Source organism: Streptopelia decaocto, assembly GCF_964273445.1.
Source record: "Streptopelia decaocto genome assembly, chromosome: 2".
Lineage (NCBI taxonomy): Eukaryota > Metazoa > Chordata > Aves > Columbiformes > Columbidae > Streptopelia > Streptopelia decaocto.
In genome coordinates, this window is record NC_138655.1 from 47,864,711 (window position 1) to 48,008,889 (window position 144,179).

Sequence of the window (144,179 nt, forward strand, 5' to 3'; positions counted from 1 at the left end):
TTGCAGTCACTTGGAAAGAAAAGATGATCTGAAGAAAAACTGTTCCGTGTCTAATTTGCTAAATATAATTTAATCCCTTTATTAAACCATCTCTCCTCTCCCCCTGACATATAAATTGGCAGTTGGTGATAGTAGGACTGGTGATTGAGTGGGAGCCTGAATTTTTCCATCTTGTTAGTCCTTGCTGGTGGTTTTGGGGCAACCCTCTGTAAAATCTGTTGTTTCACAGCTGGCAGCTGGCTAGTTACTCCACCTGGAAGAAAGGATGTGGCAGTAATTTTCTGCAGGTCCTGGGGTGCGAGAAGAGGAATCACAGGTAAAGACTCTGGAGTGGCCCAGGCTGCAGACTGGAGAGGAGTTTCATGTTGTGGAGCTCTGGACTTCTAGGTTAATAAATCCAAACTGCAGTGAGAGACTGTATTTGGTTCTGTGTGGTATATGGACCTCTAGCAGCAGGGTGTCAATAGGATTTTTTAATAAAGGTTTCCCTGTGAGCTACCTAACATATAGGACTTTTTTTTACAGCAGATGATCCTGAAAATCCTGATCATTTCAATTATTTGCTTTTGAACACATAGCTTGGCAGTCAGTGTTATTACACCGACACAAGCAGCAACTGTGTACCTAACACCAATTTGATATCTATGAAAGAGATTAAGGAAAATAAACAAAAATTCCTGCTTCTTTAATTCACTGTTAGAATTTTCAATTGGTTTTGGAAGCTCAGTTCTTTCTAGATGACCTGCAAATTTGAAACAAAGGAACATACAGATATATTTATAAATTAGAAGAGTATACATCATGTATGTGTGCAGTCTTAAACGTGTTTACCTTAATATATATGAACAATAAATAAAAACAGCTGTAGTTGGAAAATGTGGTCGATGACAACCCACAAATATTACATTAAGGATGCTAAGTGTGTATAGGATCCACATTTCTTGCAGTTTGTGCATCTGTCTAACATTCAAATAAAAAAACTTAAATCTCTACTGACCAAGAATTCTGCAGTTTATAAACAACACAATAAATCGTTTTATCTGTGTCTTAGTTCTACAAGTACTGTCAAATATTTGCCATGATGACTGTAAAGCTTTCCTAAACAATATATTTTGTACCTAAACATTTAGATTTAAAGGGGTAATTATGAAGTGGAACATTTATTTGTAAAGCAAACAAAAGCATAACAGGCTGCTTTGTTTATTCTTTAGCTGTTTTCCCATAGTAATTAAGATAATCCCCAAAATTACAAACCAACAAAAACATTCAAGCTTTTCCATTTCCAAAAGTTGATCAAATTCCCAAGCACACTTTAAAAAACAAACAAACAAACAACAACACACTTATAAATAAGTATAAACAATCATTCAATTTTTGAAGCCCAGATTGGTTGTGTACTAGGAAAGGTGCTTGAGACTATGCCACAGTTCCACTGGTTGTTAGCAAGTGCTTAACTGCACACATAAATATTTTCCTACATAAAGATGAACCCTACAATTATTTTATATTTTCCCATGGATGGGGTAATAGATCATATTCCACTCTCCAGATGTGGAAAAAACAGTGTCTAGCATTGAAAGTACTGCACAAATGCATTTGCAGAAGTTCATGATCTGTCCCATGTTACTTATCACGTATTCTTAAATTTCATTCCCTAGACTGAGAGACAGAAAACTATGATACCATCTGGAAAAGGTGAATTCAGCAGTCACAAATCTAAAGGAAGTCTTGGCCAGGAGAATGAGTCATTTAATGCATCCTTGAGAAAATCACCTTTGTTGAGTAGGTTACAATGAGACAGAAAGGTGGCTTACACTGGATTCATGAGTGAGATAAATTCATTGCAGAATTCAAACATAGGGTGAAGGATGATTGCTTCTTATTAAGGAAACAATCTGCTCTGGAGAGTGGTTTCCTTAGCAGGAAGCAATGATTTACCATGCAACAGGTTACCACAAAGAAGGTAGTGAGCTAGTCTATGTCCCTTGGGAAAAGAACAAGAAGAAAAGGGCACAAAACGAAAGAAGAAAAATTAGATTGGTTATGAGGAAAAGATTCCTAAAATTAAAGAAAAACCTTCCTGGGAAACCTAATTACTAGAGAGAAAGTAAGCCAAATCCTGGAGAGCATTGTTTACATACAGCTGAGTTAAGCTGAACCAAGGGAAATTAACAGGAAACCTGGTAGATCTGTTAAGATTTTATGATCCTGGGGCTCCGTCATGGCATTCACTTGCACTTTCTTCTACAGCATTTTTCAGCAGCAGAGCCTTCAGGCAGGACAAATGGACGTGGGTATGTGATAGGAGGGAAACCACCTCACCTAGAGAACTTTCTGCCATCATCCTGGTTTCAAGAACAGCTCCACACCCAGTTCCCAGCCTGAGCTGAAACAGTTCTTCCAGATCTCCTCCTCTTTGAACAGTCCAGTGTTAGAGACATATTTAGTTTTCTCAGGCTATTCTTCCTTTATATGTAAAGCTATGCACTTTACTGTTTGGAAAGCTTGATTACACTATTACAAAGACAGAGAGTTTAATTGCCCGTGTATGCTACTGACTCCCAAATCCATCTCATCTCCCCATCTTAACTAAGAGCTTTTACGATGTGAGGGTGTTCCCAGAGCCAGAAGCACACATAATTCCAAATAATGATCCAGGTAGGAGGAGCGATAAGAGAAAGAGGAGTGCAGCTTTATCCGCCTGCTAGATCTCAAGTAAAAGAGCACCACATGATGGTCAACCTCATCAAATACTGTCAACAGATCTAGCTATGTTATTGTAGTAATTAGATCAAAAGAAGATGCCCATCAAGCAATCACCATTGTCTCAATATAATATTTTTGTTTAAAAACCCAGTCATGAGAAAATTTTTTTATAAAAACAGGCAATAATGGGCCCCTATTGGTTATGTCCCCTCAAAACCTATTTTTTGTTTTATATGTATCCCAACTTCTAGCTAAGTGGACATGTGTGATGAGCAGTGAAATTGCTTCCAAATTTAGGCCAGCCAGCATGCATCCTACAACCAATATAGAGTATTTGACCATGTTTTCGACTGCCCCTGTAATAATACTCAGCAGAGGTGCAAAGTATTAGGATGATACTAACATTTGGCCAGATGTGAATTATTACACAATGACCAAACACTTGTCACTAATGCCCATATTCTCTTTCCGTCTCTTTCCTACTATATAGTGCCTTGTTGTTAGTCTGCCTAGTTTCTAGTTCCTATTCTGCCTTCCATGCTTGTTTGCCACACAATTCCTCTTTTTTTTTTTTTTTTTTTTACTGGCACATATGAATACCATAATGTCATAATTTGCTCAGTGTTTGAATCCAGTCTGTCAGAATTGGTTCAAAATATGTCCATTGGTCCTAATAAGCAAAGCAAAAATTCAATATGTAATACAATGCTCACACTGGATAAGAGAAGTCTATACGGTTTTATTTCATTCAATCCTCTTTTATGTGTGCTTCAGGGCAGCTGCCAGACTGTCATGTCACTGTACTTCTGCTTTTTATTCCAGGTATTTTAGGATGGAAGAGGAACCACAACACTGGAATTACACATCTAATGGTATGGTGTCTTGTTTCAACAGATTGTGAGTCACTTTGGAAACACACTCAGTTTCATGTATCAGTTCATTTCTCTGTCGATTTATATAGACAGCTTGTCAACAGATGTTGAATCAGTGCAGAACTTTCTACTATCAAGAGTGCTGTTGGGAGTAAGAGAATTTTGTTTGTCTCACACTCAGGGAATAGAAACCATAGCACAATATTCAGATTTTACTTCTCTGACATTTAGTGGTCATGTAAGAGATAGCAAAACTTCTCTAAAAGGTGTTTTGATGGGGTTTTTTTCCACCTGTGTAATGCCTAACAGCAGTCAGTCGCAGCTGAGAAACACAGATTCCACAGTAAGGATGATCTGCTAATGTCCCTTCAGTCAAAACTGAAAGACAAGCATGAAGAACATATCCTTCAAGATCTTTATGAATGTCTTTAAAGCATTTAAATCAAACAGTTAAGAAATTCACAATTAATTTTGTGTGAACACTGTGACACCCATAACTGAAACACCAAAGAAACTGTCTCCCAGCTAGGCACTCTGATATCAAGCGTTATTTGGCATAACCAAGAACCCCTTCTCTAGAACTAGGTGAACTGGAAATTACAATATTACAAAGCTTTTACAAACACTGTTCAAAAGACCTGGAAAAACAGACCTATTTTGGAATTCACTAGTGAAAGGGATGAAGTCTCTCACAGGAACTTCCTCCTTGCTTTACACACAGCATTGCAACAGAAAGCTTTCTGATGCTAGTCAAGGACCTTGTTCATCTGTTTGTGGTCTGTGATTCTGTGATAGGGTAGCAGTCTTCAAATCTCATTTTAGGAGTGAGATGAGCCATTTTTGTGAAAGTGTGACCTTCTAATGTTTCAATGGGCTATCCAGGAAGGCAGCATAGGATATCTCACATAGATTAGGACCATAGGAAGCCTGTAGTCCAACCGCCAGCATGCATCTGGGTCAGCCATGGAGTCAGGCCAGGTTGCTCAGGGCTTTATCCAGTCTTATCTTGAAAACCTCCAAGCACGGAGCCTGAAAAACTGGGTATACATCAAACTAAGATGTAAATGCATCATATAATAGTATAAGAACATACATAAAATCATAGTTTGGGTTGAAAGTGACCTTCAAAGGCTATCTAGTCTAACCTGCTGCAATGAGCAGGGACATCTTCAACTAGATCAGGTTGCTCAGAGCCCTGTCCAACCTGGTCTTGAATGTCTCCAGGGATGGGGCGTCTACCACCTCATACACTCTGCCCACTCCATGCTAGGGCAGAGGGAATAAGAGAAAGGGAGTTAATCTTAACCTTCCCGTTTATATCTGTGACTGGAAGCCCGTAGCAAACTTTTAAATACAGAATGAATTGACTACTTCAGAAAATCAATTTTCAGGATATCCTGAGGCATTTTCCAGCCCTACAGCACTTGACAGACTAGTAGCTGCCATTTGAAGAACATTTTAGAATTGGAGTAAGATAATGCACTAACCTTCAGAAAAAAAAAAAAAGATTGCAGCTGTTTTCTTTTGGCCATCTTTTGAGACAGGAGCCAGTTAGAATAAAATAACTTCACCATTAACTCACTGAAGTGCTTAAGTCAAGTTGGGTTTGTTTTTTAGAGACTTCTTAAAAATGAAACTTTGTAATAGCTGAAGAACAACAGACATTTTGAATTGCCTAATATTTTTTGAGTGAACACACAACTTGCCTAGAAAGGCTTTGATGATTACCCCAGCATGCCTGTTACTGAGCAAATGAATTTTATAACAAGTTGCTAGCAATATTTTAAAGAAACAATCAAATGCCCCATAGCAATTTTTAGTAGAGGCAAATTTTAGCCTCGTAACTGAGAAAAGGAGCATGTAGTAGGTAGTATATTTCTAGCTAATTAACCGAAAATTAAAAAAGCTTGAGGAAATAAAATGAAACTTCTTGCTGAATGATTTATGCCCTGGAGCAAAAGACACCTTCATAATGATAAAATCCTCTTAATCACCAAAGGTTTGTCTAAGCGTATCTATATTGATATACAACACACAGCACTGAAACTATGCCAGTGTGGCCTGTCCCAAAATTCACTGCAGTAAATGATAACGGCAATCGGAATGAATTTACCTAATCTTAAAAAATCCTCTGAAGGTCTAATCCTCCCCGCTTGGAAAAGGATCAGGCCAAACAAGCACAGTTTTTTCACAGCTGCTTCTTGAGTCATGGTTGTCATATTAAATTTTTCTTTAAATATAAGAATCCCAACTTCTGACTCCTTGCAATGTGTACATGTGTAGATGGCTGAGCTAGCTTTGGTGCAAACTTTTTAAAAGTGTCAAATGGAAAGCTGGGCAGCGTGGAAAGTTCAGCAAGAGCGAGGGGTTTCCTAACAGTTTACAGCAATGGTACATGTGGTTTCTGTCCCACCTCTCATGGGGCGATGGTCCCAGGCCCCCAAGGGGGATTCAGGGGACTTACACAGTGTGCACTACCAGTCCACAGAGAAGCAGTTGTGAGTGTGGGTAACTGTGACCTACCCTCCACACCAAACTTTCCCCCATGGCTGTCGCTGCGAAGCTGAGCCTAAAAACTACAGAGAAAATGTGCTTAAAGAGCCTAAATTGGTCTTTCTGCAGAGTAAATGTGTTTTTATTTCAGCAAATTGACCTGTGATTCTTGGCATGTTTCAGTTTCAATTCATAACCTGTTATCTTTCTTCTCTCACTGTCCTGACTACTGCTGTTACTATGAAGAGGCATTGCCACCAGCCGCTGCCTCACCACTTGCAGAAGATGACTCTGCTACTTTAACCACTGAGCTGCTTGTCTACCAGAAGACATAGGAAACATGCAGAAACCTGCCAAGAATAGGGTTTCTGATGCAGGTACTGGGTCTGTACCAACCCTGCTGGCACAGACAGGCTGCTGCCACCCTTTCGTAGTTCTGTTTTCTTACACGTCAGGCTTCAGAAGGAGCTGATTATATTTACGTAGTTGATGAGCTTCCTAATCCAGTGTCTAATTTCACCTGCATGTTGAATTTTTAATCTTGTAATGATTCTTAAATCCATAGTTGGTTTGGAAGAACCTGCAGTGGAACAGGTACTATATAAGCTAAATGCACAGGGCTTTTTTATTAAGTTGTAAAATGAGACTTGGCTTTCTCCCAAAGTCATTAATTTATTCCTTTAACTGAAAAAAAAAGAAAAAAAAAATCAAGACATCTGATCTTTTCAGTGTTATATATAACTTTAATCAGTTGATGGGTACAGCCTGGGTAGATCAATCTGAAGAAATATGTTTGCGACATGTAGTTATTGAGTGAAGTTAAATCTATAACACTCGGTTAATCTGTATAGCCTTATTAGAAGTTTCAGTGACCTCCATTACAATCTCCTGAGTGTATTACCTCAGGAAACCAAAATTCAGTAGACATGTTGTTTTCCCCTAAAATCTCACTGGCCATCAGGGACTAATAGATCTGTAATTTAAATCTGAGGCTGCATTTTTTGTCAGGGCAAATGGTTATCATAGTACTGCATGCCTGCCAGGTTCTCTAAAGAGGGAAATGTTCTCGGCTCTTGTGAAATAGCAAACAACTGGTATGTTCAGCTGTTAAACCTATTTCCCTCCCTCCTTCCTCCTCAGTTTTTCCTTTTTTTTTTTTTTTCCCTACTATGGAGCCAGACAAGCAATGGGTGGGAAGGACAATCTTTCAGTCTTTACTCACCAGAACTTTAAAAGTAGATCCATGATTGTCCTTAAAAAATCTTTGCTCCCCTGTGTCTGCTCTGAGCTGCCAGCCTCTGTAATGAACTGTGACCGGGGAGATCCTTAAATGATATAAAATAGACCAAATTTATAGCACCACAGTGAGGCTATATGTACTCACACTACCCAAACTAAGCAGGAGCAGGATGGCTTAGCTCTTGGATTGCAAATCCATAGGGAACACCCCTGTGCACAGGTCTAGGCTGCCCGTGGCTTCTTCAGATCCCGGAGCACTTTTCAATGAACGTGTATTGTTCCCAGCGTCTAAGCTCTGGTCAAGATAATTACACTCTGTTAAATTAACCCCCCTGGAAATCAGAGCAGTACAGAGCTCTTTTACTGCCCGCTCTGAACCATCATCTTGAGCTGGATGGTCATGTTCAACTTCTCACCAAAGGTGGTGGTGTGCTTTGCTGGTTGGAGAAGTGATCCCTGTGCACTGGCTGTAACAGTGCATGAGATGATTTAAGACTTGGAAGGGCAAAAAGATGCTGTAAAAGCATGAAGTGTTACATTACTACTTTTTGCAAGAAAGGGCTTATGCCTTAAGTGAGTGATGGGGCAGTGACTCAGGGAGTGTTTCAAAACTAAGTGCTGGGGTAATGCCAAGGACACAGAACTGCAGCAAAATGCCCACAGGGCAGAGAGCTGGATAGAAGTGGTTTGAGCAGAGCTCTGGAAAGTTAAAACTCCTCTGTTCTTACTCCATCTTAGCAAGAGCTATTTTTACAAGGACTTCCTTGAAGAAATGTAAGCAAAACAATGTGCCTGTTGAAGGGAGACAATATGCTTTATCTACATGGCTGGTCTACTGTCACAAGAATTTGATAACGTTTGCAAGGCATATATGAATTGTTAACAAGCACTAATTAAATGTTTTTCTCTATCATCTCGTTTCCAATAGACGAACACAGAGTTTTTACACTACCTATTTTAGTAGCTAATTCCAGCTATGATTTGCCTCTACCTGGCAGCTTAGATACACTTATTTGCTAGCACAGATAGAGCCTACCTCTAGATATGTAGCAGCAAACAAAACCTGTTAGCAGAGCGCTTAATCTCAAGGGCGCTCGGAGGCAAGGACGGAGCGTAGTTCTCCGCGTAATATACGGGCTCTGCAGATAAAGTGGCGGCGGAGCAGGCGAGCAAACATCGGATTTACCTGCCCCCGCATGGACCCACCTGCCCGGTGCCGGAGGGGGCGTGGCGGGGGGGGAAGTCCCGTTCAGGCGAGGCTCCCCTTCCACAACGCGTCCGGTCCCAAAGTTTTGCGGGGAAAGTTTGTGTCTCGGCGCCGCTACAGAAGCGGCTCCCGGGAGCGGCGGGCAGGTGAGGAGCTGCCGCGGGGGAGGGCGCGGCGGGGCGGGTGCGGCGAGGGCCCCCACCCGGGGCGTGTGGGTGGGTTTGCGGCGGGATTTCTTCCCCGGCTTCGCAAGCAGCGGCTCCTCCGGCGCGGCTCCCTACCGGTACCGCCCAGCCCCGGGGCGCCGGGAGTTGTACCGGCGGGAGCGGGAGGAGACAGCGCGGCTGTCCCGATAGGTTTTCGCGGACCGCCCCTGGGGAACCGGGGTGGCCCGGGGCGAGCGCCTGCCTCGTCCACTCCTGGCTTTCTGGCGCGTCCGTGGCAGGGGGCTCCTACTCCCGAGACTGGCCACCAAGGGTCGCCTCCTCTCTGAGAGGGGGATTACGGCTCGTTTTGAGGACCCAGGGCTCTGGAGCGTCCCCCAGAAGTTGAGGGGAATGGTGAGACCCCACCCCCCTGCGGCACCATGCGAGGCTGCACTCCGCAGAAGGACCAACTTTCCTGCTGACTCCTCACCTCTTCCTCCCCCGCCGCCCCCCGTCTCTCTCGCATCGTCCCACAACGGGAATCAGGCATTCAGAGTATGTCTCCAAAATAATAATAATAATAATAATAAATGGCTAGTATTGTATGTGCGTTTTCAAGCAGTAGAGTGAACGACTGGAGCAGACTGCAAGTCTGCTCGGCATGCTGATAATGCTTTGGTTCACTGCAGTCGATAAACAAGATCATGTAATTTCACCAGTTGCAAAAAGGGAAGATCTTGCTTTGACACAGACATTTTCCTAATCTCCCCCGTCCTAAGAGGGGAAAGTCTACCTCCAATCCTGTTAGAAGACTGAGAGCCGTCAAGTTGCTGTCTCACGAGCCCTGTTTCTGTTTAACTTCGCCAAATCCAGGTGACTTCCACGGGACCATTTGCTGACTTCACGCAGTGCTCCAGGCAGGTAAGAGCTAAGCATGCCAAACCTGTCTTTGTCTGCTGAGGTGCAGTAGGGTCCCCCAGTCCTGTCTGGGAAGTCTTATGAATAATAATAATGCTTTTTCCTTTTTGAAGCAACATGTCTTGCAGCTGTAAAATGAAATTCTTAGTTTTGAATTTTCTGGTAAACTGATGAAGTTCCAAACCCATTACTTTCAGTGCTGGAGTGTCTTTTCTGTTCTCTTTAAACAAGCAAAACTTTTAATGAGGCTAATGTGTTAACCTGCATACTCATGGGTAGGACAATTCTGCATTTATCTGTTGTTAACACAAGTATAGTTTTTGTTTGTTTCTTTATAAATAATTATTAAAACTGCAGCTTTAAACTCAGGTACAAGAGTGGCTGAGAGCTGCTGTGTGGATTAAACTGCTGTGATCTGAAGTTCAGTAGGATTTATGATTAAGAAGCAGGACCAGGCAAGTGGTTGTATTTGTACGTGTTCTTAGAAGCAAGGCAGGTGCTATGGGCTGCTTTCAGGCACCTGGTACAATTCCTATGGAAAGATTTAATGGCATCAGAAACAAACAGTTGTTTCTTTTCTAAAATGAGTCTTGTTTACATCCATTGCTTCATTTAGAGGGTTCTTTTTTTCCTAAATGTATTAAAAGGATAATAAGGAACTAGTAAGTTTAATAGATCAAAATGGCCAAATCAAATGCAAACCATGTTTTGTTTGCCACGTGATTAATTTTGTGTAACATGTGGTATGCTATGAAGTGCATTAATAACAACACAATTGCTATGAAAACATTGAGGCCTGCTATGTAACGAGGGAAAGTGAAGTAGAAAAATGTTAAATATGTGCAACTTGGCTGATTGGGAAAATACTTTGGTGATGTTGATGGTTGGAATTTCCTTGTTGCTCTTGAAATTTTAAATTTTTTAGCTCTGTTTTTTTTTTTTTTTTAATAAAAAGGGCTTTATTGTTTCAGTGTTTTCAGTGGGTGAGTGAAGGATGCTCACCTTGTTTAAACAGCTCTCTCCTTTAAAAAGAAATCCCAAAGTATTTAATGCAAAATATTTAATTATTTTTTGTCTTACAGGACTCAAACCACATTCTCTTAACTTGATTTGCAAGGTTGTTAGGTAGTAATCTTCTGTTATTGCCAGTGATAAAAGTCGTGCAGACCAGATGCTGTCATCAGTTGCACTTCAAAGCAACCTTCTTATAAGCAGCTCTTTAGGTGAAGGAGTTGCTGAAGTGTCAGAAGGACTGATGTACCAGTGGCCCTGCATGCTAGATATTTCGCTCTTTGGCACCGGGTACTAAAATACTGTCATGGAGTGAGAAACTCGTCACCGCCTTGTACTCAGCCCCTGTAGTGAGGCCTGCCTGATCATTAACCATTTCCCCCATCCCCCAAGTAGATTTCTAGGGATCAGAGAGACTACATTACTGAAATTTCTCCCCCACATGCTTTTTTTTTTCTCCCCTTCTACACATTTACTCAGCAGCACTGAGGTTGGTTATTTTGATCTGGTTACACACCTAATCTAAATTTCTGTAAGGACTTTGACTTCACCCAACCATAATACCCACTGTAATTTGCTGGAGAGAGAAAATGGCAAATAGAATAAACCAGAACGAAGAGTAACACTGCCTGATACGAGGAACTGTGCAAATATTGTTAAGAGCTGGAACTACCACTTGTGAAACCAGAAAGTTGAGATGTGGATGGTGGAAAGGTGACCCTGGAGGATCACGTACACGTGATGCAGGACAGATGAGAAGTGAGGGAGGAGGGGGAGCGCTGAAGTGAGAAGATATCTTTGCCTCCTTCCGCTGACTGAGCTGAAGGTAACTTGGGCCAGTGTCCAGCAGGACATTCCTTGGTGCAAAATTTTCTTGCCATGGTACTCTGGTGGAGGCATCAGAAAAAGTCTTTCTTCTCGGGGTAAGGAAGGAAGGAGGGAAGAAAAAAAAATATGTGTGGGGTTGCAGTAGCTTCCTGTGGTTTTTTTCTCATTTTGCTTTCATTAATTCAGTTATGTCTAAGGATATGTTGAGTTGGTGAGAATTTGTGGTAACCCACAGTAATATGAATACTCTGACATCTGTTTTTCTCTCAGTATTCTGCTGGATAACCACTCGTCTTGATCATCTTTTTCATCTTTTTTTTTTTTTTCAGGTGAAGTAAATAAAGGTGCAGGGGAATTAAAATGAAATTTTTCTAAATAGTTTGAGACAATGTAGTATTTTGCTTTTAAAATTTTTTTTTAATTATTATTTTATTTTGGAACTAGGTGCAGGTGAGTGTAATAGTGGCAAGGAAATCTTAAGTTAGCCAAACAATACTGTGACCAAATGCCATTGGTTTTGTGTGGTCTGGAATAGGAAGAAGCCAGAAGCTGGGTGCTTGAGGTGCCTCTCCTCAGCTGCAGGTGAATTTGCTTGCCAGGAATAGAAATGATGTAGTGAAACAAGGAATCATGCCAGAAGCAGGAGATGCAGTCTTCTCCATTTTGGGGTGGCTGCGCGATTTCAATTGCTTGTGTTGGCCCTGTACAGGAATGTGCCTCTTTGAACTGGGCCCAAAACGCAACAAGAAAAATGCAAGGATTTTACATTAGTGGAATGTTGTTTCCTGAAACTCTTAAATTTGACAATGGAATTAAACAATTTGGCCTTGGAAATGAATGATTATAAACTTGTCAAGTTTCTAATTTTTTTCTGCAAAACAGTCTATATTTTCATCTAAGGCATGTAGTGTTTTTGTCTGCCAGATGAACTATTTCTCCATGATGGATAAGAAGAATATGTATACATGTCTCTTCACTACTCAAAAGGACTTGAAATTTTGGGGTGCTTGCATCACTGTGACATTTTCTGTGAAGGCTTGAGTTGAAACGGATAGCCATGTTGGGGTCCACGTTTCCAAAAGAGGTGGGGGGAAGGTCAGGCTAAAGAAAGTTCAGCATTGGTGAGAAAGACACAGCAGTTTCTTAGGCTGTGTTAGTTTCCCCATAGCAAGGATCCCATCCAGCATTATGGTTACACTATCCCCCAGTAGAGAAGCCATGTTACCCAGGATTTGGGGCAAAGAAACATTTAAAGCTTAACTAGGAATGCTGAACCTCTGTCTGGATACAGCTGATCTCTTTTGGAAATACTTAGGTTGAAAGTAATTGCTTGTTGGCTCTTCCTTCACAGCCACAAGAGAGCATTCATCTTGATTAAAGAATATTTGCAGGTATTTCCTCTTTGCCAGGACACTAGAGAGTGTTATCCATGACTGTTGCTTTTTAATACTAAAGGAGCAAATTTGTAAGTGTTGTGTGACCATTTTTCAAGTTCTACTGAAGACTCATAGACACAGACGTTTTTAATGCCACTATAATTTTTTCATATGTGGCTTACAGATCACTATGTTAAATAAATTAAACTACTTATTCAAGCTGAAAACCTTTAAAAAAAATCTCATAAGGTAGCAGAATAGATTCAGATTTTGGATGAGTTTGATGTATTTAGAGTTTAACCTGTGCTAAAATAGGTAGCCTTAAATAAAACTAACGTAACTCTTGTTTAAAACTAATCTTAAAACTTAGCCAACACATAAACAAAGAATATTGTTTTATATAAATTAAATTTAAATAAATGAAACTAGTTGTAAGCAGCATGAAAACTCTTGATACCAATGTAATTCTAGTGACTGTAACAGTGGATTAAATTTGCCTTAGGATGTGTTTGACAGTTTAATAAAAATGCACCTTGAACTGCTGTTTCTTTTTAGGAACTACTATCCACTCAGATCTGAAACTACTCTAGTAGAAAAACATGTTTTCTTACTCACAGGTTAAATTGCTTGGAAGTGCTCGGGATTTTACTGTGCATCTGAAAGGTGATGATGCAGGGCTTGTAGATGGTTCTGCCTGCAACCACGATGGTGCTTGGGCAAGGTCAGCTGTATCTCTTTTGCCATCATGCATCAGGGATGCGTGTGGTGGTCAGCATTGCTGAAGGAAAAACCGTCAGCACTATTCCTTGGGTAAATCCTTTGGGGGCTATAGTATGAATAAAGCAGTGTTTCCTGACTTCCTTTTGCATTAAGGTCCTCATTCTTTATTTCTGGAGCAGTTTTCAGCTGGATGAGCTTTTTGAGTGTTACTGTGCAGGTATGTAAGCCCTCATGATGGTAGCAAGAGCTGGGCAGGCAGGGATGATGAGAACAAGTGGCTGCAGAGAACAGCAGTGTTAGCCTACACATGTCAGAAATCTTCATGATACTTTGAGATACTTTGCTTTCAACATCATCCACATGGCCTAAGAAAGCTTTTCTTGCCCACTCAAGGACACTGGTTTTCAAAAAGGAGGGCTGAGGGTGCGAGTTTTGTGTAGTCAGATGGAAACAAGTGACAAAACCACACAAGTGGGCTTAATTGGCAGTGTGTCACCATTCATTTTGTGTGTCTGCATTGCTCACTTTTTATTATAAGGGAGAAAGTTACAAATCCCAAACAACTTTTCCAAAATAAACTGATTCCTGCTTTCTGGTACCTGCAGTTTAATTAATTTCTTTCAAAGATACTCATTCAGGCTGTCATGTCTTATTTATTTGGCTTTTTTTTTTTTTTCCCCGAATCCAGATGCTGTTGATGTCCTGTTACATGAACAACGCAGCTTTTGTCTGGGGGAAAACAGAAGAGGTTTGTATTTGTTGCTCCTTTGATTAATGGTTCTTGAGGAATTGCTTACACTGGGAAGCTTCTGTCTCATCAGCAGAGTGATTTCTGAAGACATGCAACCAGTGTATTTGCTGCAGGATTGAAGTTAGGTGCAAAGAGTGGGAGCAAAGACCTAAGTAAACATTTCAGGGTAGATTAGGAAGACCGCAAGTCTGCAAATGCTGAGGGCGCTGTAGGGAAAAGTACGAGTGATAACAGCTACCGAAGAGCTGGCTGGAAGGAGGCTCCACTACCCACACCCTTGGAAAAGGCATTTCACAGAGAACTCCCCAAGTGTTTTCATTGCTTTTGCCCAGTCTTCACTGCTTCCTTCTGAACCTGTGCATCATCACAATAGCTTCAAACAGGTGCATGTATACATGTAAGAAATTCCATTTTTGCAGAATCAAGGCAGAAAGAACTAGATGGAATTAAGCACCTACTTGCCTTTCTTCCATGTTCCAGATTCAGAGCAAATACTTATGACTCATGCAACAAAGACTTCAGACAGAACTTTTACATTCTGTTAATGTCTAGCTATCTGTCTTCTGCAGGACAATTACATATAAAATGATTAATATTTAAACTCTGGTTTACATTTTCTGCAGGAAAGTTTGTGCTTCACAGACAGCTGTATAATTTTAATGTCACAGAATTGGAAAAAAAAAATCCTTAAAGTTCCTGAACACAGTTTTGTTGTTCGTGAAGTTTTTTGTCTCTTAGAAAATGTAGTTACTTTTTTTATTCAACAGCTATTTTAAATGGGAGTTCCTGCTAAGCCTTATGTGTGTGTGTATTTTTAGAAACTCAGCAGTTATAGATGTAACAGTGCTGAGTTATTTAAAAATACAAATGTGGAACAGGCAGTACATGTACATTTCAGAATAGCTGTTAAATACCTGAATTTTATTTTTCTGTTTATATGGATGCACATGTAACTTTAGCTATGTTATTTTAATTGATTTCTCTTTCAATATTTTTTCAGTAAGCTGTATTCCTTTAAAACCTTGAGTTTTCTTTGCATTCTTTGCGGTAGTTTACCAGACGCTTCTATCAGATGCTCACTTACAAGGGTGTCCATTGTGTTGAATTTCAACCCTTCTTCTTTTGCTTTGTGGGCCAGTTTCAACAGCTGCTCTTCAGCTGCTAGTAATGCTCTTTCAAAGAGAACATGTTCTGATTCAGGTTAAGGAGTTGGCTTTTTCTATGATCCACAGTGCCTTCTATGTTCTGTTGTTATAAACTGAATTTTATGGCCCCTTTGTGGCAGGTGCAGAGTATCGGGTAAATCACTTCCTTTTTCTGAGCCCTCTGCTGTGCAAGAAAGTAATATTTTTGGTAAGGCTTTACATTTGATCTCATTTCCATTGGAATTAGTAGCAAGAACTGAGCTCTTAACAAGTCTTTTCCGTGTTGCAAAATAGCTGGGTGAAAATGATCCCTTAAGTCCCTTTCTGCTGCATTACTGATATCCTCTTATGTTGGCGTTCCCTAACCCTGCAAAACTTGGATTCGTGTTTGAGGGTAAACATCAGAATATGACTCCCCAAAGTGTAGGCTGAACCAATGCAGAGGCACTGACAGCAGAATCATGTTGTGGGGGTGACTGAGGGCATCCTTCCTTGGGCACAAAGGGCTGTGCGATACAGAAGCAGAGATACTGGTTTGCCCATCACAGGGGGCTGGTACCACTGAGGTGCAACCTGGCCACCTGAGGGGGTCTCCAGCTGTTGCTGTAGCTTCTCGGCTGTGAGGATTGGTGGGCAGTGATGTACTGTTGTGACGCTTAGGTGTCTCATCTGGTGTATCACCTCCCTCTGTTACGGTACTGGGCGATGTTTGGTGGTGTGGAGGTGAAATGGTTTCTGCAGCCACTTTAGAAACCTTTCAGCCTGGAACTCATCCAGGGATAGAAAGATCATTGAGATCGTGAACAGAAACCTAAGTGCTGAAAGTAATAACTTGTAAGAGTGCCAGCTTGTATATGGTATGCTGTTTACACAGTCTCTTGTGAAGAATAAAAACGTAACATGAGAACTGGCTCCACCTCTTGTTCTTCCAGGTTGGTGTCTCAGGGGAAGATACAGAAGATGCAGGCATGCTGAAAACTTCGGAAAAGTGAGCCATGCATGTCTCTGAAAGCTGAAAAGTAGCCCTCTGACAGGGTCATGAACCTAAGACAAGTCTTTGTGTCTGTACTGGTGTTTGGAGTAGCTGGTCTACTCCTCTTCATGTATCTGCAAGCTTGGATTGAAGAACAACATACAGGTACAGTAGATTTTCTCCCTTTTTTAATGTAATTTCATCTATTACTTAAAAAATAATTGTAAAATCAGTTGAATACACATTGACACTTAGGGGGAGTCCCCCAGTTTGGTGGTAGAATGGCACTGAAAATGGCCTCATTTTAGTTGCTACACTTCATAAGCATTAAGAAATTTCTTGAGTCGCATGAAAGGATGCTCCCAGCTACTTAATTGTATCGTGTGAGCTTCATTTCCAAAAGCAAGTGTTGCAAAGCATTTTGTGCATGCCTGAAGCCAAGCAAGTCCAGTTTAAGAGCAGTTCTGTATGCTGATTTTCTGTGGGTTTTGTACATTTTATTTTGTCCAGCAAAGCAATTTTTGGAGAATTATTGCTATGTCTTATTTGTTATTTGTTTGAGACGTAGTTATATAGTGGACTTACAAGACTTTTCTTAATATATAACATCAGAGTCATATTGCAACTTTGTTTAAATCCATGTTAGCATTGGCTCAGGTTGTATTTCTGTTGTTCTCCATTTACCGTATTTTGATTTGCACGACAGGTTGATCTAGATTCCTTTATAGATGAAACTAAACCAGGCTATTTACCTCAACCTGTAGTGGGTGCTCAGTTCACAGAACCAGTCTAGGGTTGGTCTGAAGTGAACCCCCTTCCCACCCCTCCAAAATGTGTGTAGGGTGGATGTCAGTAGGGCTCTTAACACCCACTATTTTGCTCTGCAGAGTCCAAGTGTTACTTGGTGACATAGCCTTGATTTTTAGTTGTATACTTGATATGTTTGGGGGGCAGGGGCGATGTGTTTGTTAGGTTTTTCTCCCCATTAACAACAGCGAATGTTCCCAACTTAAGAAAACCTGACTTCTATGTCCTCGCCTCTATTGCTCACCTTCCATTTCCTCTGTAAAACTCTTGTGTTATAATATGCTGATGCCATTCTGAAGAAATACGTGTGTAAAACCACATTAGTCTTCTGGCTTCAGTGATCTGTGCTTTGTTTCCATATGAGCTGCTTAACTGTTCCGTTTTGGAGAGCAGTGATGAGGTGGGACCTCGTGCATTATTCCTGAAGTAGTTTGACAATGACCTTGAGGGTTTGTTTTTTTCTTTTTTTTTTTTTTTTTTTTTTCAACTAAGTGCAATGGTCACAACATTAATTTCAGCTTGTTAATGTTTCTAGGCTGCTCCACAGTATTTACAAACTTGCATTAGCAAAACTGTTGAAAGAAGTAGCACAGGCTCCCTTTGGAAATGTTGCCCTGTGATCAGCTGTTGACATGAGGGTGCTGGTGGAAACAGAGAGCTGGGGGGGCAGCAAATTTCCTTGAAAATCTTTGCTGTTTTCAGGAAAGTTAAGGGCAGATATCCTTGCTTTCAAGGTAGTTCAGGAATGTAGATGATGACTGTAGATTATTGATTTATTTACTTGCAGACATTCTTCACATGCCTTACATCTTTTCTTGTGTTGTAATTAACCTTTCTTTCCTTGCACTGCTCCTTGTTGTTATTTCTTGCTGTCCTTTTTCCACTCCTTTCTGTTGTCTGTATGTATCTACCATTAAAAAGAAACAGGAAAAATAAAATAAAGGGGGAATTGGAACATTTTGTGTTCTTTAGGGCAACCAGATGCTTTCTTTGGGGTTTTCTCTTTTATGTATTGCCATAATCTTCTTCAGGAGAAAGACTTCTCCTTGTACGTGTAAGTCATTTCCATGTGAGAACATTTCTATAATAAAATGGAAACTACCAGAGAATAACAGAATGGTTAGTGAGCTTAAAGTGTGACTGAAGTTTTGAGTGTCCCTTTATCTCACTGGACTACTGTTGTGACAGCACTTGAGCAAGATCCAAAAAAATGATTTTTGGCATTCTCTACAGCTGTGAGGTCATGCATGTCAGAAAGAGCATTCTTTGGTTTCTGTTCCTACCTCTTCTTCCAATTTAACATGTAGAGAGTAATTTTTTTTTTTTTTTATTCCAAACACCTATATCTCCTCTAAACCTTCTGCAGTTCGATTCTCTAATGTTCCCCCCATACACTGCTTAAGACTTGATACAAAATAAAACTTATTTGCATATATTTTTCATTACAAAATAAAACATATTTGCATATTCATAATATACATTAGTTTAGTTATGGGCATTTTGTACTCTTTGTCTGTTTATTTATTTCCCTTTTCTGCGGTGGCTTTCATATTGCCCTGTGCTGTGCACTGTGGCTTTTTGGGGATGAGCTGTGTCTGGAGAATCCCAAACTGATAAGTATCTTTACAAGGATTTTGTGTGCTCCTTTAATCATATCACTAGTCACACAGCTGTAAGACAGCTAGTTTCAGTCTGCAAGTGGCTGAGCATGTGATTTTATGTTCTATTAGGAAATGGAAAGTGTGCCTTGTGCTTTTCAACTGCTGTGCTATGAGCCTATAGAGACAAGTGTTTGTTCTAGGCAGAACTATTTTTATCTGACACGGTACCCTGCTCGAGACCTACAACATTCTTGTTTCCATTTGGTTGGTGAAGGATGGAAAGTTGGCTGTGTTTGAGTTTAGGAAAGTATCTGTTCCTCACCAGTGAGGTACTGCTGCCTACCACCCCGTTCCTCTAAATATCTGACTTAAAGCCTTTATAAATCACAGTAATTGGAAGAGATATTATGTTTTACTTGTTTCTGGTGTTCATACTTATTTCTCAGGCTCTCCTAGCTGTGTTGGGAATGATTCCCAGTCAGATGTAGATTTTGTGGTGAATTGGAAAATTGTATGGTGATACACAATTTCCTTACTAGTGTTTGTTGTATTATATTAAATTCAGACTGTTTGCTTTCACACTTGCCCTTCTTTAGCCACCTTTTCTCTTTCTAGATGTTCATAATTTTTCACACTAGACCTAATGTCACTTTTCTTTCATAGTTTGACTCCTTTCTCTCTTTTTGGCTCTCTTCTTTCTACTTGAGGTCTCAAGTGTGATTTGATTGTCCTGTTTCTTATTTTCCTCTAGACCTGATCTTATCTAAGCATGTTTTCTTTTGATTTACTTTTGCAAACTTCCCTCATCATTCAAATTTATCCAGCCCAGAAACACCTTCCCTGATCTTTCATCCTGTCAATCTACTTCAGATGCACCTGCAGGCTTGGCAGCTGGATGCATCTCTCAGCACAGCCATGTCTTCTGCTTCCGCCCACTGTGCTTGGACTCTTCAGAGTATTTCTCATCACATTCATCATCCCTATACCTTAAACTGAAAATTTTTCATTTAGAGATGTCTAAGAAACAGCTGCTAGCTACATGGTGGTCCTCTCTGGTGGCTTTTCAGAGACATTAGCAGAGTAACAGAACAGGCTTGTTTCTTGGTTTAATTCTATGCATGCAGCGTATCAAGACAAGATGATATATCCTTCCTTAGATGTAGCAGAGCTCTTCTGTCAGGTGTCTTCAGTTCACCTCAGTGCAGTAGTGGGGAACAGACTTGTCAAGAATAGTCTGACGTGTCAACACTTACAGACCATCTGGCTGAAAACTTTGTTGACATCAACACTGATATTGTAATATATATGGAGTACTTCAAGTTCTCCATATATAAATAAATTCATATACATAAATGAAGCTGGATATGAATTCAACTAAATCCTGTATTTTTTCTTGACAGTTCTTTGTACCATCTTGCATTCTTCATTGAAATCATCAAATATTGTGGCACTGATTACATGCTTAGTAATTTCTAGCACTGTTAATCTTATACAGGAGAAGTAAACTTCTTAGATTTGAGCTGATGTTGAGTTTTATAACATGAATCACCTGAATTAGGGGGATGTGGGGTGCAAAGCACACTTGCATTTTAATCCTGCTGTGTTATAGATGTAAATTGTAATTTTAAGTCAGTGATTCTAATTTTGTACTTTAAAATTCTTCTTTGGAGGGGGGTGGCACTGATATGATTTAGTGTGGCTGATTACTACAAAATAATATGAGAATATCTTTGCCAATAGATCTGTATGCAGGGCTTATGTAGGGTTTTGGGGTGTTGTTGGTTTTTGTTGCTGTTGTGTTATTTGTTTGTTTTTCTGCTCCTAAAATATTTTTTGTGTGTGAAATATGCCTAGTAAATTCATTATTATGAAGGGACTGATTCAGTGTTTAATGGGATGCAATATGACTGCTAATTAATATGAAGAAGGCTGCACTGCCTCTGTCCTCCAATAGATCTCTGGTTCCTGAGAGTGGGAAAGTCTGCCTCTTCTCTTTCGCAGCAACTTTGTATCTCACTGTATGGAAATTCCTGCCATGCTGCTTTCTTGAGGGTATTGTGGAGGAGTCTTTCTCAGATGATGATATGTTTGAATCCTTTGATATTTAGCTGCCATGTACCAGCAGCATGAAAGAAACTAAATAATGTGTTTTTTGAGGCTTCTCTCAACTATAAAATCAGTAATTTGTTTGAGCAGAAGCTGATGACATCTCCTTATTGTGTATAAGCTTTTGACAACACACCCAACCTTGTTCTTGCATAGATGACAGAGGTCTACTTAGTAGAAAGTAGAGTAGAAAGGTGTACCATGTATCTTAACTGTACTGAAGACACCTTAACATACTCTTTCTTGCCTATTTTCGAACAGGACTTTCAAAAGAGGCTACTGTAACTTTCTTATGTCTGTAGGTATATAAATAAACTCACTCCAGAATTTGTATTGTAACTACTGCTGGAAGGTTTTTTGGCCTGGTGTTGGAACAATTGTGAAGTGGGGTGTCCTCTTTCTTGGAAGGATGAATGTCAGTCATGGTGTCTTCAAAATGCTCTTTTGAATTTGATATGAAACATGTATAGGTAGTCTTCACACTGTTTTCCAGTTATTCATATCCTTGGAACAAAGCATCTAAATGATGTTTGTAAATGTGATTTTTACACATAGCCATTAACAATCATGCTTTCTGTTAAGTAGCTATGCTGTTTTTATACAATATGAGCTATTCAGCTTTTGTATAATGTAATTTTCTAACGGATGTGCTATCATTGAGTGGTCAGTTTACAGTTATTGTCTACCGTTGTTGTTACTTTTAATAACTCAGTTCATAGCATCTCTTCAGTTCTGGAAAGCACTTTGCTTAAAAGTTCATCATTCAGGCAATGAAGCTCTGTAGTTTTGTCTCTACAGTGCACAATTATATCATGCAGTACCATTTAAGCCATATATATGGCCTTATAAAACAAGAAGGCTGGAGAGGTAATTTTTACTGGCAGGTCCTCACTTAGAAGTAATAGTAGAAAAACACTGAGATAAAAGTTTCTTTGTTCCTGACTTCTTCTGGCTTCCTTAAGAGTGCTGCACATTTTCAGAGTAGCAAGTGGCTATTCTCTCTGGCAACCAATGACAGAACCCAGGGGAATGGCAGGAAGGTGTGTTCAGGGAGGTTTAGGTTGGACATTAGGAAAAGGTTCTTCACTTGGAGGGGGGTGGAGCACTGGAACAGGCTCCCCAGGGGCGTGTCATGGCCCCAAGCCTGACAGTGTTCAAGAAGCGATTGGACAACACCCTCAGACACATGGTGTGAATTCTGCAGTTGTCCTGTGCAGGAACAGGAGTTGAACTCAATGATCTTGTGGGTCCTTTCCAACTCGGGACATTCTATGATTCTGTGGTTGTTGCTGGAGTACATTTAAGGCTGCTTACCTCTGTGTCTGGTGTTGAACTGCTTTGATATGTTGCTTGATTACAAACAGTCCTGTTAGAACATGTGATGTGGTCTCTGCAAAATTCTAAGGGAAACCTTTGGTTTCTTATTAGAATTAAATTAAAAATTCTGGTGGTTTTAGTGTATATGCATATACGTAGATGTATACATGTATATATACTTTTAGTATCCTCTTTATTTCCCCTCTTTGTGTGGGAGTAGGGGCTGCTGGTAGGAGAAATGTTTTAGACAGAAACCTATCTTCTCATTTCAGTCAGATGTTTGGATACATGGGGATCAGTTTATATAGAAGAGCTGTCATGGTGTTCAGTCACAAGATTCTCTGTTTCTGTCTTTTTGCTTCCATTTTACTCATTTGACGTTACTGCAAACAGGTGATTGCTATGAATTAAGGATAATTCTTGATAATGCAATGTCTGTGGAAAAAAAAAAAGATCAAGAGACTGACAGGTTACAAATAATGGAAGCCATTTCATTGTATGAGGAATAAATGTCCTATGGATGACGTGCATGTTTTACCTGGGAAAAACGTGATGTATATCTGGGAGCAAAAAGTTCAAGAAAGAAGAAAACTTCCATATTTATTATTTAAAAAAAAAAACATGGAAAGACTGGATTTATTTTTGGTTCCTTTATATTTTTTAAAGGAAATCATTGTTGTGTGGCAGCATGGAGATTGGCTGGGCTTTCAAGTTTGGGTCCCTGCTGCCACAGACAACTGCCCTGTTTCTCCAAAATAAGATGATGTACCTCAAAAATAAACCCTAGTTGTGGTTCATTAAAAAAAAAAAAAAAAAAAAAAAAAAAAAAAAAAAAAAAAAGAAGGTCAATTTAAATATTGTCCAGGCAGCTATACATGTAAACAACTAATAGGTTTCAGAACAAAAATTAATATAAGACCCTGTCTTATTTTCAGAGAAACAGGGTGTCTGACTTTCTGTCTTTTTGTTGTTGTTGTTGTATTGATGTTAATGGTGTACTCAAAGAAAAAAAATGTTCCTACATTTTTACAGTATCTCTCTGTGGAAGGCATTTCTTAACTGTCAGTACGAAACTGGGAAGATTCATGTCACGTCATCACGTAGTGTTTTCCTTCCCAGCTCCTCCAACCTTGATCCCTGTGGCTGTAGCTGTGGGTGTGGACATTGTCTTCAGCCACAAAGGAAAGTTGATTGGGTGCTATCAAATGTTATGTTGAAACAGATAAAACCAGCCAAACAACAACAGCAACAAACAAAACCCAAACCAACCAAACAAAAAAACACACCAAAAAGCCTCCAAAGTTTGTTCATTTCTATCCAAAGTCAGGATCAATGACCGAATCAGCTTAAAGGTTCTTCATGTAAAATTGTAAATACTACTGAAGAAAACTGAAAAACATGCTGTATTTTAAGCATTACCTTGCATATAGCTGAAACTGTTCCAAGGAGCGTATGAACCTCACTTGATGGAAAGTGATGGGGAATAAAATACCACGTGCATATATTTGCTTTGGATTTTGATTGGTTTGATCTTGATTTAATTGACAGCAAGTGGCAGCAGTATTTTGCAACTTGGGAAGTATTATCCCCTACAGTAGTTCTTTAGGAACTCCTACTCTTTGCAGTCCTGCTCATACCCACCAAAACCGATTGTTTCCTTACCACACTAAGAACCTCCCCATGGTAACAATATCATTGACCTCTATTAAACCTATGTGATACTTTCTAGCAAATACAATTTGTCCTTCACAGCTTTGTTGTTTCGAATGATTTTGTTTGTTGACCACACAGCTTTCTATCGCACAATCCTGGCAGAAATACACAGTGCATAGCTTTAGAAATATCAGGCTGAGTAGGTAGAGTTTTTTCTCTTAAACCTCTGGCTTCCTATGAGCTACATTTAGCACCATCTGCAAGGTACAATGGCACAAGTTATTGGTATAATTGGAATATCTGAGGAATTATAGAAATCTTCTTTTTTTTTTTTTTTTTGGATGTGACAAAGGATGAAAGCAAAAAAGATTCAAGACTTCATATCGCCTATTTAGTAATCATTTTCCTGTTTACAGTTGTGTAACATTCTAAGAAAAAAAAAAACAAAAAAGGACACGATCAAAGCAAGCCCTTTCCAAATAATAGATGAAAAGGGTGTAGAGTTTATTTTTATTTATTTATTTTTTTCCCCTCATGGATGCTGCAGCACAAAGCTCCTGGAAAGGCAGGGTTGAGGTACAGGTTAACAGGGGTTGTGCGCAGTTTCGTCCACAAGCACAAAACCAGCCAAGCAGACAATGGGGAGGGAGAGAAATTCAAAGTTGTGGGCTTTGGAAAATTGAGTTTCTTGAGAAACAGAGGTAGCAAGGCAATACTTGTCTCCTGGCAAAGAATTTCATTGGCCTAGAACATAATGGATGATGGCCTAAAAGCCACAAAATTTGACAGACACCTCAGGGGACAGATTCTACATGTCATGGACACTGGTTAACATCCAGAAAAGTAACTGAAGATCAGCAGCCTACAGTTAAGAATAATCAGAATCAATATTAAATTTCACTGTGAGCAAACACCAGGTGAAAGAATAGGAGATGTTAATTGATTTTAATGTGATTGGAATTGAGCAGGTCATTTCAGTACCGATTATAGTCTAGCACAACTTGCCCAGCTGTACGTATGTGTGTAAGAGCATAGATGGAGGAAGAAGCTGTTAAATGTTTGTAACACTTTCTGCTACAGATATATTCTAGGCTTACTAAAAGCATGGACTGAGAAACAGCTCAAGTGAATTTGAGGTTCTTTGGAGTCATGCAGTTGTGCCCTAGGCATGTGCATATTGCCTGTCAGTAAATTATTTGCAAGAGAAAAGAGGGTCTGGAGAATTTTGGGTTTGATTATGATCAACTAGGGAGATGCGGTGCATGAGTTTTGTTAGCTGCAGCTGGAACCACTCAGTTGTATTAAATAGAAATAGGAAAATATCAGTCTGATGCTTCACCATTCATCCACAAAATAGCTCTGTTAAGGAAAAAAAATCTAAAAGGAAATAATAAATATAGTAAGCATTGTGTACAAAGACAGTTTTCTCTCTGACTTTTGATCATACTGGATATTCTTGCTTAAACTTTTAAAAAGAGCAGAGAGACCCCAAGGAAGAGAAAGAAACACAATTGCTCCTGAATTCTTTTATTTGTTACCAAAACCTCATAGCTTTTTCCTGTTGTTCAGAGCTGTGTGCTATGAGAGGTTGCTTTGACTCTGATAATCATACCGTGTTTTCAGAGAATTATATAGACGGGAGATAACGTTCTCTTTAGAAGAAAAGTGTGTTCCTGCTCTCATGCAGCAGCTGCTGACTCCCAAACAAGTGTCTGAGCAAGCCTTAATGGGGACGAGGGTCTGGCTTTCTTGGGTTAGGATGAGGCCATGGATCTCCAGTGAGGAAACCCATTTGCTGTGAAGTGCAAACAGTGTTTTCTCTGCAGAGCTGTGGGTAGCAGTGTGATTCCCACCATTTTCATTTGATGGGGAAGCTGTTCTGGCTGCTCGTTACAGCGTTTCAGTAGGAATGAAAATAGGGTAGTGTGTGCGCTGTACAAACTTTGTGGGAGGGTCAGCTACTCCACTGGAGGGGGCACAACATCAAGTACATGCTCTTGAGTGATGCGAACAGTCAGTAGAGTGCCAAAAACCTGTTATTGATGGAGACTGGCAGGGGAAAGGCCACCAGCTTTATCCTTTGTAGAGGGCTTGGAGATAACAGTGGAGTAAGAAAAGCTGTAGCTCTTTTGTTAAAGGATGGCTCTTAGTCATGGAAGCTTTTGGTTTCTTCCACCAAATACCCTTCAGCCCTGTTACTATTCAAATTTATTCTTCCTGACTTTGGCCTTACAAAAGTGGCAGTTGAAGCAGAGGCTTTAGTTAGCAAAAGCTTAATAAAGCTGGTTCAATAGAATTTCACTTTTTGCTCCACTAATCTGTGTTAAATTATTTTTTTATTCCTCAAAAATCATTTAGTGGCCAGATAATGTGGTGGTATCTGTGTTGCAATACTGTTATTGTACTAAAAAAATCCCCATACTACGGTACGTTAGAGTATTACAGAACACTTTTCAACTGAAGCATAACAAGATAAATGAAGAAAACACATGTAGATGCATTAATTCAATTTTTGTACAATGATCTGTGATAAAAGGGAAAGAAACAGGGCAGGCAGGTTGGTAGATGGACTGGAATTTACTTGGATGTGTTTTTCTCCTTTTTATTGTTTTGCTGCGGGAGTTGGTGAATTATTAACGCAATAATAAAGTCCATTTGATATGAATAAACTCCTAATAGCTAAAGAAATTACATCTAGGAGTGAGTGAAATCATTAGAGTGAGAGTTGGCTGACTGGCTCCTGATTAAATGATATCCAATAAAGGAAAAAAAAAAAGTAAAACAAATGTATTTTTACAATAAATATTTTATGACTTGTCTTCCTCTGATCTTTTGTCAGTTTTGTTGTCACAGTCTCAGGACTGTTGGTAGAAAGTTGATGATAAACGTGTCTCAGAAAAAATGGTTTTGATTATGACTTCCAAATTAGCTTCATTGGATTAGGGGGGGAGCAACACGAAGTAAATATTAAAAATAAGAAATAATATGGACATGATTATTGTACTTTTTGTATATTTTTAAAAATTTGTTTTATCCTCTTACAGATGGCAAAATTAATTTCACCCTACTTCTGTTTCAATTTTTCACTTCAGAGTACCTATTTTGATGATGAACAGGTAGATGAAACTGAGCTTATGTAGGCTGAGGTGGTTGTAGCTGATGTATAAATACTTCATGACTTATTTAACCTTCAAGCAGAAATTCCTTTGTAGTAGAATTAATCTGCAAATATCTGAGATGTGCTACCTCTTAAGTTATGATTGATCATGCAATATAATGAAGCTCTATTGGCATCAGTTTTAGGACTCATATACATGTTTATATAACTACCAGATGCTGTGACTGGCAGGTGGGTTCAAGTAAAAATATCTTCCTCATGTTAAGATCACCATGTGCCAAAAAGGTTTGCACTTCAGAGAATGATGATTCTTCTACGGATCATATGAGTTATTAGTAGAACTAACGAGGAGTTTTTTTGTGCTAGGAACACCGAAGTTTGACCAATTGAAAATACTTAAGTATCTGTTACTGCAAAGTCATTAGCCTTCTTTCTAGATGTCCTTTATCTTTGACTTTTGTTGTTTTCTTCTGTTATGATAATAACCTTGTGCAACAAGTATTTGTGGCATAGCAATAATGTTTCAGGTAGTTATATTGATACAGTCACATTTTGTTCTTAAATAAATAGCAATAAAGCTGAGCAAATAAATATGTTTGCATTTCATGTATTGTCAAGTACCCTACCATCAAAAATGTTTGCTTGAAACTATACCTATCAAGGAATGCTTTCCAGCTACTAATAAAACAAAATATTTGTTGTGGGGGAAGGAGGCCTAATCTGATGTCTAAACATCTAATGGAAAGTAACAATAAGCATTTGTATGTGGAAGCACTGCCTTGTAATGGTGATGTGAGCTGGGAAGAGGAAAGGTGAGAGGGAGGGCAGAGCCTGAAAGGGAGTTAATATAAGTTTGATAGCATGACATTCAGCCCACGAAGGAAAAATATCCCTGGGTCTGAGAAACAAGGTGGGCCCAGGAAAAGCAAAAAGCCCAAATCAGACTCCTATGCGTTTTCTTTTTTTCCGCAGTTTAATCAAGTGGATCATAAAAAGCCTTTAAATGAGGAATGTTTATAGGACATAATGACTTAGCCTTAAAATATTGGACTGCCATGAATGCCAGTGAGGGGAGGCATTCAGACTCCTACAAACCTGAAAGCATGAGTTTCAAAGAGAAAGGTTACTTGAGCCAAGTAGAGGGAAGTACAGTAGAGGGGTGATCACCCTCTGCCATGTAAGACATATCAGATCAACTCTAACTTCAAGTATCTCAAGCAGAGACTTATTAAGCCAATTTTCTTTGACAGAGAAGAAGAAAAATTAAACCAGGTCAGGTCCAAAAGTCTCTCAAGCTTAGCATATTGTCTCTGCAACAGTACCTAGAGTAGGCTGTAAAAATAAGGCAAATTTCTAACAATAATGATGATCCAGAAGGTTTTCTTTATCCTTTGTGATTTATAATTTAGAGGTTTCTTTGAATTTCCTTCTTTCATGCATTTTGTACAATGTCATCTTGAATTATGCCTTTCCTCTGGGTTTCCTCTGTTGAGGAGTGCCCAGTTGGAGCATACTGAATAGTTCTAGTAACATATTTCTATGGAAATATTCAGCAGAGCATGATAAAGTTGGATCACTGAAACAGATTTTTCTGTCCCAGTAAGAATGCTATTTTCTCATCATAAAATAAAAAAGTGGCTAATGGGTGATTAACTCAGCAGAACATCCTGGCTACTTTTTTACATTATTGATAGTTTTGTGTGCGTTTTGTCTAGCAAAAACTAAGTAAGGAGTGACTAATTGTATCATTTCAGCTTTGTACCTATCAAAGAATTGATAGTATCCTGGAGAATGTTGTTTTCCAATTATTTTTTAAAAGAGGGGAAAGGTCTATTTAACTATACTCAGGACTGTTCTGGGATTTGCTTCCCACACGTGTAAATAAACTGTCTTTCAAGGAGAAGGATTTTGATGGGAGCAGGTCAGAGATCTGGTAGATGTTTGAGGGGAGAGGAGGTTTGGTATGGAGCACTTTCTTCATAAGAGGAAGATCAGCATTTTTGAAAATGAGTGACAGGTAGAACTCTTCTCTGACAATGAGGTCAGTAACATGACTGAAATAATGATTAGGTTTTTATTAGATAGATATTTTTTACATGCTTTTGACAAAACATGCACCTCGTGCCTAAGGTTGAGAGGGAGAGAAATAAGTGAGGATTTCTGTGGGATTTTTTATACAAAACTTCAATTGTTCTGAATGCCACATTTGCTTAATGTTGCTTGTACAGTGATTAGAAATAGAGCTGACAGTCTGAGTTGGGCAAAACATTTGCTGGGTATAGATAGCAAACAGAATAGTAGCATAGCTTGTTTTTTTTGTCCCCATCTAGAAATAAATTTTAGTGTATCAGTCAGCTGCAACACCTTTGGGAACAGAATAATGATTAAACATTGTTTGTGAGGCTATTGCCATCACCCTTTCAGCTACTTAGAGGAAATGACCTGCTGCCATTTCATCTCAGAAGAGCTGTCAGTCATTAGTGGGTGTAGGTACGTCAATTCACTTCTCCAGCTTAGGGAAACTGAGCATCTGACAGCAACTGAGGGGTGTTCTAGCTATGAAACTGCTGCCTAAACTTTAGCAGGCAACAATTAAATTTTCTTGTCTTAGCTGATAATTCATGAAGGTGATGACGATAGTGTCAAATGGTCGCTGTTGAATGAAATTTTCAGGTGTGAGGGATGTATGAAAGGAAAGCAGTAACTTGACTAATTTGAGGCAATTTAGCTAAACACCAATAAACCCAAAATTTTTGAGGGGAAAAAGCCAATAAGCCTAGGTGGGTCAAAGAAAGGCTCTTAAGAGGAATTATGTTTACCACTAAATAGATGTAAGTAACTACATTAGCTTTCATTAAAAAATTAACTTTTTTTCCTGAGAAGAGCTTAAACTACCAAGAGGGGGAAAAAAAAATAGTATAATGAAAATGTAAAGACTTTTTTAGAATTTTGTAAGGATGTGTTGTTCTTTGCATTCCAGAAGAATGATTAAGTAAATTAAGGTTAAGGTTATCTGAAAATCTTTCAGAATGACTTTTACTGGAAAATACTATACAATATACTAGAAAATACTATGCAAAAAAACAGAGCCTCTTTCTTGTTTATTTAAAAGAAAGATGTGACAAAAATAAAAATTATGTTATTTAATCTCTGGGTTTACTTTTTAAGGAACTGTTTGATTCAAAGAAATATGATGTGTAGCTTAAATCCACTGTCCTGATAAAAATGGAAAAGAATTAGAATGTCAGACTTCCCTTCAGAAGAGTAATTGAGGTTTTTACTAACTGTAGCAAAGGCCCCTTAAACTCACGCTGATATATTGCAGATGCATAATAGATTACTGGATTTGAATTTAAGAGTGAGAACACAAATGATAATGTATCACTTAATTTATTTGACAAATGTACTTTGTGTAATTAGCTACAGTACTTCATAGACTATTAGCAAATGTTTTGCGGTCTGTCCTCTAAAGAATGATTTCTCATGAAGAGACCTTGCAACAGCAATCGATTAAGTTTTGATTTGAGATGAAGAGACCTCATAATTTTGTCAGCAAAGTCTGCCTGTTCGGTTTATTGAAGCATGAGTTGGAGAGTGTGATAGAGAAATCAGTTTTGTCTGTATTCATTGAACTTGTGCGTTTTTTTTTTTTATTCTACTATTACATTTTCTGATAGGAACTGTGCTGCCTTTTGTTAGAACTGTTAGATAAAGGTTGCATTTGTTTTCAATTCAGTTCCTGAAAGTAAGAAAAAAGGTAACATTCAGTCACAAATGAAATAATCTCCAATGCAAAGCTTATCAAACATTTTAAAGCTTTCAGAAAGTAATCTAAGTACTCTCACACAATTTTTCCTTTCTTTTATGCATTTGTTGTTTAGAGAAGCCTTGTGTTTGTGACAAAATATATCCTCCTGAAAGAGTAAATTTTATTGGGGAAGAAATCCTCAATAAGTCTATTTTTAGTAACTGTCCAGTTAAAGAGATGCAAGAATATATATTTCAGATCGATGAATCTCTGCTGAAGTAATTCAAACAATTTATTCAGTTAAAAAGAAGTTTAGCTGCTGCCTAAGCACATGGCAACACTTTTGAGGACGATTTCTAACCTGATAGTTTCTGTTAAACATTCGTCCCAGTGAGTACTGTACTGCAACAGTAAAGGCTCACTGTTGAATATAAAACAGCATTGGAGAAGATACAGAGCATTGTGCCTTTTTCTATGTGTAATGCAAATGGAGAGGAGAAAGTGACATATGCATTTGCTTTTCATTGATACAGTGACAAGCAGTAGATGGGAGTGCAGGTTTATTCATGCTTCATATGTTTTGCCTGACAGTAGAAATGCCAGTATAAATTTGAGTCCTCTCTTGCTTAAATTGCAAAATGTCAGTCAGTAGTTGCAGTGATTTATGGAAATGGGGGTAATGTCAGTTTACTTCAGTGTTATGCTTTTCATGCTTTAAGCAAATAAGACCACGTTCATAGCTCACTTTTAGTCTGAAAAGTTTAAGGTATTTTGGATTTGAGTAATAATGTGTTGTAACTTGTTTCCCACATGCTGTTGAACATGACGTGGCTGTTGCCACCGAGGCACCTGAATGCTTTCAACCCCTGAATGTAGAATCCCAAAATAAGTGTCTCTGGATGCCCTTGTGTATAAATAGTACTGTAGTGGATGGCACTGCTCTCCTGTCCCTACTCAGGTATGTGCTGTTCCTCTTGCAGGCCTTAAGTTAAAAAAAAAAAAAAAAAAAAAAAAAAACAACCAAAACCAAAAAACACAAAAATGGAGATTTTCTGTAGTATTTCAGTCTGGGACATTAGTAGATTATGGTTGCAGAATCATTTGACCCCCAATTTAGTTGCAGATCAAGGTAAGATTTTCCATGCTCTGTTAAACCATGGTGGTGACACATGAATATGGGAGAAGCCTGGTATTGGTTTAAGGAGGCTTAAGGAAGGATTTGTAAACTGTGTATGGAGATTCATCAAGGAAGATGTAAAGGTATTTCAAATTATTGTTTGCATATTAAGCCTAGGCACGTGTGTCATGAAATACAGAAGAAAGGAGGAGACAAGATGTGTAGCAGGGAGTTTGGAAAAGAAACATTAAGGTGAGTAGGCCAATCTTTCTGACCACTGCAGTTAGTGGAGATGGGGACACTGCCTTTTGCCCTCCAAGGTAAATTCAGGTCTCAGTCTCTGCTACAGTGAAGTGTCAGTGAGGTTGGTGTCACACAGTGATTTGGAGTAAGATTGGGCCAGAGAGCTGGTCGTATTTGTTGTTTGGAGTGTGGGCAGACTGGGGCAATAGAAACATTTGTCTGGGTGAAGCTGAAAGTGGGTTGAGAGCTAGCAGTACAGATGCAGGTGAGTTACTGGTTTAAAGTTTCAAAATAACTGGGATTTCTTTTTTTTTTTTTTTTTTGGCTAGTTGCACTTATAAATCCAGTTTAATTATCCTTTTCTGAACATCTCTTATGGAGCTGCTGTCTTTCCAGGGGTTTAAGAGAGAGTCTAGAAAGAGGCTGATTTACTCTGCCTAAAATTAGCATTGTGAATACCCCCTGGAGGTACTACAGTTTGTTTGCTCTATATAAACATTTTAAAGAGGGTGTGCAAAGGAAATCTAGCCAGGAATAGAAAGGGGTTTCATGTTGCTATGTTATATAAAACTGCAGAGGTTTGCCAGGTTCTTCCATGGTTACTCAGCTTAGTTAACCCTTTATATGTTGTATAGTTCAAGTGAACATTTTTAAGATCCTTTCGAAATACTGGTTCAGGTGCTAATCCATGTGAAAACAGAAGGGGAAAAATAATGCCAAATAGACCTGCAACATGAAATGCTGTGAGGATAAGGGTTACATAGTTTGCTGTATCCTCTTTCAGCCATTATCCATTCAGGAAGCTTCTTTCTGTTTTATGAAGGTAGGTGGATTTCACTTGACCTGTGATGTGCTCCTTTGGTAAACAGCAAATTCAGAGATTTATGGCATCAAACTCTTTTGTCTCCCCTTCCTGTGGAAGAGTGATTTCTTAAGCAAGGTCCTACATAAGATAGAACACAGTGCATCCTGTCTGATTTTGCTATAGATTTCTTAAGAAACCTTCAACAACGCAGAAAACTTATGCCCACATTCCTCATCTACAAAGCAGGGCTAATGCCAGCTCCTACTTTGCAAGTTTCCTCTGCTATTCAGATCCCTTACTAACAGGGACATTCCATCATAGGTTCAATTGAGGGTTGTTTTGTTTTGTGGGGTTTTTTTCATGTTTAGTGTACTTTGACCCCCTTCCTTACAAAGCCAAGAGAATATTCCTCACAGAAAGATGAAATTCCATTTATTCCATTTCTTTCTTAGTTACTCTGAAAACCTGGGTCATTATGAATTCAATCCTGAGATAGGATTTTGCTGTTCCTCAAGATTTATGCCACGGTTTCATTTCTTGCAAAGTGCTTATAACCAATTCATTTATCTTAACCAAATGTATTATCTGGTCAGATAAAATTATTTCTTGTAAATGGTAATGGCCACTGTATACAGGTTCAGTATGTGGGGTTGCAAAGTGGACAGGTGGTGCATAAAATGTGAATTGTGTAACTAGTTCCTTATTTATCCTAATTTAAGAACTGTCAGTATGGTAACTGGTATGTCAGTATGAATATTTAGTTTACTGCATTTAGGAGCCTTCTGTTTAAAGAAAAACAAAACCCCAAACCTCAACAAACTAATTGTGCATTGCTTCATTCAAGATGCTAAATAACATTAAATATTTAATTAAAACAGTAAATAATAAAACTTGCTAAATTTAAACAAAATCTAATAATTTTCTAGTTAGACTTTCAGTAAATATTATGTCAGCATCTGTAGGACAGTGGTGTATAACTTGAGTATTCACACATTCAAGAACCAAACAAAATGGAAAAATACAAGTTATAGTTCACTAACCATTTAAACTAGAAATGTGTACAAAGCTTACTGCCTTGAATTTCAGCACCCACTCCCTCCAAAGGAGTGGCAGTGGAAGGTGTTTCAGTGCTGTTTCTATTGAAGATATTAATGTTGATCACAGTGGTCTTACCAAGAGTTCTTTCAGGAGCCTGATACATTCTTCTTTACATGTCATAGATCTGTATTGCATGTTTATATTTTTATGGGGTAATGTCAATATTTAAACATTTTGAATCAGGTAGATTAAGTCCTAACAGAGTCAAAATGTTACTCAATATTAAAAATTTTTACCATGTTCTATTCCCCTTTTTGTTGCCTCTCATTATCAAAAGCAAAATAGATGTATTTTTGATGCTTGTGTCTAATATATAAAATATATATGGATTTGTTCATGTTTTCCACACACTTGAGCTGTAAACTTTGAATGAAGGATTGTTCTAAAAGGGCAAAGAGTGGAACAAAGATGGTGGACAATGCACCTTGCAGTGGTAGAGAAAATTTGTGGTGTTTAACACACCTCAACTGGAGCTGGCTACAAGGCTCAAAGATACACCTTCTCAAGACAAAGTTGTTAAATTTTTTGTGCAATATCCAAACCATTACCCATAGTTCTGTGAGTATTCTTTTACCTGAACTTGGCAGATGCACTGTTTCTTTTTGTTCTCCCCTTTCTTTTTAATTTCTTCAGGCAGAATGCTCTTTTCTCATAATTTTATTTCTAGCAGCTATATATGAGGTATGATAAAGTAGGAGAAGAAAAATATTCAGAACCAATAGGTGCCAATAAATAAAGAAGAGTAAGTTAGCTTAAGAGCCTTAACTTCCTTTGCTTTTCTTATCTGCACCCAAGAGCCTCAAACTACCTCCTCCTTTTACATAAGTGTTATAGTGTTTTATTGCTAGGATGTTCTTTTGTACCATTTCTTCAAAAGAAAATGTTTACAATATACACTGAAGTGAAAAAGGAGTTCAGTTATACCAATAAATCAGAGTGGGGAAAACTGTTCTTACTTGTGGTCAAAATTACAAAGCATGGCTATTGTGCTGTGTAAAGAACTGTTGTCATAAAGACCTTATTTGTTGCAACAAAAAAATGTTTTGAACAGGACAACTGATTCTGTCCTTAAATTAAAAATATATGATATTTGAACTCTGAAGCAGTTTTCCTATTATTTATTGCCTTGGATGCTATTTCTATATCTGGTTAAATTGGTGATGTAAGGTAGAAAGTCTCCAATGTTTTTGGGTTCTTGCTAGCTGAAACAGTGGATTTTAATGCTTCAGTGCTCATGGGAGAACTGAAGTTCCAAAGAAATTTGTACCTAGAAATCATTTCAATGGCATCCTGGGGTGTATTAGAAAGGGTGTGGTTAGTAGGGAAGACCACATCTGGAATATTGTGTCCAGTTCTGGTCCCCTCAGTTCAAGAAGGACAGGGAACTGCTGGAGAGAGTCCAGTGCAGGGCAACAAAGATGATTAAGGGAGTGGAGCACCTCCCTTATGAGGAAAGGCTGAGGGAGCTGGGGCTCTTTAGCTTGGAGGAGACTGAGGGGCGACCTCATTAATGTTTATAGATATATAAAGGGTGAGTGTCACAAGAATGGAGCCAGGCTGTTCTCGGTGACAACCAATGATAGGGCAAGGGGCAATGGATAAAAACTGGAACCCAGAAGGTTCCACTTAAATATGAGAAGAAACTTCTTCTCAGTGAGGGTGACAGAGCACTGGAACAGGCTGCCCAGGGAGATTGTGGAGTCTCCTTCTCTGGAGACATTCAAAACCTGCCTGGACGCCTTCCTGTGTAACCTCATCTAGGTGATCCCAATCTGGCGGGGGGGATTGGACTAGATGATCTTTCAAGGTCCCTTCCAATCCCTAACATTCCATGATTCTGTGATTACCAGGATAAATTTACATGTTAAGTTACAGAGCATTAGATGATACTGAGGAGTTACATGCACAGACCTTCATTAGAAGTAGAGTGGGGTTTTGCTTTGAGTATTGTTCTACCTTTTTCTAATACTAGCCATTTGATGCCTGGCTTGAGGTATCTGAGAGATGTACAGCTATTTTATAGTTTTGAAAGTCTCTATTGTCCTCACAAATAAGCAAGAGTACAGAAGGGCACTAGGAGCCCAGCAAATGGCTCCATCTCATACAGATAAAGCAGAGATGTCAATCCTACAAAACCAGCTCTTTTTGCTTGTTCAGGGAGACCTCAATAGCTTAGCATTCTCATTTTGTAAAGAAACGTGGTGAGAGTTGGACAGCGTCACTGAATAGAACAACGTGTCCAAAGTCTTGCAGATGTTGAGTCCACAGTGGGAAATAAAAGGAAAACTAACCGTCCTAATTCAGAAAATGGACAAACAGCAGGTGCATTTAATTCTAGGTAAAAGAAGAATTACATTAGCTGTTTGAAACATAAGAAAGTAAAAATATCTGGGCTGTTTTCTTTCTCTTGCATTTGGTACCAGGATTTTTTAATGTACATACACTGTTATTTTAAACAATATTTCTTGTCCTTTTAACCTGTATATACAGTAGGAACTTGTGGTGCTGTGAAGAGAGTATCTTTTTCTAAGTAGATGAGATATGGTTAACTTTTCTCATTTTCCAGCTTTTTTTTTTGGACTTTTCTTTCCAGATGGACATGGGTTTAACATAAAAAGTTTATGGTTTATTTTCTCTGTTCTCGTGCATCCATAACTGAAAGACGTTCAATGATTTATTTTATTTTTAGGTACAACTGAGTATAGTTCATTATCTTATCATCCTTACTGAAGGAAAGTGTTTATTCCTTATAAAGAGTTAGATAGCTTCAGCCATGCTTTTAACTTTTCACAAAAAATAAAACTTAAGTAGTATTGCAAGTGATGAAAGAGAGGTTGGCAGACAGAAGTATGCTTTGTTCCTTTTGCCTAGTAATTGCAGAGTCTGTTCTCCCACACCCTTGCTTTCTACATGGAGCAGGAGGAACTGAATGTAAGAAGACACTTTGAATATTCAAAGATTAAAGTTCTGGTAGTTTAGTGGTTGGTTGGCTGACATAAAATACGGGTACACTTTGCTCATAGATGCTATGAAAATAATGAAGTGTAAAGTATTTTTGTGACTCCTTATAAAACCAAAGAGCAAAAAATGGAGATGAAGTTATCCACAGATACTTTGTTATATTATGCTGCATTCTTCATGGATTACTGAGCTTCTCTGCAACTTCATAGGAACATGAGTGTGAGGGTATATAGAAACAAAGCAATTAAACTGCTGTTCTTACTCTTTTTGTGTCTTCAAATGTAAATAGTTTATGCATTCACTATTTTGGCATCTTAAAAATATAAAATCTGGGTAAAAAAATCTTAGTAGTGATTCAAGCTTTCCTTGACATTTGAAATCTAAATAATCTTAAAAATCTTCCCCATGTTTAAAAGAAACCTGAAAGACAAAAACCAACAAAGCTGATATTTTCCTATACATAGAATATAAAGTTGTTAGATTTATTAAATTCCTCACTCAATGTTGAAACCTCAGAAAACAGATGGGGTTTTAATTCTCCCCATTTCTTTCCTTTGTAAGATTGTGGCACACCTCTTTCCCTTTCTGGGGAATAGCTAAGCCATAATACAAAAGGTGACTTTCTTGATGTTCAGTTAGTTTTTTTTCTTGTTTTGTTGTTTCCCCATCCCCATCTTGCTTATTGGCGCAACACTGATAGTCTTATAGGGGAACACCTCTATTGGGAAGCTTGCTTCTTATTTATGTGTACTATTTTTTTTTTTTTAGTTGTCTTTTTGCAGTACTTTTGTGGGTTTTTTCCCAGAGATTTTTTTTTTTCCTTCTAGATCTTTGGAGTTTTTTTCTATAGCATCAGTAAAAACTCTTCGCTTGAAAGAATCTGCAGGATACTGTAGGAGTTTGATAATATCTACCTACAACTGGTATATTTAATTTTCAACAGTTTCAAACACTATCTTAAGGCAGGTGTTACCAACACAATGATTCTTGAAATTTGCTTAAAAAGGTAAGCAGAGCCCTATTTTTATATTTCTCACTTAATAGGTGCATTGATGGTTGGTTGTTATTATAGCCCAGTACTTCCTAGAAAAATGGAAACCCTTTGCTCTTTCTGCATTGTCATTTCTCCTAACAAACTATAGAATTGCTATGGAGGAATGCTGAAAAAAAATTGTCCTGTGCAGCTGAAAAGCTATGGAGAGAAGTAAAGTACCAGAAGAAAACCAGCACTGCAGATATGACTAAGTTAGTGATCAGTGCTGCATTAATAAACATTTTGAAGATATATAGTCCAAACTATGACCTTCATGTTTAGCAATTAACAACAATTGAATCTAAAATGTGTTTCAAAGCATGTCCCAAAACTTGTATGCTTGTAGATTACTCTAGAGATAAATTTTTTTAGCATTTATTTTACTATGTGGAAGAGAACTGCTACAGTCCTCTGCCTCTGAGTAGCAAGTATTTGTGGCTTAAATTATAATCATCCATTCAGACTGCAGTTATTCTGGTATGAACAGTAGTACATGGCCATCAAAGCTCAAATGCAGTGTCTTGAGGCCAGATCTCTAGAGCTAGTGGAACAGGGATTGTTTGGATGGAAAGTACAGAGGGATGCCCTCAGGTGGAACCATGATGGAATTCAAGTGGGATGAGTTTTCCAGATGAGGAGACATATTTCATGAGAAATGAAGATAAAGTTTAAGAAGGACAAACTGTATTCGAGAGAATTAATTTTCAGTTAAGGCAGAAGAACCACTTCACAAACTTAGAGCATGCTAAGACATCTGGATGTTACTGTAAGATGGACATCAACTGTAGCTCTGGAAAATATACTTGAGGTATTAGCTTAAATCTTACTCCTCTGCAGGAACATGGAACCTTTTGAGATGTTGAGCTCCATGCACAGAGCTAGCAAGACAGGAGACAATGAGGCTTTTCTGTGCAACTGAGGAAAAAGTGAAGGGAATAGACATGAAGTGTACTATAGGAGAAATGAGACTCTTTTAGACACAACCTACACACAAAGAAAGGCCTTCACTGAATGCATTGTTATAAGAAGCAGATTTTGTTTGATTGGTTAAATAAGAAGTATGAAGAAAGACAAAGTCAGAAAGATGTCTTGCTGATGTCTGTGAAACAAAAGCTGTTCTTGGCCCTTAGAAAACGTCAAGTCAGCACTTTTAGCTGAACAGCAAGAAGTTGAATATAAGTTTTAAGATGAGATGTGTGTCATGAAAATAAGGCATCGTTACTTTTGTGAATAACCTCAATGCATTAGGTGTTACCACAAAATTGAGTACTTGCAGGAAGGACATTCAGTTGTAGAAGTGAGCAATAAACATGGATGCTCAGCATGGTAGTATAAGGAGGTTCATACTGCACAGCTGAGTCTGTAGAAATTCAAGTCTGGCCATTCAAAATAACAGCAGTAGGGGGATTACTCACTAAGCTTTTCATTAGGTGAAGTAGTAGGTGTGATGTGTTTAGATTCTTGAAGAAATAGCTGCTCATTAGGAGAGAAAGTAATTTCAATTAGCTTTAAATCATTCTCATAGGCATTTGATTGTGTGATACTTTTTCGAGGAACCCCTGGCCATAAATTGAGCAGATTTGAAGGGCTTATAAGTTACTGTAATGTTCATGGGCTACAGAAGACTTCATGTGACACAGCCTACAGTAGCACTTCACTGGTGTGGTCCCCATGTCAGGGACTGAGGGACGGGAGGGTGTTGTCTTCTGGCTGAGGAGGAAACTCTCCCCTGCTTTCTCTCTATTGTATTTGGGTTGCTGAGGCTGCAAAATTTGCCCTGCATGCTTTAGTTAGGGTTCCTTACAACAGGATGCTATCTATTTAAAATACTGCTACTGTTCCAAATACTGCCATACAAATAATAGAAGAAATAGATACCAATTTCTTTTTTTATTATTTTTCTTCAAGCACTTAAAGCAGAGCAGCTACTGAACAGAACAGGATCCAGGTCTCTTGTCTACTCCAATGCCTCACCTGTTTGACAGTGCTGTCTCTTGACAAACTGGTGCTTCTTGGGTAAACAACTTGGGTATCACTGCAGCTACCGTTTGAAGTGCTCATGTCTCTGCCATCCTGATGTCTTATTGCTGACCATTACCAACACCTATAGGAGGAGAGTATGGTAGCAGGAAGCCTAAATTTAGTGAACGAGATAAAAATCTGCATGCAAAGTCTTAGGGTTCCTTTATCCAAACCAGTAAATCCTTTCCAAAAAAGCCATGTTTATCTGTTACCACCCATTAAGAACAGTGTTACTGAAGTGTGGAGAGCAGCCACTAACTTCTATTGTAAAACTTTACAAAGTTTTAGCTTGGATCCAGGCTCGTTGTCCTCTGGCAAGAAGACAGGATTGTTCTTTGGCTTTTTAAACTAAACTGACATATCCAGCACAGTCTGGTGGGGAAAAATGGATGAAACAATTCAGGATAGCAAGGACAGGCCAAAAAAGAGGTTTTCTCTGAAGACAAAGTTGGAGTGGAAACACAGGAATGGAGTGTGAAATTAAACAGTGTACTTGTTATCTGTACTATAAGGGTTTCCCTGTGCTGTACAGAAGCATGCAATACTTGTTCCTGTTACATGTTACCAGACTAGATGTGAGATAGTATCTCAGTTCTCATATTTCTAAGTGGTAGTCTCATGAAAGTGTCTTTTTTCTTTTTTCAGCATAATGTCAGACTATATTAGTACATTACTCCATCATTATGTTGATTCCCTGGAACTTTAACGCAGCTTTTGCCATGCTGTAGCATAATCTTTATTTATGCTCTTGACTGAGGCATCAGAACATGTGAAGACGTATGTTTCATATGATGAGTCTGGCAGCTCTGGTTATCAGACCACCAGGCACAGCAAGATTTTTTTGTTTCATTTTTTATTTTTTATTTTTCCTTCTGGTGAGATCTAATTACAATAATGTATTTGTTGCCAGCTTCAAAGCAAAAACTAGATTGTATATACACAACTATTCTTTTTAAGTCTGGTAAGTGGGATGTTTTGGTATACTTTTTGTGTGTTAAAACTGACTGTGATAGGTTTAAAAGGAAGGTTTTATCTAAATGTATATCATATAAAGAAAAGATGCTCTGTTGTGTGTAGATTTGTTGGTTTGGGGTTGGTTGTTGTTTGGTTGTTTGGGTTGTTTTATTGTTTGGTTGTTTGGTTGGTTTGGTTTTGTTGGGTTTACTTGTTTGGTTTTGTTTGTGTTTTTCCACCCTCCCCGCCCCCTGAAATCTGAAGTACAAGGGAAAAATAACCTGGGTAGCGATGTGGAGTTAGTACTGCTACAAGGCATTATTAAAGCAGAACTACCAAACCAAAAGTATAGTCCCGTGAACTTAAAGTAGTGCCACATTTGTTCTACTGTTTTTCTCTCTAAAGAAATGCTTGATCTTCTAAATGAAACCGAACCTCTTCTCCCTTGAATGGATTTCAGAAAAATACTGTAGTGTCAGAAAAAATTATTTGCAAGATTTTAAACTGAATAGGTCTTCATCGATGAAACAGCTATCTGGTACACTTACCATAGAAACAATGCTAGTGGTACAGGTCTTCATCAGTATGACTTCTAGTGTATTGTCAACAATGATATATGTGAAAGTGTAAATAAATAAATAAGTAAATAAAGTAAATAAATAAAACATTTTGAGGTTGGCATGTTCCACTTTTAAAAATATAACTAGTGATGCCTTTATATAATTGTATGTAAAATAGTTTTTATATGGGACAAGTCATTTATATTATTTGTATACATTTGTGTTATTCAGGCTGTAAAACTTATTAAAATACATAGAGTGCAAAGCAACAACCAGGTTGTTTGGAACTAGATACTTGGCAACTACACTGTACTCTAAACTGCATCTACAAATAGCAACTTCACTGTACTGGTGATACTTTGGTCTAGTTTCAAACTAGGTAATTTATGTCTAAGTAGCAGTCTTGCTGCAACATGAAATAATTCAGGGCTCATTACTTTACCCTATTTCCCTAACTATGTGGTAGGCATGATTCAACTTGAGTGCAAACTTTCACTCTTTTGAAATTGCTGTTCTCTGTGTATGCCAAGCAGAAAGAGTTTTGAGCTGCCAGAACCTTTTCCCATGTTCAAGACAACAAACATGTCATAAGTTACTGAGCCTGTATTGCATCCTCTTCGTCTTTTCCTGGAAAACTTAACAGGACATCATTTGGTCTCCTTCCCTAAACTGACATGGCTTTTGTCCTTCTGGCCACTTCTGTGGTGTGGAAGAGAAGCAGTTCCTCACTATTTGTGTCAGGTAGCCAGTCTTAGCTTTGTGCAAATGTTTAATTCAGCATTTTTGAATGTTGATATCCAAAGTAAAAAGTATTACCGCTTTCTATGTTTTTCATGCTACATGCATCTGAGAATTTGATCATGGAATGATGTGAATACCTCTCCAACATTATGCACTAAACATAGCCTAAGACAATAGATGAGGTTCTGTGAACAAGACACCAGCCTCATGCTTTTGATGCTCAATTTGGGTATCTATAAACTGGCCAAAGTTTCTAAAGCTGTCTTCCCCTTAGACTAGAGAACTTACGATGCCGTGTCATAACATTCTCTTCCTAGCTTTGTTCACTATGGTTCTGCTTTTTCTTCAAGAGCAGCTGCAGTCATGTTTTGGATCTCTCCAAACACAAGTGGGAGAACACTTCTGCTATGACAAGTTCTCAGTTGAGTTTTGTACTCATATTTTCTACTATTAATTTGTCCTTGATCAAACAATCAATTCTTATTATGACATCACCAGCACTAGCTTAGTCTTCAGCATTGCCTATTTGGCTTCATCTCAGCCTTCTTAAAGGCAAACATGACTTCAATTGGGAATCTTAGACCAAAATGGGTGCTGGAAACCTGCCTTTAGGCTTTTAGATTTATTTTAGACAACAAAATGTCTTGTTTGTTTCTTGTCTTTTTCAGTGCAGAATAAATAGAATTGAATATTGATTGAAACAAACTCACAGTACAAACTAACCAGTAGATGCTTAGTACTTCTGAAAATGCTGAATGCAAACTTCTTTACACCTATAAAATTATGGCAGAAATGAAAGGAACTTTGTAGTAATATCTTTAAAAAGGAAATTCTGAAAAATCACTCTTCCAAACTACAGACATTTTTGTACTGCTTTTTGGCAAGACATGAATGGACTGCAATAATGTCTTCCAGGAGTATTTTCTTATAATAGAATCATAGAATCATTTTGGTTGGAAAAGACCTGTAACATCAAGCCTGACCATTAACCTAACACTGTCCCTAAACCATGTCTGTAAGAACCATTTGCATCCATTTTTCACATACAGAATCAGGAAGAGAACTATTTGTAGCTGTTATTTGAAAGACACCAAAACATTATGTGGCAGGAGTTAAAAAGGGGGTCCAATGTCACTGGTGGTTTCAGAAGGTCATTTTTGGGTTCTTGATTGTGAAAAGGGTAAAGACTACTTTCATTATGGTGTTGATAGTACTGTCTGTACCTATGTGTTTTTGCTGTGCCAGCCAGTATCCAAGCCAGGAATCTGCATGAGAAACTCTGGTTACTGTCACTCTGTCAAAGTTCTGTGTTCACTTTTGGGGCAAAACTTCGCAGTAAAATAGCTTACTTTCCCCAGAAACAGAAAATATTTGCCAGTCTACAGTGACATTCAGAATTTTCACGTTTCAACAGAACAGGTGAATTATGATGTTATGAGTACCCACAGCACTGAGTGTGTGCAACTGCTTTTATGTTTTTGAGGGCTACAACCCAAATTTGCAGATGACCATATATACCAAGTATTGACACTCTCAAAGCCAATCCTTTCTGTCTTCAGTGATGGAAAGGGCTCCTGCATAGACGGGATTTATTCTCATCCACTTGAGTTACAATGGGTGTCAGTGCTCCAAAATTCTTGGAAAGTCATTCAAGTCTGTACCCTCCCTCCCCCCCCCCCCCTTTTTTTTTTTTTAAAACCAGTGTCCTGAGTAGGAGTGGCACATTTCATCTATGTACACCAGCTTCACAGTGTAAATTAACTTGCTTTTAATTCTGTGTAGACAAACTGGGGCAGAGTGAAAGGGAAATAAAGTGGCGTCTTGCTTCAGTTCACTAATGTGGTTTAAGCTGTAACATAAAGGCCTTTCGCAGATTTTTTTAAATGGGGGAGCAGGTTGTATTAAAGACATTGAGAGAGTCAGAAAACTTCATCCTTCTGTCTTAGAGTAAAATTATGCATGACCTTGTCTGTATTGAGATTTTGCTTCATGTTTTCCAATTCAGCTGAATGGCTGCTACTCACTAGGTAAAAATAGCCATTTAAGTCACATCCCACTCTTGTGCTCCTTCAGCTCTCTTGTTACACAGAACTTTGTGATATGTAACTTAAATACATTTCAAGTTACTGGTAACTCTTCCTAGAGGTGACAGATCTGTGAGTAGGACGACTGCAGGAACAAGTGGCTACATTTACATGGTACCCCTCAGTGGATCAATATGGACTGGTGGGTATGGCTGGTGGCATTTCATCAAGTTTCTTTACTGATGAAATGCGTTTGTAAAATTAGTATCTTGTGTTATGATGTAATAAAAGTATAGAATGGATACAAACTTATACAGAGAGGTGCAAGTCATCACGTTAGGTTATACCAATAAAATTATAAACAGTATGCTAATTTACTTAGGCATATATGGTATTTCTCTTTGAATTATATGTAGTAAATATGTTTCTGTTCATTTCACTGAATATTAGATAATGTTCTCACTGCTGAACTATTTCTAATAAAGATATTGTAGTCTTTTTAAAGCTCTTCCAGCAGCTATGAGGCTGAACATTGAACCATGATTTTAATTCTTAGTATGCATCTCGGTTATCCAAAAGGTCCACGTTCTAAGTGAAGCTGTACTATGCAAACTGCAGACTATGCTAGGTTTTTTAAATTATTTTTCTTGTTAATGCATATTCTATTGTGACACTCTTGATTTTATTTCTTTTTGGGTTTTTTAAGGCAGCTTCTGCAAGGTAGTTTTCTTGTCTCAAATCTATGTGTTCCTCATGGCACTTTTTAACAAAGAGAAACATTAAGCTTAAATGGATATCTCCAGGTAACCTAGCAACAGGATATGATTAATAATACCTTTCACCTAACTGTATGCAGATAAATGTCTGAAGTGAAAGCAAATTCAGAGTTGGTTGGACAGAGCCTGCAGTGCAGTGAGTGAGAAAAGGTAATATGATAATATCTTGTGATCTTTGTTAAAAAAAAAGGAGAGAAAATAAAAGATATACTTAATGGGCTGGATCTGCCTTACAGAGTAATATACAGAGCATAATGGAATTTTTAATAACAATTAAATGGTGTACTAAGATAAAGTATAAATGCCCTTGCTTCTCATCATTGGTTATCATCACTAATTTACCAGCTATACTTTTTCATATGTGAGAGATCAGAAACACTCAGTAGTAATTACTGGGCCATCACAGCTAAAATGAAATGTAGTATCAATGAAATGCAGTACAATCTAATATACAGTTAATGGCCTTATGGTACCATACCAGTGTTTTTAGGCCTGAAATTAACTTTTGTACTGAGGGCTCTGCTTAAAAAATACAGAAAACATTGAGTATGGCACTAAGTTTATACTTAGAGTTTTCTAGCAGAGAAAAAAGGGGAAGTTTCTATAGACATTTGATGTTAAATGACACTGCATTATTTAGCTTTTCCTTAAAATCTGTACATGTATAGAGAAATACATATAAATAAAAGGAATCTGGATTTTATCTATTTATAAAAGACTGGAGATATTTATTTTTCAGGCACTCGAAAGGTGTTGGAATATGAGTTGGCCACACAAGCTTAATTCTTTCCCATTTTGTATTCATTCTGTATAAAGAAGAGGCACTGTGGGAGTAGGGTGAATATGGGATTCATTGTATGCTCATTTTGTAATAGTGGGAAATTGCTGTTTGTATAAGAATAAAATGGAGTAATGTATTTGTGTGCTGAATGGAGAAGACCTAGTTATCTTGGGACAATCCCATGGACTGGCATAAAATCATAAACATTTGCCTTTAGAGAAGAAATAACCTATTATAATGCAGAAGCACAGATTTCTGTTCTGCACTTCCAAACCTGCAGAACCTGCTTTTTTCTATTTTCAAATTACTTAATTATACTGATCATGCTGTTTTTACCAGTTTATCAAATGTTATATATTTGTATTTGCTCCTTAATGGCAAAGTGAACCTTCCAGTGTATTACAAAAGTTGTAGGGGAAATACTGTCGAAGTTTAACTGTTTCAGTGCTCCTTGTAACTTCCTCAATGCATTTTCATGAGCTAACATCCACCAGCATTTATTTCAGTCTTCACTTATTTTTTTCTTGATGCAGTTTAATTCTTTAGTGCCTGGTTGTATTGCAGGTTTTGTTGCTGAAGCAAAGATTTCCTGCTTTTAGTAAGAAACTTCCCTTTTTTGTTCGTATTTGGTAGCCTACTGTCAAAGCATGAATGTTCTTCTGAATTAACAACTAGGTCTATGTAAGTCCTGACTTCTTTCAAAGTACAGTTAGTGCTTGTTTCTGTAACAGCTGCTACCCCCCCAGTAATTATGCAAGGCTGTTGGTGTAGGTGTGTTATGGTGTTTAAGGGGTGTAGTGGGGGATCTCTGCCCCATACTTCAGAGAGTTGCCCCTCATTAGCTGAAACAACCTCCTGCAATGTCATACTTCAGTATTTGGCTGCTGCTAGAGCTGATAGTCTTCTCTGCTGGAAAACTCCCCTGTAAGGTTTCTCAGGCCAAAACTGGCCATGGCCTTATCTTGAACTTCTTCCTTGATTAACTGATGTTCCCTCTTTCACCTTTAAGTCTTCACCTGAATCCATTTGGGACCTGGCTGAGACCAACAGTAGCACTCCTCCTTGTGCCACCTGCTACATCTCCTATTACCCCCTCTTGAACAGGTCACTCAGTGGCTCTGCAGCTCCTCAGCCATGACACCTGGAGTGGGCAGCAGGAGGCATGACAAGACCATCATAGAAGAGTAAGTCCGTACACCTTTGGTTTGTCACCAACAGGCTTGCAGCTGGTAACTGTCAATTTGCATCAGAGTACTAAATGATGGGGCAAAACACTATTAGTGTGGCCTAGTATTACTCCTTGTGCCTTCTTGAATATGAAACTGGAAACCATCAAACCTTTTATCCATCACCTACAGCTACCTACTGCATGGCAGACATTAATTTTGTTGCCCAGTATTCAATGTAGTGCACATGAGAATGTAGGCTGACCGCATGGTAATGACACAAACATACAGGCAGGTGCTTAGTTCTGCTTTCTTCATTTGTACAAACAACAAACTCATTATTTTTGAGGGATTTCTCTAACACGGTCTCTAGAATATCTCTAGTATTACTAGAGAGTGAAGAATTCCTGATAAGGAAACAAATACCATCCTTACTCTTGAGGTCTGCGACTCCTTCGACATTATTATAAGTTGTGCCACTAAATTACCTGAGATAAGATGGTGCCCTTATTTTTGTAGTATTGTTGAATGAAATCTCTTTAGATCTCTGCTTGTAACCTACCATAACTAATTGGTAATGCAAACAACTTTTGCTGCTTTTACTTCTTTAAAACAGAATTTAGCAAAGACTGTTCACAAAACCAGTTTGATTTATATCTCAGTTTATTATTTATTTTCTGAGAATTACAGCTTCTAGTCAGCGTTAGGTGTTCATGCAGCTGTTTGCCAGCTTTATTGACCTTCTAGTTTGAGTCAGCTGCATTTGCTTGGGTCTTCTGCCCTTAAATATATTTGTATATTTTTATTTGAAAACCACGGAACATGAAAAGAATGAAACTGGAATCCCGCTTTCTTTCTGGACTGCAGTTTCAGGGCAGCATTATTTTTTCTGGTAAGTCACATTTTCAGCTCAAAGAAGAGAGACTTTCATAGGGAGTTTGGTAAACTTAAATGAGATCAGAAGTTATTTTTTTTTCAGACAAACTTCATTTTCCACGTGGACAATTTTAAGATGGAGTACAATAACAAAACAGCTGTGCACTACAATTTTTCAAATGCATAAGATTTTGTTTTATAATGTAGCTTGGAGATGTAGTATGCCTATGCAAGCAAAAGAGTTCTGAAATTTAAAATGACTAATGTTTAAAAAGAACTATATATGGCTTCACATTGACTAAAGCCAGATACAAAAGTGTTTTTTGATTCTTCTCCACAATTCATTGTATTTGAATATGTACCTGCAATAATTGTCAATTAAATAGACTGTAATTAAGTTATATGTCTCCTAAGTGGTTACTAATGGAAGAGTAGTTACATATTTATTACACATTACCTAGTCTAAATTTTCAGAAGTCATGTGCAGCCTGGAATGTCTCAGTCTCTTTTGTAACTCAACTGAGACACTTCATAGGAACCTCTTCTTGAAACTGCTGTAAATCTTACCTGAATTTTGAGGCAAAGTACGTGAAGCTGCACCCTTTCTGCCTTTTTGTGTGTATCATAGTTGAGGGTCTTTTTTCTTACAAAACTGAAAAGGGTGAGGAGACTCATTTGGCTGAGAAATGTAGAGGGAATTATGAGTGGGATTTTTTGAATTCTCAGAGCACATCTATGTGTGCACTTTGCCCTCAACCTCAGCTGCCAAAACATGTTGGCATGTATCTTTTTGACTAGCACTGAAGTGCTCTGTACTTCCATCAGTGAAACAGATGCGCCTGTGTTTCAATTGGCAGCTGCTGTGTTGTAAAATGCCCTCAAGATCCCCATGCTGTTGAGAAGGTGTGGCACCAGCCAGGAGATCCACTTCCTAAATAGCTTGTTACTAGTTAGCATGACCCCACACTCCATATGTCTTAAGTAGCTGGAGAAATAATGAGAGCTGCTCGTTTCCTTATATCAGTTTGAGGGTCTACTGGATCTGCTTGATGGTGTAACAATCATTAATCTTAGTATTTTCATTCTTGTGGAGGTTGATGACATTCACAGAAGTCTGAACAAATCCATTTGTTCACAGACTCCTCTTCAACATATCCACAGTGTTTCTGGATGGCCTTGCAGAGTTCTCAGTTTCACAGATATCTGAAATGTTGAATGTTTGTTTTTTGTTTTGTTTTTCTTTTTCTTGGAGTAAGCAGAAGTGGTTTATTTAATGAAAGAAAAAAAGAAGGGGGCATGGAGAAAAAAGAGAGAAAAGGTAAATACAGTGGTTCAAATTTCTTCTGTACCCAATTCAGGCTGAACACTGCTGTTCCTCTTTCATCTCTGCTTGTTCATCAGCATTTGCTTTAGTATTCCTTGATTTCAACTCTTCCTGCACTGTATTCCTTTTTATTTGGGTGTATTTTCTTCTAGATCAATTTTTATCCTGATTATTTTTAATATTTTTTTTATGTCTTAATATTCACAGTCAGATCTCTCTTGGCTTTATCTCTTCAGTCTTCTTTCTCCTCCCCAACTATGTTCACATGTTTATTTTGCTGAACACTTTCAATCATTTGCCCTTGGTGCTGAAAATCCAGCTCTTGGTCAGAGATTGTGTAGTTGGCATACAACAACATCATCCTTCCACTGCTAAGAAAAGAAGCGCTTTTTTCCATGTAAAACTGAATTGGCAAAAGTTGTTTCCTTTTTAGTCTATAACAGTTTATTTTCTTTATTTTTCCTTGGCCATTTGAGAAGTGGCATCATATTACTATGGTGTGGTAGTGGTGGGTAGGCATTGTCCTAGACTATTGGGCTGGGTTTAGGGTTTTTAGCAGGGTTTTTTTGGGGAGGTGGCTTGTTTTTTGCTGGGAAGACTTATGTTGACTCAAGGAAAAAAATTGTAAGTCCCTAATGGGACTTACAAAATGATATTAAAAATACATTCATTAACTATCAATCCATTTGATTGAGTATACGTTCTGTGAACAATGTTGACATACCTATTTAAAGCAGACGAGGCTACCAATTCCTTTACTTTTGGGTTTGGTTTTCTGTTGGTTGGTTGGTTGGTTTTGTTTGGTTTGTTGTGGTTTTTTGTGTGTGTGTTTGGTTTGGGTTTTATTTTGTTTTTCCTGAAGAACCTCTACTGCCATTTGCAGATGCGGAGCAGGATTGTGTGCATGTGAACGTAGTAGCCAGGGAAGAGTATAACAGGGTGGTCACACAACAGGTCCTACCAGGTAATTATGAAAACTAAGCTGAAAAATCCAACAGCAAATAACAAAGAGAATGAGAAATATGAATGAACACTGGTCAAGAGGCATCACAGAAAAAGGCATGAGAAGAACTTGTTTGTGCAGAGCCAAGCGTGGACCTCACAGCTCCTCAGCAGCACCAGCATCCATGCTTTCTATTCTTTCTTGCTTCTTCCATCTGCAGGAGGTAGGCCCTCAGAGCTAATAAATGAGGCTTGTCCTTGACTGTAGTTGATGTTTTCCTTCTGTGAGGCTTGTGCTTAGCTTGTGACACTTGAGTAGACCCTGAAGTCAAGAGGGATTTTTCATGTGGTTAAAATTAAGGGAGAGATGAAGTGCTCAGACTGGTTGATTTGTGTTCCTTGCTGCAGAACTAAATTTTAGCACATGCAGTTTATTAGGGTCAGAAGAGGCAGATCTAGGAAGAAAATTTGCTACACCTTGGCTTCTATTTCTGGGCCTTCTATTTGCACAAACCTTATCCCCATTGTGCAGACATTTTTTTCCCATGGCAAGGTCCATATTTGTGAGTGTTTCGTGACTAACCAGAAGAGCTAGTGAAATTAGAACCATAAAAAGCAGTCAAATGATAAATGCATTGAGAGGTGGAGTAAAGAAGATTATTTTCCTGAGCTTTAATAATGGAGCCATAAGCAATAAGACAAATAGGCTTAGAAAGCATAAATCTAGCCAGATTGCTTTTTTACCTTTCTGATAAGATTACAAAATAAGCAGATGAAAGGCAAGTGATATAATACGTGTATTTTAGTAAATCTTTTGATACCATCTCACCAAAAGTGTACACGAATAACTAATACATGTTGGCTTAGATAGAAACATGGTCATACAGATTGTAGATGAGTTGAAGGACTGTAAACAATCAGTGATGAATTGAGACAGGGTGAATTGTACTAATGAGGCTCTGCAAAAATCAGGATTTAAACTCAAGTTTTTAATCTTTAGCATCTTCATTATAGCATCTTTTCAGCATGCTGTTGATTTTCCTTCTTGTCAAAAATGTCAGTGAGACAGATAAGTGGTACCTACTGGGATTAGCTCTGGGCAGAAGGCAAAATCAAGTATTTATTAGAAATGCTCAGACCTTAGAAGTAAGGACATCTTTCATTTTGTTTTGTTTGATTTCAAGAGAAGGGATTGAACTTGCTGCTAATGCTGATAGCCACGGGAAGATATAGTGAATAGTGAATTAAACAAATGGGTGACTGTGGAGTAGCAGCAGGGTTCAGCTGGAATACTTAAATTAAAGGGTGTTTAGTTTTCTGTCAGGGATGTGTAGCAAGTTAGTGAACATCTACCCAAAGAAGGTTACTTAAAGCTTTGCTGCTTGAGACATCCCATTCTGCACTGGAAAAAAAGCAATAAAATGTGCTGAGTGAAGGAGGATGCTGTAAATAACTTTTGTCTCTACAGTCTTTGTTTACAGGTCTAACCCCCACACAGCTGGCCAAAAGTGTCCTATATAACAAGTGTAGCCCCACACAGCTCCCATACCTGAATGCTCCTGTCTTTATATTGACTCTGATGCCACTGGGTTTGACACCCTATAGCAAAACCAGATATGTGGTGGTCTTCCGCTGGTGTTTACAACTCCTTTCTTGAACATGTGGAATGAAACTCAAAGTGTCAGTCATACACTCTCTCTGCAGCAAAGCGAAAGTGTTCAGCTGTGTTATGAAGAATGACCAGGAAATAGCTTAGAATGAATAACCAGTTTTGCAGTGCTGTTGCTCGAAGATGTTAACACCAACAATATAGCAGAATGTCTACAAAATGATCCTGTACTAAATACCATCAAAGGAGGCAGGAATGGATTAGGCCTGGTCTGAATTCTTTTTTCAGGCTATTTTCAGTGAAAAGTGCTTTTTTTCTTTTTGTTAAAATCAGCACTGCTGGTAAAATATTTTTTTTGACAAACTGACACTGAGTGTTGAAATAACAATTTCATTTTTTTCTGAAAGTTGTTTGTATCTTCAAAATATTACTAGGCAATAGCTAATAATTCCATTGAAAGTCACATAATGCATAACATAAGGTGAACACATAATGGTGTGTTACAAGTGGTATAGAAAAAAGCCCGTGTGAATCTGTCAATGATACAATAATCAATACAGTACTGGCTTTTTTTCATCTAAATCTGTCCCTCCTGGGTTGTAATGAAAGGTTATCACTTGCACCTAAACAAAAGTGTACAACTGCAATTGATGTATCATGAAATAATGGAAAATTGAAGTTAGCAATAAAATAAAAGTTTTCTCAAAATTGTTGTGCAGGATACTGTGGACTTTTTTTTTTTTTTTTAATTTTATTTCTCCTTAGTTTCCATGCCCAGAAACCACCTTGTTTAAAGTTTCCTCTGTGGATGAAATTGTATTTCAACCAGTTCTGATATGACTGTTTTACTTAAGTCGGCATACAGAATATCTTGTCTATGCATAGGGAATTAAACAAGGGTATCAAAGGATGCAAGAATAGCAGTTTTTCATCTTGAATTGAAGAAGAATAAAGGGTAAACCAGTTGCTGCAGAAATCCGAACTTGTAAATGCAGGCTTTCAATTCCCTAAGCATCTTGCAGAGATTCTAGGTTTATTATTACAAAATTAATCAAACTATTTTTGCTATACATTTCTTGTGACAGTTGTGCTATGTATATGAGCCTGAATCACAAGTACGAATCCTGTATGCAGGCAGTAAGCAATTAATAGCACTTCTATACTAAAAGTTTGGGAAACATGGTTGGTAATTTTTCTCTATTGATGAAATGTTGCAGGTTCTTTCTGCCACTTCTTGTAATTAAGCCTGTATGAGATGTAATTAAACCCTATTATATGTGTCTCACGCTGCTGCTGCTGCTTGTCTTCTTAAATCTAAATCCAAGCTAAAAGAAAAACAAAACTGTTTTCCACCACATCTTCTAGGTTGTATTGGAGCAGGCTTATCACAAATGATTATGAAATTAATGAGATGTGAAAATAGAGCTTTATTTTTGTGTATAGTTTGAATTTAAAAAAAAAAAAAGAAAATACAATTAGAATAGTAAAAGATGTGAATTACATACAGATTGTGCATCACTATAATGCCACAAGGAAACTGAATAATTACATTGAAAGGCTGGCAGACAGTGACAACTATTTTATATTTGAAGTATATCTGGTAGTACTGTACACTTCCACAATTTCAGTTGTAAAACAAATTATTTGTTTTGTGATAATTTACGTTGGCACCATTAGTAGCAGTTGTTTGAAGATTTTGTAATGCAAACAACTTGGTGTCTTATCCAATAAATTGGCATGAACATTTTGCTTTATTTTTTCATGGCTGTTAAGCCAATTATCATCCACTGTCATACCAACGGCAGAGTGTAACTGATGTGGTCCTGCTCTACGCCCAACCCTTGCATCCTTTTCAATTCAGGAAGAAGCTACTGTCTCTTACTACTTTGGTACTGTGGTGTGTTGTCTGATGCTGTTCAGCAAATGAAGCCCCATATTTATAGTTTCTGAAGAAAGTGAAGCATACATTAATGCATAGGCTAGTTATTTACCTCTTTAAGGCTAGAGAGGCTAGTGAATGACATGCCATTTGAGATCAGCCAGGTGTATAGCCGCTGGTGGTTAGTGTGGACTGCCTGCTTTCTTGAGAGGGCTTTGGAAAAATTCCTCTATTTCAGCGTTATGTAAAAGGAACTGGTTATGTTCCTTTTGGTCTTGGCTGTTAAATGAGTGGTCAGAACGTCTAACAGAAGAACAATGCTATTTCTTGAACTAAAGCTATGAGAGAAAATGGAATAATTTTTTTTAATGTTAGTGCAGAGCCAAGCCCAGCAGAGGGCCACAGTCTTGGTGAGTATCATGATGAGTGTACACCTTTCACCTGATCTGCTTTTGGTCACCTGGAAGATGTCTTTTTCTCTGCACATCCTTGGAGTATTTCCTTCCTTGCGGAACATGCTACAGAGCCCTGGCCAGAAACAGCCTCTCCCATTCAGCTCCACAAACTGTGCTGTCCCAGATAAATCAAGATGTCTTGTGACATGGATCACGTGGCAGTAATCAACCCATTTGCCTGTCCTGACCCATCTTCCCTTACATTAAAGCAGTTTTAGAAATGACAGGTATATGGGGTGACCAGTAGGCAAAAAAATAGAGAGTTGATTCATAAAAGAGAAAAGTTCTTATGTATATAGCTTTGTGTATGCTTAATCAATAGCAGGTCACCTGTCTTCTACAGTGGGAGAATTAATTAATATATATTAAATAATGCATGTCCATGTTGTAGACTACCCTGGGTATGGTGTAAAATCTGCTTTTTCTGATATTAGTATCCCCAGCCTCCGCTGATCACTTGTTTCTACAGTAACTCGTCTACTCAAACCACTTAGGCAGTAATGCAATTGCTAACAAGCCCATGTGGATACGTATAACACTTCTTATAAAATTAATGCCGTAATTGTTAAATGTTCGGTGATTCCATAGCATCTGTCACATAGTGCCCCTAGCCATACTGTATTGTAAATGCTTAAAAATAATATTGGAAAAATGTGTTTTATCAGGAAGCCACTAGATGTACAGATTTACCATAATTCATTCCAAGCTATGAAATGAGGATATAGGATAAATAATGCAGTAAAATGAGAATAATCAGATAAGATTAGACCCTTGATACATAGAAGCATGAAGCTAAAAAATTAAGTATGATACTAAAAGATTATTTGAGGGTAATACTAAATACTGTTTTATATATAGTGAATATCTGCTTTAGCAATGGGAAATGAGTTTAAATTGCTCAGATGAACTAATACTTTAGATTAGAATTGTGCTTTCATTGCAGTCAGTTTAATTGTCTATTTTGTGCATTTTCTTTTTGAATACTCATTAGTTCAGGAAATCAGAGAACAGAAAGAAGCAGATAAGGTGCTATATTTTTCTTGCACCTTCCTAAGTACTTTATACCTTTTCATGTCAGTGTTTTTCCTCCTGAATCCCATGGCAGTGTCTGTTCCAAGCTCAATAACCGTATCTCTGTCTGCAGTTTTGCTATTCTTATCTTGCCAGCTCTAGCCCACGTGCTTTCTCACATCCCTGCATCACAACTTAGCAATTTTCTCAGAAATCTAAGCCAAAGTAGCACAGCTGTGCTGTACAGGCCTTGGGCCTGGGATCACAGGCAGCTGAACCCCAAGGAGGAGGGTTACAGTACTTATGGTAGAAAAACATCTTTTCAGGCCTTGATTCTCCTGTTGCTAAAATACAAGTAAGCACAGAGCCCTAGAGCAAGTCAGGGATCCTTCTGACAGAATATTCTCCTTTAGAAAGGAATGCTGATTCAGTGCAACTGTGAAATAGTGTATTGGAAATAAAGTTTCAAATGACTTTTCTATTTAAATCCATTTCTTTGGAGAACTGTGTTGACATTATTGTTTTGACATCTTCTGAATAAAAGGATCCTTTCTTAGTTATTCTGCATTTGTCATAGTCCACAGCCTAAGAAAAAGGACAAAATATTTTGAAATTTTTTTTAAGTTTCAGCTAGTCAAAAGTGCTTTTTTATTATAAGGTCATTGTAATCTTATAATCTTTTTTTCATTATTTGGAGCAGAAAAGTTTTTTAAAAACCCCAAATTTTTTTCCCAGAATAGGAAAACTGTTTCTCAGCTTTCAAGGTAACTGACAATTAGGAACATTCTTGATAATAATGCACTTCTTTTTTTTTTTCCCATAAATGAAGACGTTGAATCTAGATTTTTATCTAGCAGATGAGAAGAAGATTCAAGACAAAAATCTTCCGCTGCCTTAAAGAGGATGGAGGAAGATACAGCACATATATGCAAACTCCACAGCTAGGAGACTCAGAAAGAGAGAGATCTTTCTAATGCTGATGGCATTTGAGGCCTTTCAGTACTTAAAAGGGACCTATGAGAAAGATGAGGACAGACTTTTTAGCATGACCTGTTATGACAGGACAAGAGATAATGATTCTAAACTACAGGAGGAGAGATTCAGATTAGACATGAGGAAGAAATTTTTTACGGTAAGAGTGGTAAAATATTTGGAACAGGTTGCTCAGAGAGGTCATAGATGCCCCATCCCTGGAGACATTCCAGGCCAGGCTGGATGGGGCTCTGAGCAACCTGACCTAAGATGAAGATGTCCCTGCTTGTTGCAGGGGGGATTGGACTAGATGAGCTTTGAAGGTCTCTTCCAACACAAACTATTCTATGTTTATATGGAAAAGTGAAAAGCCATCCATGGCTGTTCTTATTTTCATATTATAGCTTCATCCCAGAGCATTTCTGTCCAGCATCCTGTCTTTTTCATGTGTTTGAATATTTGTTCTCTTTTTGCAAATTAAATTATACTTTCAGGCTTACTCACATAAGGAAGAAGAATAATACGGGGAAAACTGGGTCACCCTGAGCCTGTTTGTGAGACAGAGACTGAAAATTGGGAAGACAGAAGTTGACAAAAAGAAAGATTAGCAGATTTGGGTCTGGAGTAGCACCAGACATTTCCCATCCAGGGGTGTGGGATTGCCTGGGCTTTTCTGCACTGGGCTGACACAGGAAGACCAATGGCCAGTGGGGTGCAAATTGGTATTTTGCAAAAGGAAGTGGATTGTCTGTGAATGGGTTTGTTGATGTGCAGGTAAAATTGCTTAGCATGATGTCTAAAGCTGCTATCCTTTCACGGAAAAAGTAAACCTTTTGTGCCAACATAAATGTTATGGGACCTGTTTTAGATTATGAACTAAGTCTGTATAGACTGCAGGTGAGATTTTAGGTAGGGCTGTGGTTTGTATGCAATATGCCTGCATAGAGAACTTTACATTTACACATACGCATTTATTGAAAGGATATCCTGTTACTACATTTTCCAAATAAACCAAAATGTATTATTTTTCCAGAGGCATTCAAAAATCAGTGAATTACACTTTTAGTCTCCAAAAGCTGAAAAGGTGTACACCTTCAGTGGAAAAATACACCCATTTTACTGCTTTTCTGAGTTATCAACCCAGCTGCAATCCAGGCAAGTTTGGAAAATGGTCTTTAAAGACATCCTCATATATTTGTGATCTATGTGCCTTGAGAACTACCTATGAAGGAGTCTGCTTCTTGAGATGAAGATGCATTTATGCTAATGGAATTTACTTATCTTATTTAAAATAAATCTAAAGGAATTTTCATTGTGATTTAATAAGAGTATTTTCTTTGAAAAGTGTGTTAAACCTCAAGTGTTAGAGTCTATTTAGAAGAAAAGAGGAACATTTGCGTTAGCAGCAAGACAGTTTCTTAGAATAGCTTCTGTGCTCTCTGCACCCTTTTTGAGCTTGGTTACTTGGAAAAGGCACTTATTCCTGATATTAGGACACCAATTTTCTCATATTCTTTCTACTTTTGGCCCAAAAATTATGCCCCAAGGAGTGATATCCTCGGTGTCTGAGAACATTGGTCAGACTGCTTAGACCCACAGAGTGGTACAAGCTCTTCTTGGTGGAGGGCACTTCATGCTGAGGTTTCCCTCCCGTCTCTGTCATGCAAGTCCTGAGGTTGGATGCCAGCTCATTTTTCTTTGCTGGTTTTCTGCTACGTAAGAGGATTAGGTGTAACTGCATTTGGGATTGGTTCTAATGAAGGGAAGGGTAAAAAAGGAGGGCAACATCTGCATTGGAGCACTACAGGAGGAGACCCATGACTTTTCTTCATTGCTCATGTCCCGTTAGCAGGGTTTAGGAGGACACAGGCTGACTTGACGCGGTGAGCAGACCTTCAGACTCCTCTGCCCACGCATTCGTTCATCTGGTCTTGGCAATTCATACACAGTCTTAGCTAAACAGCCACTCGTCCAGAAAAGTCTGTCTGTCTGGGTAGCTGAAAACCTGTGCTGGGAGGCTCTGGGTAAAACATGTAGCCTGTCCTGACTCAGCTGCAGTTTTTCAAGGATGGATGCCACCCTGTGTCCCACATCTTTTCCCTTAGAGAAAAACAAGAAACTGTCCAAGCCAGGCCTGTAGTTGACCCTATCAACATCTACTTACAAACTCAAAGTTAGAAAATTTGCTGAGACCATTGTTCAGAAACATTAAAAAATCATTTGGAAATTGCAGAGACCATCTGGGGGGTTTTATTTAATATTTGCATTACTTTTTGTCAGAAGGAAGGAAGACTTCAAATTGCTTAATTGTAACAATTGTACCCTGGGTTTATAACATGCAGATCTCTGTCTGCCTCTAATGACTGACACAGCAGTCTATACGTGTACTTCTAAGGTAACAAAGGTGGATTTCTTTTGTTAAAAGCTTGGTTCTGGGACACCAGGTCTTGGATTAGATGCCTTCTTATTGGTGGCTTGTCCTGCTGGCATCACATTGGAGAAGCAACACTGGGTGAAGAATTTCTTTACCAGGTTAGTAAAAATTACAGCATTTTTCCCCCTCATCAAATTGACCTCTTTCTTCTGTATCCAAATATAACTCCTCTTGCATTTTTGAGTTAAATTATGCACAATTACAGGAAAACACTATTCTGAGTTTTGTCATGCATAGTAATTTCATGATTAGTACTTAGGATGTCTTCACACTTGGGTATTTACAAGTTGATGCAATATCTTTGTTCCCTGCTTGGGTAGCAGTTTTTGCAGCATTTTGGAGGCACGGTGTTCTCGTGTCTTTCTAAAAATCTCACAGTGCTGTGAAAAAGGTATGAATGTGGGAACCTTGGCTGCAGTGATGAACCAGGTACAGGCAGCAACTTTTTTTCTCAGCTTTGCTCCTCTAATGCATCATTTCCCTGCTTGTGACTTGAGGTCTGCAGAGGCTGGACTGTAGTTGTGTTGGGCAATGCCACTGCTCAGAGGTATCTATACTTTACAGTAATATAGGATTCAAAGGGAAGAGTGGGCATAGCACAGCAAAGAGGTAGCGAGCATCTAAAAGGTGAGTCTGCTGGTGGTCACACAGAATCACAGAATGTTAGGGATTGGAAAGGACCTCAAAAGATCATCTAGTCCAATCCCCCTGCCAGGGCAGGAACACCTAGATGAGGTTACACAGGAACGTGTCCAGGCAGGACTTGAATGCCTCCAGAGTAAGAGACTCCACAATCTCCCTGGGCAGCCTGTTCCAGTGCTCTGTCACCCTTACTGAGAAGAAGTTCCTTCTCAAATTTAAGTGAAACCTTTTGTGTTCTAGTTTGTTGTCATAAAATACAGTTTCCTATCAAAGCGCCAGCTCAGTTATCTGTCACTGACTAAGAAATTCAGAAGTTAAAGCCTGGTTTAAGAAATTTTGCTACCTACTTTCCTTAAGAGGGGTTACAATTCAGACTTGAGAATGTCTCAGCTCTCCTACCTACCACCTCCAGTGGTGCCACATGTTTATTTTCTTAGGAAGCTAGAAAGTGTCTCTCCTTCCCATATAAATATGTAGTCACTGCTGTTTAAAAGGCAAAAATGTATTAGAAATAAGTCTCAGATTTCAGAGGGGTTCATGTTGAGTGGCATGTTAGGCTGATCTAAGACTGTTCATGTGTGATTCCATCTTCTTTTCAAAAATAGCCTTGCAAGATGCAGATTTTTTTTAATTTCAGTAGGATAAATGTTCTTTCCACTGTACAACCACCCCAGCATCAATATTCTATACATTATTACATTTATGGATAGTTTACTGTTGCTGGAGACAGATCTCGAAGTGTTACTGCTCCCCTTGCTGGTGCATCATAGCCATGACACTTAGATATTTATCCAGCTTTCCAGTGGTAAATTGCTTGCTGTTTGAATTACGAGGATGATTTTATGGAGAAACAGAACAAAATTTAAGATTTTTGTCTACATTCTTCACTATGTGAATATTAAATGACTAGAATTACTTTCACTTGTTTTCTTGATTTATGCAGTCATGAGCCTTGGACATGTGTAGACTTGTCAGCATATTTTTATTGGTAGCTGGTGCTATTTACACAATGGCATGGTAACTATTTTAGCTGTTCTGTTTTTCAAAATGATTTATTCTTCTGAATGAAGAATCAAAATGGCTTGTAGACATTTTGGCAAAGATTTACTTATATTGCTATATTAAGGGATCATGCTAATTAATTTTCCAAAACTTAAAAGCTGGAGTTTTTCAACATTGTAACTGTTCTTTTTTCTGGCCCCCATGTGAGTGCAGATCAAAATCACTTTCAGACAAAATTAATTCTTTATCATTAAAATAGAAATGTGTGTACAGCACTTTTGCCTCACTGTACAAGTCATGAAAATGTTTATTTAAAGATAAGAGGTGATATAGAAGGCAGACCAGGCTTTTAAGGAAAATTGGATCTTCATAAGGAACTTGCTGGGGTTTTTGTTTTGTTTTGTTGTTTTTTTGTTGGTTTGGTTTTTTTTTTTTTCTTTTTAGTACTTTGATGAAACATTACAGAAAAAAATTTGAGCTACATTTCAGGAATATACCAGCTGTAGACCAGAATAATGCTCTCCTCCTGCATCTGGTGTTGTTCTGGAATAGCTTTCACATGATTTTATATAAGCAGGACATAATTTGTTTGCTTGTTTGCCCAATGATAACTGGTCGAGTGAGGCCAGACAGAAAATCTGCTGAGTAGTTATCTGGTCTCCAGCAGGTAGCCAAAAGCAGATTACAATGGAAGAATGCAGAAATAAAGCAAATAGTTGTGATCTCTTCCCCCACAGCTCTCCCAGTTTCACTTAAGTAATAATCTAATGAGATTTCAGAATAACTTAGGAAAAAAAAACAAACCAAACCAAACAAACAAAAAAATCACATACACATACACTCACAAAACCAAAACAAAACAAAAACCCACATCACTTTTATGGTTGTTCTTTGGAGGGAAAAGCATGGAAGAAAGTTGGTTTTGTTTCAGGAGATGGCACTAAATGTAGCAGGGCTTTAGGAAAGGTGCAGGCAGTTCTACCTACAAAGCAGCCATACCCTGGGCATGATCTGTGTCTGCAAAGGTTTCTGTTTAAGTAGACTATATTGCCTCTTTAAAGAAGAAAAAAAACACAACTCTTTTTTTTAATTAAACCCCCTGAGGCTAAATGTGGCTTGTTGAAGTCACTATGGGATTGTAATCCAGAAACACAGAACTAATTTCCATGTTTTACTTTTAAATTAGTTTTTTTTTCTTGTTAACTAAAATTGAAATGTTTCAATTATGAATAATGCCAGGAAGAACTAGCACACTTGAGTGGGTTTAATGAATTGCGTGTGTTCTTGCTGCTTTGTGAACGTGTGCGTGGTGGTGGAGTTTCTGAGACCTGTCACTTAATATATACTGAAATGCATGTTTTATTTATGATGTATTCATTTTAACTATCCCAGCTTTTTTTCATTTTATGAGCAGGGTTTCTGTAGAGCCCTAAGATCATTTTAATATGTTCAGAAGAAATTTCCACAGACACTGAACTGCAGAGTTTTATGTCTCATGAAAGTGTAAGAGTAGCATGTTTCTTGTCTACTTTTATTAGCCTTAAGAAGGCACTGGATTTTTCTGTCATCAGAAAATACTAAAGGGCAGTTTATTCCTTCCTCTGAGTAGATAGTTAGTCTGCATTTACAGTCCTTGGTACTATATGTTGATTTTAACCAATATTAGCCAATATTGAATATGAACAAAGAGACAGCAATGTAAGTGCTCTGTTAAAACTTGCAAGCAGGTACTGACAATAAAACTGTACCTTTTATTTGACAATAATCTGAAGGGTAAAATTGCAATTCAGAACATCTTACTAGTGTCTCTTGTTTTTAAGGAAGCAAATTTTTCTTAGGAGATTTGAACTTGCTTTGGTGTTTTTTTAATGTTGTCTGCATTTGAACAGTTTGTCTCTTTTGCCATATCTTTTTGTTCTATGAGCTGTTCTTTATAATCTGTAAGAAATTGCTTACTGAAAAGCTGTATTTTAAGCCTTTAATTTAATGTTCCAGAGGAATATAGGAGTATTTTTTACTAAAAGCCCAGGTTTACAGTAACTTGTGAGCACACAGAAGAACTGCTTTTCTAGCTAACATAATTGATCATAATAGTGCAAAGGCAGTGAGTGCAGCAAACAAAATTAATGTGATAAGGTTATTACTTCATTAGAGAAACTGGAAAATATAATTCATGCTCATTAAGTGTGGAGACAAAAAAAATTTATTTTCATGGAAGTGACAGCCTATTTAAAAAAAATCATGGCAGACAACAGTATTACTTAAATTAGTTACTGTTGATCTTCTAAAAAATGACACAGAGCTGCTTTACAAACTGAAGTGTAATTGTCAGTGTGAGATTCTCCAAAGCCAAAGACAAGTAGCATGTGTATGGTGTGTATATGTATCTATACACACAGAGTTTTCTTCTGTATTAAGAATAGTTCGTGAATCTTCAGCTTTCACCTTAAGGAATTGCAGTACAAAGTAAAGACTTTGTTGTCTTTTCTGGGATTTCTCTAATTTCCCAATTTCAAAAATTTTGGGAGCCAAAGCAAACAAACGAAAAAAAAAATAGGATTTTTGCTTTTGGAGGTGTTTTTTGTTTTCTAAGAGCTCAACTGGTAAGCCAAGCTTCTCTAGGGACACATTTTCCACTTGTCTTTGGAGGAGACAACTGAGCAGATGAAGCTTCATGCCTTTTAGAGATGTGTGCTCCAGCACATGGGTGAGCTGATTTGAGGTGAGCTTCCGTGTGGGGTAAGGGATTTGTAGCAAGAGGCGAGGGCTGCAGGGCCGGCCCAGGGTTAATCCTCTCTTCTACTTTTGCAGCATCACCACTCAGTGGCAGGCAGCTCTTACAAGCAACACAGGTGTATCAGTTCATTGGTGTTGTATAACTTAAACAACTCACTGACTATGCATCTCTGAGTTATACAAGTATTCACATTGACTTTGATGCTACTTATGCTAGAAAAGACCAAAGCATTTGAAGTCATCATATTTCAATAAATTCGGCTGATTTTAGGCTAACACAGTGATTTTTTTAAATTTTATTATTTTTTATTTTATTTTATTTTATGTAGGTAGAGTCTGGTAGGCTGTTTTGCTATGTTTTCTTTAAACACACACACATGAGGAGCGGGTGGAATGAAAAGGTGTTTATGATGCTGAGAACCAAAACTGTTTAAGGCTTGGAAGTGGCTATGAAAGTTATTTGCAGTGGACTTTGTCACTAGGGGGCACTTAATCACACAAAATTAGCTGTGTTAGGGTTGAGGTTTTTCTTTCGCAAAAGCTTCTTTCTTTAAAATATCTTCTAAAAATATTGTTGATTTTTTTTTTAATTTATTCAAGAGTATCCATGTATGGCCATAAATATCTGCAAACACAGAAGAGTTTCAGGGTAATGATCTGCAGTGAAACATTTCCTCTGGGACAGGGGATAAAGGGGGAGTGCTAAGGAGAGGCTACAATGTACAGGATTTAGCAGAAAAAAACCACTCAGGCTAAAAATATACCAAAAGGCTGCTCAGTTAGTACTAATTTAATTAATAAAACCCAAAGTGGAACAAATGATCAAATTTAGCAGCAGGGTGGGAATAATCACAAACACAGATACATTTCTTGAGTACCAAAATCTCTGTGCTGTAATTTTATAAATGCAAAAACTCCTGTGGTTAAAAGCAAAGGAAGACAGAGCCCTCATATACACCAAACAATCATGAAGCACCTAAGATACTGGCCGGAGTGTATTTTCCTAAAAAGTTTTAAGATACTTGGCACTTTATGTTGCATACCATCTAGATTCCTTATGCTCCGGTGGCTTGTTTTACTGGACCCCACTGTACCCCAGTGATCTTCTGATGGAATGCTAAGGTTTGCTGGCAGCTCTGGCCACAGACAGGCATATTGGCAGCTCCCAGTACACCTGTAATGCTGTATTTGTGTCAAGAAAATGTCCATTTGACCTGCTGGCTGCATGCATGTGAGAATTTGCCATGGGACCCTTTTTCTCTATACCCCTCTGATGGATAAACAATCACAGCAGGCTGGAGAATGAACCAAGGGGTGTCCTAAGCATGTGAGGTTTGCTGTATCTTTCTTCTGGCTGTTACTGCCAATCACAGAGAGTAAAGGCAGGATTTGGGGATGGTGTCTGCCAGGACAACTTAATGCTGATGCGAGCAGAATGTAAGTATTAGTTTACACATACTTTGAGCAAGCATGGCATGCAGTTGTAGTCTGTCTGTTTGTCAATGTTGTCCTCAGCCTCTGGGGAAGGTCGTGGAACAGATCATCCCGAGTGCCATCATGCGGCACATACAAGACAACCAAGCGATCAAGCCCAGTCAGTATGGGTTTGTGAAAGGCAGGTCCTGCTTGACCAACCTGATCTCCTTCTATGACCAGGTGACCTGCATAGTGGACGAGGGAAAGGCTGCGAATGTCATGTACTGAGACTTCAGTAAAGCCTTTGACACTGTTTTCCACAGCATTCTCCTGGTGAAACTGGCAGCTCTTGGCTTGGACAAGCATACTCTTCACTGGGTAAAGAACTGGCTGTATGGCCGGGCGCAAAGAGTTGTGGTGAATGGGAGTCAAATTCAGTTGCTAGCTGGTCACGAGTGATGTTCCCCAGAGATCAGCATTTGGGCCAGTTCTCTTTAATCTCTTTATCAATAAAGAGATAAGGGGATCAAGTGTACCTTTAGTAAGTTTACAGATTACACCAAGTTGGGCTGGGAGTGTTAAGCTGCTGCAGCATAGGAAGGATATACAGAGGGATCTGGACCAGCTGGATTGATGATCTGAGGCCAGTTGTATGAGGTTCAACAAGCCCAAGTGCCGGGTCCTGCATTTGCGTCACTACAACCCCAGGCAGCACTACAGGCTCAGGGAAGAGTGGCTGTAAGGCTGCCTGGCAGAAAAGGATCTGGGGGTGTTGATTGACAGCCAGCTGAACATGAGCCAGTAGTGTGCCCAGGTGGCAAAAATGCCAACAGCACTCTGGCTTGTATCAGGAATAGTGTGGCCAGCAGGTTTAGGGAAATGATTGTCCCTCTGTATTCTGTGTTGGTGAGGCCCCACCTTGAATCCTGTGTTCAGTTTTGGGGCCCTCACTACAAGAAAGACATTGAGAGTTCAGAGCAGGGCAACAAAGCTGGTGAGGTGCCTGGAACACAAGCTGAGGAGCAGCTGGGGGACCTAGGGTTGTTTAGCCTGGAGAAAAGGAGACTGAGGGGAGACCTTCTCACTCCCTACAGCTACCTGAAAGGAGATTGTAGCATGGAGGATGTTGGTCTCTTTTTCCAAGTAGCAAGTGATGGGATGAGAGGAAATGGCCTCAAGTTGTGCCAGGGAAGGTTCAGATTGGATATTAGGAAAAATTCCTTCATAGAAAGGGTTGTCGAGCATTGGAACAGGCTGCCCAGGGAAGTAGTGGACTCACCAGCCCTGGAGGTGTTTCAAAGAGGTATAGGTGAGGTTCTTAGGGACATGATTTAGTGTCAGACTTAGGTTATGGTTGGACTCAATGATCTTGAGGGTCTCTTCCAACCAAAGTGATTCTATATTTCTTTGATTCTATGATTCTGATCAAAGGTTGTCATAGACGGCCTCAGTCTAGTGTTACTTGGGGTTATTTTAGCTGCTATGGGCATTCTTACAAGTTAGTTATCAAATCAATCAGCTGTAGTGAGAGGGTGTACCCAGAGGTGAATACTCCAGGTGTGAACCTGAATGGGTCTAGGAATGGGAAGGGATGGTAACTGCCAGACCAGAGGTGACAGAGCTGGGGAAGGAGAAGAAGCAGTAGCAAGGACCTAACACGCTGGAGGCATATGTTGATGTTTGCTGGTTTTGTTGTTTGTTTGTTTTCAAACTGAATTGCCTCAGATTAAATCTTTACTGGAAGCATATTGAAGCTCAGAAATTTAAATAGTTTCAAAAACACAGGTTCTAGTAGCTACGTATTTAAGTGTGCATTTATATTTCCCCATATCTCCTGCCTCGCATGGAGGGAATGCTACTGTGGTGCATTTTGGAAGACCTGCAGGTGGGATAATAAAATTGTAACAGCTTGCCATTATTTCCTTTATCTTTTCTGGTTTAGAACTGTTGCTCATGATTAATGGATATGTATACCCACTGCTACAGCATTGCCTTTGCATTCATGAACTTGAGGCCAGGTCTGGCTCTCTGAGTACCCCCTGCATGGCTTTTGCACCTCCATAAATGGACATGGCAATATTTTGTATTCTGTAGGTCAGAGGGAAAAAGCATTGAAGTCCAGATGTCAAAGCATATGTGTACCCTCTAACAAAAAAAAATCCAAGATAATAGATTTTCTGTCAATTCTCTATAAGTAAGGAATTTCAAACAATTCTCTTGGGCATAACTGAGAATTTAAAATGCAAGTCAGACATGATAACTGTGAATTATAGTAGCATCACTTAGGCTGGATGGCAGATCAAGACTACAGAGACAAACTTTTTCTGGGTCACCACTCATGGTACTGGCTATCTGCTATGGCTTATAGGAACTTTGTCCTTTATGGTGAAGTCTTATCTGTGCAGACATCAAAGTCTGTCCTTCTGCAGTATGTGCCAGGTACTCAGATGGCCTGTATAAGTGTTTCAGTGCACAGATCATATTGCAGGACAGAGATTTACAAGCTGAAATTCTTTTTTCTCTATCTGTCATGATGGAACTTCACTGCAGTGTAGCTCCCACCACATTTCCTGGAAAGATAAGGTGGACATCAGAATTCACAGTCCCACTGAATGTTGTTAAGGGAAATCTAAAAGTAGGATTTATAAAAACAGGATAAAATTATACAAGAAATAAATATCTGCACGTTTCATAATGGCATTCCCTCGTGTAGCTTGTAGAGAGGATTAACACTGCTTTCTCTTGTAATTGAAATATATATATATATATATATTAGAAATCTGTTATAGTCAGCTATGTATTAAGACTTAGAATTTAAAAAATTGATGAGTGAAGTTTTCTCTGGTTTTGCTTCTGCATTTTAAGTGAAACAGGTAGAGGGCAGTAGGTGCTAACATTCAGGATAACTTCTTCATTGTACTGGTACTGGGCAAATCACTTGGCTGGTCTTCAGCTGTGATTATAGGTAACCTGCTTTTACCTCAAAATAGAGTCAAAGTACTCACACAATCCATTAAGACAACTCAGCAGTTGGAGTTCTAACATCTAAAGCTGCTAAAAGTGGGCCTTCTGGTAGGACTTAAGAATCAGCAATTAAAATAGTACAGGCATTGACTTAGGGGTGTTCCATGCAGGTGAACTTTAAAGCTGACAGCTGATTTTGCCTAACACAACTGAGATGTTCAGTGTTCTGTGCAGATTTTGTTTTTCATTTTTTAAATAAATAAAGTGATAAGCATTATATGCCATGAAAATGAATCCCTAGAAGAAGAGATTCATTTCCTCCTCTAGAAGGAGAAAAGCCATAAGAGGTCTACTGTATGAACAAAGCTTAATTAAAATATAACTGTGTTTAATCCATGCAGTATAATTAGAAATTGTGCTTAAGAGTTCATTTTAATGGCTGTTGGGCTATTTGTATTCTTTAAATTAATATCTGCTTTATGAACAAAAATCCAACACAGCTTAGTTCTCTAAAAGCCTCATTTGTTTTTTGCTAGTGATTTTTGCACAGTTCCAAGGGAGCAAAAACAGAAAAACAGCAAATTGACAGGTGGTAAAAAATTCCTGTAATACCTCCTAAACACTTGGCATTTCCAGCCTGTGGCATGGACGCATGGTCTGGTGTTAGCATGTGGCTTCGGGTACTGCAGGTTAATCCCTTGTTCTCAATATACTTTCTAGGTAACTTTGAAAGTCACTGAGATCATTGTGTTTATTTATCCCAATGCAGTGCGCACAGAACCTAATACTTTTAATATTCAGCAAGTCTCTTCTTCTTCCTTCAGAATTTGTCTAAACACTGGTCAGTCTCCTGTGGTTGGAGGTGTGTGTTTCAGCTCAATGGGAGAAGTCAACAGCATCCTAAGTGAGGACACCCTGGTATGTAGGGCATCCCCACAGAGCAGGACACCACTATGCCCTTTCAGCAAAGGAGGGAAACATGCCTTACCATGTTTAAGGTCTCCCACATATGCTCTGACAACAAAACTGTAGGATCAGAAAAAAGCATTGCTCTGAGATCTTGCTCTAACATGACCCTTGAAAACACAACAAGAAAAGGGGAAACACTTTATCTGTGACACCTGGAGGTGCTCGGGTCTATAAACAGGCTAATTCACTGCTCAGCACTGTTGGGGTGTAGGGGTCGTTAGCATGACCTGAAGACAGCTTTTACACGTGCAGAGGATCTGAGTGGTGGAGAGCACTATAGTAAACACTTTGTACTCCCGGGCACCAAGAACTGAGAATTATTTCACCGTTTGTCTGATGCACCCCTTCTGTTCAGAGCAGTGCAAGATAAAGAACACAGTTTTACTCTTCCCTTGCCTGCCTGCCACCAGTGGGCTGTGTCATAAGCTGTGCTGGACCTACCTATTGAGAGTGTCCAGACTCTGAAGTATTTTAAACTGGGATCTGTTTTTTTGGTGTCTTGTGTTGCATATAGCAGCAGCAATACTGGGTCAGGCCAGAGCTCCCTCTTGCTCAGTATCATAGCAGCAAAATGAAGCCTCCTCACATGACTTTCCTAAACTCCAGCAGTTTGTGTTTCAGGGACTTCCTGCTCCAGAGGTAGTTTCTGTTTGCTTATCAACCCCCGAAGGATTTCCCGTCTCTCAGCTTGTTCAGTTGTCCCCTGAATCCATGTGAAGTTTTAGCAGCCGTAACATCCCCTGGCGAAGAGTTCCCGAATTTCCTTTCCCAGTTGTGTGAAGAGCTGCTTCCTCATGTTTGTTTTGAACCTGCCATCTGCCTGCTTCATCTGATGCCCCTGGCCTCATGTTAGAAGAGGCAGCGAACAGTCAGTTCTGATTCACCCCTTCCATGTCACTTATGATTTTACAGATCTCTATCACATCTCCTCTGGATCATTGCTTTGCCAGGTTCCGTAGCTGTTGCTCCTTGTAAGCCAGTCTATACTTTCAGTCCACCACCTTACCCACCTTTGTTCTCCTCCAGTTCTCCACATGAGTGGCAGGATCAGAACTACATGTAATATTTAAGATGTAAGTATGTGTATATACAAAAACACATTGTTTATTTTTGTTTCCCCTCTAGTCCTCAACTTGCTTTTTCTAACTTATGAGCACAGAGACGATATTCACACTGGAGTTTTACCACCCCAAGATCTCATCCCTGAGTAGCAATGAGATCAGAGCTGAGTCTTCCACTTTTGAGTTTAAATTTAAAGTGTTCCCCTAAAAGTTTCTTGGCACCACTTTGCATAAATTGCACTTCACATGTCATTTTATTACCAACTTACTCTTATAAAAAGCTCTTCAACCTCCATCATTTCTACCCCAAATAAATTAATATCATCAGCAAATGTTGTCATCTCCCTGCTTGATCCCTTTAGAAGAGCATGGTCCTCAACATGAGGGAGCAGGACTCCACTTTCTTCCATGACTTTCTTCCACGGTGAGAACTGACTGTTCTTTCTCACATTACAATGCTCCGTTTCCTATATTTTAAACATTTTGTTTGATAAATCCATGCAAAGGTGTTCCCTCTGATTCTGTGCCTGTTAAGTTTCCTTAAGAAGTCTTGTGAAAGAGATATTATCAAATACCTTTTGGAAAGCCAAACAGAGAATGTATCTGAGTATTTAAAAAAAAAAAAAAAAGTCCTGTACAATGCAAGCCCAGCAAGAAAATAGCAGGCAGTCAGGAGACTTGTTATTGTGGCTCATCTGAATTATTCAGTCTTTTGTGACAAATCTTGGTATTCTGGTGCTGACGGTTCAGAAGCAGCTGAGCAGGTGAGGGCTCTGAGGATGTGGATTTACAGCAGGTTTATGCTGATCTGCATGTGAGCTTCCCCAGAAGGGGACTTCTTGCCCCCAGCCACCTGTCTCCACCTGCACAGATGATTTGTCTGAGCTGAGCTGATATGGTTGAAAATCAGACTAGTAAGCAAGATGAGAATTTTTAGCTGAATCAGAACCCTGATGTGTCTTGACCCTGCGATACAGCTGTGCTGGTGCTAGTGGAAGGCAGGAGGAAGAGCAGATTGCTACTGCTGCCAGAAGAACTGGTCCATCCAGTGCCAGGCACTGAGCACCTTATGCCAATCGTGAAACCAAACCCTAAAAAGAGTTGTGTATCTGTAGCTTGTCCAAAGTGGTATTTTTAGCTGAGATTATTTGGGTGTTGAGTGTGAGTAGGTGGTTGTGTGACGCCATTTGTTTTCCAGCACAGAAATACGAGTCCACGTTTTATTAATAGGATTGGTCTAACCTCTTCTCAGAAGTGAGAATTTAAAAATGAGGGATTTCTTTATGACTTATTTTCTTTCTGTCTGCATGGCTTTCTACTGTGATCTATAAACCTAGCTTCCATTATTCCACTGGCTTTGTTACTATGTTTAACTTTGGTGTTACACCGTAGCAACCAGCTGTGTTTCCATTTTTTTTTTTCTGGGATCCCGGGAGCTAGTTACCTTTAATCAATGGGGACAAAGGGTATTGCTGAAAGTGAGGATATTACTGCTATGTTTGCGTGAATGGAAGAAATCTGAAACTTAGAGCTTTTTGCAGCTCTGCTATTCCAGAGTCTCTGGTTGTACATCTAATTAACCACCCATTTAAAAAGGCTGGCCACTACTTACACTCCTTGCCAGAAACATCAAGATGTAAAATTAATTTTTTCTGAATATTTGCTTCTTATATGCTTGCAATAATTAGACATAGCCTTTATATTATAAACAATCCAAAGTACACAAATCACTTCAGTTATAGCGATAGGTCAATATGTTAGTGATGCCTAAAAGTTGCAGGGGAGTGGATGCTCAATTATCACATTCGCTTTTTTAGGTCCCTCAGAAGGCAGGAAATTCAGTCCTGTCAAATTGGGTTTTTACTCTTCACTAATTATTTAAGTAATAGCAATTGGTGTGGCTTTATTCCAAAATATTTTCTAATCAGAAGAGAATTTTCCTTTGTGTTTCTTTTTACATTCTTTAATTAGATTTTATATAAAGGACTGTGTCCATTATGAATAAATAGTAATAATAAGTGAAATAGAAATATGACTTTTCTTCTTAATCTGTGGAAATAGGTGAATATCTTGATCCTGCAGTTAGCAAAAATCCAATAAAAAGTTTCGTTGATAATCAGATACAATACTGATAATATTCTCCTGTCAGAAGAAAAAGGTTTCATCTTGAGGGCTCAGTCTAGTAGAATTTACATGTGAATAAAGGTATCATATTATGGCTATGTCACTTGGTACTTGCTGAAGCTAACTTGGTCAGTAATTCACATGCTGATTCATGTCAGGCACACGGGATTGTTTTTTAATGTCTAAAAAGAATACAATTCACTGGGGGAAAATAAACAAGGGAGGTTTTTTTTCAGTCATTAAAAAATATTTTGCATCACTTGGTGCTAAGGACTCTCTCAGAACTCCATTTTCACCTTTGCAGAAGACATGTTAATCTTACTCTCAGTTTGGGGTATTGTCATTGCTGCCAGTATTAGAACACACCCATGGTTTGTAAACTGGGACTGGGTAGGCTTGTCTCTTAAATCAGTCTGCTAGTCATGAACATGGCTACAATTTCAGCTGTAAATTCTGCCTCCCCTTGCTGTGCCTAGCTTGACACATCCTACAGGAGGGTTACTTAGCTTGTTGTCTGAAGGCTGCTATGTAAATAGTAGTTGTGTGCTCTATGGTCACATTCTTCTCATAGGTCTCCATAAAACTGCACCTGCACATTTTATGGATGCAAATTGTACCTACCTACCAGCTTTTGGTACATACACATGGTCCTTTGGAAGCAGCAGCAGTATATTTTGTGGGCAGAAAATGCTTGTGTGTGCAAAACCTGCAGGTGTGGCTTTAAAGCCCGTTTGACATGTGCATGAAGAAGACGCACTGTACCTGAGAACGTCTCCTTAGTCTCTGCCCAAGTGATCAGATTGATGCAGTGCATTATTAATGCTTTTGGCATTGGGGTACTTTGCCGTTTCTGGGTACTGGATACCATCTCACTGCTGTTATTTTCAGTCTCTGTTTAATTAAAAAGAATCATTTAACCATGTATTCGGTGACATATGTGAGTTCAGTTCTCATAACGATTTCTGCAGCTGAACTTGCTTTGTCACCCCTGCCGCTTTCCACTTTCAAGCACTGCCAGTATCCAAGTTGTCATGGCAAGGATGGCACATGGAGGGAGGCACAATGGGCATTTCTAAAGCAAAAGGCTCCTGCCAAAGCATAGTGTGGTGCTGTTTGTGAGGCTTGAAGCATCAGGGTGTTCCACCTGCAGGAAAAGAGGTGGTTGCAATTAATCACAGTATGTACAATATACACTCCATTGCTAGTCGTCTAGCCAAAGTTAGTGGTAGGGCAGATTACAAGCTCGAGCTGCAGGTTTGGCTTTAAAGACATTATGTATGCAAGAATTCTTTTTGCAAAAGCTTAAATGTGACCTCATATAGTAGTGGTGAATCATTTGGAGGCTGGCCTACAAAGCTGAATTTTATTTTTGGAAGATGGTCTTATAAGATCTTTATTGAATAACTACTCTCTTAAATGAATTTTCTTTTACTTCTACCCATAAATTGTTGTATCTTTTTTTTTCCTTGTCATACATAAATATGGGTATAGATGTTTAATATGGCTATAAACTCCCATCTTTACCTGAGAACCTTAACAATTTATAACAGTAAAAGCTCAATGTCCATAATCTTTTCTTAGAATGGAGGAACAGTGGGCAGAAGAGGTTTTATGGTGCTCTAAACATCAAAAATTTACTCAAATTACAATAAGCAAATAAATAGCCCTATTTGGTACTATAATATAACCTCTTTTGGTAACATTTCAGTAACATATCCATCAGTGGCAAACGTTAAAACTGTGTATTCTCTAATAATCCACATATTGAGAACTGACTACTTAGATTAAATACTCTTGTCAAACTAACCAAATCCATTTCAGAACCAAATCTGTAGCAGTGGTTGAGCTTTCAACCCCTCTTCTCTCTCCCCAATTTCTTTTTTGTGTAGCACAAGCCTGAACCCTTGTGCATTCTCATTCATGAATGACCTTTTACAAATGGTTTCCAATAACTACAGCTGAATTCAAGCACAAGTTGATCGTGAAAGGTCATACTCTAGTTATACAAAACATAGATAATTTTGTATTCCCTGCAGCAACTGATTGCTGTAGGTTTTTGTTTTGTATCTGACCAATCTTAGTTCAGAACCCTGCATTAGGAAAGGTTATGTTCTAGCTTTGTTTCTTTTTGCCTTTCTCCTATGATTCTTTCACTATAAAATTATCCTATTTTGAGAATTCTTTTAGTTTTCCAGCTGCTAAGTTTCTGTTTCAAAGGGCTCCTGTTTCACCTTTTCTTTTTCTCCTCTTTATTCCTCAGTTTACTGATGAATTAATTGCAGATTCTGGTACATGTAATCTTCCTTGTAAATGTGAGTGGTGTCATTCTGTGAGTGTCACATTCTCATTGGGGAATGTTTTACTTCCAAATGGAATAATTTCAGGGAAGTTATTTGAGGCCAGTGTGCTCAGAGCAAGTCTTAGAGTGGCACATTTAGACCTCAAACAAAGAAACATGGCAGATTCAAGGAAGTAAAGTTTATTTATGTAGGCATAACTCAGAATGAGCAGTAAATTGAAAGAATATTTTCTCTCATCACCTCTGGTCACTTCCTGGCCTTATGCTGTGTAGATAATTCATCTCCTTTTTATTTCTGAAATACAGAAACTGTAGACTAAGGCTTCCCATGGAGACTTTACTGTTTGACTCTACTCTGGAATTAGTGCCAAGAAGCTGAATTTTCCACTGCTGTTTGGGCTTGCTTCATAGACATCTTGCACACCACTGCTTCTGATTCACACCAGAGGAGCTTTATAGCTCAGCTGTTTGTGATGTAGTTGTCCTAGCAAGTGAGTCAAAATCAGGTTCTGTGGGCATAACCCTTAGCAGCTTGTGTACTGCTTCCCATTTCTACTGGTGCCTTCATCTTCATATGCCATTTCCAGGGTATTCTAATAAAAAATATATGGGGATGGTGTGCTTCAGAGCTGGATAGAATATAAACTCATCTTCACTACAAGTGGAAGACCAACATCTGGCCTTCTTTAGGATATGCCAGATTGGATGGTCATGACTCCATGTGGCTTTGCCATGGTTAATCTGACCTCAAATTTCAACTGCAGTCACATTCCTTGTCTGTATGAGGGCAACCATGTGTTCTTAATATGGACAGAAACCAAAGCCAAACTACTGCAATGTTTGAGCCCTACTGTGAGTGTAGTCAAAAGCTTCAGCCGCCTAAACCATTTCAGGGTATATTAAAGAGGTAGCTGTATGTCCATGGCATTATTTCTGTGTGGGGTTGGAGTATGTAAATTCAAGCTCTCATTTCTCTCCATGTTTTTTTTTTTTTTCCATCATGACAGCTCTTACCATGCTGTTCTTAAAGTAAACACCAGATAGGTTTCCTTCAGGGTCAACCACCCCTCATTTAGCACATACTAAGAACTCTGATATAGGAAACTGCAATGGATGAGCCTGATGGGTGGAAACAGCTTCTTTTGTGTCGAAGCTCAGAAACCTATTTTGTGGAAGACAACCACCTAAGCAATTGAGCTCAACACTGTAGTTGACCTTTCCTCTAGTTGATCATAATATAAAGCAACATGAAAGTGGAGACTGGTGGTCCATGTGATTTCAAATGAAAAAGCAATGACCCCTGCAGTATGAGAACTGAGGCAGATTCTACCTTAGGATTTGGATCACATTGTGATAGAGTTTGAGGAAATGCATCTGCTAAGCCATAAATAACTGATGTTTGCCTGCCTAATTGCAGATGCGCAGGAATCCACAATTTGCTGTATTCAGTTCCTTAAGAAAGCAGGAATCTGAAAAGGTCATGAAGTAGTTGGATATAAGGAAAAAGCATTCCAAAGCAGTTGCATAGTGGGCTGTAAAACAAAATTGAAACAAACTATTCTTGTTAGATACAGGATGAATGCCAGCTAGGCATTGAAAATATACACGACGTTCAACTGGAAACCATCCAAACCATGATATCAATATTGTGTTGATGTTAAAACGAAACATGATGTCTGGCACATTTCCATTATCTCAAATCTTTCATCCTTAAAGGAAAAAGGTGACAAACTTTCACTTTCCTTTTTCCCAAATGTAGTGGTTTAACCTGAGCTAGCAATACAACCATGATAGCCACTCACTCACCCCCTTCCCTACCCCCTAAATAGGAGAGAGAATCAAAAGGGAAGGGAGAAACTTGGATTGAAATAAACACAGTTTAATAAAATAACAAAATACTAATACATTACTAGTAAATATATATATATATATATATATAAAATATAGAAATTGTATTTTAAATAAAAGTTATTCAATGCAATTTCTCACACACTCTGTCCGCACTGAGCAGTCAGTCCCAGGAAACAGCACCTGGTCCCAACAACTGAACCCGGAGAGAGAAAAAAAAGAAGAAAAAGGCAGAAAGGCCCAAAGGCCTCTGCAAAATGGCAAAAGGCCAAACTAATGAAAGTCCTGAACAGAACTCCCCCGGCTCTGACAAAAAGAGCGAAATCAAGAGAGAGACCAGAAGATCCTGACTCCCCTTTAATATGAAGCATGACACTAATGGGATGGAATGCTCTGATTGATCAGTCTGGTTGTCAGTCAAGCTCCATCCATGCCCCCCCTTCCTGGCTGCCTCACACCTGTGGGCAAAGCACTCAGAAGGTCCTTGGCTCTCAGACCAGAGCAAATAAAAACTCATCCTGGAGTGTTATTTCCTTGTTCTCAAACTAAGTCAAAATAATGACCATGCTAGCTATGAAAAAGAAAGGTTTCTAACTGCATGAAGAAAAATAACTCATTTTCAGTCAAACCAGCACACCATATAAATAAAGCACAACCTTCTAGAAGAAAACTGGCAAACAAGCCTGCCCACTAACTGTGTTAGTGGGCATTCTGGCAATTCTGTTTCATTTGAAAATATTTATCGATGCTGGTGAAGCAGAGGGCAGGTAAACCTTAAAATTTTTAATTAACTTTTATTCTAATATCTCCTTGCCTAAGTACACAATGTTAGTCAATGCAGAATTTCATCCAGGAATGAATCTGAATTGCACCTCCCCCTTTTTACACAGAAGAGAATTAATGAATGAAGGCCCTCAGTCCTATTAAGACTAATGTTTCTTTGTCAGTTCAATTTTTTTTTTTCCTTTGGGGTTTCTCCTCGTTATGACTTTGTTAGATGGAAACTGAACGGTGTATGTTAATCAACACAAGGCATTTGGCTACTTGAGCTTTCGTAAATGTTTAGTTTCCCAGGGTCCTTTGAACCTCCCAGGGAACAGTTCTGCACCCTTATTAGAGACTGACAATTAAAGGTCTGTTTTTGTATCAAAAGTAATCACAAAAAATTAGCTAGGGAAGCCTTGGCATGCTGTGAGAGTTTTGGTGTTTTGAGATGGCCAACTTTCCTTCATTTGCTTCAATCAATATCAACTTGGGTTTCTTTTTGTGTTTTCTGCTGCCAGGGCAACTTACGAGTTGGCATTGTGACAACTGAGAAGGATTATACAATACTGTAAAGATGTGATTAATATGTTTTAGGCCACTGTAATTATATTCAGTTTCATAATTGTCACAAAGGTGCAAAAGTAAGCTAAACTAGGTTTTGAAGGCAATGCTATAAATAAGCAGTTTCAGTTTTCTGAATTCCTTGTAAGAAGGAAGAAGAAAATGGTATGCACATCTGCAGGAGCTGGGTAGCCTTTAGATCTCAGAGATTCTGTGGCTAATTTATATGAAATGTATGGTTCTGTTCTAAATATTTTAGTCTTTGTGTGCCAAGTTACAGGCTTTCATGGAAGTTTATCTGTTAGCGTAACACCTTCTCATTTATAAGTCTGAAAAACAAATCTGTGTATTTCTTCCTCACACTCTGGTGCCATGGGAAATTGCTGCACAAGTGCTTTGGTTTACTTACACTTCTAAGAATCTGCTCCGATATTTTAGGAAATCAGTAATGAAAGTGAGGTGGATCATAACCGAATAGGTCTCATATGTGTTTATTTAGGCCTATAAAAATAAAGTAAAATCCAAAGCTGTTAGTCTTTCTGTCATGAAATGGAAAAACAAAATTAAACTGATATTATAATATCAAATTTCCTTTTCAAAACTGATTTCCTAGTAGTGCCATTCCCATTTGCAGTTACATGAATATAGTTGTTTCAGAGCAAGGCTGAGGGTCCCGTTTGCCCCCAGGAGTTCTCCCCACTTTGCTCAGTCTGCTTGGAAACCCTCAGATACTTGGGAACAGGGAGACAGATCCAGAATCTCTGTTTGTCCCCTGTCTTGCTGCCATGCCACAAATATTAGTGGGCTTATCTGAAGACCTAAGGAAACAAACTTTTTATTCCAAAGCCTTCATTTTATTGATGTTGACGGTGATTGCTTGAAGTATAAATTAGGATTTGATTTTTAGGAGGAAAAAAAAAATCCTTTGTTGCTAGGACTTGTAGCAGTCACGTCACATAAATTGGCAGATCTGTGTATTTAAGGGATTTTACACCCTAATTAAATGCAGTAGTAGTCTTTTGCCTTTTGAAATGAAACCTTTTTTTTCTTGTTTTTGCTACATACTTAGGGAACAAACATGCTGTCAAAATCCTTAATGTATCCAACTATTTGAACATAAGAAACAGCATCAAGCTGTTATTTGTTCTGTTGCAGTGTACCCATATTTCCAATCTGAATTTTTTGTACCTGGTGATCTTAATTATATTTGAGCTGAAAGTAGTTTAACATTAAAAGGAATTACAGCAGTTTAATCTGTAAACCTGCACAAATATCACATTCCTATGCATGGGGGTAAGCAGGGCATAGTGTGCATAATTACATGTTGTTCTCTGTGTAGGTTGCGCACGTAAAGCTGAGGGGTTGGTGTTGCAGTTCCTCATGACAGCATCAATAATGGCACACTCTTATGTCCTGCAGTGGTCACTTATATATTGTGTGATTCTGTGAAAACATATGTTATTCTTCTCAGTAAGGTAATTCTCCTTATAATAAGAACAAGTAAGCAAAAAAAATTTTAAAACCCAACTTGCCCTGGAAACAGGAATTAGTATACATATTAGCGTAGGAAAATTCTTTACAAGAAAGTTTGCTGGATTTTTTTTTTTATAAAGCGATATAGCTTGAGGTCATCCCAAGAAGGCTATTTATCTCAACCATCCAAGACCATATAAAGGTATTGATTTACTCTTTTTGCATCTAGAGAGACAAAAGAATATCATAAAAAATTAATTGGGAGAGGCCTGTTTCTCCAGTCCTGATGCAAAACCATCATTGGAATCCAGTTGCACCAGTTTAGCCTCAAAGTGGCAGCAGAGCAGAGCCTCAGAAAAGAGGAATTGTAGTTTGTACCGGTAAATACATCTCTTGACTCAAAGTATCAGTAAAGTGCAGTTTTATATGATTAAAGCCTTCTGTTTTGCTTGTGTTTTAAAGGCTGGTAAGATGGCACCATTGAGCCCATTTAGGAACAGTTTGCCAGGCAACAGGTAGAAAAAGGAAGTTTCAGGAAAAATATAGAAGAGCAAGCCATTCACCTGCAGTCTGAGTCACAGAAGATATGTCTCTTGGACTATACCAGCTACCTGCTGGGCAGCTTCCATATAAATTTCTGAATGGCACGTTAAATTTCCCAATTAGTTTGATGTTCATGCTTCATGTGTCCATTCATCTTGCATAAGCTGCTACCTCATTGCAGTGGCTATGGAAAAACTGTCATAAATTTTGAATTTAGCATGTGTAGGTCTACCAGCAATTAAACTTCTCATAGTCTCAAGAATTACCTGTATTCCATGAGACTAATATGGGTGTTGCCTGTGGGACTGGCTGACATGTTCCCACATTCCTGCTTTTATCAGTGTCCTGTTGCCTTATGTTCTTTAAATTTGGAGTGGTCTCTCTAATGGTGCTACTTGAATCCCTCTAGTGAACACTGCTGGTCACCACAAGTGATCACAAGGCACCTAAGCAGAAACATACTTCTTGAAATTAAGAATGCCATAAATAAAATACAGTTTAGGGACTAATCACTGTAAGAGAACTTGAGGGATTTAAAGGGGAAAAAAAAAAAAAAAGGCAGGACAAAAAAAGAAATCTGGTTACTTTAAATGATGAAGCCTTCTACTGCTATGCTGTTAGCCATCAGATGGAAATGGAACCTCCTTTCAGTGCTGTAGGTGTTGTCATGGTGTAACATTCTAGTGCCTTTAAAACAATTTCTTTCTTTAAGCTCAATTCTGGAGATACACTTGTATTTCATAATTGTTGTTTTTGAAATAACTTCCCTTTTTAACTTAATGATGATCTACTAGTAGAGGGGAAGAGGGAAATTCAAGTGACTATTCTATTCAGGCTAAGAAAGAAGGTGGTGGTTCACGTGTTCATGTTTTTCACTACTTTTTGTAGCTTTTCTGCTTGAAACAAAAGTACAGTACATACTAGGATTTTGCAGGCTTCCCCATATAATGGTGCCAATATATTTTCACCCTAATTTGCAACATCTCTGTTATTACAGACCTTGGCCTTTTCTGAGCACAACTGCTGACTGTGCCAAATTCATGTAGTTATTCCGTGATGAGGACAAGGATCATCTAGCGAATAAATGGAGAACACAGTATTCAATTTGCTGGTGACCTTGAATTTGATCTCTCATCTATCCTTAACAGCCTAGTCAATCTCTGTCCTGTTTAACCCATGTCATCATTACTGGTATATCATACAGGCACTTCTGCAACTGGCTTTTTTTTTGGTACTACAGTATTTAAATCACTGAAAGCATGAACTAGGAGTGAATGAGGAAAGAACTACCATAAATTTTTCTTCACCTTTTCCTTAACAGTGTCAGGAATGGCCACAAAGGTCTTCCTGTTCATTTTTATATTTGTCTGAGGTAGAAACCACAACTTTGATTGATAATGCAATTTGCATCTTGAGGCACCACTGGAAATACAACGGCATGAAAGGCTACTCTGGTGGAGCACACTTTTCCCCCTGGGCTGACTTTAGAAACTCATTGATGTCACTTCCTTCCTCAGTCAGCAAGTGAATTTTCACTAATTCTCAAGACCAGCTGTCCATGCTGTCAACAGAAAGTTATTAAAATTCCTTTAAAGTGAATCAAAATAGCCTAAAAACAAATGTACTGGGAAACAGGAAACCATCTGTATTCAAAGTCCACAAACCTTTGAGCAAAACAGTGTTGATCTAACTAGAGATTTCAAACACTCTGCTTTCCTAGCAAGTTGTATATCATTAGAGAATGCTAAAAACACATACTCCTTTAATCTTCTATTACCAACAATCTATTTGGTTAAAATATTTGTTACAAGAATAAATTCTATTTGTCCCAAAGATGAACTCAGTGAACAAGGTAATACATTTTGAGAAGTCTCCCCTAAATGATAGTTGGGGTTTTTTTAATCAAAAAAAGCGTTATTTTTATATTTAGCAAACAAAAACAGAACACAAGCATGCAGGAAATAATTATCATAAGATACAATCTTATACTCTAGCCTACAGTGATTATCTTTGTTTGAATTATCTATAGTGCTTTCCTTGAGAAGATGAGTATTCTCAGAGACAAATAGGGAAGATCATTTTCAGTTAGTTGACAGTGTCTTTATACTGTATTTTAACACTTAAAATATTTTCACTTCATTAAAAAAATTCTATCTTGCGCCACACGTATCAGTATGAAAAAATTCTGTTGAAATGGAGTATCATTTTCAGTGTTGGAGGTGGCAGCCAGCCATGCTCAGAAGATTCCCCTGACAGTTAGTAGTGATACTGACAGGCTGTAAACAGTGTCACTTAAAAAAAACCTCTGGGTGCATGTAGCATGGCTGCATAGGCAAGTGTGAAATTCCTGACTTTCCCCGATATAGTGACTGGTCTCCAGTAGCAAAGGGAGGTTAATTGATACCAGCTGCCCTTTTGACAACTAGTGCATGGGAACAGTAAAAAAGGCAAAATTACTGTCCCTTTTGATCTAAAAGAGAATAATAGGTTTGAGGTGTCATTGCTGCTAGGGTCCCACATGGCTGTAGAGAAGCAGTGTTCTGTCTAGGCTTTGATCCTTCAGGAGCACACTGAAGGACACTGCAGAAGGCAGCCAGAATAGAGAAGCAAGACCATAATTCAACTTGCCATTTTGTGGATATTATCAGGATAGAATTTCTCCCTCGAGCCAACTGGTTCCTAACCTCACTCATGACATAGGCATGTATTTTATTTTAGGTTAGCGGCAGAAGCTGCTTTTCTACTCCAATGGTCAAATCGTGAGCTGGATGCCACCAGTCTCTCAGGCATCTAAGTGCAGCAGGACATCCCACAACATTAAAGTGCTTCATAGTACTTACTTGAAATTTGTTGTCTTCACTCGAATGTTATAGTTCCTTGTGGGGTTCCAGGTTAGCAAGACTGGTTACCTGTCTCAGTCTGTTTTTTATGACACCTTGATTAAGAGGAACTTGCATTTTCTTTCACTTCAGGTGGATTTTCATTTCGATGTTTCATGTCGTTTATATATGTTAAACTCTATTTCTTAATTATAAGATTTGTGGGGTTTTGCCAAATTAACTGGTTTATGTTCTGTATGTACATGATGATACTCATTAAAATATGTACAAACCAATTATTTTCTTTCTCTTTCAGAGTCTGAAGAAAAATTGCAACAACAGGTAATTCATCACATATTTTGACACTTTCATATTTTCATTACTTAATTTTTCCTATAGAAGGATTTTTATAATTACAAAGAAGAGAACTTCACAGGATAAGCTAATATTAACTATATAGGCAGATCAAGGACCACTTATCAGACAACTGCCTGGCTCTGCAGATGTGTCAAATTCACAACAGTAGCCATCATTTTGATTTAAATCTAAGATTTGCCATTTAAGCAATTTCATGCATCTATTTCTCAATATGTTGATGGTGAGGACCAAGCCTAGAGGTAATTTGTTCACTGGTATCAAATTTCATAGCACAGAATAGTAATATTTCTCCTGTTTGCTAGTATTCCTTTTATAAAACAGAAAACTATTGGTATATACATTGGAAATAAGTGCACAGTGTATGTAAACAGTGTTTTTCAATGTTGTTTAGGTTTTCATTTGTGCCATGAGTTTACATTGCTTGTAGAGGCATTTTCTATCTTGTGTTTGTTATTGTAATTAGCAGCAACTATTTAGAAAATAACCTTTATATATTGCTATTTAATATTGCAGCATCAGGAAAAGGATATAGGTGCTATACTGAAATAGAAATTTCCTCTAAACAGACAGAGAGGAGGAAACTCAGGGTTCATTTTCATAAATTATCTGCTCTTCTAAATTGAAAGGACTTGACTTGTACAGAACTGTTGTGCTGCTCTCCATTCTCGGATTATTGTCTTCTTACCGAATTCTGTTATCCAGATGGTACATAAATGAGTAGTTGGATGATTCGTGAGATTTATTTTGAAAAGTCACTTAAAAAGCAGGTATGAAAGTGTTTGTATTCCATCAATTACCCTCCCTTAAGTAGTCCTCCTTAAAAGCTATGAATTGAGGCATTGGTGTCTTTACATCGCTGTTATCTGTGAACTAGTCATCTAGATGGAGGACTAACCCACCAAGTGACTGACCACCTAAGGCAGCTGTGCACAACCTGTTTTGGGTCTGACAGCATTTCCCCTGCCATGGCAGAGCACAGCGCGGATGTCACAGTGTCACTTTCCAGTGGCCTGAGCTGGCACCACTCCTGACCAAGTAAGCTCTTGTGAGTCTGAAAGCTTATGGGAAGCCTGTTCCTGAGACACTGAATAAGAGACACATTTTTTTTCCATCAGAGTTGTTATAACCTTCCCATCATCTTCTGTAATTGGTAGGTGAACATATATAGCCCAGAATATGGCATTACGTAAGCAAAGGAAAATCTTCACTTTTTCTAAAAAAATGTAGAAATGTTTTCAAGCTTAATGGAAGTTCTGTGCTTTGACTGAGAGTTTATATCCTAAAACAAGCCTAGTTAACTTCTAAAACCAAAACTGTATTTGAAAATTAGCCTCGAATGTCTTGTAAAACCATTTTTGGGAATCCTTATTGGCCAGAAGGGGGGGCAGTTGTATTTTTAAAACACCACTTGAGGCTATGTTGACAGGGCTATGAATTGTTTATTTGAGACCTAATTCTGCACATTTTCTATGTGACAAAATCAGCTCTGTGGATGATATTGCCCTTTTCTGAGGAATAGTGTATTGTGATAAAAAGGACATTTGTCATAGTTGCAAAAGGTGGATTAGATGGTGTGTATCCAGTCTTGGTCTTTTCCCACATGCCACTGTTTTGCCCTCCTCAAATTGCTCACCTACTTTGCCTCTGTGCAGTTAAGAGTATCTAGTTTTTCAGAAAAATTCCATTGTCTTGATATGTGGAGGGTGTATCTAAATAAAGCTCTAAAAAATTGATTTGGGGACAAATTGCAGACACTCACTTTTAAATGGATACTAGTGGAGCTCGTGATGTCCCATTCCATCCTAACTTCCTTTGGACTTCCAAGAAAATGAAGGAAGTCTTAAATTAGAAATCAATTTCATTTTCAAGTCTATACTTCGGGGCAGAATTGCAGAGGCACTGTGTATTTGATTTGTAGTAATATTACTTCAATAAAAATATTTAAACTGGGATTGCTCCTAATGGAATATCTCCCTTAGAAGGATTCTGTTTATTTTTGATACTGAACTTGAAATTTTATATGCAGGATAAGATGCTTATCTGGCTTAAGATCCTCTAGTCCCCTTTAAGCCAGTTCAACAACACCCAGTTAAAATGGCTGCCAGAAATTTAAGTGAGGGAGAAGTGACTCTAGAGAGGATGAATGATGTTACAACTTGACAGAGGCAGGAAATGTCTTGTTGAGAGGTGAGTGAAACAGATAGGGGATGGATACATGATAAAGTTGCTGTCCTGGTGATCTCCTGCTAGGTAAACTCCTCACTCTCTGTGGAGATTGGGGACCTCTCACATGTTGAAGACCACACTTCTTTCTGTGTGGTTCTTGGCTCTTTCTAAAGCCTAAGGAAAGTTTGGTGAAATATGACATAGATAAGACACCAGGGTAGTATCTGCTTCCAAAAACCTTTGACTACAATTATCATCTCCACTGGCTCTTGTTCCCTTTGATCATAAAGCATTTGCTGGTTTTCCTTCAGCACCTTTTTTGTCATTTATGTATATAGATATGCTTGTTCCTTTAAGAGCAACAGTTTTCTCTCAGTCTGAGCAGAGAGATCCAGAAATGGTTTGCACTCTGCTTTTCAATGCCTGTTTTTAACTACCTTTGCAAACTCAGGGTAAATCTTGGCACCAATGTACAGCCTGATTAGCTGTAGCATGTTAACTACTGCTAAGGGACACGCAAGGAAACAAGAACAAAATTTGTGCTTCTAACTGTGTAACAGTCTTCGCTAAAAAACACATTGCAAACCAGCAATCAAAATGTGTCTGAAGGCAATCCTTTATGGTTCTTCCTTACCACTCAGATCTGTCTGTGTTGTGGTATCAGCGTATATTCCTACATGAGGTTTTGACCAATGCCTCTCAGAAGCTCTGAAGGACTATCAGTTTTGAAGCTGAAGTTGGCTTTTTTACAGTCAGACTTGACCATATCCCTTCTGCAATGAAACTGTAGGTTGCATCAGGAGGCTGGTGAGAGTGCTCCACAATATCTTTCCCATTGTTTTGTTCCTGAGGAGTTCTTTGCTCAAGGCAGACTCTCTTGCAGTGGCATATCCATCTCTTAGTCTGCTAACAACTCTAGCAGGGAGTATTTCCCTTTCTGCACATGGAATTGGGGAAACAGTAGCACAGAAAGAACTGTGATAAAGCAATGTACTTGCTAAAGCTAGGCTTGGACCAGGAGTAACTGCGTCTCCAGTGTACTGTGTCATGGCTCAGCCCCATCCTGTGACTAAGCACCACGCAGCCACTTGCTCACTCCTCCGCAGTGGGCTGGGAAAGAGAATCAGAAGAGGAAAAGTGAGAAAACACGTGAGTTGAGATAAAGACAGTTTAACAGCTAAAGCAGAAGCTGTGCACACAAGCAAAGAGTCTAGGACCACCATTGTGAAATGTCTGTAAAATGTACATTAATGTCTACAAATGTCCAAGAAAGGTCCATTGATTTAATTTAGTCCATGATTTTGAGCTCCATCTGTTATGGTGGCCACTCAGAACAGGACAGGTGGTGTGTTGTGTGGTGTTATTTTACACCAAGGCCAGCTAAGGTCAGGTCACTGCTGCACTTGCACTAGTTCCTGTAAGGCTTGTCCTCCATTAGTTCCAGTGATTCCTGCTATGGCAATTCTTTTAACAGGCAACTCAAATAATGGGTTGCAGTAATTTAAAGGTATTTCTATTATAGTCTCCACTCCTGGTCCCTGTGGGCCAGGTTATAGGGTTTAACATTACAATGAACTCCTCCTCTTGCTCCTAGCCTGGCTAGCAGCAAGGGCTTCCTGCTATAGTAATTCCTATAATATGCAACTCAAATTGTGGGTTTAACTTTACTCCTGTTTTATCTACCTCTTCCCCACCACCCCGAGCAATGCAGAGGGATGGGAAGTGGAGGTTACGGTCAGTTCATCATACATTGTCTCTACTGGTCTTTCCTTCTCAGGGGGAGGACTACTCGCACTCCTCCACTGCTCCAGCAGCTCCTGTGGGGTCCATCCCACAGGAAACAGTCCTCCATGAACTTCTCCAACATGAGTCCTTCCCTCAGGCTGCCGTTTTTCCCAAACTGCTCCAGTGTGTGTCTCTTTCATGGGATGCAGTCCTTCGAACATCCACTTGCTCCAGTGCAGGCTTGCCATGAGGTCACAGCCTCCTTCAAACACTTGCCTGCTCTGGCGTTGGGTCCTCCATGGACTGCAGGTGGATCTCTGCTCCACCATGGATCTCCATGGGCTGCAGGGCAACAGGTGGCCTCACCATGGTCTTCACCACAAGCTGCAGCGGAATCTCTGCTCTGGTGCCTGAAGCACCTCCTCCTCCTCCTTCTTCACTGACCTTGATGTCTGCAGAGTTGGAGTTCCAGCCTGTCCAGTACAGCAGCACAGAAACAGCAACGATGCCCTGGTCATCTGCCAGCCCAGGTGCATGGCTGTTGCTCTTATCAAAATGTTCCCAGGCACAGCAGAGTGAGATGATAAGCAGTATAGCAAGCAGCAAAAGCAAAAAAGCAGCCACTAACGAGCACAAGACTTCTAATTTACAGTCAGGCAAGCAAGCCCCATGGAAAGTACAGAAGTCTGCTGATTAACAGCTACAAATTTGATCTAGCATATTCCAATCAAATCTGTCATTATCTCGAACCTTTTGGGCCCCATGTTAGACATCAAAAATGAATGTTATGCTTTAACTTCAGCTGACAACTAAACACAACACAGCCACTCACTCACTTTCCCCGGGTGGGATGAGGGAGAGAATCAGAAGAAAAAAAGTGAGAAAACTTATGGGTTGAGATAAAGGCAGTGTAACAATGTAAATCAAAAGCCACACAAGCAAGCAAAGCAAAACAAGTGATTCATTCACCACTTCCCATGGGCAGGCAGGTGTTCAGCCACCTCCAGGACAGCAGGGCTCCATCATGGGGAATGGTTACTTGGGAAGACAAATACCATAACTCAGGAAGTCCCCCCTTCCTTCTTCTTCCCCTAAAATATAGAGTGAGCATGATGCCATATGGTATGGAATATCCCTTTGGTCAGTCTGGGTCAGCTGTCCTGTCTGTGCCCCCTCCCATATTCTTGTACACCTGCAGCCTTCTCACTGAAAAGTCTTTGACTTGATATAAACATTGCTTGGCAACAATGAGAACAGAAGTGTTTTATCAACATCCTTCTCACACTAAATCCAAAACACAGTACTACACCATCTACTAGGAAAAAAATTAACTCTGTCCCAGATGAAACCAGAACAACTGTCAGTATGTATACATCATCTACCAAAGTAAAGAGGTGAAATAAAACTCAAATGTCTATTAAATGTCAACATAAGTTTGTTTCACACACTTGAAGAATGCTTCAGGTACTCACACGGTGTAACAAACCTAGATCAATATGAGACTAAACTTCACAGTTTAGTCCAATCTCCTTTGTGTGCTCCTGTAGTTTACTTCAGTACCCTCCTCTGCCCCCTTCAGCCTCTCACAAGACCTAGCTAGGAAAAGTTTGGTCCATGTATCCTGGCTTCCCAGTACTGCTACTTTGAGGTTATCTAATGGGTGTGTCACCTGCTCCTGTTTTCCCAGTTTAGGTCATATTCCTCAGTGTTGCTTGTTTTGTTCCCCAAAAATTAGGAGTTTGAAAATCTGAACTATTATTTCACTTTAATGTGCTTTGTGGAATCATACAATGACTGAGATTGGAAGGCATCTCTGGCGATCACTTTGTCTAACCCCCTTACTCAAAGTGGGGTCAGCTAGACCAGGTTGTCCAGGATCATGTCCAGCTGGATTCTGAGTACCTTCAAGAATGGGGACTCCATAACCTCTGGGCAACCTGTGCCAGTGCTCAGTACTTGCACAGTAGAAAAGTATTTTCTTATATTTAGATGGAATTCTTTGTGTTTCAGTTAGTGCCAGCTGCCTCTTGTCCTGTCACTGGACACTGCTGAGAGGAGTCTGACTGTTTTCTTTACTCCTCCCCACTTCCATCAGGTATTTATATATATCTATAAGATCCCTCTGAGCCTTTGCTTCTCCGGGCTGAGCAGTACCAGCTCTCTTAGCCACTCCTTATATGTCAAATACTCCTATCCCTCAAATATCTTTATGGCCCTTAACTGGACTCACTCCAGTGTGCCCATGTCCATTTATACATGGAAGCCCAGAACTGGACACAGCACTCACCAGAATCTCATCAGGGCTGAGCAAAGGTTTGCCTCTCCTAACCTGCTCTGCCTAATGCAGTCAAGGATGCTGTTGAACTACTTTGCCATGAGGGCGCATTATTGGGTCACAGTCAGCTTGTTCTCCAGGACCCTCAGGTCCTTTCCTACGAAGGTGCTTTCCAGCTGTTCGGCCCCCAGCCTGGGGCTGTTCTTGCCTAGGTGCAGGATTTTGCATTCCTCTTTGTCAGATTTCATGAAGTTCCAATTTATCCATTTCTCAAGTCTGTTGAGGTCCCTCCAAATGGCAGCACAACCCTCTGATGATGCCACTCCTCCCAGTTTTGTATTGTCTGCAAACTTGGTGAGGGTACACTCTGTCCCATCATCCAGGTCAGTAATGAAGATGTGAAACAGTTTTGGACCCATCATTGACCCTAGGACAGTAGCAATTGGCCTCCAGCTGCATTTTGTGCCCAACCATTTGAGCCTAAGAAGTTCAGCCACTTTTCAGTACCACCCGCTGTATGTTTATCTAGCCTGTACTTCATGAGAACATTATGGGAGACAGTGCCAAAAGCCTTACTGAATTTGAGATAAACATCCAGTACTCTCCTTTCACCCACTGAGCCAGTCATCTCATCATACAGGACTATCAGACTGGTCAGGCATGATTTCCTCTTCATAAATCTATGCAGCACGAAGTCCAGCTGGAGACCAGTCACCAGTGGAGTACCCCAGGAGCCACTGTTGAATAAAATACTGTTTAACTTCATTATGTACCAGGATGATGGGACAGATTGTACCCTCAGCAAGTTGTCAGAGGATACAAAACTGGGAGCAGTGGTTGAGACACCAGATAGGTGTACCACCATTCAGAGGGACCTCAACAAGGTGGAGAAATTCACAGCCAAGAACCTCATGAAGTTCAGCAAAGTGCAATGCACCTGGGGAGGAATAATCCCCTGCTCCGTCGTGCTCCCAGGAATTGAGGTGAAGCTGGCCAGCCTGTAGTTACCCTGATTCTCCTACTAGTCCTCTTTGAAGATAGGAGCAACATTTGCTTTCTTCCAGTCCTCAGGAACTTTCTGCCATCACCACAACACTTCAGAGATAATCAAGAACAAGCCCACAGCGACATTCTCCAGCTCACTCAGCACTCATGGGTGCATCCCATCAGGTCCTATAGACTTGTTTACGTCCAGTTTGTTTAAATATTCTCTAACCTGCTCCTCCACCATGGGAAGTCTTCGTTGCTCAACACTTTCCCATAGGTCTCAGAGGCATGGGATTGCTGAAGTCCAGTCTTACTAGTAAGACCAAGGGAATGAAGGCTTAAAGTATCTCAGCCTTTTCCCTGTCATCTCTCACCGGGTCCCTACCCCATTTGACTGTGGGCCCATATTTGCCCTAGTCTTCCTTTTGATGTGAATGGACCTGTAGAAGCCTTCTTTGTTGCCTTTTACATCCCTCCCAGGTGGGTTTTGGCTTTCCTAACCTTCATACTCAGACCATGTCTCTATGTTTCTCCAAGTCACCTGTCCCAGTTTCCACCTCTGATATGCTTCCTTTTTATGTTTACTGTGTTTTTTCAGAAGCTCTTTTTCTACACGTGCAGGTTCCTTTTACCTTTTCTTGATTTCATCCTCATGGGGATGAACCATTCCTAAGTTTGGAGGACCCAGATGTCCTGAACCCCTTTCCTCTCCAGGGTCATACCTTGTGGCTTTCCTCTAAGCAGATCCCTGAACATCCTGCTCTCCTGAAGCTCAGGGTTGTGATTCTGTTTTTTGCCTTGTTGCCTCTTTTCAGGATCCTTAATTCCACCATCTCATGGCAATTGCCATCACCCTGACCTTCACATCTCCATCCAGTTCTTCTATGTTTGTAAGTGTGAGGTCCAGCAGTCAACCTCTCATCGTTGCCTCTTTTCATTAGGAATTTATCATCAATGCACTCCCCAAACCTGGATTGCTTGTACCCTGCTCTGCTGTTCCTTCAGGAGATATTCCGCTGTAAAGACCAGAGTCTGCAAATGTGAGGCTTCTTCCAGTTGTCCACAGAAGACCTCATCTACTACTTCTTCCTGATCGGGGGATCTGTCACAGCCAGCCACCACGGTATTAGTCACGGTGGTCTGCCCTTAAGTCATGATGCACAAGCTCTCCACTGACTCTCATCTGTCCAAGGGCAGAGCTCCATGTGTCCCCCCTGCTCCCTCACTGAAAGGGTGATTCCCTGCCTTGCCATCCCAGCCTGCTCTTCCTGAGGGGCCTGCATCCATCCATGGCAGCTCTCCAGCCCTGTGAGCTGCCCCACTGTGTCTCTCTGATCCCAGTGAGACTGCACACAGACCTTTAATTCCTCCTGTTTGCTCCCTGTCCAGGATGCAATAGTGTACAGGCACTGCAGAGAGGCACCCAGCCGTGCTGGTTTCCCAGAGAAAATATGAGAGCTTCTCTTATCATGCTGTTCTGCAGGTACTCACTTGTTTACATGCATATGCATGAGGTGGACACCTCTGAGCCCTGTCGGGTTGATTGTGAGATCTCTCCTATTTCCCCTGTATGTTCTGTTTACCAGTAAGCAGAAGTTCTATATTTTAAAATTTTTTAATTCACTATGTGATACCTGATCAAGTAGGAAAATATGACAGGATAAAATGTTCAGGTTTGCCCTACAAAAAACATTTTCTTTCTTCCAGGTGATCAGGGCTGCTCCTGATACCATCCACTTCCCCCTTCATGTTCAGATAACACAACAGTCCTTCACTGATGAAATAATATATAGTACCAAGATGGTGAATCTCAGAGAAATACAGGAGGAAATGTTATTCAAATCAGAGCAGCAGACACTTTTATTTGAGAACATTTTCAATATCCTTTTGAAGGAACACATTTCTCAGGCTGTGTAGACATGAGTATATTTGCAGTGTGTGTAGATAAAAATATCTTCCATTTTATGAAAAATGATTCTTCTTGTGAAAAAACAAGGATTAGAGTACACAACACAACTGGATGTTCAAAAGAAGTATTGAAAGAAATGGCGTGAGGTTTGAGCAATGAAAGGCAGTGCAGGCTGGGAAGTTGGGTTTCAATCCTGACTCTCAGCTTTCTGAGTGTCCCTTCTCTGTGAAATGGCAAGGGGTTTTTACTAGTGTTAATCAGAAATTAGGAATCACAATATTCGCATGGGGTAGGCAATTATTATCTTTCCTTGTTTTGCAGACATGGAAAAATGAAGTGTGAAGGTCAAGTGACTTGCTCAAAGTTACAAAACCAAACACTGTGGTTCTGGCCAGTGTGCCTGCCATTAACCACAGTGCCATTCTTTCTCATCATTCCTCTGCTTCAAGGAGGGATGGTGCTTGAACTTGTGTTTGTATGGTACACTGATCATCTGTGGCACTGCTCACAGATTAATGCATACCAAGTAGACAGTTATTTTAAAACAAACAAACAAAAACACAACAACAACAACAACAACAACAACAAAAAAGAGCTACAGAATAAAATAAGGTATTTTCTCTTACCTATAATAAACATGAGTTAGACCCCTTCAGTGAAAACAGTGTAGTACCTTTCAGTCAGTGAGAGGAGCGAGTGTGCAGTAGATAATCCCCTTCATAAATTCACAGCCTATTTTGTCCCGTAGTAATTCATGAATCTAATGCATTCTCAAGTATTAATATTTTCTTTGCAAAATTCAACTCATGAGTTTGTTTAAAAGTGTATGAATGTAGACAAACACAGATTTGAGATATTTGTTAACCTAGAGTGCATTATGAATTTCTATTTATTTTTTATTTACCAATAAAGTCATCTAATTTGAATTAAATGCTAATTGTGATTGAGGGAAAAATGCTTTGAGACCTTTAGAGACCTGACTGTCTTTTTCAAAGCAATTTGGGTGAAATTGAATTCTTCATGCCTGAATATACATTAATATTCTTCATCTGTACCTAGTTTCATTCGACATTTTTCTTACCATTTCTAAAAGAGCAAGATGTCTCGGTTATGCTGGAAGATGTGCGTTTATCTACAGACAAGATCGAAACGTATTTTGTTTACCAGCAAAAAAATCCCTGTGGATCTTACAACAGCCACTAGTGTGGGAAATACTGCTACATATGCAGAAGCACAGCACTACATTAAGGCCTTTCTCCTCAAAGGGGATGGTGAGTTTTGTGGAGAAGAAGTACAGTTATTATCTTCATTTTTACATTTCACTGTTCGTAAATGCCCTGGGTGCCCTAGGGAGACCTGTCATGCTGCCAGCCCATCTCCTTTTCAGTCCTCCTGCAGTTACATTTGAAGCCAAGGCCAATTTTAGCGAAATTTGACACAGTTAGAAGAGCTCAGGAATGTGAAGGGTGGTGGCTAGTCAGAGGGAAAACTTTGTCCTCGCTGGGCAAAAGGCAATCGATGGTATCCTAGCTCTGTATCCATTTCAGGAGAGAGCAGAGGGCTGCCCAGTGAGCGTGAATGCAGGTGATGAGCCACCACTTCGCCCACTGCTGTCATTTGAGTACGGGCAAGAACTGGAAGTGCTGGCCAGGGAGAGATGGGATGGGGAAACATGATGGAAATCCCTCTAAAATTAAGCTACCACTTGTGTCACCACTTGTAAGAACTTTTTGTTGAACAACTTGTTTGTAGCTTGATGTTTGCAGTTGAAATTATTCCTTTAAAGTAATTGGGGAAAGGATTAGGTACCCAACTTGAAGCGTTAGGGCTTAGAATCACATCATTTCCTAGTTTTTATTGCAAATATCTTAATAGGCATCCAAACTGCACATTTGGCTACTCAGAACGAACATCTAAGAAACTGTTTCAGTAGCTATTGTAGTTCAGGGGTGGCAGGTCTGGAAGGAAACCAAAGTGACTAAATTGAACTCAAGTCCAGATCCATGCTCATTCATCATTGCTCATTCATCGCCTCCCAGAGGAGACAGCTGAGCCTCATAAACTTGTTCCTCTGTGGGTACAGATGCGCCCCAGTGTTGGCAAGACTGATCCAGCCCAGACACTTCTTATCTTAGTGTAATGGAAACTAAAAAATGGCCATCTCACTGAGAAATCTCATACTTACCAGGCTAAATTGCATGAGGTACAGGTATGTCAGTGGTCTTCTTAACGTGATGTTTGGCTGTCTGTGAAAACTAAGTCATTGATTGCCTGAGATTGGAAAGTACAAGTTCATTTTCTTCCTGCACCTAAAGTGATTCAGGCCTACATTTTCTGCTGACTGTAAGACCCGTGTTATATCCATCCTGTATATAAAAGTGAACTAGAGAGAGAGGCTTGTCTGATGTCTGGTGGTTACAGCACTCCCTGGAAAAGAACAACCAGGGTTTCAGCCTCAGCTTCCAGCATGAGTTAACCTCCAGGTTTAATGCTGAGCAGTTGGATCACCCTACCAGGAAATACATCTGCTCATATGGGGCAAGGGGGACCAGGTGTCCCATGTGCAGTGTGGGTGTTGATCAGCAAGTGTCAGGACATGGTCCCTAATACCTCTGGATAAAAAGATGTTGGTGTCTAGCCTCAGGCATTGGCCCTTATCTTTAGGAAGGAAAATAAATGTTGTTTAAAATATGAAATGTGCCCAAAAATACCTGCCTGGCTTGAGTTATGAACAAGCAAGAGGTATTATTTATTTTCTTCTTCACAAAATGACGATGTGTATGAATCACCACGTGCTTGGAAGTAACAATTTTGAGAATTGCCTTTGTCAGCAGAGCAAACAGTTTAGGTTATTTGACTTGCTTCTGTGCTTTAAGTTATGAAAAAATAGGCACATTAACGTTATTTAATGAACTCAGAGACCACTATTTAATATATGGCGATTACCTGAAAGTGTCATCCTCAGATTTAAAGTCTCTGTATAAATACAGTAAACCTACCAGCCAGTGGAACCCAAGAGTCTTTTTCTAATATTATTATTCATAAAATGAGTATTGGGTGCTTAGTTTGAGTCTATTTTGAATTTCAGGTTGTTTAAGCTGTTGTCTATGACACTTCTGTACAGAAGTAAGAGTGAGTGCTGATGAAGATTTCTGTCCACTGACCTAAGTTTTATTAGCAGGGTATACGCAGTGGAAGAGGATTGAGCTCAAAATTAAGCACTGTTTGAACATACTGGTTTACATGTACTCAAAATGAGTGCAACTGCATAGGAAGGAGGTTGAGCTAAATATGGCCAAGTGTTAAGTGGCCCATGGACTGAAATTTGCCTTTTATTAACAGTGCATTTTAGCTACACATCTAGAGACAAGCGCTTTGTGCAAACTGGGTACAGACTCTGTCCAAACACAAACTTTCTGGGCTGCAATAGCTTATTTACAAGTCTGGAAGTTACATTGCAAAGAACCAGTCCCATGAAACTGTTGTCAGAAAGTCAGAGAAGTAATATCAGCATTGCACTCTCCAGAAGCCAATTTATCATTACCATCGATTGACCTTGACGATGATTTCTTTATTAGTAATAAGAGAATGGAGTACTTGTTTTTATTTTCAATACTTGCTTGCAGTTGTCTTCGTAAATCTTTAATCTGTCACGCAAACTTGCATGCTATGTAGTTTCTGATAACAACAGCATCTTTATTGCTACTTTTTTCTATAATATTAACTGTTCCTTGATCTTTTTTGTCCTTCCCATTTTGAGCATGTTTTGGAGAAACCAAATGTTTTAACTGTGGGGGTGGAAACAAAAGGGAATTAATTCCAGATTTGAACAAGAATTGGCAAGTAAAATTAGAGATTAATTTCCTTCATACAAGTTGCTGACCATATGAATCAGCTTGTGGAAGTGGCTTGTGCAGACTGTCTTGCCTCATTAGCATGGGTGACTTTGTGCTTTGTGTAGATGAAGGCAGAGGGCAGGAAGAGGAGGGGAGTCTTGTGCAAAGCCAACATCTGTGAGGGTCTCAGGTAAAGACAAATTAATTCCTCATGTCCCCTCATTAAATCGGTGCAGGGCTACTACTATAATCCTGATAATGTTACTGTTTGTCTTACCCCATTGGGCCTTTCCATTCTTTCTATCACCTGTGAGCCTGGGTCATTCTCCAAAACCAGTTCAGGTTTGGTGATCTTATTTCAAATATTTTCCCACACCAGCTTATTCCCTGGCATTTGGCCATGCTGCATTAAAAAAAAATAAAAAAAATAAAAAAAATAAAAAAAATAAAAAAAATAATAAAAAAAATAAAAATAAAAATAAAAATAAAAATAATAATAATAATAATAATAATAATCTCCTTCTCTGTCCTTTCCGTCTTCACTCACTTTCTCTGTGCCCTTGCACAGACTCCAGGTCACCCTGCAGTGAGATGCCGAGCTTTCTCCTAACAGATTCAAGGGGCAATAGTCACTGATTCACAAAGCTTGTTTTGAAAAGCAGCATTTCAGATGACTCGTATCTGTTAATTAAAATTTACCTTCAGTATTTTTTTCTCACTATGATCAGTGGTTCTCATTTGTGTCTGGCTTGATTTTCACAAATACCTCCCTTAAGCTCAATTGTATTTCAGCTACAAACTATAAAGTTTGCCTCAGTCTCTGAAGGAAGTTCTGACCACCTTGTACACTCATTTATTTTTTCTCTTTTTTTTCCCAACTCATTTACTAAACTTGCTTGGTACAAATATATGTATTTTAGGGATATATAACTCATAGGAAAATGTGGTATCTGTTATAGTAAGGTTTTGCCTGTCAGGACTGATGGATCCACGTACAAAATACTCCTAGACCTTAATCCAGACAAAGGATAAGCTCGCTGCTATTTTGTGTTCTTTTGAGAACTTCAAGGGCATAAAAAACTACGAAAGTTCAAAGCACAGTTGTTTCATTCTTTCTCTCCCATTGGAATTGTGTGTGAACCACAAGGTATCTCTGACAGATGTACCTCCACTAAATCTGTGGTGTTCACAAGGAATACATATGTTAACTCTGGCTTGTGAGGAATGCAGCTATGGTGTTTTGCCCTGAATAAATTAAATAAGCCAAAAACTCATCACTCCACTGGGAGGTGAGGGGTTAGTGGTGCCTGTCTCTGGAGTAGCTGTTTTAAGCACAAGTGGTGAATCAAGCGGTTTATCTGCACTGCACAGAAGGTGAAGCACCTCATCAGCAAATATTTCCTGTCACTTGTGGCCAGCCTGGATAGTCTCTTCATTGGGAGCTCCTGTAGGGATTTGTTCAGCTCACCAACATTAAGCTACACAGCTTCTATGATATAAGAAAGTTGTGAGGATCTTTATGTGTTAGGTCTGTAACACTGCAGGAGAAGAGTCTGGCCATTCTGATTTATGCTTTGCAAATAGTCTTCTAGCACCAAAAAAGTTAAGGATAATCCCTCCCTTTGACAGACTTAAGAAAACTTGCACATACACGTGTAAGTATAGTTCTACATGTTTTTACAGCTCAAGTGAGGTCGCAATAGCTTCAGGCTTCACTGTCTTGCTGAAGATAGGAGTCATGCAAACTTTTTCTCATATTTCTACTACATATCAGTTCCAAGCCATCTGCCACAATCATGGACATCCACTGAGGAAATCCTTCTAACTGTGTCCAATTATTTTCAATTTTTTGAAAAACTTGATATTTTAAGCAAATTAAGTTTAGGCTGAAACTATGTATTATCTTTTCAAAGACTCACACATACCTACAAGTAAGAGGATGTTTCTTTTATAGCCCTCCAGTATTCAAGCTGCCTTCATCTAAATACCTAAATTAAGTGGCTGATCTCCATGTGCTCCCCTTATCAATACAGAATCAAATAGTGAATCAGAAAATGAGCCTTGTCTCAGAAAAGCCTTTCTCTGTCTGTTTTCTATAGAGAGATCTTAGGGAAAAAAAAGCAAGGTCCTGAATTTATATGGTTGTTATGACACCATCCCCATGTAAGAAGCAATGTAAAGAAACACGTTTACACAGTGAAATAAAGTATCTAGTGCGCTCAGTTCGTGCTGGACTTTGGCACTGCCAAACACGTCTAGTACTAAAGGACTGGGATGTAAGTGAAGATGCAATATAGTCCCAGCATGTCTTTCACAGAAAGCCATGATAAAACAGAATATTTCTTTTCTCCACTATTCTTTCTCCAACATTTTCAGTGGGGCTCGCTTACTTTATTAGTCTTGTTAAGAAAAATGAAGATCCAACACTAAAGCATTTAGGAAACACAGCACTGTCTGCACTGCAGGCCATTAAATCTTTGTAAATCAGCCCTGGAATATCATCCTTTCCAATACATCATTATCTTTTTGCATGGTGGGTTGCTCTAATTGCAAACTGTCTAGATGAGATCCCACCTGTGCATTGTAAAACCACCACAAAGCCTAATTGGATGAGTCTTAACCATTCTTGGCAGTAGTCAATCTCTTCTACCCCAGTGGCTTCTAAAGGTATTAAAGGAAAAGACAGCTTCCATGTGCATAAAATAAGGTATTGGCTACTTATTTTTATAGTGAGGAGAAATCCTTTTGTGGATGGGGGAGGAGCAGGAAATCTCCGGGAAAAAAAAAAAAAAAAGTCCAAAAAAAAAAATCCATGAACCCATTAATGACTCAAAAATGCTTTTAATTTCAGCAGCTTCACTGAGTTGCCTGCCACACTAATACTCTGTTAAATTCTATTTTTGCTTGTATTTAAACTAATTTTTAAATGTCTCTTCAGTTCCTGCCTAGCTAAAGGGAGACAGGGGCAATGCACATACTCTCCTAAACTGGACTCAGCACCATTTCTTAACTTCCTTTCAAATATGTTAATGCAAAGAGAGAACAAGGCACTCTGCATGTTTGCTGGCAAGAGTGCCAGTAACCTCCACTGGATTTTTATTCTCATATGAAATGTATACAAGCTGCTGCATAGGTTGTCAGCATGTCTCAAGGACAGCCTTGTGTCTGTCCAAGGTGACTGTGGAGTTATCTCCCGTGCCATGGGAGAACTATGCAGCTGGTTCCCAGAGTTAGCAGCTCTTTGGAAAGCCATGAGTGGCTACCACTGCATATGGTCACTGGTCTCAAGGAGTTTGGTAGGACTGTTTGCATGGGAAGACCTAGATCCAAAGTTAGTGACTGATATGGGATTACCTGTATGCTGCCTCTTGTTTGGTGTATATTCAAGTGTTTTCCAAAATAATGGTGCTCAGCAGCTTTTGGGGTGAACTGCTGGGAGCGTAGATATAATAGACAATTAAAAAAAAAAAAAAGTTTATTGCTTTTGCAGGTTTCTTCTTTTCCTTTTCCTACTGTGAAAAAAACAACATAACACATTCAGGTCTTTTAAGTGTCATAAAATGGGCATCGAAGTCACTGACACCAGAAGGAAGCCAAAGAAGATGCCTCACTTTGTGTAATACTAGTATCATCAAACATTAAAGCCCTTTCAGAATGGGTGGCTTTCAGCTCTCTCATGCACACAAGAGTGGTAGCAGCTAAATACACCAGACTGTTAAGTAGCTTCACTTACGAAATACGGCATTATCTATTCAGCAATTTCTGTTAGTTTCCCAGAAAACTTTCACCTTGAAAGTTTCTCATCAAATGGAAAGCTTGATTAATCCTTTCATTCATCTCACTTTTTCAAGACACTAACCTAATTACCCAGGCAGGTGTATAGGAGGGTTTAGTCTTTTTTTTTTCTTTTTTGAGTTGGAAAACTTCCATGGCAATGGAGCAGCCATTTATGCCTTTGAAAATCATCACTATCCATTCCAATTCTTAGATATAGGAAGTTACAGCCAGCATTTAGTGCAAGCATACTATCCTTCATGGAGCTTCTAATAAAATTTATTAACCAATACTGTCATGTTCACTACAGGGTATGTGTCTTAATGGCAATAGGAAGTGGAGAGGGGAAGCAACAAATAGTATTTTATGTATTTAGATAAATCTTTTGTCCTCAGAACTTCCCATGTCATTGCTTTTTCCCTAGGTCTTTTGGGTTTTTTTCCTTTTCCTTTTGTTTGGGGTGCTTTTTTCCTCTGATAGATTCTTTCTTCTTTTGTCTCATCTAATTGGAGAGAGCCCCTTTCATGCGACTCCCAGTGTACATATATTGCTCCTTCAGGGTGTTACTTGAGTTTTGTCTGAGTAGTTCTGCCCATCATTTTCTGTAGTCTTTAATCCCATGAAAAATCCTTCAGTAGTGGTTCCTATAGCTGCACTCAGAGTTTCTGAGACTAAAATGCAATCCTCTTCTGGTGTCTCCCTGGGTTATACCCTGAGGTTGGCCCTGGATCCCAGGCAGACTGTTTGAAATGAAACAAAGCCAAGACCACACATGTTTCAGTCTGTCCTTTTCCCTCCTGCACTCATAGAACTGAAGCATCTTCTACTAGTTCAGGATGGCAGTCTGGGTTCCAAAGGCTGAACTTTCCTCTGAAATGTGGGGCTCATTTTAGTGGCTTTGGTTTGAAATTCAGATGGTTTAAGCATCTTTGCATTGAAATATCTCCTGAAATAGACTGCTAAATTCAGATTACATACCACAGGAAGTCATGAGGTACTGCTGCCCTCTCTTGAATTTTCTCTGCAATGGGGAACACCAGTACAGTCACATATCACTGGAGACTGTCTTCTAAATTATAAAATTCTCCAGAGCTGCACCAATGCCTTTGCAGTCTTTGGTTACTTTAGTATTGTAGTATAACTTTATTCCTGCTTCCCTTGAGCCTGGTATTGAGTGGTGGCTTTATTTGTATCCCCTATTTTTCATTTCCACCTTTATAAGTTCTGGGTTTTCTTTTTAAGGTCAAAATATTTAATTTATTTGTAAGTCTGTGGTTCTGCAGTAACACTTGTAAGTCATCATTCACTGCGATGCCGAAATTCCCAATAGGCTCATAGTCATCCCATTTTACTGCTATTCCTACCTTTTGTTATTACACACTAACTATGCTCCTGAATCCCTTTGTCCCTAGGACAGAAAGAATAAATCCCTAGGCACATGTGTTTCATTTGTTTTAAAGAATGAAGTATCAGACAATGGAATTTATATATATATATATATATATATGTAAACTGACTATGTCAAACTGAAAGAATTCAAGTATCTTTTTGCATCTCTGAAAACACCAACAGGACCTCTCTCAGGTACACAAGTCCTGCATGGCTCTGTTCTTTTATTTGCTTTCACCAGTACAAAAATCATTTTACTCAGTTCACTGAAAACAAAGACCTAATCATCAGTGGTTTGCAGCAATACAGAATATCCTGGTTTTGTCATTGGAAATTATTACACTGCAAGATAGGCTAACTTTTCTTGGAACTGTTTGTTTATCTGTAGGCTTTATTTCACACTGAAATTCAAAATGTGTTCCATGCATTACTGTTTCTTACGTTATTCCTCTGAATTGTTAACAGCCTTATTTGAGTCGGCCTATGAACTTTCCCATCCCCCCAAATCCACACTTATGGTCTGCCAGTCCACAAATCAACTTTCCAGTAAATGTTTAATCTGTTTATGGCAGAACAGTCTTTTCACGTAGGTTTCAAAAAAAGTTAGACTTATTAAAGCAGTCAGGCAATCTGTGCATGTGTGTCTGTCTAACTGTTTAGCTCTCTGGTATTTGTAACAGGATGTTTAAAAACCTGTTGACCAGCATCCCCCTCTTTCCAGCAGTGCGATAAAAATAGGCAGTTGTATAGATGTCCCAATGCAGCAGGCTTGCCTACAGACAGGAGAAGAAAATCTACAAGCCTTAGTAGACACATGAGAATCCACTCAGGACTGGGAGAGCAGAAATAGTCGAAGTACAATAAACTCCCCAGTCAACTTGCATGATACAAGGCCCTGAAGAATTTGTTGGCAAACACCAATCCGAGCTTTGCCATTGCTGCAGCTTGTGGATTGCACCATGGCTGGGGACATCAAAAGAGATGTTTGGGAGGAAAGTCTCATCTTTTCACATTCTTTACAGGGTCAGTAGTTGATGTTTAGTTAGTTGATGTCGTTAATGTTGATGTTTAAATAACTCAGATGGAATAGGCTCTAAAGGCACACGTTTTGCCTTATGAGCTGTGAAAGCAGCTCACCCAGGTGCAGGCACCTGTGTTGCAAACACCTGTATTTACCTGTAGTCCCATGCATCCCACTTCCATGATCTATCTGTAGGGGGACAGGAACTGGACTTTTTTAGAGGGGGGATTTCATCTGTCACTACACCCCACCCAAGCCCGCTGACATCAGCTATTTGGGAGCCCTAGGTTGGTCCACTGCCTCCAGTGCTGACCTTGCAGCCACTGGGGGACAAGGCCTGCTCCAGGTCACAGTGACGGCAGCAGATGTAGCATCTGTTAGTGCGACCCTGCCAGTGCACTCTGGAGAGCTGTTAGCAGCCATGCAACTCAACCAGTGCTGTCTCAGGGGAAAATGTGTTTGGTGGAGGAAAGCACCTGGCCAGGACTATCAGCCTACCTGTATGACCTCCTCTTATTTCATATAAAGTGTGGTTTAAGCTGTTTACTTTTGTAGGAAGACCTACTGTGCACTAGCAGGTCAGTTTCAGAAGCATGTATTTAAGTAATTAGCCTAGCTTCTTGCTAAATTAGATGTATCGATCAAGTGCTTCAGAAGAGATTTTGTAGTATTAACTGGGGCCTGGTCGCAAATGCACACCACAGCCCTTCCTGCTGTTGGGAGCAGGCTGGGCTGAGCTGCTGCTGCATTCTAAGCTCTGCTCCTTTTCATGTTTGCAGGATTTCACGTTCCCACCTCCAGGGACGCCGAGGAGAGCAGCATGGAGCAGGATTGCTCCTCCTGGCCTCAGTAAGCACGAGATGGCCGTCTCAGGTGTCAAACACTGGCAGGGCAATGCTGACCCTTTCAGTGTGGTGGCTGCCTCCCTGGCAAGCCAACTGTCCGACCAGCAGAAGATGAGTGAGTCACCTCTCAGCCAGTTCAGAGGAGCGTATTTACCTCCTGAGCTGCGCCCTTTAAACAAGTCGTTAGTCAAGGGTGGCGAGTGGAAGGACGTGGAGAACACCCAGGAAAAGCGCAGGTCATTCTTGCATGACTTCTGTAAGAAGTACAACAGCAGAAAGAAGCTGCAAACCCACCTCGTGCACCTCGTGTCAAGAATTTACGTGGAGGACAGGCACAAGGTCCTGTACTGCGAAGTACCCAAAGCAGGCTGCTCCAATTGGAAAAGAGTCCTCATGGTTCTCAATGGACTCGCTGCTTCAGCGCACAACATTTCCCATGACGATGTGCACTATGGAAAGCATTTAAGGAAACTGGACAGTTATGACCTAAAAGGGATATACACACGCTTGGACACATACACCAAGATTATATTTGTACGTGATCCCATGGAAAGACTGGTATCTGCCTTCAGGGATAAGTTTGAACATCCAAACAGCTATTACCATCCAGTGTTTGGGAAGGCAATAATTAAGAAGTATAGACCCAATGCAAATGAAGAGGCACTGAAAACAGGATCAGGGGTTAAGTTCAAGGAGTTTATCCAATATTTGTTAGATTCCCATCGCCCAGTAGGAATGGACATTCACTGGGAGCAAGTCAGTAAGCTCTGCTATCCCTGCCTCATCAACTATGATTTTATAGGAAAGTTTGAAACCCTGGAAGAAGATGCTAATTACTTTTTGCAGCTGGTAGGTGCTCCAGCTGAGCTGAAGTTTCCTAAATTCAAAGACAGACATTCCTCTGATAAGAGGACAAGTGCAGAAGTAGTGAGGCAATACTTAAAGGAATTGTCTGAGGAGGAGAGACAGTTGACCTATGACTTCTATTACTTGGATTACTTAATGTTCAATTATACCTCACCAACTGTATAGCACCAGAATAGCTTCAAGCTTCTATTAGATATTTATGATTTTGGAATTCAAAACAACTACTTTGATATTAGCCCTGAAAGGAAACAAAGTTACTGGTAAGTGGAGTTTTCCTGACTTAGAGGGTTATTTTATAAGCTAGAGTGACATCAATTGACATTAAATTATAGGAGAATGCACCAAAAAAAAAAAAAAAAAAAAAAAGACCTGTAAACAGCATAAATTGCACTAAAATGCCTGAAAAAGCTGCTTTTACCATTATGGATTATACTGTGGAAGTGGTAGCACAGCCAGCTGTTGCATTAGCTTACCTAATGTTCTTTTAATGGTTTAAGAAAAAAGCATTCAGAGTAGCATGATTCTTTTTTCTGTGTGTCTGCTTTAGAAATTGTTTTCAAAACTATTTTTGAATGTATTTTTTACTTTCTGTCACTTTTTATTAATAAAGAAGCATTGGCTAATTTTCTAAAACGTTTGCATCATTCTCAGTTGCAAGGTTTGGTTGTTTGATGATTACCATGAGACTGTAGCTGGTTTTAGACCTAATTGTTTTTTATTGAAAGATGCTTTTGAATACAGATGCATAAAACTATGCTCAACAGAATATTATTCATAGTTGTATATTATTCAGAGTAAATTTCAGTCTGTGATCTGAAGTCATGATCCACAACCCTGTTTTTTATCATCACACTAGAAACAACAAACATGACCCTCCTTTCAGAGAACTGCTTCATACATTAAAATCAGCATTTTAATTTACAGGAAGTCAACCACATAATGCACACTGTGGTCCCAATATTCAAGATAGTCTTCACCTTTCCTGGTGGGCCAAAGTCTTATGGTGGTAGCTACGGCACATTATGAGGTCTGTACTGAGAAGCAACCGCTGTGACCACTCTTGGTCTGCCAGTGTCTAATCATCAGTCCAGCTCCTGGCAGTTTGTTGCACAGGTGGTGTGTATGCCCATCACATCCCAAACCCATAGACTGGTTTTGTCCCCAGTGCTTCCTGAAGTCACCTGTGTTTTGCTGTCCTTCCTGCCTTGTCAGCAGCCAGAAAACCCCAGGGGTGGGTTGCGTATTGGTGATTCATCCTAGAGGCAGTTGTGTCCACAGACCCACAGCCCTGGTGATAAAAAGAAAAGGTACCTTCTCTTCTCTGGCCTCCTCCCTCTGGTGCTGTCTGACCAATGCATGCGGTCACTCTTGCAACCACAGTTGCACATGGTGTAGGATGGGTAGCCAGAGCATCCCAGGAGGCAGGGAAACCTCTGCAAAATGGATAGGGAGAAATGCCTGTGCCCTTCCAAAATAAAGATTACACCTATTCTTTGCTTCCTGGAATGGTTTGGGACACCTTGCTCTAGCATCTTGATATAGTAAGTCCCAGAATAAAGAAACAGCCTGGTGGGAAACTGATGCAAATAAAATGTCCTTCTCTGTTCTGAACCACTGTTCATGACTAGTGCTGTTGCTATCCTTTCCCTCATCTCAGGCAAATGTACAGCTTCAGTCCTTCCACAGGAGTAATTGTGAGTCCCTGCTGAAATGAGAGACTGTTTCCTATGTATCCTTGCTGCTTGTTTCTCCACCAGTTTTCTCCTCAGAAGAGGAAAAATGTCACCTCTAGCCACCACAGTGCCAGTGTGTAACTAAGCAGGTTCTGCATGTCTCTCACTGGGGCAGGGTGAGCTGCTCCAAGGGGGAAAGGTAAGAACATATCAGGCCAAGTCAGAGGTTGTGCTGTATGTGACTAGAAGCACCCATAGCTGAAGTCAGCCTGTTCCGTGGGGCCATGGAGCAAAGAAGAGGAGGAGGAAAAAGCCTACGAGCCATCATCACCATGAGGTGTGGAGAGGTGCAGGTGTTCAGCACTGACAAGGAGATGCAGCGATGTCTGGGACAGGTAAATGCCCGCACTGTTACTTTCATGAGCTGTTGTGCCTAGACAGGCCCATACATGTTAATATCAGAAGTGTCTGGGGCAGGATATCTAGCCATTGAAATGCCCTGATGCGTGCCTTTCCTCAGGTGAACAATGTGTCCCTAAATCTCCCCCTTTAGACTCAAGATGGTGTCCAACTCCCACCTCCCCTGGCAGAAATCCCTCCTGATTTTCCTGTGGGCTCCATCCCAGAGCAGGGAGCACCAGAGCTGCACTGCTCTGCCCAGGGCGCCATGGGGAGCACAGGGGCCACACAGATGAGAGTTCAGCCCCAGGGGCACCATGTTGGAGAGGTGGTTCCTTGCAGTTGCTGTCATTCTGGACACCAGTACTCTACCACTCCAGAGTTGCGCACCATGTCAGTTAACAGCTAGTTTTGAGTTTCCGTATGTCTTTACTCAACATTATTTTTCTTTTCTGAATTGGCCATGTACTTTCAGGACTGTTGCTCTGAAGTAGGACTATGCATTAGGACATTAAAGAGCAGCCTGTGCCAGAGTTTTGATTTTCTGTCATCCAGCACCTTAAATCATGTGAAAACTGCCTTGGATTTCACTTGGATTTGATGTTGATGTAAAAAGTATCTTTTCCACATATGCAGTGGTGTTCTCTAGATCCTCTGCTCTTGTACATATTGATTCTTACCTCAAATCCTGAATTAATCTCTCTTGCCTTGTAGGGAAGCCACTGAAGCTGTTAAATAAACAATAAACATACACCAGCCTTTGGATGTCTATATATTTGCTTCTTCTTTTCTGTTGTGAATGTGTGTTAATTAATTGTTAATTTACAGACAAAAAAAAATAACTCATGTACCAATATTTTCCAAAAAACACAGGAGGAAAAAAAAAATTAACACGCTAATAAAGAATGGAGACCAATTTATATACGGATTTTGTATGAATTCTTTATTTCAGAAAAATAAATAATAAATGACAAAACCTCTGAAGAACTTAAGCTTCACCTTGAGCTTGCTTGAGCAGCCCATCTGATCAGGGAATGACAGAGATTCAGGGGTGGGGAATATGTAATTGTATTGAAAAAGCACTAGGGTCTCATAAGATTTCATCTACTAAGTGGTGTTAGATAAGGCTATTGTTTGAATCAAGTTGGGCGGGGGGGAGGGGGGGGTGAAAGGAGTTATTAGCAAATGTTTGGCTTCTGCAAATGAGGGGGAAAATGACATTGATTTGCATCAATGCAAATTTTGTGGACACAGACATCAGGTCCCTGGACTGTCATCTTGAAAATCTGGTCTGGTTTGCATTTGTGATTCGAAAGGGGAGGACGCTACTTAAGGCTTTTAAAGCAAGAATGTGCACAAAAGCATAATTTTTTCAGCCGTGCTGTTGTTCTATGGTTCTAGTGAAAGTAACTTCTTTGCATGCTCAACTTTAAATTTCATAGCCCCTAACTGCACTTCAAAATTCATTTCTTGAAAATCTAACCCAGACTTTTATAAAGAAGAGCCTCTCCATAGTCATCTTCAGTGACCTAAGGGATTCAGATGATCTCAGTAGCAGAATCTAGATTGTATTTTGCCTCATTAACCACATTTTGAAAATCACCAGCCTGCTTTGCCAGGAATTAAGTTACATGATTTAAAATTAACATAAGAGTTTAGCATAATTGAAGTGGGACTGTGATATCTGACTTATGGGATTATAGGAGATAAAGGCATAATTTGCAGCATAAAAGATAACCTCTATTTTTAAAAATAAATTTTAAAAGGTCAAAGTGTGAGTTTGGGCTGCAACTTGGTTTATATTTTGTAAGACTGTGAGGCTAAAACAAAAACTGAAGGTCATCCACTATAACTAGTATAAAATCCCACTTCTGCAACTGAACACAGATGTTAGTTTTACTCAGAAAATGATATTGAACATATGCAGAAGAGGAATGAAAAAACATTCCACAACATTCTGTGCAATTACACTTATACTAGATATTAGCTGCGGCATGCAGAGCCTCTTTTAAGGGGCTTCATTACAGTAAATGCATTTTAGTTATGAACATTTATTCATTTGAAGATCTCTAAGCACTTCCCTAATGCAGGTCGGTTGTCAGGGCACGTCAAATGTGCTGTAAAGGCATTACAACAAGTCCATGGGAGCTAGAGAAGAGTGACCCCTTGGCTCATTTCTCTCTTCCAGACACCAGACAGTTGTGCTTCCCTCCTGAAACAAAATCTTGATTTTTAGAAACTAATGTTCCATATTTGCCTTTCTTCCAAAATGAATCAGTATTAAATAAAATAAAATCATTTTATTTAATAACAAAGTTAAAATAATTTTAATTAATAAATAAATTAAAATAAGAAATAAATTAAACAACATGCATGTGCATTCTCAAATTCTGACATACTTGTCAATGTAAGGCAACTTCCTTTTTGCAGGTAGGATTTGGCTTGCAAAGCTCAGACACAGCCATTATGCCCATCTCTTCTAAAATTGCTGGTAAACTGTTGCTTGCTGGAAGTCAGAGGTGTACAGCCACAGTGCAGTCAAATATAGCACATCCTCTTGAAATGTCCTCTTGTGCAACTCCCCCAAAAGGCCAAATTTATTGGAGCTACTCCTGCCTCAGGCTGTTCTATCTTGGTGATGTGTCATTGGAGAACACCACTTTAATTTTAAATGTAGTTTACATTTAAATGAAAATTACAATATGACACTTTGCAAAAGTCTGAGAGGAAAATACTTTACTAGAGCTTTGTATTTCATATGTAGGTTATGTATAAAAGTCTTTGTTGTATGTGCCTTCAGGCTAACAATACATCAGATAAGTCTTTTTAACTGTAATATTAATACCAGTTTATCAGCTCTGTAACCTGCTGTGATGCTTTCAAAACTAAATGAATCTGGCCTTGGAGCCTAATGTCTGAAGTCAGACCATAAATTATTACACTTCATAAAAAATAGAGATGCACTTGTCCTATATCATTTACAGTTCAGAGGGCAGGAACACAGAGTACCAGGGACTGCAAGTGACTGCCTCAGTGAAGGGAATCTGTCCACAGCCCCAGATACCAGGGACTGATTTGCCTTCTAAAATGTGTGTATGTGGGCATCCAGGAGAAACAGCCATACTATTTAGTTTAATGAGAATGCCTTAGATGACATTTGACATTCATAAAAATACCTATTTTGGGAAAGAACTGCTGAGCTCTTGGTGCTGTAGCAAATGACAGTGAGTCTCATAGATTTCTTATATATTAGAGGTAGTTCTGCTTGTGTCTGAAGTAACAGGCTTGGACTTCAGAGAGCTAGATCCTTGTCCAAGTTCTCTAACTTCACAGACTTGTTGGACAAACTTGAATTGCTCTCTGCCTCAGTTTCCCCACTGGTAGAGTGGTCCTATAAATGGAAGGTAATTATATCACATGGCTTCTGCTAAAATCATTGATCTCTGTGGATAAATAGCCACATTCAGAAATTAGGTGTTAGTATGGAATTTAACTCATAGGATAATCACGCCCTTTCTTTATGTTTTATTTCCAATGGCTCGGAGGAAGCCAGGGACTTCCCAGCTTTGTTCCAGCCGAGAAGTGCATCATTCAGCTCCGTTCTGGGCAGTTGGCAGCCTTAAGAATGCAAGCTCTGTTTCAAAACACTGTGCATCTGTCAAGCCTGCCCAGGCACTGCCTCAGCAGAAAACCAGTGCCAGGTTGTCTGACCAGACCAAAGTGCCCCTCCGGTTCCTTTTGTACAGAGGAGAGCAGACACACACACACACAGGGTGAGAATCTTGTTGTCTCATTTTGTTCTGAGCCCAAATAAAGAGAAATTGTTTTATCTTGATGCAGTAGCCCTAAATAAGGTAACGCTCAACTGGAGGGTCCTGCAGAAGCAATGGATCCTATCTATATGTGCAAACTCCTGCCCTCTCCCAAATACCAGGGCTGCATAACCCAGTACCCAGGGCCATGTTCCCCCAGCCTTCCCTTCCTGGGGTCCTGCCAGCCCTTGTGGCAGTCTCCAGTTTACCTATCTGGTAGAGACCTTCCTACTGCCATAGCCGCTTTTTCTATGGCTCTAATAACATGGAGAGTGTATTGATACAGACTGTGTTACTTTCTTCTATTTGTGTTCAGAAAGTGGTGTGATTATCAGCCTGTTTAAGGGGGGAAAGAGTCACTATAAGAAGAAAAGGAAAAATCTCAAGGCCACGACAGTATATTTTCTTTTTAATATATATAATTGTTGCATCCTTTCCTCTCTTCACATATAATTTCCCACCCTCTTTAAGTATGTCAGCATAAATGTGTGCGACCAATTGTCAATTCACCCTCAGCTGTCAAACATAACTGAGCTCCAGTCCAGCACATCTATGTTATCATGGCACTGAGGCTGCACTAATAAGCCCGCCTGAGAGTATGGTACTGTCAGTCACCATCTGTGCACACATATCTGTTGTGTCCTTTTCATGTAGAAATTCCTCCTATGTCAGATTTTTTCCCTTAAATTCTTTCCAGAAAGCACAGTTTCCAGAAAACCTCCCAATACTGCTCATTTCCCAAGATACGCAAATGTGAAGTGTCCCATACAATTTGCATTCAAGAAACAGCATTCTGAGACATAAGGTGAAGAGCAGGTTTATCTGGGTGTTTCAGCACACAGAGATGTAAATCAACACTCAGTGGATTGTAAATACATGTCAGTAGGATATTAAATGCTAAAGGTTTCATTTTCCCAAGCTAGTTACTTAGGTATAAAAACTAGATGTAGGCAGACTAGCATCTGCCTATTGAATTATCTCATTTTTGATAAAAGCAGACACAGAGATTTTTACATTTTCTGAATGATTATGAGTTGTAATTCCTCTGAGAAAAAATGTGTGTTCAGAGAGCTGAGTTCAACTACATAGAAGTTTTCTCCCTACAAACTTCCACAAATGCATGTATAAATCCATGCATGTTTTATAAATGCACGTGCACACACATAATGTATATATGTGAGTCTCATAACATTCAGCCAAATGTTTCTCAACAATGGTAGTGGAAGCTACTTAGTCCTGCATTTGACTTTAAAGATTTTCAATGTGTATTCAGATATACGATATACACTCTCTAAAGAAAGAGGGCTCCCATTTGTTGGCTTGGGATGTATAAACAGAACTTAGATTAACTCTGTTGTTATCTGTGGCCATGGCAGAGAATTAATATGGTAGCATTGTATACGCAAAGGTATCGTATGCTGTATAAACACGTTTTATTAGTGTGTTGCAGAGCTATGACATTACGCCAAATGAACCTAAGCTGCTCGCAGGGACTGCCAGTTTACCTCTTGCACAGATTTTCTCTTTGCTTCTTTAGCTTGCCTGGCACAGGATGCTGCCAGGTCTATGGGTCTGCAGTTCAGGCAGCTGCACCTGCTTCTGATCATGGGTGCAGCCAAAGGGTTTTGGAGGAAAGTTCCTTGGTGGGGAACTTGAGATGGGGGGAAGTTGGCAAGAATTTGCAGCATCTCTCTGCTTTCAAGGAAGTTATGGTGTTACCACCTATAATGTACTCCAAGCCATAGACACCAGCTGTCACCTCTGCTGTGACTTCTGCTATTCTCTTAAAACAAAACAAAAACAAACAAACAAAAAGAAACAAAACAAAACAAAAACAAACAACACAAAACAAAAACAAACAAAAAAGACAGAGGGAAAACCTCTAATGAGAGTGGGAAATGTTATTTGTGGCTGGAGGTGACAGTGCCCAATAAGAAATTGCTGCTTTGTGTCTCTGATTGAAATACCCTAAGACTGCAACACACCAAAAGCTCAGCTCTGGGGGAGGATGATGTTTCTTGAAATCCTCGTGATCCCTGCAGGTCCTTGTGAATAGCAGGGAAAACACCAACACAGAACCGAAGTTAGACGAAATTGTTCTGTGCCTCAGCCATGCTGCCAACAAATTCCTTTCTCCCATTTCTCCCTGAATCTTTTCAGCTCTCTCCAGACAAGTTGCTACAGTGGGTCCAGGACACTGTGCCGCCTCTTCAAGCAGAAACTCCCCTAATGGAAGTGCTGTTACCAAGCAGAATCAGGCTCACAATTTGTTTTCTGCCTTGCTTTACTTAAAAGTGATGCTAAGACTGAAATTCCCAGATGTTAGACTACTCAATACGCAAGCCAGCAGTGAGAGGAAGCATGCAAAACTTTCAGGCAAAACTTTCCAAATGGGCTGAGCAACCACTGCTGCCAGAAACATCAACAGGAGCTGCAGAAGAGCCACCTCTGAAAAGTAGGTGGCCCTAAGGGAGACTCCTAAGTGTGGCTGAAAAAAAACGATTCTTATGAAATTGTGCCTAACAGCATTTTAGTGTAAAGAGATATCCCTAAACATACTTTAGCGGGAAACAGCAGAGGCTACTTTGCTGAACTCACACCTTTCTGAGCAAGCCATGGAGAAGAAGAGGGAATATTTCAGGACATTTTGAGATATTCTTTTTAGCGTTTTCACTTCTGCTTTCCATCCCCCATTCCTGCAAGCACTGAGGCATTTCTTTAATTTATTGCAATTTACCAAAGGAAAACAAGCTTTCCCACTGACATCTCTACAGCTAAAATCTGCTCTCTGTGCTGTCTTGGTTGCAGAACCAGGCACAGACTGAATGAGAGAAGTTGGGAACTTGTTATGTAAAATCTACAGCAAGTGAGCTTTTCTAGTGCTATTATGCCCTGACCTCTTATTTTGGCGCACTAACAAAACACTGAGACTGGACAGTTAGAGGGTTTCCCAGGCTCCTTTTTTTTTTTTTCTTTTTCTTTTTTGGCCTCATCACAAAACCCAAGAGAATCAATGGTGTGCCCAAACTTCTGAAATGGTCCAGGACTTTCAGCATCTCCAACACACAAAGAAACAGTGGGGAAATATGTGCATTTTATTTATTCATTATTTAATCAGGACAGCCTCCTGTCTCAAAATTCCTTGCTTTGGATCATGCTAGAAATCTCTGGCACATTTTCCAATTGTTTGATATTTGAGCTACACTATGGTCCCTATTGCTTTACATTCGCTTTGTTTTCTGTATATGGCTTAAATTCTCAATTTTTCCAATAAATTACACTTGCCTGTAAACTGGGTGATTGTTTTACCCTCCAAGACTCACTAGAGCATCCTCACTTGAGTAAAAGAGAAAAGAAAAAATAATAAAGTGAATAGAATAGAATAGAATAGAATAGAATAGAATAGAATAGAATAGAATAGAATAGAATAGAATAGAATAGAATAGAATAGAATAGAATAGAATAGAATAATAAAAATTTAAAAGTGTTTTTCTGGCTGCAGACTGCTACACTTCATATGCATTTTATGCCTCTTCACAGTCTTGGAAACTTGGAAATATCTACGATTTCTCAGGTACACTGTCAGCTCTTGAGACAAAGCAGTTGGCATCAGGGTGAATCACAAAGTTTCTGAAACTGGACAGCAAAAATTGCAATGTGAGGCTGCATGGAAGCACCCTTCTGTGCCTTTCACACCAAACAGGTTCAGTTTACAAGTCAGAAATCATTTTCAAAGAGCCCATTCTGCAAATGCCACCCTGCAACACTGAGGGCCAGGCTGGGTGGTTTTCTGCCCCCTCCTCCCACACCCCAAGGACCAGCCACGTTGCAGCGGGAGCCTCACCGATAACAGTGCCGGTGAGGCGTGTAGCTGAAAAGAATCCCTTTCACTGGCGTGTTGGTTCTGCCGCGCTGCTGGTAAGAAAAATGTGCTCATGTCAGTCAAGTGTGCAGGGTGAATCTGAAAATCAGATGGGTATTGTAGATGTTTTACTTATACAAAAGGGGACATATGAAACCATAGATCTCTCAGAAATCTCCCTTTCTCTGTGTGCGTTCTTACAAAGGTAGATTTATTTTTAACATGGATCAGACATTTTTGGCTCGTATCCCCGAAGAGGCATGATTAGCCACATCTGCCTCCTTTTTTAACACTAATTTAATACAATACCTGTCCTCACAAAAATAGTTCCCTCCATGAAACTCACAAAATCCACTGTAAACAGCAACTTACAGTAGGGCTGTCTACAGACTGTCCAAAGCATGGATGCAGGAAAAGAGAAGACTGATGAGTCTAAAGACGTAAGCCATGAAGGTTTCAGAGTAGTTGCTGTGCATAAATAAGTCTGCAAACAAGTAAAAACAATATTTATTATCTCCAAAGTCTTCTGGAATAAATGTCTTTTGGTATTGTTTTTAATTATTCATACATCTTGCAGCTTTTTTCCTCTCAGTTGGCTTTGCAAAAGAGCAGCTTGCCAATCTATAAGTGCCCATGGAAGGTAGTTGTGGAGGTTAGATTAGAAAACATTGTTTAGAAAGAAACAGGAGATGCGAAATTAGCCTAAAGCAGGGGACCTCTCTGGCTCTGCTCTTGATTTCATCTAGTCTTTGCAGATTGCATCTGCCACTCACTCTTCAACCCTGTGGGGTGCCAGTACATGCGAATATTGGACAAGAGCTATGAGCCTCGAAAGAGTGTTTTCTGCAGCTGCGTATGCTCCCAGAACATGGTCACTGGTGTTCAGTAGCTGAAGACAAAACATTATGAACTGATCAGTTCTCTTATGTTCACCAATCAACCACCCCTCCATCCATGCAGTAGCTATAAGCTGGTATCAGTAAAGCTGAAGATGACAGCAAGTGGTGTTTGTTTCTTTGTATTAACCTTCACTATCTTTGTTGACTACTGAACCAGCACAAGAATCTCCAAAGCAGTAGAGCTTCTACCATAAAAGAGACTGAATAACTCCAATTGCCTTTCCCCTAGTCCAGTAAAAATGTGGCACCTGTACCACAAGTTATTAGGCTTCATCTATTTTTTTCAAGCTGTTAACACAGAAAACTGTCAGAAATGAAAATAATGTTCTACAAAGGATGTCAAGAAAAACATGCTGTCAGATTTTCTTTAGAAGCTTATGGACGAAAGAGGTTGAACTTGTAAATATTCATAGTCAGACCTTGCTTTTCAGTTCAATGAAAGATGAACCTTCGCATAGAAAAAAAGATCAACAACTTCACTTCTATGGCCTGAGGTTTTAGCTTTTATAAGGTATTAACGTTGAGAGGGAAGAAAAACCCTACAAAATACATAGCATTAAGAAGACAGTTACTATTGTAATCTGCAAAGATAGCCTGAATGATCTGAAGCAAAACTGTCTGTCTCAGAACATGCTGCATAAGCACATTCATGGCATACATTTCCACTAGGTGTATAAATCCTATGGTTATGAAGCTATCTAAGTATTATATATATTATCATTATATTACATACAGCAGATGGCTTGAACTGGGGCACATGTCAAATATACTATGCCACTGAGCCTCAGCCTTGCCAAAAACAAAAACAAACAAAAAAAAAATAAAAAGGAAAAATAAAACAACAACACAGGACAGATTTAATTTTTAAAATGACACATTGGCTGACAGAGGTAGGGGCACAGAGCAATGTGTTTAAGTGTTTCTAGAGACTCTACCACAATACCAAGTGACATTTGTTTAAAGCATTACCACCATCCGTTAGCCATGGAGCTGTAAAGGGATTCAGACCTGCCTGACAGATCTCTGAAAGTGGTTAAGGGAGTAGTAATGGCAGCAGCTGGCAGGGATCTGAAGGGATCGCTGTGAGGCCTCATGTGCTTTAGGGCTTTCCTCAGTAAGCAAATCTGGAAGTAAATATAGCATCATTGCCAGTATAGTCTGAACGTGACTTAAATCAGGAGGCTGAGAAAAGAATGGTCAAATACAGAATACTGGATCGTTCTCCAGCATGACCCCTATCAGGCAGAACGACTGCAAAATTTCATGTCTCGGAGTGAAACAAGACTTCACAGAATCACAGAATGTCAGGGATTGGAAGGGACCTCAAAAGATCATCTAGTCCAATCCCCCCGCCGGAGCGGGAACACCTGGATGAGGTTACACAGGAATGTGTCCAAGCGAGTTTTGAATCTCTCCAGAGAAGGAGACTCCAGTTTATACCCATTGCCCCTTGTCTTATCATTGGTTGTCACAGAGAAGAGCCTGGCTGCATCCTCATGACACTTACCTATAGAGTGAGGTCTGTATTCCGAGAAGGACTGAGGGATTCTTGTGGAGAGGCAAGGAGGAACGCTTTCTCAGTGCGAAGCTGCAGTGTGAAGGCCTAACTCGATTCCTAGGTATACAGTAAGAAACGCTTTTACTTCAGAATATGCCTGCTGGAAGTCTTATATTAAAAATGCATTTTAAAAAGCATTTTGTAAAAGTGGTGAAGGCACAAACAAGAGGTGAAAAAAAATAGAGAAATTTCTTTAGAGAGAGAGTCTTGGAGAGCTCAGTTTGCTTAGCTTATCAAAAGGATGATGAAGAGATGACTTGCTCACATTACATAAGTATCCTCATGGGTAGACAGTAGAAATTCAAGAGGCTTTTTAGTCTTGGAGAGAACAGCATAATAACTACTATATGGCAGATAAATTCATACAAACTCAGTTTAGAAACAAAGAGCATTTTTGGTGATAAAAATGATTAGCCTTGGGAATTAGCTGCCAAGGGGATGGGTGGATAGAAATCCCATGAGTTTTCAAATCAAGCAAGAATGCATTTGTAAAATATATTTAACAAAATATAAATTATTGAACTCATGTAACGTGTCATGAGGTAAAGTGTAATGGTTAACTAGAAAATGTTGCGTTGCCATCTAGTCTAAAACTCCATCATTCTTTGACTGAGCTTTGTTTCTGCAGCAGGACCATAAGGGACAGTGAGTCAGTTCAGTAAGGAAAGCATGGCTGGGTGTTAAAGAGTGTGCAACAGTGAAGTGGAGTGGAGTACTGCATTTTCTGTGGATGATAAGCCTGTGAGTGCTCAACCAAATTTAAGTGTCTCACCTAACAAAGTCAGACAAATGTCTTTGACCCCACTGGCTACGACTACACGGCACATGCCTCCTGCACCCTGCCCTGTGCTGCTGCATGTCATTGCCCCCCTCCACAAGAGAGATGCTTCTCTCCCCCATTTGCAGTTGACCTGGGATTCTTCCCCTGACTCTCCTGTACCCACCATGAGTGCCCAGCACTGCTTTCCTGCTCCTCCCCTCCAGTTCATCAAATCCTGGCCATCTCTGCCACTGATGCAGCTTTTTGCAACAGGAGCTGCAGCAGTTTGTGGCAGGAAGGGCATGTCCATGGCATGTTGAAATTACACTGTTTCTAAAAGATGAAAAGAATCCAGGTGGTTCCTGTACTACCCAGATCTTGATTCTGCTTTTCCAACCATAATTGCTGCCTTTTGAGGAGGGGGGAGAGAGCAAAGAAAAAGCCATCAATCCAAATTGTCTCATGAGAGAGGTAATAGAGCAGGGCTAAGGAAGCTCAGCAGTCATCTAAGTGCACAGCTTCTTGTAAAACCTTTCTGAAAAGCCTAAATGAATCCCCCAAATGAATGGCCATTTTGTTCCTTTCAGTTCTCCCTCTCTAGCATGGAACTCAATGTGCAGCTTGTGGACAGACAGATTCCACAATAGAGAAGGAGAGTAAAACTAAACCCGCTGGAGCTTGGCCAGCAGCAATGTCAAATCTCTTGACTGATTTCCCAGGGAATTCTTGCCCTAAATGTCAGGAGAACATAGCCCTGCAGCCAAACCTGGACCAGACTGATACCAAGCCGTGACAAAATGAATGACCTGTGTAACAAGATTACACCGCAGGAAAATTAAAACTTCAGAAATGTGCAAAGATCACATTTCAGTAAGCGGTATTTTATGTAAGATCCTTTTAGTAGACAAAGCTTAAACCAAACTTATAAACCATAAATTGGTGAGGGGAGGGGGATTTATGAGTGGCAACAGAATGAAACTTTCAGTCAGAAAAGAAAGTCTGAGAGTTTCTGCAAGCGTCAATGGTTTCTGAAAGTCTTACAGCCTGATCTCAAATGCTCTCATTGACGGGACCCAAAGAAGGTGAAAGGAATTTAGTCTCCTAGGAGTCCATACAGCTTTGAAAACAGCAGCTAAGTCACTCCATCTCTCAGGCTCTTCTGAACATCCTCGTGGAGCTTCTCCTGCCAGCAGCAGCAAGCATCACTTTCACTGTGGTTACCTGCAGCTGCTCACACTCATGGGGCTGGCAGGCACCTGAAGAGCTTTGGGCTTTCTGATTCACCATCAGCTGTACTTGAAAGAGGCTGGTGGATTCAAGATTTGTTTGAAAGGGCAGGAACAGCCAGAGAAAGACAGGGGAAGGGAGAGAGCACATGCATGTAGGTCTCATTGCTTTGTTGTTTTTTTTTTTTTAATCTGAAAGCCTGAAGTGGTGCTGAGAGAGGAGCTGAGCAAGCTGAGGAGCTTAACAACAGCAGCATAAGGGAGAACTGTCCAGATCTGCTGGGTATGAGTGGAAAAGGACTAAGGCACTGAGAAAACACACAGTGCTTCTAAATTATTCTGGATTTTGGTCTTTCCACTACAGTCTTGTCTGACAAGCCCCACGATATGACAGAGCTGCCCAGGATGGATATCCATGATGCAGCCAAGGGACTCTTCCCACACTGCTACTCAGTGAGGTGACAGAATCCAGTGCTGGGAGTTTTTCTGCCTCTCTTCCTCATATTATTTTAGCTTGAATTAGTTGTTTGCACATTCCTTTCTTATTTTGGCAGTGTGCCCTCTCCTCTATAACAGACCAAACTGAAATCGCAGATCTAGCATGCTTCAACTGTCTGGGAAGTCCTTGTCCAGAACAGGGATGTCCTACGTGTTGCAGCATCTTCTCATCATGGCTTACATTCCTACAGAGATCTTTAATTCATGATGCCCTAAAAAAGACTGCAGAAACTCAGATTTAGTGTTCAGTGAAGGAGAAGCAGAGGCACAGCAAGATTCCACTGCACATTTTCCCCCTCTCAGACATGGATTGGGCTTTAACATAATTTCAAAATTTTTCATATGTATTCTTTTGCAAGTTATTTCCTCAGCACTGTTGAGCACAGACTCTATGTGGGCTCGACTTCCTCCCAACATTGTCAGATTTATGCCTGGACAAACTGGGGCAGCTTTCACCTGTTTTTCAGTGCTATCTCAAGGGGTGTCTTCCTTGCCTTCTGTGCTTTCAACAGAACATTGTTTGTTTGATTAGAGCTGGCACAGAGCAGTTTGCTCAAGGTTTGTGCCTGAAGCATTGCCTTTCTCTGTTTATGTGGCTACAGCCTTTGTCTAATCCTCCAGAAGATCTATCGCAATAAGAATGGTAGCAGTGACAGAAGCTATTAATGTTCTGGCTTCTCCATTTGGCAGTGATCTGCTCTGCAGATCAAAAAGAGCAGATATATGCTATCTGAAAAAAAAAAAAAAAAAAAAAAAAGGAAAAGCAATTGGTTTTGCTAAGGGCGTTTTGTTTGTGAACAAACAAATGGGCTGCAGGAGCAGAGTCTTCAAGGTGCCAAACAACAAATACATTGTCAGGGCAAAGCTATGAAAGCAATCTCAGCCCTGATTTGAAACAGCCAGCTTGAAAACTGGAAAGAAATTTGAGTTTTCTACAGGTGACTTTTGTAGCTCCTAGAACAACAGCAGAAAGGATTTGTATGATAGAAGTAGCTGTGGAGTAAAGGGCTGAAATAACCAGATAATGACTTCAGCAAATGCAGGTGGGAAAAAGGTGTGGCACATTCAAGCCACATCAAGGGAAGCCACAGGTGCTTGAAACAGAGCACTAAAAAGGAGCTTTTCATACAACAATTCTTAGCATGGGGGAAAGGGGTAAAAAAAACTTATGCAGAAGAATATCCTAATTGAAATCCTTTCACTGTGAGGAATTCCTCCTACAGCGTTGACAGAAAAAGTTGGTCTGTGAGTATATGAAGTACATGATGGGCTTATGGGTCAATAAGACGGTGTTGGGACTTGAAATTTCTGAAATTGTTGTAGTGGGTTGTGAAGGGCATAGACTGAAAAACCAAATGCACCAATTGAAAGAGCAGAGTTGTATAATAATGACTGTATCCCCACTTAACTAAGCTCAAGACATAAGAAAGTGAAGCGAAGCTTGAAAACAAGAAAGGCAAACATCCAACCAGTTGTTTTTCTTTTGCCATAAATTGTTTATGTCTCTTGGTATCCTTTATGGCATGACTTTAGGAGAAGCGTGGGCAAACATGAGAGAAACACCTACATCTTTTCTTTATGATCACCTGCATTTACCATAAACCATGGTCAGTAAGTATTTAACACACAGGCATGACTTTATTGCTGTGTGCACCAGCTTGCCCAGGGCATCCTGAATTGATAGTGTTATACTTGCTTTTCACTGGTGTAAACTATTACTTACAATCTCTCAGCAGAAGTTAAGAGTTTCTGTCTATGGTTTCCATACCCAAAGTAGTTAGTCAGATCTTGCACTGTTTTCTAATATTTAGAAAAATTATCTGTTACAGTGTGTCCTGTACAGGCTGGCTGGTCATCATGCCAAATTATTCTTTCCCTACTGCTGCATGGATGCATTACAGTAGATGTAGTTTCTTTGTGCATGATATTTTAACTGTGTTCTACACTTGAACACATCCCTTAAAATATTTCCTATATTGCTTATGCACAGATTTTTTTACTGCATGCAAAGGTGTAAGCCACTGGAAAAAAAAAAGTATTTTCTAGATACTTTGCTCCAGTTTCACCCCTGTCTTCTTCAAGCAACAGTTTTTATGCATTCTCTAACAAAAGAATTGTGCCTGGAAACTTAGGCAACTTTTTTTTTATTATTATGTGAGGGGCTGGTTTTTCATTGGAGCTTTTTCATGCTGTGGAGTCATTGGGCTCTTCTGAAGGTGGCAACTACCTGAATTTCCTCAACAGCATCTTAGTCTAAATTCAGCAGCTATTTTCAGTGGCCTTCATTGGCATTCCACACTAGGCTAAACTTTGTTGAATTTAGCAACTTCCAATAAATAAAAAAACTTTGCCTCTCTTGTAACAAGGAGAATCCTAGTAAGGTACTAATAGGCATTTTAGATGGACTGCAAAGTCGCTTAGACTTTTTTTGCTTCAGTACAGCGTGTGGCAGAGCAGAAAACCTTTGAGTCCTCCCCAATGCTGTGCACTCCCCGCTGCAGAAGCACAGTGGGCTCGCTTCGGCCCTGGCTTCTTTTTTAACAAGTTGTCGCGAACCCCCCTGAATTCATCTGCATATTCACATGATCGCAAATGCCCGGCAGCCGGTGCTCCGGCGGCGCTTTCTGCAGCACCCTTGGCCCGCAGGCAGCAGCAGGTAGGGGAGCGCGGCGCTGGCCAGCCGCATGGTTTGGGAGCGGTGCCACCCTCCGGCCCCCCGCCCCGAGCCCACCCCGCCGAGCGCCGCTCACCCGCGCTGCCGCGGCTCCGCGCCCGCCGGGGAGGCATGAGCGACGGAGCGGCCGCTCCGCGCCGCGGGTGAGTGCGCGGTGGCGCTCCGCGGGGCGCGGACGGAGGGAGGGAAGGGAAGAGGAAGGGGGCGGCCCACCCAAACCAAAGATAACTTTTTGGGAAAACTTCAGGAGGGGGAGAGGGGGGTGCGCGGCTGCGGGAGGGGCGACCCTGCTCCGCGCTCGGGGGGATCCCCTCAGGTTATTCCGCCCAGGGAGGAGTGCGCAGCCGGGACGCCCTTGCGGCGCCGGCGGGAGGCTCAGGGGTGCTGCGAGCTGGTTTCCCCGGCGTTTTGCACCCAGGGGTGGCTCCCAGGGCATCTGGCAGCCTCACCGGTCCCCCTGCCCGTGGGCATTAACGAAGCCTTTCAGTCGTCCTTGGGTTTTAACATTGCAGGTGCCAAGGGGGCCAAGAGGTCTCAGACCCCTCTCCTTTTCCACACCCTAAAACTTTGTTTTATTTGTCACTTGTGAGAGGCATCTGTGCAGAAATCCCAGCTCCACACAGCCAAAAAGCTGCAGTACTGGGCTCCCAAGCCTCCCCTTCCCACCTCTTCCAGAGACCCATGTCAGTAGCTCATTCAACATCGTATTGGAAGATGAGGCAAAATGGTTATAAGCAAAGCCCTGTGATAGTGCATTTGTTTTGTAACAGTAGCCTGTACCCTTCTTGCCCCAAGCTGGCAAGTGGGTCCATTTGAGCTCCAGCCCCCTGTGCAAGCACAGGTTGGGGAGTCAGTTTGCTGCAAAGATGCCACTGTAAATAGCTGCCGCATGCACAAAGCTTCTGTGTGACAGCGGTGTTGTGTGGAGTGACAGGCTACAAGCCCGTGTCCAGGCTGGTTTATCCTTCAAATGAGATTAGTTAGAAAAAGAAGAATTTTAAAAATACTGTTTGACTTTTGCACAGAAGCTTTTGTTATTATTTATATCATTACAGCTTTGAAGTTATAATCACGCCTGCAGCCCTGATGGCAATGTGACCTGTTAAAAGCCACCTTACATCTTATCAGGCGCAGTCTACTGTGTAATCTTGTAGTCCGGACCAGAAAATTTAAAGTGTGGCCACATGAAATCAATGTGTGACCATAACATGAGAGTGTCTTTCTGTTGTAGGTTGTATTTTGTGTTTACCTAAGGCAATGATGAACTGCAACTACTCCAAAAATTTGTTTTGAAACTTTGATGACAAACCTTAGCTGCTGGAAAGTCACATTTTGGTTTCAGACTTGGCACAGCCATCACTCTCATCTCAAGACTTTAAATTAACTGCATGCTGAAAAAATAGTGAACATTGGCGATGGTGTTGATTTCTAAATTTCTGATAGTGTTTATAAAGTAAAAAGTAAAAACCTGAACTCAGGGCTTGAACAAAGTGTTAGGCTTTTATTAACATTTGTAGAGGCTTTTTTTTTTTTGCTGTGGGGAGGAAAGGTATGCAGTTTGAAAGAAAAATTTGGCCATGATAGTTGGGCATTTTGCTGGGTGTTGAAATTATAGAAACAGACTGCTTCAGAAAAACATGTGTGCATTAAAAATAGATGTCTAGATCACTAACTATCAAAGTGTGGCTGACAGTGTAGTTCTACCATTTTGATTTTTTTTTTCCATGTAGCATGCTGTTTTAGAAGAACAGAAACTTTCTTTATGTTGATGAGCAAGCTTCTGTGTTTGATTTATGATGCTTCAGGCTTGCATGCAGCAATTCAGGGTTTTCAGGGCTGTAAATAAAATTGACAGAATTGATGGCACGTAGTCTCAGCTGGAGAAGCAGTATGAGATCTGCCCTTCAGAAGTGGTAACCTCTTTCTAGACAGGCCCATCAGCAGTTCAGTAGAAAGTGTGATCTTTCATATCCTCCCTGTGTCTCTCTTGCATATGTGTGCACACACACACAATTACTATTAATATGTTCTTCCAAGATATTCCACAGCTAGAAGGAGGCTAACTGCACAGTTTGATATCCAATGCAAGCACCCTTTTTCTGTCCACTTCTATGGAATGAAGGAATGTAGTTAATTTGTAGATCTCATTATTCTTTGGATACAGAAAGAGATATAGTCATACACACTCTAAAAAATAAGTCAGGAGTCATCATACCCCTCTCTCCCATGCTTCAAAAACCTAGATTCCCCTCAATAATGCCCTTGATGGTTGTAAATTTTGCAGAAGTCTGGAATATAACACCAGGGCTTGCATTTTGCCTAGCTGCCTGTGTCTATGCATCTAGGTTTCTTTTTGATGGCCTTCAGGATATGCTTCATCCCTATATTAAATGTTCATCTGGGACACGCCCTGGGAAAATGAGCTTTTCTTATTACGGCTAAAGCACCTGTGTCCTACCGAGGGCACTAAAATAACTATTAGTGAGGAAGTATCAAGGGTGTTAGAGGTAAGCCTTTAGGTTTCAGTGACAATCTGGGCAAAGGGTTCAAGTGTAAGGACAATCAAATACCTGTGAGCTTCAGCATTGGCAGAGGCAATGATTTTGGAGTCATTTTGAACAAAAAGTCTAGTCTAGATAGTTGGTCATTAACTGGCAGTTAATATGAGATCTTACAAAAACATCTTTATGTTTGTCTGAAGTTTGACCCAAAATCAGAAGATTTTGGGGATGACTTAATTCTCTTTTGAGGTTCTGGCTTCAGTTCTCTAGAAGTCCAGCTCAAGTCTCCCACATCACTTCACGAGAACTTCACAGCAGCCATTTGCCGGAGATAAAGTAATTCTTATTCTCATCTGAGAGTGTAGAGAACTGAGAGTTCAGATGACCTATCCAAAATACACAGTAAATTAGCATAAGAAATGAGAGAGGGGAACAAATTATTTGCTCCAGTCACAGGATTAAATTGCCTTTCCCTAGTTCACTGCAACTGTTAAGAAATTCATGGGCCATTCCGCTTGCAATAACTTGAAAAGGGCAGACATGCCTTTTATGCTTCTTTCTGATGTAAGTGGTATTAAATATGCATTGTAGCTCAGTTACCTTAGATAACTGAGCATAAATTCATCCATCTTCCACTTGAAATTCTGTTCCCAAATGTAGCAGCTGCATATTCTTTCTTTTGTTTTCTACTTTTTGGAGGGGTTGGAGGTTTTTTGCTTTTGTTTTTAGAGAAGAATCTTGTTAGCATTCCTTAGAAACTCATTAAAATGCTTCCCTTTTGGCTTGTTCTCCTAATTTATTAATACCACAAATAACTTTTCTTTGGTGACCCACTTTCATAGGTATCTGAACATCTAGCAAAATTGTAACTCATCAGGAAGGCAGTGTAGACTAATAAATAGCATCTCCAGACAGAGAGGAAAATCAAGACACTCCTTTCTTTGTTGCACAGAGTTCTACACACCACACATACAAAAAATACCGCTCTATTCCACAGCTTACTCAGCACCCTTAGCCCAAAAGAAAGAACTTTATTGATTGCATGATTGATTTAAAGGTCAGAATTTAGGATTGCATCTATTCTCCTGGCTGAATTAAATTTTTACCCTGCATCCACAGTGAAGAAACTGCTCTGTGCATAAACATAAATTGAAATACTGGTCTGTGTGAGTGTTCAAACAGACTTGCTGTTACAGCACCCAGGGCAATCTCTCAACACTACACTTATCAAAACCATTAGGGTTTGACTAAGCTACTGCTTTTTATTGAATTATGGTACCTGCTTTGTCAAAAGTACAGATTTGCTTAGCAAAAGAGGATACCCACTGGTATAATGAGCATGATTGTCAACAGGCCACTGGAAGTAGTAGGGCTGTACAGACTCTAAGTCAGGCAGAAGTCAGCTAGTGCAGAGAAATACACTCATTTCCGTAGTCATTTGTGTCAAAAGATAAAGAGGTTGCTTTTTGTGAACTGAGGCCATACAGACAGACTTAGCGCGGGGGGTGATTGATCACCTTGTTTCCTGCAGGCACTCAAGTGCTGGTCATGTTTTAAGGGCAGCCTGCTCTGACAGTACACGCGTCCGTGGTTGTCCCTGTCCAAGGATACTCAGCATTGCCGCTTTCTCTCCAAAGTCTGTTGGGTAGCAATGCCCTAACAGGAGAACATAAGGCTTATTTGGTGACTTCTGATGGAGCTTTGTTTTCCTTTTCAGTAAGTGTGGACGTCTGTGTAAGTGCGAGAGCATCATGGTGGCGTTCAAAGGAGTCTGGACTCAGCCCTTCTGGAAAGCTGTTTCGGCAGAATTCTTGGCCATGCTCATTTTTGTTCTCCTCAGCCTCGGCTCCACAATCAACTGGGGTGGAGCAGAGAAGCCCCTGCCTGTAGACATGGTCCTTATCTCCCTCTGCTTCGGACTCAGCATTGCAACCATGGTGCAGTGCTTTGGACACATCAGCGGAGGCCACATTAACCCTGCTGTGACCGTGGCAATGGTCTGCACCAGAAAGATCAGCCTTGCCAAGTCCGTCTTCTACATTCTTGCTCAGTGCCTGGGAGCCATCGTGGGCGCAGGCATCCTCTACCTCGTCACACCACCAAGCGTGGTGGGAGGCCTGGGAGTCACTGCGGTAATCTCTCCTTCTCCAGCTCTTGAATGAGACTAGCTTAGAGCCTAAGAAAATATAATCAGTGTCACAGAGAATACAGAGAGCTCAAGTAGAGATTTTTTAGGAGCTTGTTGATTTATTTATAAAATCTAGACGGGGCTTAAAGCTCACCTTAGGATAGGTTTATGAAGCATAATATCTATAGCAGTTCTTTTTATAGGAGTTCTCTTTCCTAGAACTTTCCCAAATCTGATGACAGCAGGTAATGTTCATTTGCATACAGAATTTAAATAATATATGCGAGAAATGCCATTTTCATGTGGGCTGGGAAAGGGGAAATTAATTCTATGCCATTATGATGAGGATTGAAAAAACATCAATTTAAAATGACATACTTTTGAAATAGATTGTGCCTTAGATTTCAGCTTTGTTCTAGACTAATAAGGAATGCCATCAGTTAGCCCTGTTGCAGGACTTATTAAAAATGCACTTGAGCCGCACACTGCTTAATTTTTAATTGAAATTTAAATTAATTAAGTCAGGGCTAATTAATGAATTTATAATTGAATAGTAAATTACAGTGCTCCCAAGAAAAAAAATGGTGAAGGGGAAGTGCAGCATTTGCAAATCCCTGTGTAAAAATAAACTATACTTCTGGGGTCTAACTTTGAAGTTCTTGTTGGGTGTTACTGTTAAGCCTTCTGTTCTCAGTCCAACAGTAATTTTCCATGGCCCTCAAAATAAAATAAAAATAAAAATTAATAAAACGAGAAGTGGAGAAAAGCATTTGTAGGGGGCAGAATGTGTATCCTAAAAGTTCATTGCTTTCTTTCATTGTGTACTATTTAGAAACTTCTTTCATTGAAATGCAATTAATGTATGTGGTGGCTTTCTGATTTACAAAATCACCTTCGCTTCATCTCCGGTGTTTCTTTCCCTTCTTCCAGGTACATGGGGATCTTTCCGCTGGCCATGGACTCCTGGTGGAGCTGATAATTACATTCCAGCTGGTTTTTACTATTTTTGCCAGCTGTGATTCAAAACGAAGTGATGTCACTGGTTCAGTAGCTTTAGCAATTGGATTTTCTGTTGCAATTGGACATTTATTTGCTGTAAGTTAATGGCTTCTCTTTAAAAAAAAAATAGACCCCTTGTCCCTTTATGCCTACTTCAGAGGTAAATAGAAACTGCTCTATAGCTATATAGCTGCTATATTCTTTATGGATCCATGCAAAAACCCTCTGGAGTAGCAGGAGGGACCCGTTTGGTAGGGTGTTGCATCAAAGGTTTTCTGCCTGTTTGTGATGACTTAGTTAATTTTGTGATAAGACTCAGGAGAGTGATAATACTTGCTATCAAGCTTCGAAGCTGTGCAAAACCAGGGTATCCCCATAGTACAAGGGCTAGCAGAAATTTAATAACCTTTGTCAAAATTTTAACAACAGATAACATTTTGTCTTTGCTTTAGATCAATTACACTGGTGCCAGTATGAACCCAGCTCGATCATTTGGACCTGCTGTCATCATGGGGAGATGGGAAAACCAATGGGTAACTCTGCTTTCATGCTTCATTCACCATAGTGGCAAACAGCTATCAGGATTTTTCATATATCATTTGCTTTTAATTATTTTTCCCAGTACATCACATAGACACCATCACTGAGGAAGACAGGCGCTGACCTGCCACAAGCATTGGTATAATTCTGCTCCTCACCTAGGACCGGGGTGCAGTATGCACAACTTTGGAATAGCTTCTCTCTATTTAGGGTCTATTTTGTGGAGGTAGTAGCTGGGATAGAAAGGAAATAATACAAAAATTTTAAAACAAAAAGAGCAATCCAGCGAGACTGAAAGAACTGAACTGCTAGTAAGAAAAATCCTCTGAGGCAGATTGCAAACCTCCTGGTCACGCTGGTGAGAAGTTATGGGAGTAATTCCGTTGGCTTCACGTTTCACCAGGTTCTGCTGCAAACCGGGGCAGACGTACAAAATGAGAGTGGGGACCCTCTGTAACGTGGTTCCTGGAGGAGAACCTGCCTGGCAAATGCCTACAGTGAGAGATGAAGGGGTCACAGTCTGGTCTTTGCAGACCACACCAAATGTTACCTGCTTCAGTTTGAAAGTATCAGCTTAACTAGGAGTATTTGCGCAGGAAACAATTTGATAAACAGATTGTGAATGATGCAGTCATTTTCTATAGCATCCCACTATTAAACTTATTAAAACTCAATTCACATTTTGTAAGGGAGAGATGGATTGCAGCTCAGCCTTACCTAAATAAAGACAGGGAAAGCACTTGTAGGGGCAGTTTCCAATGCTAACTGTAAGAACTGCATGTTACAGTGCATGTAAGGATTTTCTTGTTTTTTAAAGTATGAAGCCCACATTGCTCCCACTGCAGCTAATAACAGAAATAGCATTGTCTTCAGGCCCTAAGGCTCCAATTCTGCAAGCACAATACCATGTGTAACTTTGTTCCCAAGAGTTATCCTATTGAGGCAGATTTACCCAGTTATTAGTGAATGGCTTGTTCCTATGAAAAACTGCAGTAGTTTTTCATGAGATTAATTATCCATACTTTGATGGAGCCTGTAATTTATAACTAAAGCTGTAAATAATAAACAAATGTGCCATGGAGCAACTTGTAGGGAAAGCTTAGCTACTGTCCTGGTCACTTGGAAATACGGTCACTTCTTCTCCTTCAATGCAGTGACATTGGCATGCTGTTGACAGAAGCCCATGGGCTTCTGCACCTACTAATGTTACAGAATTGCTGCTTGTTGTGCTGAAATAGATACATACTCTCCAAAGTTGTATCTGTCAGTTGTATTTGCTTATTAAAATTAAATACTCAGGTAGCTTGTTGGATTCTGCTGGATCAAAAGCCAAATTTGGTTTATTTTCAAAATGTGAGTCTGAGATACTGACTGTTTGTGTGTACACTAGGAAAGGTTTTGTTTCCTAAAAAGTTCCTTGTCACCTTGGGTGAGAACGCAGAAAGAAAATCAGTCTTCTGTGTTGGTGTTTATTTTGTGTATCATCTTGCAAATAGTCCATATAAGTTGTCTACAGCTGACAATAAGTTATGAAAAATGAGAGGAGGCCTCTTGTAAAGAGATGGATCACTAAAACTTGATGAAACTGTTTCTTTTCAAAGATGTGGGCCTCCTTCTCAGTTACCTTACTCCTACTAGTTTAAAAACAAAGTTATGCCAGGGCAGCTATGTGTTGTATGGGACTACAGAACTCTATTTGACAAATCTTACATGACTCTACCTAGATCTGTGGCCTTTTTTTTTTTTTCCAAGAAATGTTATGGTTATGATCTAACTAAGGATGATGAAGAACCTGTGCTTTTTTGATATGGGACTAAGTGTAAAAAAATTAGTTAAATCTCCCATAAAGAAGGGGGAGACTAAAAAAAAAAAACAAATCACCATACCAGCTTCTTTCTGTTAACAAAAGATAGGGCCAGGGCAGCCGGAGAGGATGTCTGTGTGTCTATCCATGGGAGGTGTCCCTGGCTTTTTCTGCCATTCAGCTGGCCTTCTTGAGAAGGTTGTTAAAAAGACAAATAGGCTGAAATAATTTTCAGGCATAAGGGAGGTAGTAACCATACCACTCTGACATGTCAGCATAGGTCCCTCTGCTCAGCGGGATCCACTGCCTGGCAACTCACCAAACACTCTTATGAGAGGAGTTTTTAGGGAACAGCTGCACCCACAAATGTGAGGTGGTTTAGATGACTAGATTCACGGTGACTAGGGAGAACTTCTGAAGGGGCTTAAATATGTGTGTGAGAGAGAGACTGGGAGTAGGCAGAAATAAAATAAATAAAAAAGTGGCAAAGGACTGTTGCCATTAAATGCCTAAGATACTGCCTTCTGACCAACTTCATATGTGATTTTAGAGCAGTCACTGAATTGCTGAGTTCCAGGTCACTGCGTGTGAAACCTAGTGTAGTTACATGTCTCTGCATCATAACCTGGTATGATAGTAGATTTCATCCCAGTTCATGAAAACAATGTGACCATGCATTTCTGGAAAGCAGAATTGGCTTGAACAATAGGGCCAGGGTATTTTCAGATAGTTTTCCGGGTGAAGTTTGTAGCAACATGTTTTTCCCTGAGACTCTGGCTTCTTTATTTGCTTTAGAGCTTAGTGCCTGTATTTTTTTCAACCTCTTTTTACAGGTGTATTGGGTGGGACCAATCATAGGAGCAGTCCTTGCTGGTGCTCTTTATGAGTACGTCTATTGCCCAGATGTTGAACTCAAACGCCGGTTTAAAGATGTCTTCAGTAAGGCCACCCAGCCGTCCAAAGGGAAGTACGTCGAGGTGGATGATAACAGGAGCCACGTAGAGACCGATGACCTGATCCTGAAGCCTGGCATAGTTCACGTGATTGATATCGACAGGGGTGAGGACAAGAAGGGAAGAGATCCATCCAGTGAGGTGTTGTCTTCTGTATGACTAGCAAGAAGCACTGAAAGCAGAGAGCAGCCTGCTAACCTGTCCACAGATATCCTTCCACCTATTAAGGAAACAGATCTCCTCTAAACTGAGCTTCTACCATTTCTTAACAGGTATGGTATGAGCAGCTGCATGGCAGTGGTATTACCAAGCCTGCTCAGTTGGTATATTAGGACTTTGTTATAATTAGGATTCCCCATCTATTATTCCAAATTAAGAGTTGTTCCTACTATTTTCCTCTCCTTCTTTCTGGAACAATCCCAAAGTCAAAAAAAGAGATGAAAGCACTCTAATAAATCAGTCAATAATGAAATGAAGAAAGAGATGTTTAACATTCAGATTGACAGTTAAGACATATCAGGAAATGCCTATAGACATGAAGACCTACTTATCAGATTGTTCTTCTGACACTTAATTGGCTGTTGTCAGCTCCAATTAGAACATCTTATCCATTAAGCATTCTCTGCAAGGTTCAGGAATAGCACCAACAGTATTTTAGAGTTTTATCCCCAGTCAAGCAAAGGAGTATTGTTTCCACTCATGTACATCACTGTTGCCTTGCAAACTACCTCTGAAAAAATGATACTTTAATAGGTTTAAAAAATAATAATTCTATCAACCCATCAGATTTCACTCATGTGATTTCCAGTATAAATATATTAACTTCATTCCTTCCTGGGAGTAAATATGCTGAAATTGAATGTGGAAGCCTACTGCAATAAGGCTGCAAACTGTTTGACTGTACTTCATGCTCCCTCTTGTCATTCTCTATCTGGTGAAACATTCTCCTGGGGTTTGACTATTGACCATTTAGTGTTAGCAGACTCTCAAGGTCATGCAAAGAATATAAAGGCTTTCCTGTTACTTAATAACTCAAATAAGACATATCAGAAGAAAAGAAGGCATATCTGTTTTCAGTGCACTTGTTCAAATACACATTTCTGTGCTAATTTATGTAAACTAAAGGTTTAATTGACTTACCTACTTTCTTACAAGATGGTTGGAGATATGGGTTTTTTAATTTATTAGTAATGTAGAGGGATTTTACCTTTTAACTGTATCGAAACACGGATTGGGAAGTATTTTTTTATAACAGATGATAAAAATTTGACTGCTTCTGGCTTTTTGTTGCAACTGATGCCTAACTATTTGAACAGGATCAATGCTTGTTCCAGTGTTCATATAGTCTTAATTACGCCTCTGGCAAAGGTTTCTTTATCTGTTGTTAGGAAAAGATGCAAGCACTTGCAGGGTTTTTTAGGGAGAAATGGATGTGAAATATGTTCAGTAATCAGTCTTTCCCTTACAGAAGTACTTAGACATAAACACCACAGCAGAACATTTCTGTAAAACTCTTACTGATTTACTGCTTTTGTTTCTGATCAGTGGCTTTGGGTTTTGCAATATGCAGCTGCAGAGCAGTCAGGAGCATGGTATTATTATGGTAATTGTATAGTTTTTATTTTGAAATTGAAAAGCTACTCCTGCCTATTTAGCAATAACAGGGAAAAAAGTATTAGTACTGAGTGTGGGCTGTAATAGCCTTGTCCGCTCTTTGACATACTCTACATGCAATCTTTATTACAGGGAATTAGACATTTCTAATGAGATAATAAACCACTGCTACACTCAAATCTGTGCACTATGATCCAACACCAATTCTATTATCCCAATTCGCACCACTGTATCGTCCCAGCATGTCCTGCCATACTCGTTCTCCTAGTTTCAGGCTTTCCTTGTCTTAAAGCCTGTTGGAGTGTGGTGTAAGCTCCCTGCATTGAGCATGAGATTCACAGCTCCTCCATGCATTTGCAGTTGGACCACAATCTCTCCCCTGCAGCCCCAGGCACAGCACATGGCACACTCAGGTGCAGGACAGGGCTTTCTTGGGTGAACCAGCAACAACCCCGTTCCCGACACATGGGTCCTCCTGGCAGACATGCTCCCCATCACGTACCTGCTGCAGCATCACAGCAGAGGCTACCTGGACAGCGTGGTTAAACAGCTGATATTTGTCCTTAGCTGGGCTCTGACACAGTGACAGCATCAGGGCTCAAGGGCATGAGCATGGTTAGGGACCTGCAAGGGATAATGTCAAATGGCAGGGACAAGCTCTTTCCCACAGCAAGGATTAAGTCTCCCAGGGAAGGGCAACACAGGTGTGGTGTTCAGACCCCTGCATACCTCTGCTCAGATGGGTAAATACTATGCTAAATAATTCAGTGAGAAAGAGCCAAACTTGTGGGGTTTGTTGGTTGGCTTATTTGTTTGTTTGACTAGGCATTAGTTCTGGTTTTTTTTTTTTTTTTTCTTTTTTCTTTAAATGCTGGATTTGTTAAAGGGACACTTTGATTAAACCTTTTCCCTATCTTAAACATGTAAAGTAAGGAGTAATATACATAACACTGGTAGATTTTTAAGTGAAGGTTTGCATTTTTTTTTTATTTAAAGACACTCCTTAGAAGCTCTTAAATTGTGAATTTTGCATGGTACTGTATTATTTAAATAAGAACCTATGATTTGTTTTATGCTTAAGGGTTCTTTATGCAAATGGCTTGGTGCATACTTTCCTCAGCCAGCCTCATTCTGCTGCTGATGTGAGCATAACACAAGCAGAGCACCAACCACCTCAGTCAGGAGAATTTATTTCCTTGAAACGTATCATAGGTGGTTCTGCCCCACCACAAGAGGTCACGGTTCATGTAAGGGATGTCACTCTTCAGCATCCCTTAGGACTCGATTTAGTTTTGACCTACAGGGATTTGTGCTTCTCCAAGTCATTTTGCAGTGGTATCATCACTGTAACAATAGTCATATTTGGTTAAATAATAGACTAGTGTGACCTTTTTATGCATTGAAAATACTTTTGCCTTAATATGATTTAAAAATCTGTACTTTAATATTATTTGAGTGAGATTTATGTTCTAAAGGCCTTCAGGTCTAAATTGCACCTCTAATATAACTTTGTGTCATCTTAAAGTATTTATGTGTTGGGATGGGACATGGTAAATATCTTTTGTTTATGATGGTGGTTGGATATCACAGGAAGTCTGCCAGGCACATCATCATACTGAGGTACTAAAAAAAATATGGATGAGTTTCTCATTCCTCCATGATGGCGTGATTGTTTGTAATGCTATATTTGCACTTTAATCAACACAATCAAAATATTTAATCACTGGATTTTGGGAAAAAAAGGTTGGAAGCTAAGGGTGGTTACACTGAGGCACACAAAAACCTTTAGGATTGTATGAACTCTGAGGATTTAATCAGCCCAATTCTAACTGTTCTCAAAAAAAAAAAAAAAAAAAAGGCGGGGCGGGGGAAGAAACCCTTCTGCATCTGAGTTGTCATCATAACCCTTCTCCTGTTGAAGCATTTGGAACTTTATCTTTCATTTGTTCAGTGGAAGCAGGAGCAAGACTCATCTCATGCAGTGTTTAGTCTTGTCATTTGTATTTGCATGTGATCTTTTCAAAATGTGTTTTATTTCTGATTATTAATAATTGCCACAGTACTTGCTTAGAAAATTAGATGGCCTTCACATTTCCACCTTTCTAGTGCTTGGTGGCAGAGCAGTTGCTGCTGTGCTCTGCAACATTTTATCTGCAGTCTGTGTAACACATACAGGATATTATACACCATCCAATATTTTAAATCTAAATAAAATATGTGAGAATTTACATTGTGAACCTTTCTTTCCAAGGTGAGAGATGAAATCACCATGCATGGGTTTTTTGTATCTCAAAACAACCGGTATGTATGAGAGTTTCTCAAGGACTTACTAAATAGACAAGATGCAATATAAACTGAACTATTTGTTACCCACTGATACTGATGTGGTCTCTAATTTAGAACAAATGAGGTAAAGCAAACTATGTACATGGATTTTTCCACAAGACTGCTTATTGTTGAAATGCTTAGTCACCATGATATCAGAACTAATGTTATAGGACTTAAAATTTCCATTTGTAACATTTGGAATAATTTACTGAAATGTACACTATGAAATAATACATGATTATCTGGTTCCCACTTGTGTTCTACTGTATCTCACACTACTGTTGCAAATAAATTGTCTGTTTAAAAAAAAAAAAAAAAAGGCAAGGTGGTCAATGGAGATATTTAATGATCCTAAAGATCAGGATGGAAATACAAGGAAAAAATCCAATCCAGGGGGGTATGGAAGTGTGTGCTGCTGAGAATGAATGATTTACTGTGGAAGAATATTCATCAGTGAAAAGAGTTGAGTGTGACAGAGATTTAATATCTTTTGGGAAACAAGCTAAATCAATTAGAGCAGAAGTTATGCTGATACACGTACATCACCAATTTTGCTAGATGTTTTTAAAACTCATAGGACTAGTGGAGAGCTAACATTTTGCAAAAATCATAAAAATGACACTGGCACTTCAGAGTCCTTTCGCTAAAGCATGGCTTGTGAGACCAAGCTCCCCTGTGGAACTCCGGCAATTATTATACATTTCTGGTTGTCTGGCTCCTTGCTTGGAATGCCAGTTTTAGCTCCTAAGACATGTATGGCATTCATGGAGGAAATCTGGATTCTGAAAATGATTAATATATATGAAAACGCATCACCTGGGATAGCATCTAATCGTCAGGGAGGGCTGAGGGTAGACTTGTACCCAAAACTCACCCCTCTCAGAGGTTCAGCTCTTGCCTTCAGTTTCTTCATATCCAAGCTCCAAGGGCACCTCCCAAAAGGCTTAGGGGTTTGTGTGTCTGTGTGCACGGTATATACCTTACTATACATATGATGTGTACTTTACAGAAAGAGCTTCCCACAGGAATTTAGGCAGTACTAGTTAAATTATTTTGGAGTCACAAACATAGGAACAATTCGACACTTTGGGAGACTCACAAACAGGGATCTAGGTGTCTGGAGAGTTAGAAAGGCAAACAAGTAGTGATGTAGCCATCTCCATGGTTAAGATGCAGTAGGGTCATGTGAGGAACAGGAAAGCAACAAATGTGCAAGGAAGAGCTTTGTCATGTACCTCTTACCCTATGTTTGCTGGCATGGTGGCATTACTTATGGGATAAAAACATGGTCCCTGTTGTATGAGGACATGCACACAGGCTTGTGGATCATACGTGAGCCACCAAATGGGAGAGGCTGGGCTGTGCTGGGTGAGTGATGTCCTTACTCTAAGCTCCAGTGGCGACACCAGTTTCAGCAGCAACAACTGCAAAGAGCAACTGTGGTTCAGTTATCTGTTTAAAAACAGAACTTATAGTGTAGATATTCCCAATATCAGCTTCCTTTTGAACCCTCTTTTGGCTTTGGACTCTTTTATCTGTTGCAGATTGTGGCATTTGCAAGCATTATAAGCTGCTTTGTTTATATCAGACTGATAACTGTTATCTTGGCTATTAATTTCTTTTGATCTTTCTTACCTCATTAGAAAGCTACACTTGCAAGTACAAACACTGTAAAGTAATCTATCTAAAAAAAACTATACCAATGTTCTTTTGAAAGGCAAAAGGACCTTATCTTATCAATATTTGTCTCTCACCTTGCCATGTGTGATAGGCAGAGGCTTTCTGCAGCTGTGCCTGGCAAACAGAGTTCCCAACTGCTTTTCTCCACTCACGCACAGCAATGACCTTCCTACAATGTTTCATCTCAATTTCCCTTTTGATATGAACCTTCATAAAAAGCTCTGGAATTCACAATATGTCCAAAAGTTTGTATTAATAGACTCCATGTGTGCACACATGTGGATGTGAAAGATGCAGAGAGATGCACAACTTTGCACAGCCACTGGATTTACTCCTTCCTGTCAGTGGACAACAGCAGTGGGTAAAACCATGGAAGGTGGGCTCCTATGTGAGATTGCTGCATGCCTCACTGGGATCCTAGTTATTTCTGAGCCATATGACTTCAGCTTGGAGAGGGGTCATGGCTGTCTTCTACTGCCATGGAGCCAATTGGGTTCTGCTGCTCTTCCTCTCAAGGTTCATTTGCCATAAGGCCTTTTCTTCTACACACAAACCATTTAAAAATATATTACCTCACACATTTTAGAATCTTCTAACATGAGAAATAGTCTACCATTTTCCCACTGTACCATAGGGTCAGCTCCATCTATTCTGGGGGATTGTTGCTTTACTTTGGAACAGCAAATCTCAGGGCACTGGTGATTCATTCTTTGTTCCTTAAAAAGATCCTTCAATAATTCCAGTGATATCTCCACTATTCTGTTTTAGTGCTTAATTATTTCCATTTGCTCAGTGCCTAGCTGCCTAGTGGTACCATCTTCAGAGAGGAATGCATGCTTATTTTGTTTTGTTTTGCATTATTCCCTGCCTTTCCCTCTGAATGAGCTCATCAGAGCTGAAATGAGATGGTTTAGTCTCTGGACCCTTCTTCTCAGAGGTTTTTCAAGATGCTACTGCCACTTTGGACTTGGGGCTGCTACTGCTACTTTCTTTAGACAGCAGAAGAGTTGCCCCAGAGGGGAGCATCTTATCTGCCTTGACTTGCCAGAGCAGTACAGTAGACAGGCTAAATCCTGCCTTGGTTTCACAGAAGACATGAAGTCAGTTTGCACCAGCTGAACCCAGTCTTAGACAATTTCAGTAGAGTAAACAGTCTCCCAGCAAAGAAGTAATCAATTTTGAAAAGATGGGATTTGGGCTTGTGGCAAATCCCTGGGCTCTAATCTGCAAGAAAAACATCAATAGGAAAACTGGAACAATGGTCGATTGGCCCTGTAAGTTCTGAACATATGCACATGAACATCCAGTAAGAAAAAGCCTAATGCTTCATGATTAAAGATGACAGAGCAGGGACAAAATGAACTCTGGAGATCAGGAAGATGTACATAGATGTTGGACTCTTCTGCTCTTTGCCCACAGGTATTGCTCCAGAGAAACAGCTGCACAGTATCTTCGCAGAGCTGAGTCAGACCAGCTGTACAGGGTAGGATGCACACAAACATAAATGTTTCAGACACAAAGCATTTTTGTTTTTCTCCCTCCTTCCACAGCTGCCCAGCACACTTCAGATTTACTGGAAGCAAATATTCCCAGGGCATAACTGCAGAAGCTTCTCTAGCCTCAGGACTAAAACGTGAGAATAAAGCTTTGTGTTCTCCAACATTTTAGCTTTGAAACAGCCAAGCAAATACCATGGAGGGAGCTCTAACAAAGGAGGTCAAAAAGTCCATCTGGATCCCTCTGCACCCTAGTCATTCCTAGAGCTACCCTTAGAGAAGCAATCCATAGGTTAATTTATCACTGTGTAAATAAAATATGCCCCAACTTCTTTTACCACTAGCCTTTCTGAGGAAAAATAAATAATCTTTGGTTGAGCGTAGCTGAAGAGCATCTAAGGTTTATATATAGCTGCTGTTGCTATTGTGTCTGAGTAGTGGTGAGAAGGTCAAAGCAAAATTATTTTATTCTCTCCCCAGTTAGAAAAATTGCTTTGTGTTTTTGTTTTTGGGGGCAGGAGGTGATTTTGTCTTTTTTACTCTTACAGATCTCTGTTTCTTTCAGGGTCTCTGCACTGTATTTTGTCTTTTCTACAGGTTAAATCCTCAAATGTTTTATGGAATTAAGTAGAACAATTAGTTTTCCCATCTAGCGAAATCTTTCACTATTGTTTGGGGTTTTTTCTACCTTTGTCAGAGAATGTCACTTGAGGATGCTTTAACTTTTCTAGATGTTTGATGTCTTTACTCTGCAGGATCTGATGGCACCCTTCATCACATGTTCTCCATTTTCTATATTTCCCACATAGACAGCTGTCCCTTCAGTGGGTTTGGGGCCCTATGGGGACCGCTGAGGTTTTTACGACAAAGCTTCACATATCTCATTTTCTGATTCAGATTCTTCTTTTTCACTTCAGATGGTATTTTTTTTACAATAAAAGACATGCAGCTTCTGTGAATTTTATTTCATGAAAAACCTAATTTTTGCTTCCAAGTTCAGACCTTTTTTTAATCATCGTTCTCAACATTTTGGTAATTATTTAGAATTTATCATTAAAGCCTCCATATTTGAGACAATTACCAAAGTAATGTTTGTGTTTCTTGTATTCCCTTTGTTTCTCATTTGCCGTGTCTGAAGGGTCAGTGGTTTTTGTGTGAAAACATAGGAAGAAAACTCACATTCTAGCAGTTAGTTATATGTGGCATAGATGGAGCCTCATGTGCTGGAATGAGCCTGAAATGTTGTCATTTCATACTCCTGGAAACAAAAACTTTAGTCAACAGGGAAACATCTCATAGGTTTCAGAGTTAACTGGGAAATAGATAATCCTAAAAACATGAGGTGAAAACCTGAATACTAAACTCCAGCTTTGCAATCAGAGGGATGGGAAATCCACATTGCATCCCTCAGCCCTGAATATGGCTCCTAAGTGATTTGTTATGTGCAAAAAATTGCCTTGTACAATTTGGGGCTAAATCGGCTCAGAGGATACCTCTACCCTAACATTTGAAGGTCGCTTTGCCATTACCCAGACCAGAGGTACTCTCCCTTCAGAGTGTCTCCATCAGCAGAAGATTTGGAGCAAGCAGGACTCCATGTGTCTGAACTCATTTGTGGGTTCAATACAACAGTGGAAAAACAGATAGAGGGTCATGTATGGCCAGAGTTGATGAGGAGGCAAGCTGAGGGCAGGCAGACAAGGGGACAAGCACTTGACAAATCAAGAAATGAGCTGTGTTGCTTTGGGCTGCTCCCCAGACAGTCTCTGTAAAGCCACGCAAACAGAGTTCTTACCTCCACCTCCAAGAAAGGATGTGATAGAAGGATGTAAACAACAACAAACTTTCCACTTCTCAGAAGGCAGTCTTATAACAAAAGCAACTTTCAAATACTGAGTCCTGAAGTTCCAGGAAATGGTTAAAACTGTTTTTACAATTACACTTCTATATGTTTATATTTATTTATTTTACATTTACATATATGTATATATAATATACATTTTATATACTTTTATATGTTTATAGTTATATACACACATATGCGTGTATACATAAATTACATATACCCTGTTTCCCTGAAAATAAGACCCATCCCGCTAGCATGATTTTTCAGGATTTTTAAGTATGCTCGAAATAATAAGTTCTACTCCAAAAATAAGCCCTAGTTACAGTTCATTTTAAAAAGTTAATTTAAATAGTGTCCAGGCAGCTATACATGTAAAAAAGTAAGCATCTTTGGGAGCAAAAATTTTATAAGACCCTGTCTTATTTTCAGGGAAACAGGGTATGCATATATTAGAAAAGGTTAAGCAATCTTGAAGAGCTCTGGTCACCTCACAGATTTAATAGTAAACTCTAACTGGGAAGATAATACAGGCATTCTGTAACAATTCATTCTTCCTTTCTAAACATTGGTATTTTCTCTCTTATGAATATTAACATTTCCCCAGCTAACATAAACTGTTTATTCTGCAGATAAGCCTGCAAAGGAGAGGCCTTGTCTGCTCTCATGGTTGTTACACAGGCAGCATTTTTCTTGTGGTTTAATTTACCATGAAGCTACAAAAGCCCTCTGTAAGTATCAAATTGTTACACCTACACAGAGTAAACATAACACAACTCACTTTTGCTTGAAACATGATGATTTTCTCTTGCCTGCTTGGTAACTTCTTGAAGGCACACCAGGTCAAGAAGTCCTGAAGATCCGCCAGTTCATTTCCAGAACAACTGCACTATGTAATACAGACACTTTTTTTTCTTTTCTTTTTGTGTGTACATCCTTCTGTCTGCTTGGAGTGCCTCTAATAGTGATAATCCATTGACAAAAATAACAATAGGGGTATTTTTAATTCCTTTTTTTACAGAACAAACCTTACTAGTGAGGCTGCTGTCTAAAACATATCTGTATAACCCAGGCATGTAATTTCTGTAGGTCAGGTATTTTAATTCTGCAGACCTACATATGAACCTAAAGGAAGGGTAGTGCCCAATGTACCATCTTGATCATATACATTTACACTGTGGCTGTGCCTCCCCTGGCCCTCAATAGCAGTAGCAGGGCTATAAAAAGCCTGCTTAGCCAGAGGCATTGTGGCTTTTTGGTTGATGAAACAGAACTCCCTTCCCCTTCCTTGCTGCTGCCAGCTCTTCCGAGGGCTGCAATGGGTGACCTGATATTCTTCAGCTGCTCCAGACCCACAGATTTTCATTTGGGACTGAAGGAGATCATTAATGAGTACTTGGGAACATATAGTTGTTGTTAAATAGTGAGAAGATTAGGTTTAGCTGTGTTTGGTTTGGTTTGTGTTGTCTGTTTGGTGAAAACAAGATGAGAAGATCAGATCTGCAATAACATTGAGAAAGATTTACAGTAACTGGTGTGCTGATTCCAAAATATTACCAGTTGTGTGGTAGGACTCAGAATCACAACATTCTCTTTTTAAAATCAGACGAGTTTTAAATTAAAAACATTTTGTTTGTCTGGTTATGTAAACCTCCTGTGATCATCTGTTACAACTATGAGAGCTGGAAACGTCATGATCTGAGACTCCAGGGCTTAAGGAATACACCCAAGCTGATAATGAAACAACATACCAGTAGCACGTTGCAATATACTTGCATTAGCACTTTCTTTTTAGTGACGCTGTGGTTCTGTAACAAATGAAGCAGGCGAAGAATCTCCACTGGGAATGACTCAGGGATTAAATACTGTCAGGGGATTAGGGCGGTTACACCTCCCACAGCAATGCACTGGAGCTCAAAAAACCTCTGGAAGGGGCTAGATGTGTTGATGTCTGAAGTCTTGGTGTGCACAACAGGAGGTGGCCTCAGATAGCTTGGAAGCTGTCTCAAACAGTGGTTAATATAAACTGCCAGAGATGCTGCAGTAGTGGTGGTGGTGGTGGTGGTGGTGTGTTCTGTGCAGTGTGACCCTGTTAACATAAATTCAAAGAGACTATGGGAAAAATGTTTGTGTTGAGAATAGAATCTGTTTTAAAAATAGAGGGTAAAATAAAGAGCTTGAGAGCAAGCACTTCAAAAGACATTTCACAGCAAGCAATATCTCACATTAAGTGTTTCACATTAGGAATTGCACTATATTTTAGTACTTTTTCTTCAGTTTATAATCTTGAGTAGTTCCTTGTAACATTCCTTACATGACTCTCAGAGCTTCTGTCAAAATCCAGTTCCAAACCAATCTCAAAGGGAAGAAGAAGTTTATGTTGCTAATTAGTAAGGCCAATACAAAGATGAGCTCGCAGTCCCAGAGGCAGCAATAAATTGTTCTAATCTCTGTTAAGAAATGAGATGTCCTTTTTCTGCTGCTTCTACTCAGTCAAACTAATGTATGGAGAAAAAGCTGTAATGTGCTGCTGCAAGGATAAGTTCGTATCCTGTCCAGTGACAGCAAAAATAAATTATTCAAATGACAAGATGATGTGCCTTAAGTCCTTGTTACCATAAAGGAGGTTAGCCAATTGAAGTGTGCTCTGGAAAGCAGATGAGCTCTGTGGAAGAAGCAAATCTCTTGGATCTAAGTGTCAGGGCTCTGGACCCAAAGATCTTCAAGTCCTTTCCTCTATCACTGACACAGGCAAAGGCTGTGGGATCTTAAGAAATTGTCAACGTGTGTTTTCAATGTCTGACCTGCTCACAAGCATAGGCACAGTCTGTGCTCACCTGCATGGGTTTCAGGCAACTGGTTTTAAGCCATTTCCCTTTGTGGATGCTGTTGTTGAGTGTACTTGCTGTAACAAAGACTGAAACAGTTCGAGTGTTCACAGGAGTGGCAATTGCTACTAAGAGACTTAGGCAGATGGTTGGACATGTTTGCAGAGACCTGTTGAGAGCAGATTTGGGTGTCACTGTCCTGCTCCTTCACTTTACTCCAGATTACCCATCACCCACAGAACCTGGAAAAGGGCAAGTGAGCGTTCCTCAGTGGAAAGCAACCTTGGTTAAGCAGTCTATGACAATTATCTATACCAAGCTGACAGAGTTTGCACTGATGCATTTGAAAACCATTCATGTCATCAGTCCTAGGAGATTTACTCAGGAGGTAGCAAAGGAACAAAATGTGAGTGATGTCCAATAATTCTTAGACTCTTCTTCAAGAGGATGTCTGAGCATTGCCACTGTCAACTGCATAGAAAAAAAAACATGCAGTGTGTGCTAATAGCATGAGATGTCTGCAAGCAGCAAGCGTTATCCAAGTATTTTTAGGGGACCCCTGGTATAGAACACTAGTACCATCATACCTGAAAGTAGATAGTTTCATCTTTTTGACAACAGCCAGGCTGACAGCAATATACAGGAGCTGGGGCTTTACCAGCAATCATAGATGAGGTAATAGTCTTGTCAACTTATTTAGGAAGGCTGTGAGATTTGCTCCTTGACACAGAGGTTTATAACCTTTTATTACATGCAATTCTGTACCAGCAGGTCAGATTATCATTATTAGGAGTTAACTGTAGCATGGTAACCAGGAGGTCAGGGCTTCAATGTGCTGGAAAGTGTGGCGGTATAACAAAGAATGATCTCTGTCCCAGAGGCTTGGCACTCAAACTAGAGGGCTATTGGCTAGAAAGGTGATAAAACAAACAGCCCTGGGGAATGGAGGGAACATGAAACAGTGCAGAGGTGTTGGAGCGATAAAGGCCTCAGCAAACAATTTGATTCAATGTGAATCACGCTAAAGCCATTTATTACAGAAACAAGCCTCCTTATATATGCAACTATATTCTAATCACACGTCCACACTCCAAGCATGGATTTGCTAAATGAGTATCGTGGGCTGTCCATGTGCTGGAGTCTCACTGATGATACGTCCGATGATTCACGCCACACCAGGACCCCGCTGATTGAGGAACGCCCCTCTTTCTCACAGCAGATTCTGTTCTCAGCTTCTCGAAGCGGCCTTGAGATTCCTTTGAGCCTGACTAATTCAGCAACAGATCTTTATCTATCAAAACCCCTCCACACAGAGGCAGCTAGGAAAACAAGGATTACATCAAACCAGATGTGAGCTGCAGGAGATTCTCTTCAAGTTTCTGAAATGCCCCACTGCTGTAAGATATCTTCCAATAGATCAAACTTTTACTGTGAGTTCAATGTGCATGTTATGGACACACATGAGAATCTGGTATGTTTCCAGACTTTTTAAAAAAAGGAAAGGGAATGATATGTCTGTTCAGGCTTTTAGTTGAGAAAAAAAAAAAAGAAAAAAAATTATTTATCCTTTATCGTTATACTAAGTACCATTTGAACACAAAGGTAATTAATTCTTAAATCTCTTCACTGTATACTTGTCAAAGTCATTAAGTAGGGAAAAAATGCTGAGTATATGCAAGGTAACCCTCTGTTAGGGATGGATTGTTTCCCACAGTTCATGTATTAATACTTTCACACTCTATCTGCAAAAGAACTTTGCTTTTCTGGCTCTGAAAGTCAGGAGCAGATTTGTATTACTAGTAGCCTCTGCTTATTTCTATTTTCCTCTACCCTGTTCCTATTGAGCTATGTAGTTTCTTTCTATCCAGTAAGTTTATGGCCTTCAAATATCATGGGTTTTTGCTAATATTATTTTAACCATGAAACATCTGTTCTTGATTTACACATCGATCCTTTCAGCTCATTGATCGTTTTTCTTATTTTTGTCTGCGCTCCTGATACTGGTAGTGTCAGAATCTTTTTAGCAATATAAGGCCTGGGACTCATTGCAAAAATGCTGCTGATGTCTCTCCTCTGATATACTCTGAGAGATCTATGTCTCTTTGCCCCAAAATATGGCATCTTTCCATGTACCTGTTCTCTGCTGCTCACATGATACAGTACACTCTCCACAGCAGTGTTCTGTGCTCCATGGATGAGAACGAGAAATCACAGATTCATTAAAACTGTGTCCAGAAATACTAACATTAAGCCAAACAGTTCTGCAAGCAAAGGTGGGAGGCAGTGTGGGGAGGGAGAAACCAGCAGAGAAATTAATGAAATGTAATAGAAAGCCTCCCGCACTTTCTTCAGTGCACAAACACTGTACAGTCTCAGAGGGGAAGCAACTGGCACTTCTCATTCCTGTGACAAATTTGCTGGGCTGTGTTGAAGCCGCAGCTGCAGTGTGCCCTCTTATGGCAACACTAATTGCTTTCTCAGTTTTGCACGACAGTGTTATGAGGGCAAGCAGGGGTTGTTTTGATTTTTTTGTTCTTTTTCTTTTCCCTGAAAAAGATACATGGAAAAAAGTATTAACTTTGTATGCTGTGGCTTGTTTAAAAAACAAGCTTGAATCTTCATATCTAGAGTATCGAGAGCATCTGCCAAAGAAGATGAAATAGTGAACAAAACGCAAAAAGAAGCTAAATGCCATCAGATTTAGCATTTGCTGTTGACACATACGGCTTTCATGCCAAAGCATACGTAAAGTGAAAGAGGATTGTTGGTTAAAACCACTATATTTAACAGATAACCTCAAGTTTGTTGACTGAATATTTCTGAGCTTGGCTCTGGACATGTGTCTCTGTATTGCTTCAGCATTTCAAGTAAGAGGATAACTAAAATATTGTCATTATTTTGTAAATATTCTATCATCAGACCTATTTTGAAGATTACATTCCCATGGCTACCTTTCCTCTGCTTCTGGTACCTTGTTCTCCTCTGATGTTTTTCCCTTTTTACTTCTCAAACCTCCTCCCTCCACTACCTTGGAATCCCCCATTCCAGTGCAGCACTCTCACAGCTCTCATGCATTCCCAGCAGGATTCTCCTCCTCTGCTCACTGAGAATGTTCCCAGTCTCACGGCATTTTCCAACCCACAAAATCATAGTTGGAGTACTCTGGGACTCATACTGCTCATCCTTTCACAT

The 144,179-nt window shown here is 39.7% G+C and overlaps 2 protein-coding genes across 3 annotated transcripts; both read left to right on the forward strand.

Moving 5' to 3' along the window:
• Positions 1-16,450: 16,450 nt before the first annotated feature.
• CHST9 (carbohydrate sulfotransferase 9) lies at positions 16,451-103,536 on the forward strand (the record flags this gene model as incomplete). Its single annotated transcript, XM_082046379.1, has 3 exons — positions 16,451-16,550; positions 82,057-82,094; positions 101,980-103,536. 3 exons carry the CDS (start codon positions 16,451-16,453, stop codon positions 103,075-103,077), a joined length of 1,236 nt encoding a protein of 411 aa, XP_081902505.1. The 3' UTR covers positions 103,078-103,536.
• Positions 103,537-120,237: 16,701 nt separating this feature from the next.
• On the forward strand, positions 120,238-133,434 carry AQP4 (aquaporin 4). 2 transcript variants are annotated; one of them, XM_082045181.1, is made up of 5 exons: positions 120,238-120,255; positions 124,492-124,906; positions 125,833-125,997; positions 126,354-126,434; positions 129,079-133,434. In XM_082045181.1, exons 2-5 carry the CDS (start codon positions 124,526-124,528, stop codon positions 129,355-129,357), a joined length of 906 nt encoding a protein of 301 aa, XP_081901307.1. In that variant the 5' UTR covers positions 120,238-120,255; positions 124,492-124,525; the 3' UTR covers positions 129,358-133,434. The 2 variants fall into 2 exon arrangements, with proteins under 2 accessions (XP_081901307.1, XP_081901306.1); XM_082045180.1 differs by lacking the exon at positions 120,238-120,255 and adding an exon at positions 120,262-120,416.
• Positions 133,435-144,179: the final 10,745 nt, after the last annotated feature.

Excerpts from the sequence above, each read along its gene's own strand:
- AQP4 (XM_082045180.1), top strand. The coding sequence starts at position 120,385 with ATGAGCGACGGAGCGGCCGCTCCGCGCCGCGG. Across the intron at positions 120,417-124,491 it reads GCGGCCGCTCCGCGCCGCGG|TAAGTGTGGACGTCTGTGTA; the intron begins GTGAGTGCGCGG and ends TTTCCTTTTCAG. Across the intron at positions 124,907-125,832 it reads GAGGCCTGGGAGTCACTGCG|GTACATGGGGATCTTTCCGC; the intron begins GTAATCTCTCCT and ends CCCTTCTTCCAG.